This window comes from Cynocephalus volans, chromosome 11 (genome assembly GCF_027409185.1).
Source record: "Cynocephalus volans isolate mCynVol1 chromosome 11, mCynVol1.pri, whole genome shotgun sequence".
Lineage (NCBI taxonomy): Eukaryota > Metazoa > Chordata > Mammalia > Dermoptera > Cynocephalidae > Cynocephalus > Cynocephalus volans.
In genome coordinates, this window is record NC_084470.1 from 102,303,065 (window position 1) to 102,447,243 (window position 144,179).

The 144,179-nt window shown below is 45.2% G+C and overlaps 5 pseudogenes; 2 read left to right on the forward strand and 3 right to left on the reverse strand.

Moving 5' to 3' along the window:
- The first annotated feature begins 18,646 nt into the window (after positions 1 to 18,646).
- Positions 18,647 to 54,047, forward strand: LOC134390173 (ski oncogene-like; annotated as a pseudogene).
- A 10,289-nt stretch (positions 54,048 to 64,336) lies between these two features.
- Positions 64,337 to 65,272, reverse strand: LOC134390175 (mortality factor 4-like protein 2; annotated as a pseudogene).
- Positions 65,273 to 76,750: 11,478 nt separating this feature from the next.
- On the reverse strand, positions 76,751 to 79,828 carry LOC134390176 (transport and Golgi organization protein 1 homolog; annotated as a pseudogene).
- A 38-nt stretch (positions 79,829 to 79,866) lies between these two features.
- LOC134390177 (transport and Golgi organization protein 1 homolog) lies at positions 79,867 to 100,774 on the reverse strand (annotated as a pseudogene).
- Positions 96,621 to 97,403, forward strand: LOC134390869 (Parkinson disease protein 7 homolog; annotated as a pseudogene).
- Positions 100,775 to 144,179: the final 43,405 nt, after the last annotated feature.

Genomic DNA, 144,179 nt, shown 5'->3' on the forward strand with positions numbered 1-144,179 from the left:
AACCCACCGTCTCCCAGTTGTGCTGTGTTATCAGCAAGACAAGGTCACGGTCACGGTGGTGGAGGTTTAAAAGCTGAACTTGCTGAAAGGCCTTGCTCTTTCCAAACTATCTGCTGAGGTGACGGAGCATTTAGCTGTATTGGAAAATACTTTCTGGTTGGGACTGATGCTTGCATTGTGGAATCCAGTTTTTTATGAGCCAAAATTGATGTTTACAAAAGAATATTTCAGCCTTTTGGAGGAGGCACCCCTCGAGCGAAGGTGAAAGTGCTCAGGTGGCCAGGGTGTCAGAGCCCCTGCACCTGCAAACTGGCCCAGCTGCGAGGCCACCTTACTCTCCTCGGTTTCATCCACCATTAGATGTTTGTGGGTGACGAATTGGACCTGCCCCTCCCCCCAAGGACCCAGTTGCAGAAATGAAGTGAGGTCTGCCAGCCAGGAGATCAAGGTCCATCATCTCCCATACCTTCCACTGCCAGGGAACAACCGTCTCATTAACGGCGTCCTTGGAGTGGTGTTAGTGGGCTCCTCTCTGCTACAGGGGCATGGTTTGTCTCTGTCCAGTGCTGATTCCCTGGGGTCCCTGCGAGGGTCCTGATCGGCCTCCATACAGGGCAAGGGCCGGTCAGTCACCCAACTGGCAAAACCTGTCAGCTAGACCCCAGCCCAGAGCTATCAGAAGTATCAAGCCCCCTGTGGTTTCCCCACATCCTCCTTTGGTTTCCTGAGGCTTGGTTCTGCCATTGGGCCACCCTGCAAATTGGGTCAGGAAAGCAGCGGAGCCCTAAGGCTGGCAGCGCAGACTTCCAGCTTCCACGTGAACCCATGGTGGGCAGGCATGCTCGCAACACTGGGCTACCGCCACTGTCATCCTGTGGCAGAACGGCACAGCATCCATGCGGGGTGCCCTGGTGGTGCCCGCTTGCTGGGCACGACCGGCCTCCGCCAGAGCGGCTCCTGACACAGCCAGACCGCGGGCTGTGCGCAGCCACACCTGCCGCCTGCGTGTGCCAAGCGGAGAGGCTGCCTGGAGCCAGGCGCGGGGGCATTTACAGGGTGTGGGAGTGCCAGGCAGATGGACTGTGTTGAGACAGTTGCCTAGGAGACCACAGCATCCCCCAGGCATCAGAGTGGGCATCTGGGGGCAGGAGTGAGGGCACACTACGGCATCCCCGGGCATCCAAAGCCTCTTCGTGGCCTGGGGGCAGTCATGGCCTGGACCTGCCAGTGGTCAGCAGGCTAGAGCTAGCAGTGGGGCACAGCCTCCAGCCCCAACTTCAAGAGCCCAGAAGCAAAGGGACAGCCGGGGAGGGTGACTGGCCTGGTAGAGACAGTGGCCCCATTTCCATGCCCCTGTCCCAGCCACAGCACCCCTCCTGGACACATCCCAATGTGACCACCTCTCTCAGTGGTCCTCACACAGTCCAGGAGTCCCATCACTCCTGCTCAGACCCTCCCACACCCATTCTCCATCCCAGTGTCTCCAGCTCAGGACCTCTGTCCTTGTAGCCCCCCCCCACCGAGTGGCAGGCTCTGACCCTCGGCCCTGCTCTGATGTCCACTCCCCAGCCTCTCTCTGCATCTGCTGCCCTGCTGGGTTCTCCTCCAGCACGCGTGGGACCTGCAGGGCTTGGATGTCAGTTTACCTTTCTAGGAGGGCAGTTCCCAGAGCCACATGGGGTTCCTGGCACAGAAAAGCCAGTGGCCAATCCTCGGGGTGAGCGGGACAGGGGAGGACATGGAGACCCCTCAGGATGCCTCTCTTGTGGGAAAATAAGTGAAGCAGAAACCAAGCTTTGGTATTGTTGTGGGTTGAATAGTCAAAATGTCAAAACACTTCCCAAAGTTCATGTCCGCCACGCACCTGTGAGAGTGACCATATCCGGAAATAGGGTCTTTCCAGATGTCATCAAATTAAGATGAGGCCATACTGGGATAGGTTTGCCCCTAAATTTAATATGACATTAAAAAATGGAAATTTGGATAGAGAGACATGGTGAGGAGGCCACGTGAAGATGGAGGCAGAGATTGGAGCGATGCGACCACAAGCCAGGAAATGCCACATGCCACCAGAAGCTGGAAGAGGCAGGAAGTGTCCTCCCTTAGAGCCTTTGGAGGGAGCACGGCCCTCCCAACACGTTGAACTCAGACTTCTAGCTACCAGAACTGTGAGAGAATAAATTTCTGTTGCTTTAAGCCCCCCAGGTTGTGGTCACTTGTTACAGCAGCCCCAGGAGACTCATACGGTGGGCCCTTGGGCCTTTCTGAGCTATCCTGCAACTTGAAAACACTGAACAGTTTGGGTGGGTGGAGCTGAGCATCGTGAGCCCTGGGGTCTCATCCTGCTAACCCCCTCATCACCCCCCCAAAAAAAGCTGAGAAAGCCTCTACCATCACCACAAAGCTCTGGCCTCAGAGCTGGGAGGGGATGGCAGATCCTTGACCATCCAGGAAATCCTCTGTGGGTCAAGAGGGTGGTCAGGAGCCCTCCTCTGGACTTGCTAAGGAAAGTGGTTTCTCGGCTCCAGTGGAGTCAGCTTTGCCCCCAATCCAGTGCCTTTTTACAGGGAATTTTCTGGCTGGAGGAGGCCCTTGAAGTCCTGAGATGCCAGCTGGTCCCTGCACCTTGTAGGCCCCGACCAGCCAGGCAGGGCACAGGTTTCCCACAGCACTTGTAGCAGAAGAACCGTGTGTGGCTTACCATGCAGGTGGCATAGCCGGCTGGGAGCTTCGGGCTCCGTCCCTGCTGCGCTGTGTTCACCTTTTGAGAGAGCGCCGAATCCTAACCACTAGACAACCAGGGAACTTTGTGTTCACCTTTTGGAACGTCCTGCAGAGAGCTTCACACAGGAGTTGGCACCGTCAAAACGGCCCCATCACAGCTCCCCGCAAGGCGGGCAGCTGGACTCTGTACATGGCTTGGAGGGTCAGGGACACTCGCACAATCAGCACCCTATCAGGCTTGAAGGCACATTCCAGAAGGATCCAGAACACCCATGGGTAGAGAAGCGAGAAGGCGTGCCTGGGGACTGTGACTTGTGTTTGTTCATCTGGTAGAATTGTTAAGTTTTAGAGAAAATGACCTGAAAGATACCCACTCTGTTTCTCTTTCCCGCCCACGTGCTCCCTTGTGAACTGTCTGGAGAGCCAGGCTCAGGGACGTGTCAGCGAGCCTGGGCCTGCATAAGCCCTTTGACCTTGGCCTGTTCACCCTCCTGCACACCCTCGTCACCTCTTTCTTCCCTGGCGTCGAGAAGGAGGTGCCCTCTGTTCCTCCAGCTATGCCCCTCACCTGTGCCACTCTGGACCCCCATCACCAGAAGCCCAGCAGAGTGTCACCCCCACTTCTGTGTGAGCAATTTCTGACCTTGTGGCAAGCGGGAGGGCTGAAGTGGAAGGCACTCACCCTCTGTCCTGGGGCCATACTCCGGGCTGGCTGGTGACTGGCCCACAGCACTGGGTGTCTCCCTGGAGCGAGACCCTGGGCCTCAAAGCCCTCCCCCAGCCCTTTCCCCCAGGTCAGAGGGCAGCCCAGAGTCCTGAGGCCTTCAGGCCCACTGGAGCAGTGACTGATGCCTGGCCGAATCTCTGAACAGGCCTCATGCTGCTGCCCACCTGCAGCCCAAGGTGGGGCCAATACGTGGATGGAATCAGGACAGGCCAGAGGGCAGTGTCCACCACAGGAAGCTGCCCCAAGTCCCCTCGGGCCACTGCACCTCCCCTCCTGCTGCCTCCTTCTCCCCAGGCTTCTCCTTAGCACAGACTCTCCTAACTCATCTCCCCAGTGAGGCCCATACCACACTCATGGCCGCCCTGCCCAGGCCTGGTCACGGCTGAGCTGGGTGTCCCTGGCAGTGACCATATGTGCAAGTCACCCTGGCTGCAGCCAGCTCGGCCCAGCATGGTCACACTCTCTCTGGTCAACCTGAGGCTGATCTGTCCACCCCTTCAGGGAGGGTGGGCACCTGGGGTCTGAGCAGCCCCTCACTCCCCAGCTGGCTGGTGCCCCCAATGGCCCTACCAGGGGTAGTGGTGGAAGCAGGTCCCTGATCTCAGAACCACAGCAGATGCAGGCTGTGTCTGCCGCCTGAGCAGCTGGACAATGCCAGGACAGGGCTGGCGGCTGGGCCTGTCCTCTCTGAGCTACCTCCCGAATGCCCTGTCCTGTGGGTAGCCCTGGTGCCAACCATCTGTAGAGAGGCCAGCTGAGGCCCAAGGCACCCGCCCACTTGCCATAAGTCACATGACAGTGAGTGGCCAAGCTGGACTTGAACCCCGGACTTCTGTGTTGCTGCCAGAGCTGGAGGGCTTGCCAACTTAGTGGCAACCAGTGGCCTCCTGCTGGGGATTGGGTCAGAGAGTAAAGTAAGTGCCTGGCTCTCTGAACACGCTGGGGTGACTTCTCCAGCCTGGGAGTCCCAGCCCAAGGTTGGGCAGCTGGTGAGGCCGACTCGTGACATCCAGGGTCCCCATGTACCCCACAGGCTGCCTCCCAAGCTGTGGAAAGGCCCTTGCTGTCCCCTGGAGATCCTTAGGCAGAAAGCTGTCCTCGCCTTTACTCTGCTCCCATGCCTCACCACTCCCACAGACAGCCACCCAGCAACCCCAACTCTCCATGGTCCATCAGCCCTGTGGCCAGCATGTGTGGTCAGTGTCCCTTGGTGTCTCCAGGACTGGGTGTCTGACATGCCACCTGTCCTGCCAGCAGCTCTGGCTGCAGCTGCAGTCCTGGCACAGCCTGAATAGGCTCCCAGAGGCCGCCCTTGAATCTCCCCCACCCACCTCCTTTGAGGGTTCTGTCCCCCGTGTGACCGTGCCCTGGGTACAGTCAGTTCCCCCACATAGCAGCTTCTCTTCTCACACAGCGAACCCCCACATAGCAGCTTCTCTTCTCACACAGTGAAAGTGTCTGGCTGCAGCGGGCGGGGAGGACCAGGAAAAAGCACCCCCCGCCAAATGGACAGGGGCGTGGAGATCCGGGTTCACCCAGGGAGGGTTTCAGTCGGGCCCCCAGCCCCCCACCCCAGCCCAGCGGCTGCCCACCCTCCCGTGCATCAGGGAGGTGCTAGGCACTTGGCAGGGTGACAGCTGGGGTGAGTGCCCTTGTCCGCACTGCCCAGCGCTTCCGGAGCAGTGGGCGATGGACGGTGCTAAACATCCCCGAGGATGCCCTGCGGGGTGGGGTCCTGCGGGAAGGGGCGCTGAGCTGCGCGGCCTCAGCTTTTCCGCGCAGGTCCCCTGCGGGCGCTGCTTTCTGTCAGCTGCTCAGGGTCCGAGCTGCGCCCTGACGCACCCTCCGCCCCGACATGCCCTCACTCCCAGCCTTTGTCCCTTTGCCGCCCCGTCTTCCCGGGCGCCCCCACGCCCCGCCCCCTCCTCCCTGTTGTCCCCACGCCCCACCCGTCCTCTCCTCCCTCTGTCCCCGCCCCTGCCGCTCACAACCTCTCCGCCTGCGTCCGGGGCCACCCGCCTGCCTCGCGCCCTTCTCTGCACCCCCCCCCCGCCCCCCGTCCTTGCACCGCGACCTCGGGCCTCTAATCCGTCCAGGTGCCCAGAGCAGAGCCTGACGAGCTCGCTCCCTCTGCGACTTCCATGCGGGAAGTGTTTCTGGGGCGCCGGCCCAGTGGAGGCAGGAAGCCACAGAAGTCGTTTTGAACATATAGCAGCCTCCTAGGAAAGGTGGAGGGAAGGAGGTGAGACTAATCCCAGTGATCCGCATTTCGTTTTAACCAGCTTGTCCGACGTGGTACGTCCGTGTGCAAATTTCGAGCGTGTGATCGCGCGCTCTTTGGTTCACACTAGGCCTCTGCGATCCAGTGCGTGTCTTGCAGGGAGAGCACATTTCAGGTCCTCGGTGGCTGTGTGGCCATGAACTGGGTGGTGCTGGGGGACCAGAAAGGACGAGCGGACTCCGGCCTCTGTGTCTCCTGCAGCGCGTTGTCTTCCATGGGGACACTTTCTGCCACATCGAGTCTGCGGAATGCAGGGAGTCTTTCCTTGACTGTCCCAAAAAATGCCACGTTAACGATCATGGGGATTCTGTGAAGGGCAGCAGGAGACCCGGAGGCCTGCCGCCGTCCTACCCTGAGCCCCAGCCTTTTGCGCCTCACCTGTCAGTACACCTGGTCCCTAGGACCTGAAAAGGCTTTCCTGCAGGGACGATGAGAGGCGCCTGGCTCTGGTTTCTCTCTTCCTTTCCATCCTGACCTGAGAGCCAGTGCTCAGAGGCAGGGTCAGAAACTCAGGGCTTGGCCTGCAGGTGCTCTGCCAGTCACGCTCCAATTGGGAGCAGGGTGTCCCTGGATCAGGGCACTTTCATCCCAATTGTCTGTGGAAGGCAATTAATGGCTGATTTTCCCCTTGAGAAACACAGTGTGAGGGGGCAGGAGAGGCCACAAGAGGTATCCCATCCCAGAGACCCTGTCTCTAAAGGGCCACAGTCTGGGGTCCCCCTGAGTCTCCTGCCACACTGCACGGCCCCAATCAAAGGCACCTTTTGGAGGGAATAGACTTACTTTGTCCTGGCCCTTTGCCCAGCCCATGAAAGCGTCACTCTTGTGGGTTCATGAATTCAAAAGCTGTGACACAGACACTGCCTGTCCTGGCTGGGAAGTTTAAAATGAAGTTTAACTCTAGAGAAAGAAGAGTTATAGAGCACAGATAGCAGATGTGGGAAAGCCTTCCTCTGAGCATCTTCCATCCAGTGCCTGTGCCTCGGTGAGTCTGAGGCTCTCAAGCCCCGAGTATCCCCTCCCCTGGGTGAGGACCCCCACTCCGCCAGCTGCTGGGCCCCAGGCTCGTACCTGAGAGTCCCAGCTAGCCAACTTCTGCCCTTCCTTCAGTGCAGATGATATGCGCCCCACCTCCCAGCCCAGAAGTGGTGGTAGATTGTTTTGCCCAAGAGCAAATCAGGAAAAACCTGCAAGGTTAGGGGAGGGGTGGGTGGGATTTTTTCCTGGCCTGATGGAGTCGGAGGCATAGGTTCCAGGGCTAGGTTCTGTGCGGTAACTGGGCAGGCTCCAGGTGGCATGGGGACCCAGGGCTGCCTTTCCCCCTTGGTCCTTTAGAGCAGGCCTGCCCCACTGATCCCTTTGGCCTTCTCGGGCGTGGTCTGGTCAACTCCTGGAGCTGGAGGGAGGAGGTGCTGGAAGACAGTCGAAGCTCTCCTCTTGTTCCAGAAAGCTGCTCACAGGTCATCCAGGGAGTCAGGGATGGAGGCAGAAGGGCTCAGTGCTCCTGCCTCGGCTCAGCTTCCTCCTCCCTCTGCGCTGCATGGTGGCTGCCCCACCTGGCGCCCACATATGCCAAGATGGGCCAGCACTGGAGATGCCCGGGGAAGCAGACACTGCCCCAGAAGTGGCCGTGCTTCCCACAGTGGGTGAGGCACACTGGCCAGGGCACCGCACAGTAGGCACGTGGTGGTCGACCCTGCAGGCACTGACCCCCTGGGGGGCAGGGGCTTGTGCATCCTGCAGCATCTGTGTGGGGACAGCCCTGTTCTGGCTCCAGTCCTGGACTCCCCCCACCCTGCTGGGCTGGGACCTCATCCCTGCTCCAGCCTCATGGGTTTTTCCTGCCTTGGAGCTGCAGGCGGGGCCGTTCAGTTAACAACCATGTGTGTACGTGTGTGTACGCTGCGTGCGTGTGTATGTGTGTGGGTCGTGTTCTCTGACCCATAGCTGGCTCCCAAGGCTCCTCCTTCACCCAGGGTGGTTCCTGCAGGGGAAACCAAGGCTTGGGGTCTCAGCCACATGCTCGCTGTGTGCCTGCCAGCTGGTCAGCCTAGGGGATCCCTCTCCTGGGATGTGGGAGTCCTGTGGCCCTAGGCCCAGGCTTCTTGGGCATCCAGGAGCTTGGCTACACAGGGACCATGGCCCTGAGGTCCCAGGCCTGATCCATCCCTCGAGCCCCGCCTCTGTGCAGTGCCCCGCCCACCTTTCTTCCTCTCAACTTTGCCCTCTCCCCCTTCCTCCCCCTGCCCCCCTTCTGGCAAGCAGATTGCAATCCAAGCTCGCTGTGAACTTCTCCCCTGCAGTTGTCCGCCAGCCCTTCCAAGTTAAATATTACTTGTGGAGAGGGAGCCCGTGGCAGCGCCCGGCCCGGAGGTGGACCGTTCTGTGGAAGGTGCGGGCTGGGGGAGGAGGCCGAGCCTGCAGCCACCAAGGATGCTCCCTGTCGTGTCTGTGGGGCAGCCGGTGGGTGCGGGGCAACCTGGGCACCTGGAGCCCAGACGGGGATCCTCCAGCCTCTCCCCTTGTCCTTTGAAGTCGTCACTGTGCCTGTTTACTTAACCCCCATGCTTTGGCCAGAGTGGACAGGGCCGTGGGCAGCAGGTTCCTGGGCAGGGTGGGAAGGGGCCAGCCAGGATCCCCAGAGGGGCTTGGGCTGGGCCAGGTGACGCCCCCCTCAGCCAGTCACTCCAGCCCTGTGCCAGGCTGGGGGCGGGACTGGGAACAAAATGTTCAGAAAAATAGCCTTGTCTGTTTTGAATCGATTCCTCTTATCTGGCTCTCAGTTTTCCTGGCAGGGAAGTGGAGGCATGGGGAAACAGTCTGTGCACCTACCTCAGGGAAGCCCCTACAGCTGGGGGAGGCATGAGGGCCCTGCCTCCACTCGCCCCACCTGGCAGCTGCTCAACTCCAGCCTATCAGCAATGGGCTGAAGCTTATGGGGTTTCTGAGGTTTAGAGCTGTGCCCACCCAAGCCCTGGTCCCCCAGGGGAGCAAAGCTGGGGATTAATGACAAACAGGCCTGTGTCATCTGTCCACCCTCCTGCCACCCCCCCAGCACCTTGTCCCCCACCCCGCTGCATGGGCCCTGAAGGGACCCAGATGTGCTCCTGCCTTAGGAGCTTTGCACCTGTGGTTGGTTCCTTCTGCTGGGAATGCTCACCCCTCACCTATTTTGGGACTTTCCTCAAGTGGACCTTGTAGGGAGATACCCCCCACTCGGCACCCCACCTGCCTCACCCTGGTCTATTCCTCTTAAGAGCACAGACCCCGCACAACATGGAACACATGAAAATGTAATTTTTCATTGTCTCCTGTGAAACTGTAAGCTCTTAAGAACCGGAACACTTTTCTGCTTCTCTTTGTGCTTGCCGTAGGCAGGCACTCCATAAACTCGGTGGTGGAAATCATGTCCTCATTCATGCCTGCAGTGGGGTCTCACACCCACAGGCACCCACTGCCCCTCAGGCCACAACCCCTCAGCCTGCACCAGGACCCCTGCCTGGTCAGGACACACCTGGCTGACCAGAGCTCAGGCCAGGGGCTTCCTGAGGGGACCAGTGGGGACTTAAGGTCAGGAGGGCAGAGCTAGGAAGGGGCGGGGGCAGTACCAGGAGCCTGAGCCAGCCCACGAAACCCTGGGTAGAAGGGCAGGAGCACAGAGGCACACAGAGTCCAAGGGGGCTGCCTGTAGGTGATGCTGTGCGGCGGCCACCCACTCCCTCTTGGGCTGTGAGCCCATTCATCCATGAACTTCACACCCTCAAGGGGCAGCCTCCCTCCCACTCCCGTTCACAGTACATGGGACCCTGGAGCCTCCCTCCCGCCTTCTGTCCAGACAGAGCTTGTTGGAGTAGGTACTTAATTGGACAAGCCATTTCCACATCCCTGCTATAGCCACATTCACTTCAGGGGGCACAGCCGCCTGCCCTGGGCACCAGACTCTCACAGGGCCTCTGTCCAGCTGGGCCCTCTCTGGAGGGGCCTCTCCCAGCACTTCACACCTGAAACACAGCCTTAGGCCAGGGGGCTCCTGGGGCAGGGCTGGCCAGAAAGGCCCCTTGCACACCTGGTGTGTGGCTGGGTCTGCATGGGGCTCTGGAGATGGACCGCCCACCTGCCTGCCCCGTGCCCAGACCTGCATGCATGGCTGCCAGTTTCAGACAGGGGCAAGTTGGGGCTTTGTACCTGAAATCAAGTGGGGGGCAGGAATGTGAGCTGCGAAGCCACCTTCATTCCATATCATTTCAGGAGTACAGGCATCGGCCAGTCGGCAGCTAGGGAGGATTGCTGAGCGCCCTCTTTTCCCACATGGGTGCTGACAGGACAGAGTGGGACCTTGGCCTTGTCCCGGCCTGCGCCAGGGGCTGCAGCCCCTCCCAGGGCCCCCACAGCCCTGCCTGTCCCCCTGCTCTCCTACCCCAGTGCCTGTTTTCAGCGCTGAGGCTGGGTGGAGGAGGGGCTAAGGTTTATTTAGTCCCAGGCCCTGCAGGGCGATTGGGAGGAGCAAGCCCTGCTTAGGGAGCAGGACCCAGCATCCTACCAGGCAAGGCGGCAGGTCTCAGCAAGCCCAGGGGCTGGGGGGTGCTGGCTCCAAGGGGCTCCTCAGCTGCCGGCCACAGTGAGGGATGCAGAGTGTTCTAAGCAGCCTTGTCCATCCTGCGAGGCACTGCCAAGTCTCCTTGTTCATTTCGGCACATGTCTGAGTCCACAGCAAAATATGCACTGGGGGTGGGGTACTTTTCCTGGAGGGGGACTCAGGGAGCAGGTAGCTCACCCTCCCTCCCCCTTGTGGTCACAGGTGGCCTTTCAGCCCTGAGTATCCTCATTCTTGGTTTGGGCTGAGGGCAGACCTCAGGCTGCCCTTATGGGAACAGCTGGGTAAAATGTGGTTCCAGTGGAGACACAGGCTGGTGATCACTGCAGGAGGCCTGGACATGGGCTTAGGGGCTACGGCCCCATGTCAGTTCCAGATGCCTCATCAGGACCAAGGTGTGGCACAGGGCCCTGCAGAGACCCCTTGCCCAAGCTGGGGACTAGAGCCACGCGACCTGTGGCAGGCCTAGGCCCTGTGGCTGGGGTGTTCTGACAGCCTCACCTGAGGGGGTTGGGTGCCCACAGCTGCTGCAGCAGGTGCCTAGGCAGACCCCACATCAGCTGCGTCCTCCAGGTCCTTGGGCCCCTGTCACTGTCATTGCCTCTCTTGGGAACGAGTTTCTGATGCGGGGGAAACATGGGGTTTCCCAGGCCAGACAGGTGCTGGCCTGTACCTTCCTTCTCCGGCGCTGTGGTCTGTGGCGGCTCTAAAGGGCCGCCGGCATGGCAGGGATCCCAGAGGGGGAGGATGGTCGCTTGGCCCCTAGAAACACCGTGTATATAACTGTGTACATATCCCTTCAGCTGCATCCCATGTGGGTCTTCTGTGTCTTCATGGGTCCCCCCTCAGTTCCAGGCCACAGAAATGGAGCAGGAGATCTGAGGGTCCTGGGCTGCTTTCCCTAGATGGTCAAGTCCTTGGAGGAGCCCCACAGCCAGGAGGGGCCCTCTGGGCTGGTGCCGCTTCTGGGAAACAAGATACTGTTCCAGCATCTGTGGGGGCTCCTCTCCCCCAAGTAGGAACTTCACGGGGAAGGGAGACCTCTGTTCTGACCAGAGTGAGGTCTACTTGCTTCTTTCTCTAGAGAGCACAAGTCCTGAGTGAAATGTCCCCGGGCTCAGGACCCAAGGATGACCCAGGTGCCCTCAGATGGGCCTAGAGCATGGAGGGCAGTGGGGGGGAGCACCAATCAATCCAAGAGGCAATAAAAGCCCATCCAGGGGAGGGCGGCTGTCTCCAGGACAGCAGCAAGCATTGCCTTGGGCAGCATGGGAGCCCCTTACTTCCTTCATGCCTGTGGCAAGGTGGGGCTGGGTCTCTGCTCCTGCTCCCACAGTACTGAGACCTGGGATATCTGCAAAGAGCTGCGGTCCCTCCTCTTCTGCAGACACCATTGTCCTTGGGGCAGGGGGAGCACTGGGGTCTCTCCTCTCGTGCCCAGGCCTCCCTTGGCTTGCGGTGGTCTGTGGTTAAAGAGGGGAAAGGGAGCTCCATGTAAGGGAGCTCACTCCCCCAAGAAATAGCTCTCATGCCTTATGTAATGACTGAGCTCACTCGAGGGCCTGCCAGAAATGACTCGGAGAGCAGGAGGGGGCCTGCTCGGGAAACCAAGTGCGGCTCAGATTTACAAGCCAGCTGGGCCCTGCCTTGAAGCAAGAGGGGCCCGGGGCCGTACAGCGGTGCAAGGCGATCAGAGCACACACCTGGGTCCTCATGGGGGCAGGGGGACAAGGAGGGGCATGAGGGCAGCGAGGGCCGGTGGGGCTGTGCTGTGGCTGAGCCTGGGGAGTGGGCATGGCTGGCTGCTGGGCAGTTCATTCAGCACGCGTGTGTCTGGCCAAGCAGGCCACAGTCCTGGGTCCATCCTTGCCTCCCAAGCCAGGCACCACAGGACCAGGATGCCACAGAAAGGGGCCCCTCCTGAGTCACCCAAGACCCTCTGGGAGCAGCTCTGCGGTGGGCTGGCAGAGCGCCCTTTCCCCGCAGCGCCCACTGCCTGCTGCCCGCTGCCCCTCCATTCACCGGACGCCCAGCTGGGAACCAGACTGAGGCCCGTGGCTGCCTGGACTCCCCTTCCTCTCTTCCTTCATTGGAGACCCAGCCCCAACCACTGCTCCGCCTCTGCTTCCCTGGGGCACATGCAGTGTCCCCCGCCACCGTGCCAGGCCCCAACCCCAGGGCCAACCCAGAACCCCCGTCTCCTGGGAAGACCACAGGTTCAAAGAGTGGAAGGTGCTCCAGAGAGGCTGTGTCAGGGGCTGCGGGGCAGTTCTTGGGGCCTGAGTGCGCAGTGGGGGGTCCTTAGGGTAGTACCCACAGCCATGTGGGCACCATCCTGCCAATGCTGTGTGGGTGGGCTGCCCAGCCTGAAGATACCTGGCTGGCCAGTGGCTGGGCCTGGGGGATGTGCCTCACCTCGTCCATCTATTCACACAGATTTAATGAGACTCTACTTGGTGCTCGCCACCAGGCAGGCCAGCCGACACTGACAGGCAGAGTGAGGGGGCCACCAGGCAGGAGGAGGCCAGCCCCATGCCTGGGTCACTGGCCCGGGCAGTGAGCATGGCCAGAGGCCAGATCTGCAGAGGTCAGCAGCCTCTGGGAAGGGTCTTGGACTATGCTCTAAAGGCTCAGGCAGGAGAGAGAGAAGCCCGCTGCCCCTCCATCCACTGGACGCCCAGCCGGGAACTGGATTGAGGCCTGTGGCCACCTGAGGGGGTCAAGCATTGTGCTCGGAGCCCAGCATGGGGCAGACCCTGTGCTCAGGAAGTGTGGCTGGAGGAGCTGTGGGTCCAGGAGAGGGGAGGTGGACCATGTCCTGCTGACAAGGGGGAGGGGTGAGCATGGGAGAGTGGTAGGTAGCAGGGGACGAGGGGCAGAGGCTTCCACAGAGGGCTTGTCTGGGAGTGGAAGGTTGGATTCCCTCCGGATAACAGGAAGGTGGATGTCACTGGCTCCTGAGAGATAAAGTGGGTGTCTGGAGGGCAGGACCTGCATGGAGGGGACCACCAAGCCACTGGGGTCTGGCCCTCACAGCTCACCCTGCCCTGTGCCCTCTCAGCAGAGCCCACCTGTCTGTGCCCTGCAGCAGGTTGTTGGGCCTCACCTGGGCTCCCACTGCCTACCATCCAGTGACATGGGCAGGTCCCGGGTGCCCTGAGCCTTGGCATGCTCTGGTATGACACAGGGACAGTGATACCACCTGCCTCAGTACCGTGAGGGGGAAATAAGCCCTAGCACTGATGCTCGTGACACATGAATTTCTCCTCTTCTTACCAACAGCGTCACAGCCTCCGGCCTCCGGAAGGTGCTGTGGGCAGTGGCACTCCACTTTTAATGGCGCTGGCTGAAACCCTCATGTGGGCAGGGACAGTGCTGTGCTCAGCGCTGTGTGCTGTGCTTGGAGGATACTAGTGATGACCAGGCCCTGGCTGGGTCCCCAGCTCCCCTCCCCCACTGAAGCCTCTATGGCCCCCCATCCCTTGCGTTTTTCCATGTGATCTCTTTAGCCAAGTCAGGACTAGACCCCACGGGGACGAGGCGGCCTCCCTGTTATCGGCATGGTATGGCCGCGGCCCCAGGTGGGCCATGGCCAGCACAGTGCACATTCCAGAGCAGCACAGGATGCTTTGGGGGACAGGGTCCGGTGGGCAGGGGTGGGACCTCAGGGCAGGGCGCCCACACAGGCTCTCTTCTCAGCTCAGCATGCAGCTAGCTCCTCCAGGCTGGGCCTGGAGGGAGTGTCCCACCCACCATCTACAGGTGGGGGCAAGTCCTAAGGGACAGGCTGTGGGCTGCTCAGGGGGGACCCCTGGGGGGATCAGGGCCATGTGCCCCTCCCTCACTCATGCTCATTCCTGCTGCTGCGGCACCCTCAGCCCTCAAGGTCCCCTGTGCTGGCAGGGCAGGTGTCTCCTGCAGGGGAAGGGGTCCAAGAGCCAGCCTTGCCTCCCCAGCCTGGGGCCTGGGCCAGGCCACATTGCACCCTGGGAGTGGGCCTGGAGGTAGGGTTGGGTGACCATCTGGCTCCCAGGACTGCCCAATGTGATGCCCAGGCCCTCAGATGCCAGGTGGCTTCATCGCTACCCCACCCAGCTTTGTCCAGCAGCTGAGGCCGGGCCTGGGTCCTTTGGACACATCTTGTCATTCTCTGAGCCCTTCCTTATTTCACGTCCTATACTCTCTCTCCCTGCCCCAGCCCTGGGATCAGCTTTTTCTCCAAAGGTTTCTTTCAGAAGAGAATGGAATTCAGAAGCCAAAATCTGGGTTTTTGCTGTGCTCACTGCTGTTAGGGGTCCCTCCTCTCAGGGCCTCTCTGTGACAGAGCTAGGTACACACATCTGTGCAACACACACATTTACATCTGTAGTTCTGTTTATAAAACCTAACATTTCTGAGATCACATAGGTATTGCTAATTCTAATCCAACACCGCATGGTCCTTTCCATATTTTAAATTCTCACCTCTAACAGTGAGAAACCTGACTCTTGTTGCCCTAAAACACTTCCTGGTTTGGTCAAACCTCCCTCCACGCACCACACACACATAATCCATCTCCCTGCTCCAGTGGATGTCCCCTCACCCCCTTGGGCTCTGACCTCTTGCTCAGGGCTGCCCCCTGGGGATGGCTCTGAGCCTGTCTCCAGGTGCCTGGGGAGGTAAGAGGCTTTGCATCTTACCCCAGAGGGCCTGGCTTCCCTTCCCGTCCCTCCCTCACTCCCTCAGACCCTACCTCTACTTCCTGGGACTGCCTCGCAGATAATTTACTTGCACTGAGATCTGTCTCGGTCTGCTTTGCAGGGAACCTAAAACAAGGCAAAAGTCTTTTCTAGGTTTCATCAAGTTTATGTTTCTTGAGTAACTTTTTTTTCAAATTTGAAGTTTTAAAACAGTCACTCAGCACTTTCCTGACAATGGAAGTTCATCCGTGACTGCTACTAGGCTTTTCTTTCTGATCCCCAATGAAGGAGGGGTGGCATGGCAGCGTGGGGACAGCAGGACAGGGTGGAGCAGAGCTGGTCTGCGGTGGGGAAGCTGTGTGTGTTGGGGCTGGTCTGATGCCCATAGTACATTTCTCCAGCTGGGCCTCTGAGCTCCCTGACAAGCAGGGGTACCTCTTTGAGTGCTGGCACCCTCATCTCTCGGTCCTGAGGGCTGTCCATCCCATCTCCAGGCTGCTGGCTTCTTGAGGTTGGAGTCTCAACTACAAGGCCAGCCCCCAGGGGTCCTTCCCTGCCTAAAGCCAGCTCCAGGGATGGGATGGTACTGCTCCTACACTAGCGTCATCAGTCTCCCACACAGGAATGGAAGCCGCACAGGGCAGGGCTCGTCTCCTTCTGCTGTTCTGGCGCCCAGCTCAGAGCCTGCAGGGGTAGGAGCTCCACACATGCATGCTTATCCAACAAGGGGACAACCATGCCCAGCTGCCCAACCCATCTGTGTGCCAAGGGCCAGGGAGTGAGCAGGAGGGCCTGGCACGGGGGTCCCTACCCCTGCCTAAATGTGGGGGCTCCTCTGGATAGGCACCAAGCCCATCCCACCCCACTCCCTGAAGTGGCTGTGCCTGTGGCCTGGACCCTCCACGGACTGGCATGGTAGCCTGGCCCAGTGGGCTGGCCCATGGCATGAGTGGGCGACTGGCCAGACCAGCTGTTGGAAGGGGGTGGGAGGGAGGAAGGCCAGCAGGTGGGAACCCCCACTGGGCTCAGGGAGAAAGTAGGGCCCTGCCAGCTCTGCCTAGGCACAGCAGCTCTGGTCTTTGGTGGGGTGGGGTGGCCTACTCTGGAAACTCCATTTTTTGGGGAGGAGGCTTGGAAGTCCAATGAGGGCAGAGGTAGCTTCAGAGGCCAGCCGAAGGCCCTCCCTGCTTCCTAGGGCCCTTCGCCGCCCCTGTCCACAGTACTTTCACCCTCCTGCACACTCCTGCCTGTTTTGCTGGGGAAAGTGTTGTCACCTCATCTGGGCCCTGCAAAGCCAGAGGCACAGATGGAAGCGGAGCATCTGAGTGGACACTGCCCATGCTGGGGGCCATGCTCGGAGTCCTGTCCAGAACTCCTGCTTGGCCAGAAAAGCAAGAGAAATTCCTCCCTTGATTGGAGACACTTCTCAGCTGTCTTAGGTTCTCCAGACATCTTCTTTGGTTGTACAGAATTCAAATCCAGATGGAAGGAAATGACTCCTTCAGGTGCAATCTTACCTTTTTCTGGGTTCCAAAATGTGGGCCAATAAGACCATCTCTAGGAAAACAAATAAGTCGTTTTTCTTTGTTTTTTAAGCATTTGTTTTAAGGTAATACTCTTCTTGGCCTGTCTTCTTACGTGGGAACAAATACAGACGCTCCTGGTGGGGGCTGCCGATGGTGGGGGCCAGCGAGTGAAAGGAAGAGTGGGCGGGACAGCAGGGGCTGTGATCACAAGGAGGGACAACCCCCCAGGGCACTGGCCAGTAGGGACCAGGGAGAGGGCTCACGTGTCTGTGGCGGGAGCAATCATGTTTTCAAACACCCTGAACCTCAAGCCCTTCCTGGGGTGGTCGCTGCCGCTCGACATCTGCCCCTGTCTCGGGGGCGACCCGAGGCCTGCACAGACTGGCTCCCCAGGGCAGGAGCTGTGCACAAGGGGTGCTGGTTTGGGGCCGGTTCCAGCCTCCACTGGGGAAGAAAGGAACAGAAGGTCACGAGATGAAGGTCACCCAGGACAGCTTCAACACCCCTGTCCTGTGAGAAAGTGCCATGCCCAGCTCGCTGGACTGCCCACCTGCATCAGGTTGAGCCAGCTGGGGCTGTGCCCCCCATTCGAGTCCCCACTCCCTGGGCGTCTGCTGAGTGCTGCCTTTCTCTGGGGGCCCCTGGTCTTCTCCCTCCGGCCCTTCCGGGCGCGTGTCTCACCCACAACACAGCCAGTGTCCAAGGGACAGACAGTGGCCTCTCAGTCCGGCCACGAGCCCAGCAGACGTGCAAGCGGCTCCCGGCCCTGGAGGCTGCGAGGTGAGGGCACGCCAGCCGCGCCCCGGGCTCGCAGGCCTTCCAGCGAGCTGGCCGGTTGGCGGCTCAGAGAGGTGGGGCCGTCAACCCAAGGCCCGAGCCCCCAGCCCGGGCGGCGGGGAGGGTCACGCCGCGAACAGGCCGCGGGGTCACGGTGTGGTCAGTGCTGCCGGTCAGCAGTGCTGGGGCTGGGGGCTGCGCCTCGCTGCGTCCTGTGGGGGTGTCCCAGGTCACCTGCCTGATGTGTGTCTCCTAACGTGTGGAATCCCCTCGCCGTGGTGCGGGGCGCGCCGGCCCCGGGGACCCTGAGCCGTGGGGCGGAGGCTGCGCTGACCGCCCCGCCCGCCGCTCCGCTGGTCTGCGGTTGTGGCGGGGCCCTATGGGTTTCTGGCCTGGGCTGCGGTGGCGGAACGGGCGCCTTCCCAGCCGCGCAGGAAGCGGCCCCCGTCGGAAGGAGGATCCTGGTCGCCGCCGCCGCAGCTGCCGCCTCCGCCAAGCGGCATTCGGGCGGGCGGGGCCGAGCGGGGCCGAGCCCGGGCGGGGGAGCGCGCGCTGCTGGAGGAGCGGGGCCGGGAGCGGGACACTTTCTTGGCCGGCGCTTGGCTGAGGCGGACGCGCGGCAACAAACGGCTCAGGCACCGGGCGGCGGCGGCGTGAGCTCAGCGCCGGGCGCTCAGTCCGCCGGAGCGAGCCGCCGGGAGGATGTACGCCGAGCGCACCGAGCCCCGCGCCGCCGCCGAGCTCTGAGGGCCGCGGGCCAGAGGCGCCTCCGCCGCTCCGGAAGCTGCGCGGGCGGGCGGGCGCGGAGCTGGCGGGAGCGACCGCGGCCGGCCAGAGCCGCCGGGACGAGCCGGGCGGGCGCCGCGCGGTGGGAGGAGCGGGGCGGCGGCGGCGGCGGCCCCGCGCCCGCGCCCTCGCTCCTCCCGGACCGCTCGGCCTCGGCCACCGGGGAGATTCGCGCCTCGCGGCGCCGGCACCTGCGCGGCACCCCCTCCACCGCGAGTCCCAGGCCCGCGACCGTTGGCGTTGGCCGTTGGCGGCGCGCGCAGGGTCATGTCCCGCGTCTAGAGCGCGGGGGGCGCGCGGGGTCCGGGCGGCGCCGGCGGCAGGCGCGGCGAGGGGCGTGTGGATGTGGGGCCGGCTCGGGCGGCGGCGGGCTCCAGCGGCGGGACCCTTTCGCCCCGCCCGCCTTCCCCTTCGCGCCCCCGGGCGAGGCTGAGGGCACGACCGTGATCGGCCGGAAGCCGGCGGCGGGAGGCGGCTAGGATCGGGGTCGCGGGCGCCGCCGGGGGGCGTGGCACGCGGGAGCAGGAGCGGCCCCGGGAACCGGAGCGCACCATGGAGGCGGCGGCGGGCGGTCGCGGCGGCTTCCAACCGCACCCGGGGGTGCAGAAGACGGTGGAGCAGTTCCTCCTAAGCTCCATGAGCTCGCTGGGCGGCCCGGCTGCCTTCTCGGCGCGCTGTGCCCAGGAGGCCTACAAGAAGGAGAGCGCCAAGGAGGCGGCCGCCGAGCCGCCGCCCGTGCTGCACCTGCCCGCAATCCAGCCGCCGCCGCCCGTGCTGCCCGGGCCCTTTTTCATGCCGTCCAACCGCTCCACCGAGCGCTGCGAGACCATGCTGGAGGGCGAGACCATCTCGTGCTTTGTGGTGGGCGGAGAGAAGCGCCTGTGCCTGCTGCAGATGCTCAACTCTGTGCTGCGCGACTTCTCATTGCAGATCAACTCCGTGTGCGATGAGCTGCACATGTACTGCTCGCGCTGCAGGGCTGACCAGCTGGAGATCCTCAAAGTCATGGGCATCCTGCTCTTCTCAGCGCCCTCCTGAGGGCTCATCACCAAGACGGACGCTGAGCGCCTGTGCAACGCGCTGCTCTACATTGGCGCCTACCCGCTGCCCTGCAAGAAGGAGCTGGCCGCCAGCCTGGCTCTGGGCCTGGAGCTCAGCGAGCGCAGCGTCCGCGTATACCATGAGTGCTTCGGCAAGTGCAAGGGGCTGCTGGTGCGTGCACCAGCAGCCCAAGCGCCGCCTGCATTCAGTGCCTCGACTGCCGCCTCGTGTACCCGCCGCACAAGTTCGTGGTGCACTCGCACAAGCCTTGGAGAACCGGACCTGCCACTGGGGCTTCGACTTGGCCAAGTGGCGAGCCTACCTCCTGCTGAGCCAGGACTACACGGGGAAGGAGGAGCAGGCTCGTCTGGGCCGCTGCCGGGACGACGGTGAAGGAGAAGTTCGACTATGGCAACAAGTACAAGCGGAGGGTGCCCCGGGTGAGTGTTCCCAGGCCTGGGAGCTGGGCAGGCCACACCCGGTGTGGGGGGCCCTCCTGCGCCAGGGGCTCCAGTCTCCCAAGGCTGGCACCTGTGTTACTTACTGCCTTACCCCACGTCTTAGGGTTTTGTTTTGTTTTAAGGAGATTCAGAGCAGCACCAGTGTCCCCATCAACAGGGCCAGATGGCCTGGTTGGAATGCCCTCTTGCCTGACCACCATGACAAGCCTGCGTAGGGGCTGGAGACCTGGCCTGGTGGGTGGAAAAGCCCCTCTGAGGCCCACAGCCATTGCTTGGATAGGCCGGGAGGGTGCTTGAGAGAGAAGCCTGCCCCATACTCAGCAAATTCGATCTGGCTGGACCCACCCAGGCCTCGAGCCACAGCCCAGGCCTTCTTTGGGGTGTCCAGATGGGTTGGGGTGAAGGTTGCTCCCTCACCCCAGAAGGCTCCCAGATTGCAGACAGAGGGGTGCCTGCCCTTGGTCCCCAGGAGACAGTTTTGGCAAGGCGGTGCCGGGTTTCCCTGTTTGTGCCTTGAAGTCTTGGGACACAGACACAAAAATGAAGCCAGGTGTCCGGGCTGCAGGGGCAGGGGGCCGAGACTTGGTGACTCCAGCCCTGGGCCTGCCAGGGAGCAAGTCCCAGAGTCCCTGGGCAGAGTCGAGGGCGAGGGCCACTGGGCTCCCAGCTTGGGGCCTGATCAGCGGGCAGTGTTGGAGTTACTGGTGCCTGCGATTGGTTTTGGACTTGCCCAAATCGTTTCCTTCTCTGCCTTTCTGAAATGCAAAAGGGCGCCAAGTGGAAGGGTCCTGGCCATGGCTCTGTTGTTTGCCAGGCGGAGGATCTGTGGGATCCGGCTTGGACAGCTTGTGGCCCACTAGATGCTGAAACCGGTCACTGGGGGTCCTCAGGGACTTTCTGTTGCACGCTCCCCCAAAGTATTTGTAACTTTTCTTTTACACGTCTAGGTTTATTAAATTGCACACACACAGTGCTGCATTGGCTCAGCTATTTTGGGGAGGCCTAATTAATTCAGCTATTGCATCAAACTTTTTTTTTCTAAATCTGTGAATAGATGCTCCAGCCTGGTTTTCTCTGGGCGCCCCTCCAGTGGAGTGTCAGAGCTGTGGGAGGAGGGGCTGCAGAAGTGAGGGACTGTCGCCTCTGCTTGGAGGGGGCTGCATGCGTGTGTGCATCTGTGTGTGTGCAGTGGTGTTTCTGTCCTGGGCTAGGCCAGTTCCCCAGTGGCCACTGTGTGCAGACCCATGGGGGATGGGTGAGGATGCTGGTGGCCATTTCTTTCAGGTGGGGAGGTGGTTGTGCGTGGACATGATGGGTGCTCCCAGTGAGCCGAGGGCCTTTCTGTTTGGGGTGCCCACACCCTCGCCAACTCCTGTGGCCAGAGGAAGCCAGTGTGCTCCCCAGGGACTGTGGTGAGGAGCCCGGGCGGACCGTGGCACTGGTCGTCGGCGAGGCCCGAGCTGCTGGGAAACGTTCATGTTACCGATCTCCAGCGTGTTGAACAGGGGATCTTGTCTGAGCAGGGTGTGTTTTGTTTTTGTCCGAGTTTGGGTCATGTGTGTGTTTGTGGTCTTTTTGTCTTCCTGGGCTTTGCAGGGGCCCGGTGGAGTGGCCAGCAGGGCCTTTTTGTCATAGCTGCTGTAGAGTGGAGCCCAGGACTGGCCTCTCCTTCCCTTGCAGCAGGCCCTGTGATTCTGGGTGAGGGGTCCTCCGGCTCAGGGTAGGCCTGGCCAGAGCTTGCGGCCCAGGTGCCCCTTGAGGGGAAGGTAGGACGTCCCCAAGCTATGGTCCTAGAGACAGACCAGGCCTCCACTTGGGTCACCTTGGCAGATGGTTTGGAGAGGCCTTTCTCTCTCAGTGCCTTCTCTAGCACGGCTTTGAAATCCAGTTTACTGATTAAAAAGACATTCCCTGAGTGGTGAGTGTGAGTGACTGGGGTGTCGATGCCTGAGTGGCAGTCCCAGCCCTGCCCTCACAATGGTGGGGTGGACTGGGTCCCTGCACATTTGCCAGGTCCTGCATGCTTTCCTGAGGAGGGACCAGAAGGCCACTGTCCACTCCTTGTGGGGTGCTCGGGCTCCCAGCCTCGCCTCTCTTTAAGTTCTCGATGGTGCAGCGGCTGGGCTCCCCTTGCTCAGTGACCATGCCATTGGGAGTTCTGAGCTGCGTGGTCCCCTTTAAATCTCCCTCTACAGCAGTGTGCTTGTCTCTGTAAATGCCAGGGGCATCACGTGAAAAGGGGGTGGCTCTCTCAAGGTGGGTGTGGACCCATGGCTGCCCAGACCCCACTGGTCCTAGGAGGAGTGGCCTGGGAGAACCCCCCGAGCCCCACCCATAGCCCCACTGCTGATCTCCTTTGGTCCCTCCTAGTTGCCTCTTGACAGCTTAATGGGATATGTTTTGATTTCTTCACTTCTTTTGTAGCTTATTTTAATATTTTTGATCTATGGAGGATGAGGGCAGAAGGAACAAAAAACGTCCTGGAACTCTCTTTGCAGGGGACGCTGCTTCCAGCAGGCCTTTGGGCTCTGCTGAGTGGGAGTGAGCCTTCTGGTTGTTTGTGTGAGGCGAGGTGTGGGCTGGGTCTCCTGCTAGGGTAGACTCGGTGATTTGCCCAGTTTCTCTGGAACCCTGATTACCTCTGCCCACCCTGCTTTGCGGGCAGGCCTGGTTGTGGTGCGGTCGTGGTTCCTGTGGTCATCCCAGTGTGGAACTGGGTGGGAGGCAGGGCTCCAGCTTTGAGCCCTGGGGAGGCCCTGTGCAGGCAGGAGGCTATGCCCAAGGCCTGGCATGTCAGTGGTGCTGTGACAGTGTGAGGGGTTGGCAGTCTTCCTTGGTCGTGTCTCCCTAATGTCATAGGGGGCTCAGAGGAAGTGTTCACTGATGTCCCGGCTTCCTGCTGGTGTAGCTTGGATGACCATGTGCACTACCTGGGAGTGCCGTAAGTCACCTCTTAGAGATTCCTATGGATGTTGTCATTGGGGGCTATCTGCAGTGAGCCAGCCCAGCTCTGGAACCTGGGGTGTTGGTCTCACATCTCCACTCTGTCCCTTGCTGTGTGACCTTGAGCGAGTTGCCTAGCTTCTCTGTGTTTCAGTTTCCTCATGTGTAATCTGGGGACTAATGTTTTATTGATCTTGGGTGTTTAACGTGTTGAGTGTCAGAGGTGGGGTCTGTACGGGTCATTGCTGCTTGGAACACATGGCAAAGAGACAGGAGCCTTTACCTCTCCATCCTTCCCTTTTCTTTGGCCTGGTCAACTCTGTCCCTTTCTCTTGGGTTGTCTGATGGGTGTTGCAGGAAATTGGACTAAATCTTTTCATTGGCATAGATTGCTGTCAGTCAGAAAAGTAGACAAATGGTGGCAGTTTGAGCTGCCGCTTGGCCCGCTGCCTGGGACACGGCTTCTTGTCCCACAGAGCGTCTCGCTGGGTAGCCAAGCACTTCCTTTCAGGCTGACGACAAGGTGGCACGGTGCCTCCCTCGGCCAGAGCAGTCTCCACCGCTTCTGTGTTTGACAAACAGGCTCCTAACTACTGTGTGTGGTTTTGAATGTCCTCGTGAGTGAAGAATATCTGTTGTTACATTATTTCACCTCTGTCTCCAGATGCCTGAGGTCTTCGAGGGGTCTGTTTGAATTGCTTGTATGTGTGACCAATGTCAGTCCGTGGTGCATGGACCCGTGCGCGGCAGGCATGGCGGTGTGGATTGTCTGAGTTCCTGACAATTGGTAACTTTTTCTGGCTAGCCTCAGTGAGCATTGAGTCTTGAAGAGAGCATTGAATGACTGAATCTTTTAGGTACAGAGGCCAGGAAAGGGTTCTGGACGCAGGAGCCCACTCTGAGTAAGTTGTATTTTGCTCTTTTAAGCTGAAATTCCTACAGGAAGCGGTGGTACTGGGAACTGGGAATGCTGGAAATAGCCTGCTTATTCCAGGACCCCTCTTTGGTGCAGTGGCGGACATCCTCAGGTCTGGGGGGTGCTTCAGAGGGTGGGCTGTCCCTTTGCCTCTGGCCTCCTTTTGGAGAAGTGTATTTACTGTGAGGGTGTTTTGCTGCAGGGTTTCGTGGGGTGCAGCGCTGATTTCCCAGCTTCCGATGCTTGGCTCAGACAGCAGGCTGTCTTCTCGGCGATGCTCTGCAGTCTGGCTCCTGGACGAGCCCCCGCCCGTGCACAAGGATGGGGTCCGCGGGTCTGGTCTGATCACCAGGGCAAGGGCTGCAGCACGAAGGCTGGTAGGGTCTTTCCAGACGGGGGAAACGGCAGCCTGAGAGCCAGCTCTGGCTTCTTCCTGTGGCCAGAGCCAGTCCTGCAGTGAGGGGAGCTGGGGGCCCTGCCTGTCCCGCCTGTGCCCTTCGCTGGCCTCTGCTGGGTGCAGAGCCTCACACAGCTCGTTCTCTGGGCACGGTCCATTGCCCCATCCATCTGACTGTCTGTCCTGCTGGTTTCCAGGATCCCCTGGGAGCTGGGCTGGGTGCCTTGCCTTCTGGGGTCAGCAAGATCACTGAGTAGCTCCCCTGCTGCTCCTTGGGTGCCACAGTCAGCATGGGGCTTTGGAGAGTAAGGTCGCTGACTGTGCGGCGTCTGTTTTTCCACCTCCCTGAAGCCAGTTTGTGTAATGTCTCTCTGAAACGTCAGTGAGACAGACAGGGTATGGCGCGTGAGGAAGTTTGGGTGAAATGTAAGCCGAGCCCCACCCTGGAGCCGGGCGTGGGGGGCAGCCCCAGCCCAGGTTGAGCCCTGCGCCCAGGGGGGCCTGGGGGGAGGTGGCAGCAGGTCCGGGGCCTGCACCCTGGCCATCTGGAAGGAGGTGTCCGCAGCCTGGCGGCTGGGCTTTCTGCGGCAATGTGTCTCTTTCTAAGGATTGCAAAAGTTTAGGGAGGATTTCTCCACTAGAAGGATTATGCAAGTTTCAAGTGAAATGTTTTTTAAAAGTTTCTTTGTTTTGAGTCAAAATACAGAGGCTGAGTTATTTCCTTAAGATCTGGGACAGCTGAGAAAGAAGAATGTCCCGCTCTTCCTCATCCTCTCGGCACTAGGGCTCGTGGAGCTGGGGACCGACCAGAGACAGGCCTAGGTTTTCACCTTCACACCTCCCTCCCAACTGCTGCTGGGGGTAGTTGTCAGGTGGGGGCTCCATCCCACCCTGGCCATCACCTGTCATGTCCCTGGGGACACTTTATTGCCTGTGTAAGCCTGGCCGAGGTCTACCCCTACCTTTGCACCTGGCCTCAGGGCAGCTTGGTTCCTTGTCTGGTGACTGGGTGCTGCTCTGGCCACCTTTCTCCTTGCTCTCTGTTGTGGGTAACTCAGGTCACCCTCAGGAAGCACTTGGCACGTCCTGGGGGCAGGGGCGTAGTAAGCGATAGCTCTTAGTGCTGCTTTTTTGTGAATACGGAGACAGTTCCCGAAGAGCTCTGCTTTCCGGAGCCTGTTTGTTTGTTGCACTGTACGGTACCTGATGCTTTTCCAGGAGGCCTCGCTGGGGGAACGGGGTCTGGGGGTCCCCCAGCTCCAGGCTCATCACCACTTGCATCTGCTTACTTACTGAAATGAAGGACCAAGACTTGGGTGTGAATTTTTCGTGAGACTTGTGGGTGACAGTAGTAAAACCTAGGAGAAGGCCCAGGGTGGACGCAGCACCCATGCCGTTCACACCCTCAGGGGACTTGGTGGCACCCGGCACCTGTAACCTGCAGCATGTCCTACCCTGCGTGGAATGAGTTATTTAATGAGTCACGTGGCATCGGGAGGCTGATTTTTATTATGTCGTGGGTGCGACTTTCCCGGTGGGCACCCCGTGTGTGCTGGGGTCAGGGGCTTCTCTGTGTGGCGCAATGTGCTGGGGCTTCTTGGTGGGGCTGCTGCAGAGTCAGGGCGGCTTGGCCTGGGAAGCTTGCAAGGAATTGCACCTGATCCTTCTCATCCAGAGAGCCTGAGCCTTTCTCGGACAGCAGTTTGTTCTTGCACTCTTGTCAGTGATCCCATGGCCCGAGGCTCCTCAGCATGGCAGTGGGCTGGCACCGTCGCTGCCCTGCCACTCACAGCCCACCCTCGGCTCTCTGGCTCTAACAGTTGTGGTGGGTCCCAGCTGACTGGATCGTGTTGGGCCTCTGTGTCCTGGACATGCTTTTCTCTGTGCCACCCTGACAGGTTCGTGGCCCTGCCCACCTCCTGTGCCCCAGCACTGGTTGTGCCCCTGGGCTCCCCCTTCCCTGCCCATCCCTGACACCCAAGGGTGGTGCTCCTTGGTCTGTGGCGTGTCCAGCCCCACAGCTCCCCTCTTCAGAAGTGGCGAGAGCCAGGGTGCCAGGGTGAGGGACTCATGCTTGTTTGTTGAAGGTGAGCATTGGGTCTGGACTCTGACCCCTGGCTTGAGTGTGAGGGGGAGTGTGCCGGACAGGGTGGGGGCAGCCTGGCCCCCTGCACAAGCTGTGGGTAGCACACGCGACCACATGTGGTGCAGAGTTTGTGCATTTCCTGAAGCCCCTTGTGCTTGTTTCCATGCATTCCCCCGGACCGGCAGTAACCAAAAGAGGGTCACGCCTGGAACCTGTGTTGTCAGAATTCGGGGCTGCATCAAGGTCTCTGTGCCAAAGAGGCTGCAGGGGGTCCTGCTGTCTCCCCTTCGTCTCTCCCTCCAAAGGTGTGCCCTGCTGGGGCATTCTGTGTACCTGGGTGGGGGTGGGGGTTTTGCAGAGCCCGCCGCAGGCTAATCAGCCTTTCTGGGGAGGAGGCCTGGGTGGAAGATGCCCAGGACCTCCATCCTGGTGTAACTGGACACTTGGGAGGTGGGGACCCAGGGCCGTTGCCTAGGGCCTGAGGCACTGTTGGCCCCATCTTTACTCTGCCTCACCTGCTGCCTCCCCTTCTGGGAGTTACAACCTGTGTTGCCCAAACCGTTAAAAAAATTATACTCCCAAGTTGAATGATATGCAAATGTAGTCAATTAAGCGAGGGGATTTTAATTAGCAGTTTCAGTTCATGTGTGAAGTGCCTTGCCTTAATTACTTGACAGTTTTGTTGTAAATTTCCTAAGTGTTTTTTTGCAGAACTATCAAAACTGTGATTTTTTTTTAAAAAAACATTCTTGTATGCCAAAAGTGTTGCCTAGCTGCCTGACCCTCGTGGATTTTGTCTCAATTTATAAAGCTTTTTGAACTATGAAAACAAGGTGAGCCCCATGGGCTGCCTTGTGGTGGCTCTGTGAGTTCAGCTGCGATCTGTGTTTTGCCGTGCACAGGCTGGTGGGGGGGCTTGCTGGTGGGGGTCTTGGGCTCCCTGCATGGAGAACATGCAGAACTTTCCTCCCAGGTTGGATCTGGGCAGCTACTGGCAGTGCCTTGCCCCAGGGTCGGAAGACCTGCAGAGGAGTCAGGAAGGTGGGGCCCCTGAGGGCCAGCAGTCACAGATGTCAGGCTGGGGGACCTACACGGGTGGGCACGGGCACACCCCTGGCATCCCTGAGGCCTGCTGTTGTGGCTGGATGTTTGTTTGCACTGCCTTGGGGGTTCACGGTTTAGTTTTTGAGAGGCGAGAATTCCTGATCTCGAAGTTCCTTTCCTGATCACCGAGAGCCTTTGTCCCCGTTGGCTTGAACCAGAGGCAGTTTCCACAGCACTGGGGTTGGGTAAGACCTGCCTGTGTCCAGGCTCTGCCCACTGGTGCCCTTTTCAACCACTGGCTGGGCCCCTGCCCTCTCTGCCAGGATGTCCCAGTGTGAACAGGAGGTTGGTGCAAATTGTTATTTCAGCTGGATTCAGAATATGCTTTAATTTGCTTGTTCTTAAAGTTGTCTCCTGTGTGGGGCAGGGGGTCCTGTATGATTTTTAGTGTGCCATGTTTACTTGCCTGATTAAGCTTGATGTCTCTGGTATAGACAAGTTTTTAACAATTTAAACATTTTTATTTGAGTTGTGATTTATTTGGTGACTTACTCAGCTCTGAATGAGGACTGGATCTGTTTTCTCTCAGGCATGTCTGTGATGTCCTGTGCCCTCCTTTTCTCTATGAGGCATGCTCCCCTGGGGCATAGGAAAGAGGCCTAGGACCCAGCAGGATAGCCCCATGAAGTGGACGGCTGTTTCTGGAGTTCCGTCCTGTTTGTCCGGCCCAGGCTTCTGGGATCTCGGCCTTTGGGAGGGTGAAATGGCCATGGGGGTGTGTAACGCACAGGAGGAGAAGTGGATGGAGGGAGTGAGGGAGGGAGGGCAAGCGAGCAAGGTCCTGGAGCAGTGGGGGAGGGGCTGTACCCAGAGCATGCTCATGTCCTGGGGGGAGGTCCCATCTGCGCCTTTCCGAATAGCCTCGAGAAGTGTGGGCTTGGTTGGCTTCGCTGGCTAGATGGGAATGTGTTTGCAACACTAAATTTTCAAAAGCAAATGGCAGGTGAAGAGCTGGAGGGGGGTGGCCGCTTGGTTCACCCGCCTAGGCCGACGTATAGGTGGTGGCTGCAGGGACGAACTCACAGGCTGGTCCCCCAGGCAGGGCTTCCTGGGCTGCTGAGATCCACAGTAAAAGAAACCAAGTGGATTTTAAGATGTGAAGCTCTCTTCAGCCTGACGGGACTGCGCAGTAGTAAAAGTGCACTTGGGGCTGTGGGATGCGAGGCTGCCCTGACGGCTCCCCCTGCAGCTGTAACCCACCTGAGGAGCGGCAGTGAGACTCCGCATCGTTGGGGAGGAGTGTGGCATCTTGTTTCCATGGTCAGGTAAAAGGCAGGAGTGAACCACTACTATTTCCCTGGAAACGTTTGAAGCCAGGGTGGAGGATGCCCACGTGTGCGTGCCAGCCTTGCCACCACAACTCCCTTCCTGCCCCCCTGCAAGGGCGGCCCTGCCCTTTCCTCGGCGCCTGGGGCTGCAGTGCATCCTTACGGTCTGGACCCTGTGGTGCCTAGCCACCCCAGGGTCCCACGCTTTGTGGAGCTCTGTGGCTGTGCTGCACACTTGGCCTCTCTGTTTTCTGCTGAGACTTCAAAGCTCATGGGAACAGAAGACCAGGAGGCCGTGAGTCTGGAGAGGCAGGGCTAGCCAGGTCCCTCTCCACTCCCCGCACTTCCCCACGGGCCGGTAGGGAACGTTTCCTTTCACTGTCTTTGTGACTGTGGGTCTTAAACTTGTCCGCGCACTTATATAAAAACAGTTTTATGTGGAAGATTTCAAGCTTACCCCAAAGTAGAGAGACTAGCTTAGTGCACCCCATGTACCCAGTTCCGCAGTTATCTGCACGCTTACTAATTTGTTTCATCTGTCTTCCTCCTTTTTTTTTTTGCAAAGGGACTAGGTTTTTAAAGCAAATCCCAGGCATCATCTGATTTCATATTTAAGTGTTTTAATATCTATGTTAATAGATATGGAATTAGAAAAAGTCATAACCATGACACCATTAAGATGCCCGACAACATGAGTGGAATTCCTTAGCGACAGCCTGCGTTCAGGTCCCTGCTGTCTCAGAAAGTGTCTATGCTACTGCTTTTCAGAATCCAGGGACAACATCGCGTGTGGTTGACGGATCTACTGTGTTTGCATCTGTGTGCATGTCTGTGTGTGTCTCTGTGTGTGTGATTGCATGTGTGTCTGTGTGCATGTCTGTGAGTACTTGCCTGTGCATGTATGTGTGTACTTTTATCTGTGTGATCATATCTGTGTTTACAGGTCTGTATGCATGTATGTCTGCATTCAAGTTTGTGTGTGTATCTGTGTGCATGTCTCTGTGTGTGTCTGCCTGTGTATATGTGAGTGTACTTGTTTACACCTATCTGTGTGCATGTATGTCTGCATTCATGTGTGTGCTTGTGTGTCTGTGTGTGTGCATCTGCCTGTGTGTGTACTTGTGTCAGTGTGCACTTCTCTGTGCATACATTCACTAGTGTTTTTGTGCATGTGTGTGTCTGTGTGCATATCTGCCTGTGTATGTATGTGTGTACCTATGTCTGGGTGCACGTGTGCCTGCATTCACATGCATTTGTGCATGTGTGTGCACACGTGTCTGTGCATGTCTTTGTATGTGTGTACTTGTGTCTGTGTGCGCACGTCTGTGCACATGTGTCTGTGTGCACACTTCTGTGTGCATGCATGTCTTCATTCACACATTTATGTGTGTGTCTATGTCCTTGTCTGCCTCTGTGTGTGTGTGTCTATGTCCTTGTCTGCCTCTGTGTGTGTGTATGTGTGTGTGTGTGTGTGTGTGTGTGTGTGTGTGTGTGTGTGTGTGGTGCTGTGATCAGCTTGTATGGACAGTCCCAAGTGCTGTCTTGAACATGGCAGAGGTGACATTTTTTCCTGTTGAGAGGCAGCAGGGGTGGGAGAGGTCAGAGTATGGTCATCAGATCTGCTGGCCTTGGAGCCAGATTCTCCCCCTTGTGGAGGGACAGCCTCCTCGCCTGGCATTGGGACCAGGTGTGCCCATCAGCGCAGCCACCAGCACCCACCAGTTTCTCTGGAAGTGGAAGTGGTGAGCCCTTGTAAACGTATGAGCTTTTCCCTGTACACGTGTCATCAGAAAAGCAGTTGGCACATGGTTCGCTGAAGGATCCTCAAATGGTAGAGAAAAGGGCAGAGTAGAGTGGCCAGTCCCTGTGGTACTGCCCTCACCTTAATCTCTACCACACTGACTGGAAGTGTTTTTCTTGACTGGGTTTTCCCTTATGTACCCCATTGTACAGTCTGCCTTTCCCCTGAGTGCAGTATTGAAAGTACTTTCCTCTCTTGCTAGGTTTTCTATAGGAATATTGTTCTTTCTTTCAGGAGATAAGCTATAAAGTAGCACATGATGACAACATTCAAGTGGTACAGAAGGCCATGAGAGAAAAACGGAGATGCAGCATGGGTGATATTGTTTTCGGTTACTGCAGGTGGATGCGGCATGCTGTTCTGTGCCTGTCCTTCTTGCTTCCTGTCTTTTGGGGTATCAGTGGCACTGGGTGCTGCCTTTGGCTGTCCACATGGTATTTCCGAGCGTTTGCTGGTGTTGAGGGTTCTGGAGTTTCTCTAGTGTCTAGGGCATATGCTATTTTTTGTTACTGTAAGTGGTGCTTCAGGGCTTGTCTTAACAAACTTGCAACATAGGAGCTTCCTTATGCAACACGCACCAGCAGGAAATGTCATGTACTTTGCAGATCAGCTGCTTCATCTCTGCCCTGTTAAGAGAGGCAGCATACCCCTGTTTCTGTCTTCCTGTGCCCCCGCAGGGTCTCCATCCCAGGAGCCTCCCTTCCCTATGTCTGCCCTGTGGGGCAGCAGGGTGGTCACCAAGCTGTGTCCCAGGATCCCCAGTCTTTGGTGCTTGTCTGTGCAGGGCCCTCTAACTTGGCGCTGTCATCAGTCTGGCTGGATCCCTGTCACTGCTGTGTGGCTTTGCTGCATCCCTGTTCTTGTGTTAGTGGACATTTGGGCTTCCGGTGTGGCTTCCTCAGTTTAAGTGTATAGAGTGTTGTTGGGTACATCTTGGTGCACGCGTGTGCACGAGCTGCATGTCTATGTGGACCACGGACCTAGGAGTAAAATGGCTTGATCAGAGGGTGCGTAGATCACACCAGGCTGTCTTCTGAAATGTCCCTGTCCTGCCTTCCCCTTTGTCATGTGACACCGGGTGTGGTGAGTTTCTTGCAGATCTGGCAGGTCAGAGGGATGCCCGCTTGTCACCCTTCTGTTTGTTTACATTGGACGTGCACTCACACAGATACAACTTACGCCTGGATGGATTTCTCTTGCATCTTAAATCATGTGGGCTGACCATGTTTGTGCTTAAGTCTTTGTGCGTGTTCTGATCACTTATATAATAGGCCCTGAGGTCTCCAAGAGGCAGGGCCATTTCAAAGACTGTCGGTTTTACGTATTACCAAAACTTTTTTCTAAATTGTGTGCCAATTTACACACCCACAGAACTGTAAAGAAGCTACCCATTTTCCCACCTCCTTAAGGTCCTGTTATTTAGAATAGCTTTGTTAGGGCCGGCCCGTGGCTCACTCGGGAGAGTGCGGTGCTGATAACACCAAGGCCCCAGGTTCGGATCCCATATACGGATGGCCGGTTCGCTCACTGGCTGAGTGTGGTGCTGACAACACCAAGTCAAGGGTTAAGATCCCCTTACCGGTCATCTTTTAAAAAAAAAAAAAAAAAAGAATAGCTTTGTTAGTTTGGCAGGTGGAAAGTCACATTGAGTAGTATTTCTTTTCTTTCTAGTGGGATCGACCATTTTGTTATTTTTAGTGCTCTTTTCTGTAATTTGCCTTGTGCATATTATTTTGTTGTTGTTGTGGCAAAACAGACATAACGTAAAATTCACCATTTTAACCATTTTTAAATACACTTCAGTGGCATTAAGCACATTCACTCTGCTGTGCAACCATCACTGCCGTCCATCTCCAGAACTCTTCGTCTTCCCAAACACGAACTCTGACTGCATTGAACAACAGCTCCCTGTCTCCCTCCCCGAGTCCTGGCAACCTCTTTCTGCTTTCAGACTCTGTGGATTTGACTACTCTTGGGACCTCACATGAGTAGTATCATATGGTACTTGTTGCTTTGTGACTGGCTTATTTCACTGAGCATAACATCCTCAAGGTTCACCCGTGTTGCAGCATGTGTCAGAATTTCCTCCTTTTTTGAGGCTGAATAATAATTCCGTTGTATGTGTGGTGCACATCTTGCTTACCCACTCATCTGTGGGTGGACACTGGGCCGCTTCCATGTTGTAGGTGCTGTGAATATGCTGCTGAGAGCACGGGTGCTCCAATAGCTCCTTGAGACCCTGCTTTCAGTTCTTTTGAGTATAGACCCAGAAGTGAATTGCTGGATAATGTGGTAATTCTATTTTTAACTTTTTGAGAAACTGCCAGACCGTTTTCTGCAGCAGAACCCTGTTTTGCACTCCTGCCAGCCGTGCACGGGGCTCTCACTCCTCCACGTCCTGCCCATGTCGTTATCTTCTGTCTTCCTGATGGTAGCTATCCTGTGGGTATGAGGTGGTGTCTCCCTGTGGCTTTGATATGCATTTCCCTGTTGAGCATCTTTCCATGTGCTCATGGGCCATCTGTGTGTCTTCTTTGGGAGCTCTGTCCAAGTCCTTTGCCCATTTTGAATTGGGCTATGTGGATCCATTTTTTTGGTTGTAGTTCTCTCTGTTCTGGGCATTCATCGCTTCTCACTGTCATAAGTGAGTGTCTCCACTGTTGTAAGTGACCTTCTCCTGGTGCATCTGCTGAACGTACCTGGTTTGGCTGCTCTCTGTTACTGGTGGGCTGCCCGCAGGTCTCTGCTGTGGTATGTTGGGAGGCAGAAACGTCTTGGTGCCAGAATCTTCTTCATAAGAGGAGACCCTGCACATGATAGTGCCCAGGGCTGCCTGTGAGTTTTCTGTCCCCCTGTGCTGGGCAGGGACTGTGCCTGGAATTGCCAGGTGCTCAGCGAGAGGGTTCCTGCCCCATGCAGAGGTGACAGCAGCCTGCTGGGATGGAGGCTGTGAGAGTCATGGTGGGAGTGAGTCTCTGAGTGGAAGTGTGGCCTTGAAGCACAGCAACAAGCAGGCCTGGGTGTGGACACTGTTTTCTTTCAGAGCTCCTGCTGTGTGCCTGGCCTGTGACAGCCACAAGAGAGAACGTGCTGGTGGGCCTGGGGTCCAGTCTGGTGGTCTGGAGACCCTGCCTTGCCCACTGTGCCTGGACTGCCTTTGCCTCTTGGGGAGGCCTGTGTCAAAGCTGTGTGTGTATGTGTGTGTGTGCGCGCGTGTGCGCGTGTGCGCACATGTGTGTGCAGGTGTGCACAGCTGGAGAGGGCAGGGCCTGGACAGATGGCTGTCTCAGCCTGGGGCCAGGGAAAGGCGGCAGGAGGGCTTCAGGTTCCAGGTGGGCCTGGTACTGATTTCACTTCTCACTCTTCAGTCTGCCTTCTGCCAGACTTGGAGAAAGTTCTTCAGGAAGAGATGGGCTCACCGAGAGTGAGACTTCTCGCCACATGGAGGCCTGCACTCCTTCCTCCTCCTTAATCTCTCTGCCAAAGGTGGGCTGCGTTTACCCAAGGCAAGGTGTTGGTGTCCTGGTAGCTCCTTGAAATGTCTCCCTGGCATGGGGTGCAGCTGCCAGGCAGGAGGGACATCCCTTCCCTGGCCACTCAGAGTGGGGACAACCCACTGGCTAGACCTCGACATTCTGTGGAGAGTGGGAAGAGGGGAGCCCCGGGGCCTGCTCCCTGCCCCAGCACTGCGCTTTCTCCTTCCTGGACTCCAGAGGTGCTTGGGGCGTGCACAACTGACCTATGGCCAAGTCCAGTCTTTCTGTGGGAAAGAGGTGACCCCAACCCTGGCCCCCCTACCCACCCGCTGCCGTTGCCTGGTGTTGGTGTTGGCATCTCCCTGATGGTCTAGCTTGCCTCCGTCACCTGGGCCTGTAGGCTAGGGCCCTTTTTCATCATGTGTTCAGCTGTATGAGTCTGTTGGTTCCCGGGAGGCTGTTGGTGAGCATGTTGTGTGAGTGACTGTGGATCTGAGACTTGTAGAGTATGCTTGTGGGACCTTGTGTGGAACAGCCACGTCCCTTCCCTGCAGCCCAACAGGCTAGGCCAGCTCCCTGTCCAGGCAATGAGGCCTCGAGGATTGGGGGGTGGAACCTGGGGCCTGGACAGTCACCTCGGCCAGAATGGGCGGTGCCCATGCTGCCCGCTTCCCCGTCCTCGGGGTTACACTGAGAGCAAGGCGGTGTGTGGAGAACCAGCTTGGAGACCCCTGATTCCGTCTGCTGTTGCTGGGGCTGAAAGCTTGGGAGAGACAGAGTCAGTGGGAAGGGTTATGGCACCAGCATTGTAGATGGACTCTGAGCTGCAGTATCCCTGGAGCCTTCCCATCCTTCTGCCACTGTTGTCCAGGCCCACAGGCACTTTGTATTTGTCCATTACTGCACTAGAGAGTTGACCTGGAATTTGAGATCTGTTTATAGTGGGCCAGGGTTTGTTGCAGTTGAGAGAATTTGGAATTTTGGGAGTTGAATGTCATAATGCTGTTTTGGTCTGCGTGAGTTTTGGCTGCTTGTTTCAGAGAAACCGCTAAACACAGCTTGGATGTTAATGGCGCTCATTGTCCTGTACAAGCTGAAACAGGCTTGGGGCAGCCTCGAGTTACACCGGGGCTGTCCCTGGGGCCTGACGTCCACTCAGAGGTGTGCTTTGCCACCCCAGGTGTGCTGCGGTCAATGGCTGATGGGGGAGCAGAAATGAACCTGTGTGCAAGCCTGCTGCCTCTCCTTGGGTTAGGACTTGATGTTTGGAGAAATCTTCAGATGTATGGTAATGTGAGAATCAAGCAGCGTGGCGGCCCTGTTCACCGTGATGCACCATCGCCGATGCTTGCCATGTTGGCTTCCTGTCTCCATGTGAGAGGTCTTGTAGTTTTTTGCAGATCCTTTGAGAACATGTTTTGGTTCTTCTCTCAAGCTCTTCTGAGTGAATCTCTTAAAAGCTAGGGCATTGTGGTCACCATATCTGGGAAGCTGACCCCATGACCACCTGTGGCTGGGCTGCAGCCATCAGCCTGCTTGCCTGCTGTCCCAGTCCTTTTCCACTGCTTACTTTTGCCCAAGCCCTGCCTTGCAGTGCAGCCGATGACTCTCCTGAGCCCTGTTGTACCTGGGCAGTCCCTCAGCTGCCCTTTGTCCTTCACGATGCTGGCACATTTGAAGGGCACCGGGGGCCGTCGTGTGGAGCACCTCCAGCCTGGCTGTGCCCAGTGGTCCTTGGTTGGATGCACGGGAGGCGTTTTGGGTAGGAGCCTGGCATCCATGCATTGTGTTCAGGAGCCTTATCCCTCGGTAATTAATGAGTAATCCACAGGAAGACTTTAGAATCTGTAATGTTTCTGGCCCTGTGAACTTGCTCCCTGTGGGTTCAGGGTCCTCTGGGGATTCTGCCGGGCTCGGCCTTGGAGACTGTGGTGTTTTCCTCCTTGGCTGTAGAGCGCTTCCTCTCCTCTCCTGCCTCTTGCTGGTTGGTATCACTGTGGACCCTTCTTTTTAAAGCATCACCAGTACGATCTGTTCTTGTCATTATTTTGATGCCTAAATTGTCATTTTGGCTGTTTGCTGGTGTCAGTCCTCGCTGGTGTCTTTTTTGAGAGCGAGCAGAGCTTTCCCTGAAGTCCCTCGGGCGCCCTCACGTCTCATGGCAGTGCCGTGTGGCTTGTTGTTCCTGACCCGCAGGACCTGGTATGTAGATTTGTGGACACCCTTCAGCCAGAGCTGTGTGATGAGCAGATACCCACCGGCAAGTGGACGGCATGTGTGTCTATGGTGCCAGGCAGCTGAGGTGCCACATGTCACTGGCAAAGCCCAGTTTATCTGACAGATTCTCAAGTCTCAATCACAAAGTTGTGCCTGCACAAGACGGCTTTTCTAGAAAAATGAGCAGCAAGGCATTTTTCTGCACATGAACATTGGCCATTTTTCCAGGCCTCATTGTCATTGATCATTTACAACCGAACACCTTCCTCTCTTTGCTGGACTCCCTCTCTGCTCCTTGGCTGTGGGCACAGCATGGCGAGTGCAGCTTATCTGGCCCTTTCTCCGGAGGCCTCCCTGCTGTTGTGCCCCATTGACATTTCACTGTCCCTGGCAGTGTCTGTGCCCAGACAGGCCGAGGCACGCGGGGACTCATGCTCCTCTTGCTGTGCTTTGCGCACCTGACTGCGAGGCCTCCCGAGGTCCTCCCCCAGGGTTGTGTGGCCCCATCTGGGTGAGTGGGGTCGGAGGGAGAAAAGCGGACTGGGGTGGATGGTGGCTCCTTCAGATACTGAGGACTGAAAACTCTCCTTTCTTGTCCAGTTTTAAACCTTATCCTACCTTTAATTTTTGGAAGTCCTATGAGGTAATGACTAGCTCAGTTCATTTCCAGCTGCTCTAGGAAAAGCAGGAAAGTCTTGAGTGGAGTGGCTGTTGTTGTACGATGGGGCTCAACTTTGGCAAAGCTGATGGGTCCTTTAGGCCCCACAGGGCTCCTGAGCTGGTGCCTGTGGCAGCTGGGGGCTGCCCATGTCCCGGAGGTCCTGGTGCTGGGCTGCACTCCCCTTTCTGGGATCATCCTGGGCCCGTGGTCCTATCTGGCATTCCCTGAAGGGTCCCCACATGGTTCTGTGTTTTCTCCCTACTGCAGGCTTTTGTCTGCTGGAGCTGCTGACCTCAAAGCAAAGCCATGACTTTAAACCTCAAGTGACTCAGTGATCAGGGCCAAAGAGAGGATGGAGCTTGGAGAAGTGAATGGCTGTCTAATGTGGTCCTCCAGAGAGTCAGGCCGGCATCCCCACAACCGTTCCTGAGCTCGGGTGTGGGCTCTTCCTTTGGACCAGCGCCAGGCAGGTGTCAGCTTCTCTGGAAGAGCCTCCAGGGGTTCCAGTTCATCAACAGAAGGCTGGAAATTTTGAGCGTTACACAAAGGAAGTGAGGATTACTGATGTGGAATCAATATTTTATGACGTGAGTCACGCCTTGTGAATATAGCTCTCCACACACTGCCTCCGTGATCTGAATCCAGAACACCCAGACTTGGGCTGGAACCACCATCTCTAACACCAGCCACCACATTTAACAAAAGTGGGTGTCATGGGGGAGAAGCCTGGAGGCTCCAAAGGTCTGGGGAGTCTGGAGTCATCCTTAAAGAGGTGTCCTGAGAGTCATCTTTTTATTTTAATTTTGATGTACCCCTTTGTTTGTTTACACCCAGAGAGAGGCCCGTCCAGGCCTTCTTGGGGGCAAAGGAGCATGTGAGCCCAGGTCTGTCCTCAGACAGGCACTGTGAGGAATCAGTGTACAGAGCACACACACGTGTTCTCTCAATAACCCCCCCCCCGTGCACACGCACGTCCCAGAGGATGCTGGCGTCCCCGGGGGCTTCGCTTCTCTTCTTGAGGACATGTTCCCTGCACAGGTGCATTTATTTGTAAATTAGCCACATGCTCCCTACTGCTAGCAGTTAGAAATGGTACGAAGCAAAGGAAAAAACATCACTTTGAGAGGACTAGGAGGCAAGAACTGGCTGATGCTTTCTAGTGAGTCTGTGTGCCGCCTCTGATGTCCCTGTCCATTGTATCTGCAGAGGCCTGGGGAGGCAAGGCCACGCACCCCTCCGTACGGACCTGGCACGAGGCCCACGTGTAGGTATGCTCTTTGTGCTCCATGCAGGAGCAGAGGAGGTTGTGTGATTCTGAGACCTGTCTGAAGACATCCATGTTGATGGATATGGTGAGGAGTCTGCTGGGGTGGCAGCGTAAGCAAAGGCCTTGCTGGGGGTTCAGCTCTGGTGGCTCATGGACACCTAGGTACAGGGTGCTGCCCATGGAGCTCTCATTGCAGGAGTAGAAAGTTCTGTGTTCTAGATGCTCATCTCATGAGATAAAAAACCTCATGACAGCATGCCTATCATCTTCCTGCGGGCACCCTGCTGAGCTGTCAGCGTCTGCTTTGGTGGAAGAACTGTTCCCTGGCTGCAGCCTTGCCCTTGTAGCAGGAGGAGGAGGCGAGGGCCGTGCAGCCTTTCAAGGCCGTGGTTCTCAGCCAGTGTTCAGGGCTCAAGTGCTCGAGCGTCCTTATGGGTGCTCAGGTGTCCCAAGCTGCACCACATTGTTCTCTGTCAGAATCGTTGCTGCAGGTGCTCCTGGCAGGTTCACAGTTATGACAGTCTGGGCTGGTGCTGCCCCTGCGAAGTGTTGGGCACACATAGGAATTGCTGTTCACCTGGAGACATTGATTCTGAAGGGTCTAGGAGGCCTCTGTGTGGAGGAGGTGATGGCCTGCCTGGGTGCACCTGCTGGAAATGCTGGCCTGGGCCTGCGTCCCCCACATTGGAGCTGACCAAGGGGCAGGACGACTTGGCTCTGCCCTCCTCCCTGTGGCCTCCTGTGTTGTTATGCCCTGTCCCTTGAGCAGCCCTGCAGCTGCCTCAGTTCTGCCTGATTCTAGGAATTGCTGACTGTGAAAGCTGAAGATCCTATTTTGATGTTGATTTGGCTGCATTTCCTCTTCATTTACTCAGAATTCACTCTGGACATATTGAAATTGCAGCCCACTGGCTGTTGGTCTGTCCTCGTGCACATGTGATCGGTATGTTGCCTGCCTGGTGCGGTGCCTGTGCATAGGTGAAGTGGAACTGGCTGTGGGAGCTGACTTGGAATCTTATTTATTCTTGACGACATCACAGTTGGCTAGGCTGTTTGGATGTGACTCTGGGCATTTGCGATAGGACAGTACAGGCCATCAACACATTCACTTGATGCATGTGGCCCCTCTGCTGCATACCTGTGGGGTCCCTACGGTCTCAGTGAGCTCTAGGTGGTTTTTGAGAATGGAGACAAGAGACCAAGATGGTAGTTCTTTTCCTCTAGATGCCTGTGCCATCCAGTTGGGCACAGGGGGCCTTCAGGTGATGGCAGCCTGGTGCTGCCCAGCAGTGTCACCTCTCAGTTGTGTGATGCTTGGTTCGGACTGGCTGCCCCACCCTGCATACCCAGTAGTCAAGTTCAGGCCACTTCTCCTTTTGTTTGGTCTGTCATACCATTATACGGGGTTTCTTCTTCTCTTTTGTAGTCATTTAAGGAATCCATGGACAGTAGCTAGAGTCAGAGTGCCAGAAGTCAAATGAAAACATGCAGGTGTCCCCATCCTGTCCTCCCCAAGTCAGCTACAGGCAGGTACTTTTCCATTCTTGCTGAGTATTCTTCTGTCAACCCCATGTCACTGAGGGACCAGCACGGTGCTGTTTGACCTTCAGTTCAGCTGTTCAGAGCTCCCACATGCCAACATCACTGCATCTCCAGTTTTGATAAATCCATTCTTTCTGCTGATTACTAGGACTCAGTGGCATCTTCTCCCATCATTTCCTGTGTGGGCCACTGTGTGTCCTGACCTCATTGCCTTCTGGGCCACTCTGTGTCCTGACTTCATTTCCTGTCTGCACCACGGTGTGTCCTGACCTCATTTCCATCTAGACCATGATGTGTCCTAACCTCATTTCCTGTCTAGACCACTCTGTTCTGACCTCATTTCCTGTCTGGGCCACTGTGTGTCCTGACTTCATTTCCTATGTGGACCGTGATGTGTCCTGATCTCATTTTCCATCTAGACCATGGTGTGTCCTAACCTCATTTCCTGTTGAGACTACTGGGTATTCTGACCTTCTAGACCACTGTGTGTCCTGACCTCATTTCCTTCTGGGCCACTGCATGTCCTGACCTCATTTCCTGTCTGCACCACAGTGTGTCCTGACCTCATTTCCTATGTATGTGTGTCCTGACCTCGTTTCCTGTCTAGACACCACTGTGTGTCCTGCCCTCATTTCCTGTTGGGAACACTCTGCCCTGAAGTTGCGTGTCTGACCTTATTTCCTCTCCACTTTGTGTTATGGAGTTGGTCCTCATGCTTTTGCTCACTTGCTTGGCTTTCTCAGGATCTCTGGCTACGTGCTTGCTCTGGCGCTATTCCCTGCCTCTTTGCACAATTGTTTGTGTGATCCAGCAGCCACATGGCCTGCTGGTCCCCTCCGCCTGCCCTCTTGTTGCTAGTTGCTGCTCCTGGGTTTTTCTTTGCCCTTGGTGTCTCTGGGCCTCTGCCCAGTGTGGGGTTCCAGGAGCCCCCCTCCAGGGTTCATTCCCTCATCTGAATGACCACAGCATGTGTGTGAACAGGCGCCTGGGAGGTTGGTACTTTGGATCTTGCACAGCTGAATGTTTAATTTTCCACCCTGTGGTTTTTGGTTTAAGAGCAGGATGTTCAGTTGACCTTGCTCTCAGCATTTTGCCTCCAGTGTCCTAGTGGAGAATTCCAATACCCTCTGATTCTGGCCATGGCATGTAACCTGCCTCTGTCCTGTGGGAGCTTTCAGGACCTTCTCTTGATCCCCGTGTCTGACCTTTAGGCCAGGCGATTTTGGTCCTGTGCTGGGCACCCACTGGGCCCAGGGGGCTCATGCCCCCATTTTCAGGATCGTGTTAGTGGCACTTCTTTGCTGTTCTGTTCCTCTGTTTTCCTTTGGAGCCCCTCCTGGCTGGGTTGTGTTCCACTTGGACGGCTGGTCCTCTAGCTGCCATAGCTGCACTGCTTTCTCCCTCTGTGTGTTAGTTTCTGTGATGTCTTTTAGTTTCTAAGATGTCCTTTTTTGTTCTTTGTGTATTTTGTAAAAGCCCCCACCTGTTTTGTTTTTGGATGTGTTTCTTGCCTGTTACTTCCACAGCTATTAATGATGTTTATATTGACAGTGTCTTCTGTTGGTTCTCCTGAATTCTCTTCTCTGGTTGGTTTCAGACCTTGGCTTTAAAGGGGCAGCTTTCCCTGGGTTGGCAATTCTTGACGGGTCACGTCAAAACTGAAATGCTGTTGGGCAGCAGGGGGGTGGCAAGGCCCCAGGGAGCCCCTCCCCCCAACTGTTGCCCATGCAGACTTTCAGACCAGTCCCTGATTTCACTCCCTGGAAACTTCCTTTCCACCTCCTGTGGTAGCTGCGTCTTTGCTCCCTGGACTCTTCTGCATGGTTCTTTGGCCCCTGCCTCTGCAGCGGCTCAGCCCCAGCCTCCTCCCCACTGCCTCCTGCCCTGTGTATGCTACAGGTCAAGACTGTTCCTCCTCCATTGAAGAGCAGGGCTTTTGTGATTTTTGAGAGGAGAAGGGGATTGAAGTGTTTTCCTTCTTCCATCTTGAAACTGCTTTTCTTTCCTCATGATGCTTTTGAGTTATTATATCTTCTTGACATGTTTCACTGGATTTGAAAGTTTTTAGGTAAGTGTTTGCATTTTAAGCATTGAGGAAGAGAGGGCATAAAGAACTGCTTTAAAAAGGAAAATACGCTTTCTCTCTGCTCCACCATATTCACAATGCGATAACCTGCCATCACTGTCACCACCACCAAGACATTCACCAGCTGTGTTTCCCTGGACTTTGGACTTCCTAGCCTCTGAAATTGTAAGCAATAGTTTTTGTATTTTTAAAAATAAAATAAAATTTAAAAGAAGGAAAATACAGTAAGGCCAATTATTTGTGACTTTAGCCAGAAGTAATCCTCAGATCATCAGGTTTTATTTTCTTGGAGTGTCCTACTTATTTCATGCTAGTGTGGGTGTGTGCATGCATGTGTGTGTGTACATGCAGGACTCATCGTCCTTGAATCCTTACATTCAGTGTCTGCAGCATAGTATAGTCTTGACTGATGTTTGAAGGAATGACCAAGATACTCCAATTCTGAGATTTTAAGGTTTAATCATCCCCACGGCATGATTAAACAATGAATTCTGTTGAGTGACACAGAGTCAAGGAAGAACGTGAGGTGAAGCATTTGGGGTTGCTTTTTGCAAAGGTTTGAAACTCTGGTCAGTCCAGAAGTGGAAGGAACACCAGCCGTTAGTAATGGAGGTTGCTCAGTGAGGCTCATCCCCTCCCTCCTTTTTCACTGCCCCCACCCCCACCCCCATGAGTGTTCTTGACTTCTGTTTTTTAATCCAGACTTCCCACGGCCCAGTGTTTCTACTGGGAGTGTGGTCTGTAGCTTTTAGCTGCTGAGAGTTTACCTAAGCTTTGTTCATTTTGGGTTTTGGATGAGTCCATCATTCTGCAGGTTTTCTGGACCAGTGAGTCAAACTGGGGCTTTGGAATCATGGGGTACCTTCTTAAACAACATGTTTCTGGGTCCTGTTCCCAGAGCTTCGACTCCCAGGTCTGAGAATGCGCATTTATAACAAAACCCAGGTGATGTGGCTGCTGCTGCTGCTCCAGGAACCCCAGATCTACAGCTCCGCCAACTGTGGCTGTGCGCCAAATCCAGCTCCCACCTGTTTTTGTGAATAAAGTTTTATTGACACACGAATGTGCCCATAATTGCACGTGTTGTCTATGGCTGCTTTTGCACTACAGCAGCAGACTGAGTAGTTGTGAGATCACACGGCCTGAAAAGCCAAAAATATTCATTATTTGGCTCTTCCAAGAAAAGCTTGAAGATTCCTGATCTAGAGAAAGAAATGGTTGTAATGCCGTGCTGCACAATTTTTGTGAAACTTTCTGGGATGGAAAAGGATATATTTGGGGTAACCACAGAAGAAATGGTGGTCTTACGTTGCTAGTTCACATTTGTGTTGACCTGTGGAGATTGTTTAAAGCAAGAGAACAAACAAATCCTAGAATACAAAGGGTGTAGTTGGGATAATTGCTGTATGGTTGTTTTTTAAAGCAGCTTTTTTGAGGTATAATTAAAATATGGTAAACTCATGTATTTAAAGCAGTTTGGTAACTTTCGATGCGTGTATGCACTTGTGAAACAATCACTGCTTGGACATCATCAACCTATCCATCATCCAGAAGTGTCTTCAACCCATAGTGGGCACCCTGCCTGCCCCACCCTTGCTCAGGCAGCCACAGAAACTTCCCTACAGCTTTATGTAAATGAAATCATACGATGTGTTCTTTTTTTGGTCTGGCTTCTCTCACAGTGTAGTTATGTTGAGACTGTCCTGTGTGGTTGCGTGTCGGTAGCTCTTCCTTCTAACGGCTGGGTAGTGCTCCCTCATGTGGATGCCGCACACGATTTATCTGCTCACCCGTTGGGACATTGGGTTATTGCCAGTTCCTGACTATTACACAGAGAGGTGCTATGAACATTCATGTGCAAGTTCTAGTGGTGAAATAACAAGTTTTGTTCTCTTGTATAGATACCTAGGTGTGGAATGGCTGGATAATACATTGTGTTCATGATTAACTTTTTAGAAACTGCAGAACTGTCTTCCAAAGTGGTTACACCATTTCACGTTCCCACCGGCAGTGTAGCTCCTCCACATCCTCGCCAGCACGTGGTGTGGTCAGTCTTTGTAATTTAGACATTCTAATAGGTGTGTAGTGGTATCTCCTTGTAGTTTTAATTTGCATTTACCTAACGATGCTGAGCATCTTTTTATGTGCTTATTTGCCATCCATACATCTTTGGTGAAGTGTCTGTTCAAATTTTTACCCACTGATTTAAATTGTGTTGTTGTCTTGTTGAGTTTTACATTCTTTATATATTCTGGATATAAGTCTTTTTTTCACATTTATACTTTGCAAAGACTTTCTCCCTGTCTGGCTGTTTTCTTAACAGTGTCTTATGAAGAATAGAATTTTAAAATTTTTATCTAGTCCAATTTTTCAGTTTGTACTTTTGGATTGGACTTTGGTTTCCTAGCTGAGAAAACCTTCCTTAAATCAAGGTCACAAAGATTATCTCCTGTTTTCTGTTAGAAATTTTATACCTTTAAGCTTTAATTCTGTGACCCATTTTGAGTTAATTATTGTGAATGTTTCAAAGTGTGGATCCAAGTTCATTTATCTTTTGCATAGGGTGTTCAGTGTTTCAGCACCATTTGCTATGAAGGTCATTCCTCCACTGGATTGTCTTTGTGCCTTTGTCAAAACTCAGCTCTCCATGTGTGAGTTCAGTTGATCTATTTGTATCAAAACCCACAGTTTTTAATCCCTGTAGCTTTATATCAGTTCTTAAAGTTAGCTAACATTGGCTCTCTAACTTTTCTTTCTCACAGTTGTTATGGCTATGCTAGGTCCTCTGCATTTCTATATGAATTTTAGAATCAGTTTGTTAATTTTCATGAGAAAAATCTCGCTGAAATTTTGTTTGTGATTGCACTGGCTCTGTAGATCAATTTGGGAAGAACAGACATCTAAACAATATTGAGTTTTGCAAACCATGATTATAGTACTGCTCTCCACTTGGGTTGTTTTAAATTTCTCTCAGTGATGTTTTGTAGTTTTCAGTGCACAGTTCTTTCATATCTTTTGTCAGACTTTTTGATTTATTTGTTTCCTTTTTTTTGTTATTGTAACAGTATTGTTTTAAAAATTCTGTTCCTGATTATAAGTTGCCAGTACAGTTGACTTTTGTGTATTGAACCTGCAGCCTGCAACCTTGCTGAACTCACTTAGTTTTAGTGGTTTGAAGATTCCATCAGATTTCTACATAGATGATTATGTCATCTTCAAATTAAGACAGTTTTGTTTTTTTCTTTTCAATCTGGATGCCTTTTTTCTTGCCTGACTGTACCAGCTGGAACCTCCGGGATGGCGCTAAATAGAATGGGGAGGACATGCAGTCCCCACCACTGATATGATGTTACTTGTTGGGTTTTTGTCAGCCCTTTACTAGGCTGAGGAGGTCCCTAGAATTCTATTTCTAGTAGTTTACTTTAATCAGGAATGGGCTTTGGGTTTTGTCAAATGCTTTTTCTGCATTCATTGAGATGACTAATATGGTGAATATCTTTCTTTTTTGGTTTATTAATATGGTGAATTATATTCACTGATTTTAAGTGTTAAGCCAACCTTTCATTCCTGGGATAAACTCCCTCTTAGTCATGATGAATCGTTCTTTTAGAATATTGTTGAATTTCATTTGCTAAAATGTTGTTTAGAATTTTTGCATTTCTGTTCACGAGGGGCAGTGATTGGTCTGTATCTCGTTTTGCTGTGTTTTGTTTTTCCCCATGTAATGTCTTTGGTTTTGGTATCAGAATAATGCTGGCCTTATAGAATGATTTGGGAAGTATTCCCTCGTCTTAAATTTTCTCAAAGAATTACTATTTCTTTTTAAAATGTTTGGTCTAACTTACCATGGAAGCCTACTTGGGCCAAGTGTGTTTTTTGTGGAAGGTTTTTAACTCTGCTGGCATAGGCTGACAGGTTGTCTGCTGTTTATTGAGTTTGAGTTGCTAGTTTGTGTTACTCAAGTAATTTGCCCAACTTGTCTAAGTTGTTTAATTAATTGGCATAAGGTTGTTCATAGTATTCCTCTATTCATTTAATAGCCTAGAAATCTGTAGTGATGCCACGCCTCACATTCCTGATGCTGGTATTTCTCTCTCTCTTTTTTCCCCCAGATCTATCTGTCTAGAAGTTTATCAATTTTATTATTGTTCTTCTCAAAGAGCCAGCTTTTTGTTTCATTGATTGTCTGTATTATTTTTTATGTTTTCTCTTTTATTTATTTACATCTTGGTCTTTATGATTTCCTTTGGCTTACTTTGGGTTGAATTTTCCCTTTTTCTAGTTAAGTTGGGAGCTGAATCATTTATTTGGAGTCTTTTTTTTCCAATGTAAGCATTCAGTGCTTTGAGTTTTCTCCTAAGTCTTGTTTTAGTGGTATCCCACAAATTCTTTTTTTTTTTTTTTTTTAAAAGATGACCGGTAAGGGGATCTTAACCCTTGACTTGGTGTTGTCAGCACCACGCTCAGCCAGTGAGCGAACCGGCCCTCCGTATATGGGATCCGAACTCGGGGCCTTGGCGCTAGCAGCACCGCACTCTACCGAGTGAGCCACGGGTCGGCCCGGTATCCCACAAATTCTGATATGTTGTTTTTATTTTTATTCAGTTCATAATAATTGACTTTTGATCTCTTCTTTCATGTGTGGGTTATTTAAAAGTTTGTTATTTAGTTTTCAAACCTTTGGGATTTTTCCAGAGATATTTCTGTTACTTATTTCTAATTGAATTTCATTGTAGTGAGAGAACTTCCTTTGTATGATATGAGTCTTTTTGAATTTGTTGAGACCTGTTCTATGACCCAAAGCATGGTCTATCTCAGTAAATATTCTGTGTGCACTTGAGAAGAATGTGTATTCTCCCATTGTTGGGGGGAGTGTTATAGAAATGTTGATGAGGTCAAGTTGTTGACAGTGTTTCAAATCTGCTATATCTTTGCTGGTTTTCTGTCTACTGCTCTGTCCGTTACTTAGGGAAGGGTGCTTACATCTATTCCACCTGTAGATTTGTCTCCTTGCTGTTCTGTCAGTTCTTGCTTCATGTGTTCTGTAGCTTTGTTATTAGGTGCATCAGAGTGTATAGTTTTTGTTGTTGTTGTTGTTGTTGTTGTCATTTTCTTTTTTGGTTCTTTGACTCTTATCATAAAATGTCTCCCATTGTCTCTGGTTAATATTTTTTGCTCTGAAATCTACTTTGTCTGATATTAGTATTTTAATAGCTTTGTTTTGACTATTGTTAGCATGGTATTTTTATTCCACTTTTTTACTTTTAATCTGTCTGTGTCCTTATATTTAAAATGAGGTTTTTTTTTGTAGGCCACATATGGCTTTTTAAATCCAATCTGACAATCTTTGCCTTTTAATTGGGGTGTTCACTCCAGTCACATTTAATGTGATTATTGATAAGATTTGGTTTGAGTCTTTTGTCTTGTCGGTTATTTTCTGTTTGTCCCATCTGTTCTTCTTTCCTTTTTGAATGATTTCCCTTTTCTTTTGGATTAATCAAATACTTTCTATCTTCGTGATTTCTCTAGGGCTGACTGATAACACCTTTATACTTATTGCGTTTAACTTACCATGGCCTACCTTCAAATGATAGTATAGCACTTCTTCTGTAGTATAGGAACTTTGCTATAGGATATTTCCGTTCTCCCCTCCTTGCTTCCTGTTATCATGCAGTTTACTTTTAAATATGTTATAAGCTTGTAATGCATTGTTATTGTTTATGATTAAACAATCTTTTAAAGGGACTTTAGTGAAAAACAATCTTGTATATTTACCAATTAGTTATCAATTCTGCTACTTTTTATTCCTTTTGTTGATATAGAATTCCATCTGGTATTGTTTTTCTTCTGACTGAAGGATATCCTTTAACGTTCCTTGTAGTGCAAGTCTGCTGGTAATGAATTGTAGCTTTTTTTTTTTTTTTTTAAAGTTTCAGAACTTTAATTAAAGATGCTGCTCCACTATCTTTTTGCTTGTGTTGTTTCCAAAGAGAAATCTGCTCACGACCTTTTGTTCCTCTTTACATAGCATGTCTTCCCTTAAGATTTTCTCTTTGTCACTTTTTTCAGCCACTTGATCATGATGCACACCGTAGTTTTCTTCATGTTTCATGTGTTTGGGGTTTACTGAACATTTGGGGTTTACAGTTTTTGTTACGTCTGGGAAATTTTTGGCCATGATTTCTAAAGATGTTTTTTCTACTCCCTGTCTCCTCTGGGCCCCCCAGTTACCCATATGTTGGGCCTTTTGAAGTACCGCAGTACCCGGCTCACAGTGCTCTTTTCCACCTTTTGGGTTCTTTTTTGTGTGTTTGTTTTTGGATAGTTTATTACTGTGTATTCAAGTCCACACATCTCTTTTGCTGTGTCTACTTTGCCGTTAATCCTACTTAGTGCATTTTTCATCTCATGCATTGTAGTTTTCATCTCCAGAAGTTTGAATTGGGACTCGATCATATCTTTCACGTCTCTATTCAGCTTTTTAAACATGCAGAATACAGCTGTAATAACAGTTCCAATGTCTTCTGTGAGTTCTTTTGTCTGTGACAGTTCTGGTCAGTTTCAATTGAGCAATGGTTCTCCTCACTACAGTTCGTATTTTCCTGCTTTTTGGATGCCAGACATTTTGAAATTTACCTGTTTGGGTGCTGAATGTTTTTGTGTTTCTTTATATCTTCTTGAGCTTTGTTCTGAGGTGCAGTTAAGTTAGTTGGAGACCTTTTGACCCTCCTGGGTCTATCTTTAGCTTTCTTAGGTGGTTCCAGAGCAGGGTTCATTCTAGGGCTAGTTTTTTTTTTTTGTCATTTTCGTGACCGGCACTCAGCTAGTGAGTGCACTGGCCATTCCCATATAGGATCTGTACCCTCGGCGGGAGCATCGCTGTGCTCCCAGCGCCGCACTCTCCCGAGAGCGCCACGGGCTCGGCCCTCTAGGGTTAGTTTTTACCCACCACTGAGGCAAGGCTCTTTTGAGTTCTCTACCACTTCCACAGGAATTTTGGGGTTTTCTTGTCTGCCCAATGGGCACTGGGGCCACTGCCAGCTGGATGTGAACCCCAGGCCTATTCCTTGTGGTCCTCTCAGTGACTGGTGGAGTTTCCTCACTCATATGCCCTTATCTGGTTCTGCTGAATTCTCGGGGGGCCCTGTGGACCCGGGGCTCCCCCTGTGCCATGCTTTCCTCTGTGCTGCTCCGTCCTTTGAACTCCGGGGGTCCACTGGGTCCCTTCTAGATCCTCTCACTGCCAGGAAACTCTCTCAGGCAGTGAGCTGGGGGGTGGAGGGCTCAGCGGGGTTGTCTGTCTCTTGGGGATCACCATGCTTTGCCACCTGATGCCCAGATTCTCGAGGGCCGTTGCCTCCTGTATCTTGTCTGGGTTTTCACTGTTCCAGGTGGGAGGGTGGTGGGTGCCCGTAGCTCTAACTTGGCTGCAAGTGGGCCCTCTCATCACAGTGTGGTTTTTGCCACGTCTGTTAATGACTTCCAGCTTCTCTAACCAGGCACCCTCTTCATAAACTACATCGGAGAGATGGGACAAAAAAAAAAAAAAAACAGCGGCGTTGCTGCCACTTTGTCTGGGCTGACCTGCGGAGCACAGAGGCTTTCCTCCCCAGGCCATGGCTGTGGTCGTGCGCTTGTTGCTCAGTCACTCTAGGACTGAAAGCTGCAAAAAGTAAGAATAACTTGAGACTTTGAGATGACAGGTCTTTGGGAGTGTCTCGAGTTCAGGGGGAATGTAAGCAAATCGTGCTCTGTGGTGACAGACTTGAAAAGCTGCTGAATTGTGCTGACTGGCATATCCATTGTGAGAAGATGTGTTTCCTTTTGAAATAATTTTGGCTACATTGGGTTCATTTTGTGTGCATCTTCATTACCGCCTTTTCATTTCCATCGGGAGCAACGGCGAACATAGTGCACTGATTTTGACTATTTAGACTTGGGACCGCATCAAGCTGGTGCCGTGCAGCTCTGCAGTGAGGTTGATGTCCCCGCACTCTCAGGAACATCTGTGTGAGTGGGCGATGCTGGCCGTTAGGAAGGGGGACTGCCACGTGCCACTCAGAATTCAGCTTGAGCTGAGAGAAGATTGAATGTTTTGTTTGTCTGCAAAATTTTCAGGCAGTCTGATCCCTTTAAGAGTGAGGAAGGGGCATGTTCATGGTGCTGTTCCGGCTGGAGCAGAGTAGTGAGAACGGCCTGTACCTTCTCATGTTGTCTTGAGAGAAACTCTTCCCAGTTAAATATCCCATTTGTTCTAGGGACTTCCTCTAGGGCAGAAGGCCTGGTGGATGACTTTGGGATTTGGCCAGGTTTGAGGGTAGTGCCGGGGGGTGTGGGCCATGAGGGTTTTGGGGACCATGCATTCAGTGCTGCGTTCCATTGTCATCTAAAGCCAGGTGGTGGCTGGGCACCGGGAGAGGATGGTTCAGAGGAGGGCAGTGCCTGAGAGGCTCTCAGTGTTGCCATTCCCACTCCCGAGCCTGCTTTCTGGGATACAGCCAGCTGCAGAGAACATAGCTGCCCTGGTGGCCTGGTGTCTTGGGTGGTGGGTTGACTCCATGGGCTTTCTGCTTCCAGACCGTTTCAGGACAGAGGTCTGTGGTGATGCTGCCTGTGAGTAGGTTCAAGTGAATGGAAGCACCCTGCATCTCCTGGGAGACATGCTAGAAGGTCCAGGTCACAGCTTGAACCCAAGGCTGGCTCTGATGGGAGGCTGGAGAACTTTCCAGCAGGCTGGAGTCCTTCACTCTGTGGCTGCCCTGGTGGCTGTGGCTGCCTGGGCATCGGACAGAGGTCTTGCAGGCCAGGTGGCGGCCACACCCTGTGAATGTCACATTCCCACGGGCCAGGGCTCAGGACCATTGTGAGAGTCCTACATGGAGCTGGTGCTTGCGTTCTGGAATTGGTCTCACTCCACAGCCTTGGGCAAGATGCCTCCAGGTCATGAAGCTGTGGCATAGAGCATGTCATGTGGCAGGACCCTCACCGATGGGCCTCTGTGTTGCTGCTGTTGTGTGGGGCTTTCCTGGTGGCCATTGAGACCTTTGTGCTGCCGCCCAGTGTGCATGTTTCTCACCCCTCAGATTCCTCCTTGGAGGCCCCTAGACAAGCTGTGGTCAGGTGTGGAGTGAGGGGCTGGGGCTCTGGAGGTGGGCCAGGGGTGGATCGAGCCACGCATCCTTGGCCACAGGATGCACCCAAGTGTGGAATAAAGTGCTTTGAATGTGGGAGTGGAGAGGAGACGGTGGCAGTGTCACTGCTCCTGAGGGGCGTTTTGCTTCCTGCCAAGGTGCTTTGCTGTACTTGTGGTTGACGGACAAGTGGCCTCTCGACATGGGCTTCTTGAAAAGGGGGCTTCTCAGTGTTTCCCCTAGAGCTCACACACCACCTGGCAAGGTGCATCCAGGTGGACAGGGACTCATCGGCCTCCCCAGGCAGTGCTGAGCTAACTGCACGGCAGCCACAGGGCCGTGTTTTGTTTGGTTCTGGGGCTTGTGGTGGGTTTCTTTTCTCTAGCCAAGTGGAGAGTTTTACCTAATTTTCTTCCTTGGCACAGGTGAGACTTCCAGTATCCCTCTGGCTCATGAGGGCTGCGCAGCAGAGGCATGAGAGGCTGTGAGCACAGCTGAAGAGCAGCTGCAGTAGGAGGGGTGTGGAGACTGGTGGGGCAGTGTGGCAGGGCCTGGGAGCCCCTACTGCTGTGTTGTGATGTCGTTCTGCACATTCAGCTCCAGGAGGGAGGGAAGGGCCTTGTCGTGGCCATGCCTTGGGTAGAGTGAGCGGGATGGTGACAGTGGATTTTGCAGGTACACGAGTGTAAACTTAGACCTGGGGGCACGGATGCCCTGCATCCCAGGCCCGGCTCAGCTGTCTGTGGCCTTTCCTAAAGTGAAGCCATGTTGCAGGTGGTGTCGTCTGTGTTTAAAGGATGTGACGATGTCTTGTTCGTTGGTCATGACAATGAGCTTTGCTGCCCTAAAGCATGGCACTCATGAGGGGTGGGGGCCTCGTGGTGGGCTGAAGGTGCTTTGCTGATAAAAATAAGCTCTGGGGAAGCAGCCTCCATGGCCGGTCCTGGACACAGTCCTCCTTCCTTCCTTGTCTGTGGCGCCTGTGCTAGCCCTGGGATGGGCTCGTGTATGGTCCTGTGCACAGAATCCTCATCTTCCAGCTCCCTCCCATGGTGGTCCTGGGGTCTGGGGCAGCCCCAGGATGGTGCCCAAGATGCAGCCCTGCTGACCTGAAGCGTCCTGTGTTGATCCATTGTGGGCCCGGGGGCGTGGCCACAGGTCCTGGGCTTTGTCCTCTTTATGAGAGGTCAGGTGGTCACAGTGGGTGGGTGATGAGGGGCCTGCAGTTCCTGGGGTGCCATCTGGTGATTGTAAAACGGGCAATACACATTTTTGGAGGGGGGAATGGTAGGGGAAAAGCTGCAGATGGTCAGGAGGCTGCCCTACCCTGCTTCCTAGGCAGACACCTCTGTGGCCTTTCTCTGGGTGTCTGTTCCCAAGGTGAAAAGTTCAGGCTGTCCTGTCTCCCCAGAGGGGCCAGAGGTGGGACAGGAACACAGGGGCTGGATCTGGCCGGACATTCCTCACTTCCCTTCCTGTTCGTATCCTGTCCTGGGGGGCGGGGTACAGACAGTGTGATTGTCGAAGTCCCAGCTGGTATTTTGCAGGACTCTCCAGTTGGGCCAGCCATGGGACAGACAAGTTCGCTGGAGTGCCTCTCCATATCAAGAGCACCTTTCCCCATCCTGGGCTGGTATAGGCTGGATTGGGTGCCCACATCACAGGGTGGGCATTCCCGTGTGAATGAACTGACCTGATGGCCCCAGCAAGCACCTGACCCTGGGCTGGGGCTGTGGGTACACTGCAGGGCCGTTGAGGACTGGAGGGTCATGCCCTTCAGCACACCCAGCACTTGGGTCACCCGATGGGAGTGAGGGCATTTGTGAGCCAAGGCGGGCTTTGTGCTAGCTTGGGTAATGGGGGACTGTGGGTGCCCAGGACAGTCCCTGAGAAGAACAGACCCCGCACTTTCCAGCCAGGCTGGTCATCACCGCTGCCCCCCCCCTGCCCCAGCAGCACCTTCCCCGGTGGCTCCAGGTGCTCAGGAGCATGTATTCTCAGGTGCTTGTTGAACAGAGGAAACTTGGCACCTGTCCACAGAAGTCCATTGTGGTTAGGAGCTGTGGGAAGATGGTGGCCTCCCCTGCTGGGAGTTGGCTCTGCCCTGTTGCCTGAGCCTGACGGAGGGGCTGTGTGGCATCTGTCTTGGACTTAGTGAGCATGTGACTGTTGTACATTCCCTTTTTGAGCTTTCCTTTTAAGAGGACCTATTTAAGGTCCCATCACGCACACAGTTTGCAGTTGCGAGGTTAAAGTCTGAGGTTAATGGCACATTTTGGGAGGAACACCAGAAGGCTGCTCCTCACGGGGGCTTTGTGTGGGCCACCTTGACCCGGGCTGACGCCAGGCGCTCACCATTTATGCTCAGCTGCTCTCGCCCATGAAAACCTTTGTCCCTTTGAGCCCTGCCAGCACCTGGGGCCCCTTGCTGTCCCCGCAGGTCTTCCCTGGGCAGAGATTGTGGCCCTTCTGCCCTAGAGCAGCTTCTAGTGGTCAAGGGCGCCCCTGCCACCCCTTCCCTCACATCCAGGCCAATTGCTGAAGGACCAGGAGGCTTCTGACAACATTTGTGCTGATGGTTCAAGAGGCTGACACCCCGGGGAGGCCCGGCTGGTGGTGTTTCCAGAAAGTGGCTTTTCAAGGCATACCTGGTCCCTTAAACAAGAGGCAGGGTGCTGGGACGGGAAGGGTGGCCCATGTTTGCTGTTTCTTTCATTCCTTTTTCTCCACAGGGTGCTCTCTTCCCGGGCAGGTGCAGGGGCTGCTGAGCTGAGGGTCATGGGGCCCCCACCTGCTTGTCACCCTCTCCTGGCTCTTGCCCTGCAAAGGGACCAGTTAAAAAGGTCACTGCTCTGATTTTCATTGCTGCGTCTTGTGTTCTCACGACCTCTTGTCTTGCACACTGTCGGGTGGGACTGGAGCTTCAAGGAGGGCCCTGGCCTTTCATGGGATTAAAAAGCTACAGAAAGGTCTGAATGGTGAGCCACCAAGGTTAAATGTTACAGTAGCACAAAATAGTGCTAAAAATCAAGCAAAAATACACATGCATCTCCAAGTTTAAGGTGAACAGGGACCAGAGCTACTGGAGACTGTGCCACCTCCTTAAACAAGTGATTCGGAAAGCAGTGGGAAGAGGGCCTTTTCCACATGACGTCCGAAGGGGCGGCTGTGGCTCTGCATCTGCACTCGCCAGCGGTGTGTGGGTCCCCTTTCCACAGACCCACACAAGGCCCCTTTCCCAGCCGAGGCACGGGGAAGCCCTTTGTGACTTTTTTACATAATAGAGAGTGAGTTGGTTCATATTTTTGCATTGTAATTGGCCAAAAAGCCCTTAAATACAACCATGTCTTGTAAATGTTGTCTTTAATGTAATTGTACGTTTTATCAGAACCCAAACTTTCCTGTTGCTACTCCAGTATTCTGTTGGTGTGCATGTGAATCTAGTTTCTTTTTCCCTTTTCCCTTCTTTGCATGTGCTGGCCTGTTCCTCTGGACCCTGGAGCAGGTAAGATATTTCGCTCCTATGAAGCCCTCCCATGCCCCCACGTGCCGCTGAGCCTTTCTGCCACTGGAGCTAGATGCTGGGGGTGTGCGTCTACCCAGGGAGATGGTCAGGGGGCAGGAACGCCAGGTCTTAAATCAGGAAAACTGTCCTGACAGTAGTAAAAATAACCAGCTGCCCTGAAAGAGCACCTGAAAACACAGGCTCTTTGCCTTCTCCATAAAGACATTTTTTATGTCGCCACCAGTATTCAAATTGCAAATGTCACAGGGCTCTTTCTTTCTGAGATGACCCCACAGCCATTTGGCCCTTTATCTTGGTAACAGATGAGGGAGGTCTGTTTGGTGGTGCTCGAGCCCCACCTGGGGCAGCCTCAGGCGCGGGAAGCTCTGCCTCTCCTGTTGTCGGTGCTGCTGCTGGCCTCCCCGCTCTGTCCTGCCTGGCACTGGGTCCTGGGAAGTGTGCATGGGGAGAGTCTCTGTTCTCTGGTCCCACGTCCTGCTTGGCACGTCCCTCTGCAGCTGGCGCCTGGGACCTCAGCAGAAAGGGGGCACTCCTTCCAGGGTCCTTGTGAGCCCAGGGCTGGGGACAGATGGTGCGGCTCCCGTCCTCGCTCTTCTGCCTATGGTGGTGACAAAGCCCCAGCCCTGCTTCCTCTCATGAACTTGAGCCCTTGTATGTCCATGACCCCAGTCTTCAGGATGGCGTCTTCAGTGCCTGAGTGGGGTGACACAAATGTGGGGTTCCCAGGTTGGGTGACTGGCAAGCAGACTGTGAGAATATCCAGGGGGAAGTGACAAATCCATGGTGAGATTGCAGGTCCTGGTTGGGGCTTGGCCAGGACCATGGGCCCTCCTGGCTTGCATTAGCGGATCTTGCCCATGTGGAGGGCCAGGAACCCTGCCGCTGGTCCGTGGAGGCCATGTCCTGCCTGGCGCTGCATGGTCAGGGGCCCCGGTGGGCTCACTATGCCTCACTGACCACACCAGTGCGTTTTGCCATGACACTGAGGCTCCTGAAGTCGGGTTTCTAGGCAGTGCTGGCGCCTCGTGCACATGTGGTCACTGGCTGGTTGTGGTTGGGATGCTGCCTTACCTGACCCTCAGCCCACACTCTGGGAGAAAGCCTGTCAGAATCTTGGGCTGGCACCATGGGCTCTGGCCCCTGGTCTCAGTGGCTGCCATGTTCCCTACATGCCACAGCGAGCACCTTTGCACATGCGTGAATCTGATCAGGCTGCGTCCCTGACGTGGGCTTGGGGTCAAGTTGGTGCATGTGCAGGTGGGTAGGGGGCATCCACCTGCACCGGGCAGCATCACCTCTAGAAGATGCCTGTAGAGGTCAAGGGTTTGGACCCCAGTACCCGCCAGGCACAGCTCTTCAAAACCCTGTTACTGTTGTGTTAATTAGGTGACTAATGTTGTCATTCGCTGGAGGTTGTGGGCTGGGTATGTTCCATCTTCCAAGGCCGGCCGTCTTCTTCTGACTGTGGCCTCTCCAAGTGACAGTGACAGTGAGTGAAACTTGTGTCTGCGAATGGAAGGGAAAAGCAAGAGGACTGTCAAAGGTTATCAATGGAGATGACTCCTGATTAATAAAGAAGCCACACCACACACACTGTGATGTCCCTCTAAGGCAGTCACTCCCTCCATTCACCACAGTAGCTCTTCATTTCCATATTTAAAATGCAGAGAATAAAAAGGAATGAAAAATCCATTCTCACTATGTTCACTTCAAACAAAAATGACTGGTTAATGTGCCGAGAAGCTGTCATTACTGCTTTTGTGAAGGGTAGTTGTGAAGGAACAACTCCACAGAGATTTCTCAGCCTACAAATTGTGACTGTACATTTCTGAAATTGTCTGCCAAATAAACAGGGCATTTAGTAAAAAAAAAAAAAAAAAGAAGAAGAAATACTTCTCATGAGTTAGATCGTTTAATTTTCCCAGGCCACTATAAACAGTGATCATACATCTGACAGGGAAGGGAAGACTGCTAGAGCCAAATGCACAAGAGACAAGAGAAACAATAGCTAACATCTTTCTAAAAGTGTAAAAACTAAATCGCCCCCTGAAGACAGCTCTAAATTTACAGCATAATAAAATCCAAGCAGTAACTAATTAAAAAAAAAATACTACTGCATTTCTTTAGAACTCCAAATACATTTCCCCTTTCAAATGTTATAAATGGTGATGGGATTTTCAGACCAGTCCACAAAATCATCCATGGTATCTCATCATTACTACAGTATCTGAACACCACTTACAATAATGCTGTTCCAGGAAAATGCATTCAGAAAATTCCAACATGGAAAGAAATGGCTATTTCTCTACTGTCACAGCCTAGCTAATGAGAGAGTAAGCTTCCTTTGCTCCCTTTCACCCAAACTAAAAGTCACATTGGGACCAGGCTTCCAAAAGGCAAATGCTAAGGCTGAGAAGCAACGGGACAAAGAGACTACATAACCTTGTGCCAATCAAAACAGGTGTTAGGGTTTTTATAAATGGGAGAGAGAAGAGTAGGAAATATAAAATGTTTTCACCTTTTCCCCTTCTGTTCACACTTTTATTCTCCCCTTTTCCTTTTATCTGAGGAAAAACCTCATGAGGTTGGAGAATCCAGGCAAAAGAAATCCTTCTTTTAGGAGTGATTTTACAATCAATTGGGCAAGGAGAGGAAACTTATTAACAATAATATGTCCAATGTAATATAATTAAGAAATTAATAAAACAATACAGTACACAGTTTTAGAAAGAATTGCATTCAGTGCTTTTGGACACTTTAACTGTTAAGTTTCAAATGAAAACTTTTCATTTGCACAGTTCACTTACACAGAATAATTTCCCGCAATTATGTGAAACAAGTGTGAAGCAGAACGACATACAGTATGAGAAAATGTATGTAGGAGTATACACACATATACATACATATATATGTCTGAAAGTCAAATTCTGTACAGAAAAAAAGGATAAAAAAATTTAATAGTGTCTGAAAATTATATAATCTGCATTTCCAAATAAGATATTTTCTGAGCACATCATCAAATCAGAAAATCTGGCAAACACTTGTATATGTTAGGGGAAAAAACTGAAAAATTACTTCATCTCGTAGATATGAGAATTTTTATCCTTCTATTGTATTTCCTTGCAGCATTTTTTCTGTGTGTGTGTGTGTGTGTACATATGTGTTTTATATAACACACAGTTTACGTATACTTTAAAGTCTTGGTTTCTGCTTTTTTCCACTTCACGTTAAATTGAGAGCACTTTCTGTGCTCCAATGTCTTTGAAATATGTAAAGCCACCTTATATCCCATTATATGGATATACAATAATTTAACAATTCCCCTACCATAGGGATCATTTAGGTTGTGACAGGTTTTCAGTCTAATAAGTACTTTTCCACTGAATGCCCTTGTATATGATCTTTAATGCATGATTGGAAGTTTCTTTAGGACAGATAATTAGACATGATATTATGCTATATAAAAGGATATGACCATTTGTAAGGCTTCTTATACATATCACTAAACTACTTTTCAGAGTGGCTGTATGAATTCCCAATTCTACTAATAGTGCATTTGTGTACCCTCCTCATTCTTAATCTTTAGGTTTTGATAAAAAGGATTCATAAATAGAACTTTTCCAATTGAGTTTATACATGTTATCTTATTCACTTAAGTCTAAAAGACAAATTTTAGAACACTATTTTATGAGGTTAGCTTGAAGTATAATCATTAATTTGCACTTATGTTACTGAAAAAGAAGCAAATAAAAGGGCCAGTGATTATAAAACATCCCTTGCATTTATGAGTTAAAGTATAAATTAATTTACTCACAACAAGGACAGTTCTCCAGAAGAATATACCAAATGAAACAATTCCCAAGAATGCTGTTACAAGTACAGGTTCCCATGACAGTCCAAAGAAATCTGGCCCAGGCTGAACATCATCATGCAATGTAGCAACAACCTGAAATAGACATATTAGAAATAATGGGAAGCCTTAAAGAAATTTGCAATAATGCAGTCAGAAAGAGTCAGCCATAGAAATTCTATTGCAAAATCCACCAGATAACAACCCCCTCAAAAAGCTTCAATAGTTCTTACTGCTTCAAGAAAGACAGGATGTTGGCAGTCTCATTTCTTGTTTGACTCGTAGTGTTTTTAAATATTACCAGTCTAAACGTCCTTAAGTTGGGCATATATTTCCAGTTAACAGAGACCCTGCCACATCATTTTGTCCAACACATAGCTAGAGTCCCTCTGGATCATACTTTTCTCTTGGTTAATTGGATCTTATTACTTTAAAAAAAAAACGTAAGACAAAAAATTTAAATATAGTATAAGTAATCAAGTTTCATGGCTGCAAATAAAACCAATATGATGGTAATGGATGTCTTATTCCTCTAAAAATTCAAACTTTAATTTTGGTCTACTCTTATGTAACAAGGACACATGCTAAATCAGATAGCTCATGGTAACTGGTCTAGATAATCCCTGAATTTAAGTGTCTTTAAAACTTGGTGCCTTAATTTAAAATGTTTCCTGGGAGATAGTCCATTGAACACCTGCCAGCTGCACACTGTTTTTGCTGCCTTCTACAAGTACCCGAGTTAACTACCATACTGACTCCATCCCTCAACAGTGCCAGGGGCCACTGGGAAAAGACACGCTGGCTCTCAGTGTTTGGATAGTGGCTTTAAAGATAACACAGCACCTGCCACTTCTAACTGTTCTGTAAGAAATGAGCAAGTGATGACACTTCAAGTACATTCCCACTAGCCTCCCGAAACAACACAGCAACATCCTGCATGCCTCAGGCCTGACATACTCCATTTCCTTGGCCAGGCCGGTCAGGGCACCCACTCCACTCAGAACTCATCCACCCACCTGCCAGAACTGGGGTCCCTCCGTGGGAACGGGGATCGTCATCTCCAGCAGCTTGGCTGTGAGGGCTGTGTACAGCACTGACAGGGGTCCCCAAAGCGCCCTGTCCGACGTGGCAACAGAAGGCACAATGGCAGCGACTGCCAACATCACGTATGGACAGGTAGGGGGTGAGACGCTTCCCTGCTGAACGGCACAGGACTTGTCTCCTTCACTGCCTCTTCTCACGGTGACTGTCTCGCTCAAGGCACAGAACTCGTCTTTTTCATCATCTCCTCTCATGGAGACCATCCTTCTTACAGCATAGGACTCATCTCCTTCACCTTCTCCTCTCATGGATACCGTCCAGCCCAAGGCACAGGGCTTGTCTCCTTCACCATCTCCTTTAATGGAGACCATCCGGCTCACAGAGTAGACTGAAATCCGTCTGTCCCCTGGCCGGCTCTTTGGCCACTGAACACTGAGAACACTGTAACCATGGGGATGATAGTGAACACTGTGCACAAGTCAGATGGCGCTGCGTGGGCGGGGCCTTCGTGGGCAGCCAAGCGGAAGCATTCAAGCAGGGGGAGGTGAAGAATGGGGCTCACTCACCGTAGGAGCTAAGTGAATTTCTATGTCGCATGCGTTGGGACATCCTAATTATGTCTCAAACTCTAGGAGCAACAAGGGAAGAGATTTGTAAAGTTGATTATTTAAATATAGAAAACCTTGCCCAGTCCCCCACCCCAAAAATTGCAAAATAAGCAAAATTTGACGGTGACAACCTGAGAAAATATATTTGTAACAAATTAAAAGGGATTAATATTTCTAAAATATAAAAAGCTTCACAAATAGAGAAGAAAGTGGCCAGCAAACCTATGGAAAAATGGGCTGAAAGAATGAACGGATCTGGGAAAAGAAATATAAATAGCTTGTAGACATATGGAAACACACTCTGCCCTGTTCATAATAAAAGAAATACAAATAAAGCCTACACTGAGACACCATTTCTCACTTACCTTGGCAAGATCCAAATATCTGATAACATGTGAGGATACTTCAAAAAGTCTGTGGAAAAACAGAATTAAAAGATAATACGAATCTTTCCATAAGCTTTTTGATATACCTTGTACTCTGCTGGTGAGTGAATGTGGTGAAAATAGCCACTCTCATGCATTGCTGATCACTATGCAAAATGATACAACCCCTATGAATGGGAATTTTGCAACATCGCCCTAAGTTAAGTGTGTATTTACACATTGACTCAACAATCCCAATTCTAAAGCTCTATCTCAAAGATATTGGAGAACAACGGATGTTGAAAACATATATGCACAAAACTATGTTACTCCAGTTTTATTTATAGTAACAAGAGTGGAAATAAAATGTCCATCAATAAAAGAGACATTGAATAAACCAAAGAATACTGTGCAGCTATAAAAAAGAAACAAAATAATTTTTTATACTGCTTTATATAAAATATGGTTTCCAGAATATTAAACAACAAAACAAAACGTGGCACTTGGTATAATCAGTCTTTCAAATTTTAGCTATTCTAATAAATGTGTCGTGGTAACTCATTGTTGTTTAAATTGGACAATTAATGATGCTGAGCATTTTAAAATGTGCTTCTTTGCTACCCACAAATCTTTGGTAAAGTGTTTATTTTACTGGGTTATGTTTTTCTGGGCTTTTTTCTCAAATGAGCTTTAAGAGTTCTTTATATATTTTGGATACAAGTCCTTTATTAAGCAGATGCTCTGTAGTGAATTTTTCCCAGTCTGTGGTTTGTATTTATTGTTTACTTTGAAAAGTGTTTGTTTTGATAAAGTCCAAATTATCAACTTTCACTTTCATGAATCATGCTTCTGATGTCAAATCTAAGAAATCTTTGCCTAACCCAAGTTCAACAGAAATTTTCTCTTGTTTTTCCTACAAGTTTTATAGTTTTAGGTTTTACATTAAAGTCTATAACCCATTTTGAATGAGTTTATGAATATGACACGAGGTATGGGTGATTGTTTGCACAGAAATAGCCAATAGTTCCATTTGTTGAAAAGACATTCTTTTCTCCATTTAATTTTCTTTCCACCTTTGTCAGAAGTTCATTGCCAGATATGTGTGGATCTATTTCTGGATTCTCTATTCTGTTTCAATGATCTATTTGTCAGCTGTCCTGATTACTTATAAAGTCTTGAAATTATGTAATGTTTGGTCTACTCTAGGACCTTTCTATTTTCCATAAGAACTGTAGAATCAGCTTCACATTTTTTTTTGGTCTTTTTTGTGACCAGTACTCAGCCAGTGAGTTCACTGGCCATTCCTATATAGGATCCAAACCAGCGGCGGGAGCGTCGCTGTGCTCCCAGCGCCGCACTCTCCTGAATGCGCCACGGGCTCGGCCCCACATTTTTTATAAAAAACAACAACAACAAAATCCTGCTGGGATTTTGAATGGGATTATGTTGATTCTAGTGATCAAACTGGATAACTGACAGCTTAACAATATATTTAGTCTTCTGAATTATAAACAAGATATATTTCTCTATAAATTTCGGTCTTCCTTAATTTCAGTAGTATTGTATAACTTTCAATGTATATGTCTTACATGTTTTTTGACATACTTATCTTTAGGTACTGCATTCTTCTTATACTGTTGTACTTGGAAATTTCTTAAAATTTCAGTTCCCAATTGTTTATTGCTAGTATATAGAAATAAAATTGCTTTAGATTTAAATCTTTTTCTGGCAACTTTACAAAACTCCTTTATTAGCTCTAGGAGCTTTTTTATAGGTCACACCAGATTTTATGCATAGATGTTCATGTTTTCTGCAAATAAACAATTCTTCCTTCCCAATCTTGATGCATTTTATTTCTTTTTCTTACCTTAATGTACTGGCTCTTGCCTTACTGAACCTCAGCATGATGTCTAATAGATGTGATGAGAGTAAACATCCATGTTTTGCTTTCTGATTGTGGGGAAAAGCATTCAATCATTCACCATTAAATATGATATTATTGTAAGATTTTCATAGAGCCTATTTAAGTTCTCTTCTATTCCTAGTTTGTTGACTTTCTTTTTCCAGCAGTAATGCATGTTGGATTATTTTTTCAAATTCTTTTTCTGTGTCTATTGAGCTGTACATATGGATTGTCTTTTCTAAGTTTGTGATCATGGTGAATTACACTGATTTTTTTTTTTGTCTTTTTTTTTTTTTTTTTTTTTGCAGCTGCTTGGTACAGGGCTCTGAACCCTTGACCTCAGTGTTATAACAACAGGCTTTAACTAACTGAACTAACTGGCTAGCCAGTTTAATTAATTTATTTTTAATTTAGACACATTTGTACATATTTATGGAGCAGTGTGATGTTTAATACATGTATAAAATACGTAATCAAATTATGGTAATTAGCACCTCAGACATTTATCATTTCTTTGAGGTGAGAGCATTCAAATTCTAGCTATTTTGAAATATATAATATATTACTGTTAACTAGAGTCACCCTACTGTGTAATGGAACAGTAGAACTTATTCCTCCTATCTAACTGTAACTTTTGAAATGTTAGATGAAACTTGTATTCTTGGGATAAACCCTATGTGGTCATAATGTATTTTCCTTTTTATATATTGTTAAATTTGATCTGCTAAAATTTTGTTTAGACTTTTTGTTCCTATGTTCATGAGAAATACTAGTCTGTGTTTTTTTTTCTTGTTTGTCTTGATTTCATATCATAACACTGGTTTCACTTAGATACGAAGTATTTTCTGTTCTTCAATTTTCTAGAAGGGTTTGTGTAGAATTAGTATTATTTCTTCCTTATAGGTTTAATACAATTTACCAGTGAAGCCATATGCGCTGGAGCTTTCTTTGTGGAAAAGTTTTTAAGTAAGAATTCAATTTGTTTTATACTTACAAGTTTACTGAGGACACCTATTTCTACTTGAGTGAGCGTTTGCAGATTGTGTATTAGATGGAATTTCTTCATCTAAATTGTCAAGTTAATTGGCCTAAGTTGTTCGTAGCGTTCCCTTGTTATCATTGAATATCGGTAGAACCTAGGGTGATGCTCCTCAGTGACTGCTGATATTGGTAATCTGTGTCACCTCTCCTTTTCTGGATCACTTTGGCTAGAAGTTGATCAATTTTATTACTCTCAAAGAACCAGCTTTTGGTTTCGTTGATTTTCTCTATTTTCCTTTTGTTTTCTATTCCATTGACTTATGCTCTTATCTGTATTATTTCCTTTCTTCTCCTTACTTGGGAATCACTTTATGCTTCTTTTTCTAGTTTGCTTTGGTGAAAACTGAGGTCACTGATTTGAGACTTTCTTTTTTCCTAATATAGGTAGTGCTATAAATTTCCAAGTAGTGCTTTAGTGGCATTGTACAAATTTGACATGTTGTGTTTTCACTCTCATTCAGCTCAAAATACTAATTTCCCCATTGACTTTAACTCATAAGTTATTTAAAGTGTATCATTTAGTTTCCAAATATTTGAGGATTTTCCAGATTTTCCCATTATTGATTTCTTTTTTTTTTTTTTCTTTTTTCGTGACCGGCACTCAGCCAGTGAGTGCACCGGCCATTCCTATATAGGATCCGAACCCGCGGCCGCTGGGAGCGTTGCCGCGCTCCCAGCGCAGCACCCTCCTGAGTGCGCCACAGGCTCGGCCCTCTCATTATTGATTTCTAATTTAATTTTGTTATGGTCACAGAACATACTTAGTATGCTTTGAATCCTTTCACATTTATTGAGACCTGTTCTATGGCCAGAATATGGTTTATTTTGGTAAAAGCTCCATGTACACTAAAAAGAATACGCATTCCGGTCTTCTATACATGTCAATAATATTAAGATGTTTGATGATGTTCACACCTTCTAGATCCTTACTCATTTTCTATTTATTTGTTCTATTATTGAGAGGTGAGTATTGAAGTCTCTAATTATAATTGTAAATTCATTTTTTACTGGTAGTTCTATCAATTTTTACTTCATGTATTTTGGTTTTTTGCTGCTTTGAAATTTAGAAACAAATTTTATTTAAGATCTGAAATACAATTGCTAAAATATCAACTTTTCCACAAAAACTTGGTTACACAATGATGCATTGACTCTATCATGTTAGAATGTGCATTAGAATCAAATACAAAAACCATTAAACAAACCACCATCCTTCAGCAACTTAAACAAAGATAGTATACCTAAGAAATAGCATAGATGGACTTGCAGATAGGATGGGCAGTTTCACTTCAAGCACCATTAATAAAAAAGAGCACAATTGCATGGGTTTTCAAGTATATACATTAAGTTGAATCATTTGGCACTAGGAATCAGGGTAGTAACTGGGATTAATCGTGCATTAATTAGCATGATTGATCAGGACATTAAATCAGTAGCATTAACACATATAGGAAATTGTGTAGTGTCAAAGGGATAGAACCACCAGCGTTCAAGGAATATGGTCAGCTAGGCTAGGCAACAAAATGTTTTACTGAATGTTTATTCTTTGTCGAATTACTGCATACACTAGCAACTTTGAAATGAGAAAAAAAGCTTGCAATCCTTGTGGAATTCTTTGCCAGATATTTTTGGAATTCATGCAAATAGCCCAACAATAACACAAGGCTCTTCTCATCAAGGGGTGTATATGCCAACATTGCTCCGATTCCTGCAAATAATCTCAGTAGTTGTGGCGCTCTGTAAAACTATGACATTGGTGCATCAGGGTGAGCTGAGAGGATTGCAGCATACTGGAGCCTCTCAAATTTGTCAAGCAGCTGAGTGCCAACATCACGTTGAAATATTCTTTTATTCCTGCCACATTTCATTAACTGCATATTCCTTACTATTGATGTTTCCCTGTGATTTCTTGCAATTCACATACTCTTCCAGAATGGCATATGTGTTTCTCTTAGGAGTTGAAAGAGCTGCTTCTGCCTCGTAACTAAGTCCCAGTCCTCAACAAGCCATGGTTTTAATTCTTCAAGAATCTTCACTTTAACTTCCACCCTGTTCTTAAATACCAGTTCACTTTCAACAGTATGGTGCACATGGGCCCTTTTCTTCCGAGGGGGCTGAATTGCTTCACTGGCACTGCCACTATCTCCATTTCCATGAGTCTTCTGTTTTTTTTTTTTTGTCTTCCTAATGGATCCTGAAGGGAGGTTCTGTGCTGAGCGACCCCCACCATCATCCTGGGAGAGCTGGTTCAAGATTCTTCTGCTGTGGACCAGCTGTCTTCTTTCCTGAACAGGCCCCTCTCATCTTACTTCTCTGAGTGTTGCTTCTAGTTGGTTTTTTGAAGTTGTTTTCTTCCACAAATTGTTGTCCATGAGTTTGAGAACCCTGCTTTCTGGAACTCATTCAACCCTGTATTTATTCCAACCAACAATCTTCCTTCTTTTCCTTCCAAGAACGCCTAGTGAGTTCCCAGATGGACTCTTATAGATCTTCTGGGATGGTCTCGAAGGATGAAGTAGGAGACATAACCTGGAAAGGAAAGCAGGTTCTGCAAAGATGAAGAACTTTTGTGAAATCATCCAAGATTCTGCAATCAGGGACGGTTCTGCAATCAAGATCCAATCTGATCCTTACTGTACAGCAAACTTAGCTTTTCTGATGGTGACCTGAAATCCAGTTCTTCCCAGCAGCTGATGTGTGATCTCTGCTGTTCCTACAACTGCCATAGCCTGCTTCATGTATTTTGAAGGTCTATTATTAGGAGCACAAACATTTAGAATTGTTATATTGTCTTAATTCACTGACTCCTTAAAGAAATAACTTTCTTTATCCCTGGTAATATACTTTGCTCTGGAATCTCCTTTGTCTGGTTTAATATAGTCACTCCAGCTTTCAATGGACTAGTATGAGTGTGGGATATGTTTTTTTATTTGAAGGGTGATCCTGGTAGACATGTAGTTGGGTCATGCTTCTTTACCCAACCTGACAATCTCTGCCTTTTAATTCGGGTATTTAGACAATTTCCACTTACTGTGATTATTGATATGGTTAAGTTTAAACTCAGCATCACCTTTTCTTCCATTTATCCCATTTGTTCTCTGTTCCCTTTTCCCTCTTATTCTGCCTTCCTTTGGATCAGTTGAGTCTTTTTAAAGATTCTAATTTTTTCCTTTGTGGGCTTATTAGCTATAACTTCCTGTATTGTTATTTTGTGGTTGTTTTAGGTTTTATGGTATATACATCTTTAACTTAATCATAGTCCTCCTTCAAATGACACTGCACTACTTCATGTCTATAATAAGAACTTGATTGTGGAATATACTATATAGAGTATATGTACTTCACAGGGCCTGGTTTTCCAAAGCCTTGCAGTTTCATATATTGACCTTGCAAGGACAGGAAATTTTACTCAGGGTATAATTCTCTGTTGCAAGATAAGGATTGTGGCACAGCAGTTTGCTGTCTCAAAAGACAGACTAGTTACTGATGGTTATGTAAAGATACTGAGAGATTGCTGTTAAGAAGGAATGTTTGCTAAGATCAAACTTGTTGCTAGGACCACTTACTTGTCTACTGGAATGTCATCTGGCTTGTTTTACTGAAAGTTACCAGCCTATACTGTAAACTATAACCCCACCTATGTCTCTTCCTGTAACTTCCTGGTCTGGAAAATAAATGCAGGAAGAGAACCCCATGTCAGTGTTAATTTCCCAAGGAAGGGATGCCTCTCTCTTGAGGGTCCCAAAGATAGATTAACCAATTTGGGGCCTCTCACTGTGCAGTAGAGATGGTCTTTGAGTAATCCTTTGCATCTCTGTCACCCAGGGGAAGTGGGGTGACAATTCTGTGTGGGCGAAGCAACACAAAGCAACACTTGATGATAGTTAATACCATTTTCCCCCCCTCTGACCTTTATTCTATGGGCATATGTTTTACTTTTACATATTTTCTAAATCCCATATACAGTGATATTTATATAATATGAAAATGGTTTTGTATATTTACCCATGTGGTCCTCATTTCCGGCATTCTTCACTCCTTTGTGTAGCTCCATAACTTCCATCTGTTGTTATTTTCCTTATGCCTAAAGAACTTCCTTTAACATTTCTTGTTTCTTGGTGACTGCCCCATATGTCCTTTAAAATTTCTTATGGCAAGTGTGCTACGGAATTGTTTCCGCTCTGGGATGTTGTAATAGTCTTTGTCTCAACTTTGGTTTTGAAAGATATTTCACTGGGTATGATACTTTAGGTCAATAATATCGTTCTTCAAATATACTAAAGATACTACTCCACTGTATTCTCTCATGCCTTGTTTATGATGAGAAATCCAAAGTAATCCTTATCTTAGTTCCTCTCTATGTAAAATGTCTTTCTTCTTTGGCTGTTTTTGATATTGCTCTTTATCACTTGTTTTGAGCAATCTGATTATGATAAACCTTGGTGTAGTTTTCTTCATGCGTCTTGTGCTTGGGTTTCATTGAGCTTCTTAGATCTATGGGTTTATAGTTTTCATAAATTTGGAAGTCTTTCAGCAATTTTTCCTTCAAATATTTTTCTGAGTACTTTTTGTCTCCTCTTCTACAGGGATCCCAGTTACATGTAGGTTTGATTCCATATCCAGCCACAATAGCTTTATAGGTACTGTCTCTACTCTCCAGTTACATTTAGTTGCTTAAAAGTGTCCCACAGCTCTGACTTCCAGTAATTTTGTCATACTCTTGAGCTGATCAGTACTCTGATGAATGAAGGGGACTCTTAATGGATCTCCAGAGTTTTCTCGGCCTGTAGCTCTCTCCTCCTGGTTCTCCATCCTGTGAATTCCAGCTGCCCTCTTCTCCATGGACTCTGAACACCCTGTCAGCTCAGGGTGTCCACTGGCTCCACTTGGTTCTTCCCTTCTGTGCCACAGCCTGGGAACGTTCTTAACACTGTAAGCTGGGACAACTGTACTGACAGCATTTTTTCCTTATCGTTCAGACATTACTGTCCTTTGTTGCCTGATGTCCAGTGGCTGAAAGAATGTTATTTTATTTATTTTGCCTGGTATTTTCTTTTTAGTAGTTTCATTTGGGAGGGTAAAGCCAGTAGTTGTAAAGCTATCATGGCTGGATATGGAAATCATTTGCTTATTTTTAAATTAATTTTAAAAGTTACCTATAGGGAAGGGTTAGAACAGACTGAATGGAACTGGGACAAAAGCTAGAGTTTTCCAAATACACCTTGCTTTACAAATTGACTTTGGATGCTGTGAACATCTTAGAAAATTATTAAACAAACAAACAAAAACCTTTAAAAGCAGGCTCTAAAACTTGAAAGAAAAGTGAAACCACCTGTGTATCAAGTTGGTAGCAAGACCACATAAAAGAGTGTTTTTCAAACTCACCCTAATGGGATATATCTTAAAGACAAAGGAACTGCTAAACAGTCTTAAAATACTTTCAATCATGTACTGTTTGTGGTAGTGTTGATATGTGTATTTTTAATACTCATATGACTATTGTAAAATAAGGTAAATATATGTTGATGTCATTGAAAACTGGGATTTCCATCATCAGAGGAAAAACAAACGTTAGATGAAAGAAAAATCTCTCTAGCATCCTGAATTTTGATTGGAAGTAACCATATGACATTCTGATGAATATTCACATAAAAAACCCCACATATTTCCTAGCTTTGTCCTCTGAAAAGGCCTAGAAATGATGGCCAACTCAAAAGCAATAAGCAATCTCAGCACCAGAATTTAGTCTCTAAATACAATTATCCGTTAAAAGGAACAAGGGCTCTTTAGAGAAACAGTTCCTTCAAGATCTTGGTAGGAAATGTCCAAGATGAGCTGTGATCATCTTGTCATACTAGGAGGCAAGGAAGGTTACAATGACCAGTAGATGGTGACAAAAAAGGTCCCAAGAGCCAAGCTGAGGAGCCTCGCAGTAGCCAAAGATGAGAGAAATTGAGCATCACTAAGAATAATCAATATCCTTGATTGGACTGAAACACACCAAATATTTTAAAATCTATAACATCAAAATGAACATAAGAGAAAACAAACAAAAACCACCCTTTGGGCATCACTGGATAATGCTGGAAAGACAACTCATTGTTTTGAAAACCGTTTAAGTTAAGAAAAAATCATAATTACCCTGCCTTAACTAAACATACCATATCTCAGTGTAAAGAATAGTTGATCGTAGTTTCTCTTTGTAGAAGTGTCCCAGACTTTAAATGAAGAAGGAACAATACAACGAGACTATCATCATTTTGCAGCCTGTAATATAGTGACAGGTTTAGTTAATGTCACCGACGATGACTGAGATCAGAAAAAAAATAAAATAAAAGAGCAACACCCAGATGTTAAATGTTTCCTGATTCTTGTCAAACAAAATTGGATTTGCATCTAACTACTTTCAATCCTCCGACTGAAAGTGACTAGAAAACTTGATAAAATATATGAAAAGAACTGTTTTTCAGATAGAGAACAGGCAGCACACACCTGTCATCCATGAGTTAAAGAAAACAAATAGGCAAGCCCTGCGACCACCCAGCTTTCTCCCTGGAGGCACTTTCTAGACCTCTGTGCAGGGAGGGGAAACGCAGGCAGAATACATCAGTCCCACTGTGGAGGCGACAATCAGAGTTTGGGGAGACTAAGGTACCTGAAATACACAGGGAAAGGCACCAGAAAGATAGGAATACAAAGGAACAGAGTTTCAGACTTCTGCAAGGGGTTCTCCTTCAGTTCTGGGCTGAATTTTAAGCAATACCTGTGTAGGGTAATTATTTATATCAATAGGTACATTTTAATTATATGTAATTTATATCTGATTAAAGTTGAGTTAAGATACATATCAATCTATTACAACATCAGGACCTCAGAAGGATCCTAATTTGAACAAGAACAATTTTTAAAAGGAGAGCATGATGGTTACCAATATTATGAATATATTTAATACCACTTAGCTGCACACTTCAAAATGGTTAAGAGAGTAAATTTTATGTCAGGAAAAAAAGGAGGAAAAGGGATTTTAAATGTGCCAAATATCGGGTGATATTAAGGAATTATTGTTAAGTTGGGTGATGGGCCCATGGCTTCTCTGCTTTAGCATGTTTGAAATGTCCCATGATAAGATGCTAAAAAAAGTAAGACATAACTTCAAATGTTTAAGGGTTCCCTATGTAAAAAGGGAATTAGATTCTAAAGAGGAAATCATGTGGAAGAAAATTTGGAGTCAATATAAGAATGAACTAGCCAGCAGAGGAGTGCGTAGCCTTGGAATGTAGGTGGCTCTACCAGGAACTGCTGATGCACAGAACTAAAAATCACTTGTCAGGGCTGGAGTAGAAGAAATAACTGCAACTAGTGAGAAGTTGGACTAGTAGCCTTCTGAGACCTCTTACGTAAGGTTTCACTAAATATTGATCAATGAATCTGAACTCTGGTGCAGGTTTCCCAATCACACCAGCATCCCATTACTCCCTAAGCCCTGTCGAGTAATTATCTACATGATCTATTGGACATTTAAGATAAACTATTTCCCATATTCTTCACATTTCCCGGTTTTCGTAGATATTTGCTAAGACATTTTCTTAAGCCTTTCAAAAATCAGAATTATGCTTTATACCTCTTGGAATCTTTTGTTACTAGCACGATGTCTTGTACATATTGGGCCATCAAAATCCTTTTTTGACAATCCCTTTCACATCAGCATCTGTAACACGGAGCCAGCACTTCTATCTTACGATTCATGGCTGTGTCTTCCCTTGTCACCCCCAATCACAGAGGTGTCCTACAACGGATCGTGTCACACAGGCCTACAAGAGGGCACTGTTCATATCTAGACATACAATAAAAAAGAATCTTCCCCACATCTGGAGGTGGTTAACTTTTTCAAGTGATGATGATTCATTCTGATAATTAAATTCTGAGTTCTGAGACTGCCTCCATCACTGAAGATTTCATCATGCTAACTGCATGGATCACACACACCTTCATCCAGGCGGCTGCTACCACCACGACCATGGAGAAAATTGAAAAATGATTTGATTTTTCTCCATCTTACTTATCTTGGTCGTCTTTCTCCTGAATTCCCCAGGTATTCAATGTTTTTACGCTGCCCTCTAACCCTCCAAGTGGGAGTCAGGTGAACGGGATCCTGTGAAATTCCAGGCACTGCACCACACTTAACATTGTCTAATCATTGAGTTTGCAGAACAACTGCAGTAGGGTTTGTCTTCATTTTTCAGATGAGGAAGCTGAGGTTCAAAGTTTCGTGATTTGGCCAAACTTCTAAATGATGGCTTTGGGATTGGAAACCAGATCATCCTGGTTCAAAACCCATGCATTTTATAGAACGATAACAGCAACTACAAAAAACAAAAACCCCCTTCCCTACAGAAATCTTGCAATAATAGAACCTAGAGGAAAATACTCTACATTTGTTGAAAATGACACTTTCTTCACAGCCCTAAAGGCAACTTAGCCTTCAACTTCTGAAAGCTTGTACATTTCCATAATTTTCTAACAAAATGTCCAATTTCCGCAATTACCACAAGGGGGAGCTAAATCCTTAAAAGCTTAGATAAACTTCTAAACAGATTAAATGCCTCATTTGGGTCATGACTCTCTTCAGAAAGATCAATCTGAATAAACATTCTGCCATAAATGAGTCTTTCTAAGAAACACATCTGACCAATCCCTTTCCCACTTAAAATGAGTGGCCTAATGCCACTCTTCACGGCACACATGACTCACCCTGCCTCTCTTCACAGACCATCCCCCTCTGGTTCCACACGCTACCACCACCAACCACCCACGTTCCCCTGGCTTCATCAAGTAACCTCGTCTTCAGGCCTCCACTTCTCTGAACATGTAATTTCCTGTCTGGCTGAATGCTGCCCCCGTCTCCCTCCCCCAGCCCTTCTATTCAACCACAAACTACATGTCAAACTCCCATTTGACTCTGCTTCAAGCCTGTCTCAGCATCGTCCCACCACAATGATCCAATTTATTCAATATACTGTTCTACCTTCAGGTAAATACTTCTTTCTGCCTGTATCATATTATGTTTCAAGTGATTGTCTTTATCTCCCAGCTAGACCAAAAGATCCCTGAGGGGAAGAACCATTTCTTACACGTGTGCCCAGCCCTGGCAAGCAGCAAATCCTCCTCTTGTGCTGAACTAGGAACCCATCAAAGCCATACACCTATGGCTCATTTCAGGGGCTATCTTCAAAGGATCAGTAGCATTTTCATAAAGACATTTTAAGGTCTTTAGCTCATGCTCAAAATCAACTTAAAAACTGTAATAATCAACATTCTACTGTGTTTATAAGAAACTTTATGTGTCAAACTTGCTCTCTTAGTTAAATAAACCATGTATGAAAATAGTGAAAGAATTGTGTTTTTCAAAGGAGTAACACTTGCTGGCTCTTCAGCATTTGTCTCTAGTTGCTTTCTTGCATCAACTGCAGTGACAGGACTGCCTTGTATTGTTAGCCGTATAATTGAGGGGAAAAACAAGTATTTTATTTTACACTTTAGAAGAAGGATTCTCTTCAGTTTAAATATTTACTGAGTATGCAGTAAGTATTAGTTACTGTGCCTTGAATAAGTGTTTCTCATAAAGACAATTACACAGAGGAAAAATCTTCAGAATCCCCATTATAGCCTTCATACCCTTTAATTATAAAATGAACATATCTCTTTTGGGAAAATATAGGAAAATGGTCAGGGCCCCTCAAATGTTCAGAATCTTGCTGAGCATTTGATGTAATTATGCACGTGCACCCAGGTATTCCTTGGTCATTGTCCAATGTAATTGCATATGTGCATCCAGTTGTCCTGGGTTACGGACTGAAGTATAAAGGACGAGTGGCTCTGATCCACGGGGCCCCCACCCCCAGAATGCCCCTGAGGGGCCAGGGGGAGGCTGCTACTGCTGCTGGAGGCTGTTGCTGCCAGTGCCCCTGGGATGCCCTGAGAGACGACCACCGCTGCTGCTGTAAGCTGCTGCTGCTACTGCTGAGGACTGAGCTCGTGTCGTCTGCCAATGGCTCCTGGGATCTTTGCCAATTACCTAGCATGGACCTGCATGTGAGGGGTCTATGACCCAGTCTGTACAATGGGTTTGAATGGTCTGAGCCCTAGCCCTGACAATACAAATGGAAACTTAATATAACTAAAATAATGAAATGTTTTGGCTTTAATCAGGAAATGCCTAGCCATACAATTAGTGTAGCTATTGCCTCAACCCAACAACTGGCATAGTTGTGTAGCTTTACAATCTCCAACCCACCCTACCCCCCACCAGTCCCCCATCAACTCCCTTGCAACACAACTACTATGGGAACAATAGGAGTATTTACTCATGGGAATTGAGAAAATAAGAATTTTAAGCTTTCTCCATATAGACAGTCACATTCAACAAACAATTGTTTAGTGCTGGTGAAGCAAATTAGTAAAAACTTCAGAAAAACGAGGAGTGAAAAAGAGTGCGTCCTGGCTTGCAGATGTAGGCAGAATGCACTCGTGCTCAGCACAGGGTCTGGCACCCGGCAGGGTGTGCAGTAAGTGTCCTCTCAGTGAATGAATGGCAGCTGCATAAAAGAGAAGAGGGTAAATGCCAAGAGAGACCAAAGGGAATCGCTTACAGGGCAGAGAACTGGCTCCGGCCTCTGAGGAAGAGGTAGATACTTACACCTGAAAGTATCTCCATGTGAGGAGGCGGTGGGTGCGTGGATTTTGGTATGTCTTATATGGGCCTGGAGCATGTCTTACAAACAGCTAGGAGTCCAAAATGCTGATCAATTAGTGAGGGGTAGGACTAGTTGCCTCTAAGGTCCCTCCCAACCCAAAGGTCCTTTCCACCCACTATGGATCTATGAAACCTCTTGTGAAGTTTTCCCAATTAAGTCAGCACCTCAGTGCCTGCAATGCACGGAGAAGCATTTAGGAAAACTTGCCTGTGAAGGTTACTGATGTTATTTTGTGGTGGGACTTAAAAGATAGGGCAAAGAATTTGTTAAATCTGGAAGCAGAATTTTGCCTAATCCGGAAAGTTTCTGAGCAAGAGATTAACAAGTCTTAATATGGATAGCTCATCTTCAGCAGCAGAACATTTCAAGTAAAACAGTTTAGAAGTAGAGAGTATTATATATGAATGCAATGTCCTCTAGAACATGGGTCGGCCTCTGTGATGTCATTCCTTTGCAAATTAGCTTCATTCCTTTCCCTGCTGTGACCTCGTATACTTTGTGTGTGTGCCAGGGGTGGGCAGGTGTCAGCCCAGTGCTTCCCAGCCCTGCAGTGTCACTGGGTAATGCTGCACCTGTGCTCAGAGATCAGAACCTCTAAAAACACAAAAAACAGTAACGATGTCATCATGCCACCATACTGGACAGACAAAATAACACAATCAGCTGTTCTCTGATTCACTGGTTAAATGTGAGCTATGCAAGCATTAGAAAGCTGTTGATAGCATTGTTGGGTTTTAAAAAAATATTTTAAACTTTCTCATCTCCCACTGGATGTTTACTGTGTGCTGCAATGACAAATGACAGCCTACAATGGACTGTCACATGCTGCAAAGTTCTGACTGCTTCCTATGAGCACATAGTATACAGATACCTGGACCCTTCCCTGTATTTTAAAGTTTGTTCTTTTTTTTTTTTTTGGTTTTACCATGTCTAGGTAGCAAATCAGAAAAAGAACTGTACTACATTGTATCCTATTTATGGAAAAGGGGGTTAAGGTGGACAAAAAACACAGAATCGTTGAGTTTTAGAGCAGTGGTTCTCAAACTCTAACTAGAATCAGGCAAGAACTTGCTGAAGGGCTTGTTAGACACAGACTGCTGGTTCCCATCACCAGAGTTTCTGATGCTATTGTTTTGGTTGAAAACTACTATTTGAGAGTATAAGTCCTTTTAAGAATAATACTTTAGATTAAAATGTTCTACACAGGTTAGTAATAGCCAAACATTGGTTTGTAGGTTAGTTATGACCCCTGGCCTCTCCTATTTTTTATTTCCACCTTTTAGACGGAGTCACAGATCCTTCAAACCCATCCTGTGCAGACAGGGCACAGACCCCTCATATGCAGGTCGTGAGCTAGGTAACTGGAAAGACCCTGGGAGCCATTGGCAAGGATGACATGCTTTATTCAGATGCGAGCTCAGCCCCTGAAGGATCAGAGCCATTGTCTTTTATATTAGAGTCAGATAGCCAATTAACACATGGGTGCGAGTCAGATAGCCAAGGAACACTTTGGTGCACATGTGCAGTTAACGTATTTACAACAGACATGCTGTTGTGGTCAGCCAGGTACGAGGTGAGCGAGCCTGACCAGTCTGTCTCGACTTTCCTCACACCATCTTTTTAAACTCCTGCCTTTCTCTCAATTAGCTCTGGGATCTCTTAAAAAAAAAAAAAAAAAACCACCTCTTATGTATCTGCATTATCTTCCCCTCTATTTCCCACCTTTGACTACAAATCTCCTAGAAGGTTTTCTCTATGAAGTGCCTCTACTTTGTGGAGAAAAATGAGCACGTTTTACCTGGGTCTAAGTTGTTCTCAGTATCTGGCATCTGTGATACCTCTGAGGCTCCTGTGTCATCAGTTGTTGGCTGATCCAAGTTGCTGAGCGCTGCAGTTCCCTGAATCCTAAGGTCTTCCTTACTCTCTTGTGGGAGATATTCACATGGTGATTGCTTCTCTACAGGGAGGGAAGAGGAGAGTGCACCTGGCTAGCACATCTTGACACCACCTGTGCAGCCCATCTGCACCTCAAGCCCACCCCCATCTCAGCATTCTCCCCCGCATGCCCACCATGCAGGGCCATCCCATGGAGCCCAGCTGGGCAGGAAATAGGAGTTTCTGTTTCTTTTATTCCACTTCAAGGATGACTAATCTACATAATACAACTTACAAAGAAGCCTGTATTCTCAAGTATTACATAAATAAATAGATTTATAATAGGGACTTCAATAATTTAACTCCCCTTGGAAAACCAACATATATGCACACAAATAAATGTGTAGAAGGGAACTTCAATCAAGAGCAAAAGTGTGAAATGCCTCTTCTATGCAGAGTAATACAGAATTTCATGCACAGTTACGCTTGTCTCACAGAGCTAGTACAGAGAAAGGCATTCCACATGATGCAGGTGGCTGAAGTGTCTTTCAAATATTCTCAAAGTATCTCAAGGAGCCAAAAGAGTACAACCATCCCTTTCCCAAAGACACTCAAGACTTGGTGCAAGGTGATCCATGGCAAAGACAAATTTCTTTGCAGCCTCACAATTTACCCTGAAAACTCATTTGAATTTTTTATTCCCACCCAAAATATATCTGCTTTGATTAAATGCAAAAATGTTTTCCTCCCCTAATTCTTAGGAATAACTGGCATCCTGGGGAGATATGTTTTTCTGAGGCTTTATGTCTTCCTGTTACTCTAACTTATATCTTCAGTTCAAATACCTCCATTTGAAAAGCCTGCGTACAAAGAATAGTGTATGGAACGAGGAATCAGAAAGTTTATATCAGGATACTGCCTTGGGATCAATTCAGCAAATGTTTACTGAATGACTTCTACGTGTCAAGGGCTGTGTTAGGAGGCTCCTCATACTGGTTCCACCCTTGATTATTTGGATGCAGGAGCCCTAGTTTAACTGGAGAAAGTGACTGCTGCCAAGAGGCACAAAAGAACATGACATCCACAAAAGACGAGCTTTGGGGGAAATGCAGGAACTCAGGCAAGGCTCGGTTAGTGTGCAGGTAACTTGAATAAGAAATTGTATTCACTGAAGCCCTTTCAGAATTTTACATGATATCTGTACTTTGTTAACAAGTGCAACTGTTACATCATTTTCTTATTTATGTCTTTCTCTTTAGGTTTCTATAAAGTTTCATATTGAAACGCTAATCAGTCTCAACTGTCCAGGAAAAGTAAGAAATTCTTCTCCATACTCCAGCCTAAACAAAAGAAGGCAGGAAGGAACATGTGGTCCCTTGTGTGGTCTCTGTCCTTCACGCACCCTGGAAAGGTGAACAGAGCTTTATGGAGAAGGTATGAGGCACTTCAGCGACCCCTTTCCCCACCTTCTTCTCCAGGCCTGCTCTATGAGGCCACAGGCAGGTACTTTACCTTCCATGGGTCTGCCCCAGCCCTCCTCTAAGGGTGGTGCCATTACCAGTGGGGCAGTCTCGTCCACTGTAGAGTGCTGGTACCTGACCAAATAGATAAGGTCTTGAATGTCATCTAGCACCACAGCCTCTTCAAATATATTATTTCCCTTCATTCCCAGATCTCTGTTCTTGGACACACGTGTATCGAGCATGTTCTCTGCTACGTTCAGAATTTGCAACTCAGAAGCACGGAAGACTTTATCTAGGACTTTTTCCACATTGTCTGGCAGGTTCTCCCACTGTGCTGACTTCAGTTTTAATGACATTTCTTGTAGCAAGGCTTCCAGCTCACGGACATCGAAGTACTTCTGGAACCGCTGCAAGCACTGCTCTTCTTTAAAGAACCGGCTTATTATACGCAAGTCCTCCCTATGGTCACTGTGCTGATGTATGTGTACATCTACAGGTGTATGTGGAGTCCAGTGGGACAGGTCATCTTCAAGTTCTTCAGAAACAGACCCCTGGTATTCTGTGTCCATGAATTTCTCTATATCCTCGTGGTCCTCTTTTAAGAGTTCTCCCCCAGGCTTCTCTGCAACCCCGAGAGGATCCTGTGGGTTGTCTTTCTTCAGATCATCTCTATTCCTAAATGCTTTGCCTTGCTCTGGAGTCCTAGTTTTCTCCTTGTTCGGGAAATCAGTTATGTCAGATGGATTCTGTGCTTTCTTATCTACCAGAGGGCTCTCTTCTTTTCCCACCACCATACCGCCTGGGTCCCTGCCTATTGTGTCTACTCCTTCGGCCATGGGTTCACCTTTTTCTTTTAGTATCCCAAATCATACTGGTTTCTTGTTTGTTTTCTTCAGTTTCCAGCTCAGGAATAATGGTTCCTAAAATTGTTCTTTCGGCGACTTCCACATTTATGTCTGCCTGCCTGTCTTGAGTCCCAGGGCTCTTCTCTCTAGACTGTTTTGCAGTGACAGCATTTTCATCTTCCAGTAGCTCTTCAGGGGGATAGTCATCCTCTGCTGCTTCTGGATTTTCCGCATGGAAACCTGGCCCTCGTGCGCTGTCAGTCTGGTCTGCCTCCCGCGTGCCGGAGGAGTCCTCGCTGTCCTCTGCCGCAGCGGCCTCGTCTTCTCACTCACACGCTTGCTGCCTGCAGCGGCCACAGCTCTTCCTCGTTGCTCGGAAAGACTTCTTCCCGGAGAGGGAGCCTCTGCTTTCTGTTCTCTCGGCAAACAGATTTTATCTGCAAAGGAGAATCTAGGCTGATTTTGAGTTTTAAGAAATACTTGCTCTTTAAATTCCTCATGTTGATGCTCCCTGAAGGCATGTGTGGTTCTGGTTCACTTACCAAAACATTCACTTCTGCCACACTGTCTCTGGATGCATTATGTGGACTATCTCCCAAAAGTGGCACAATGTCCAAGGATTCCCATTTAATCTTTTTTTCATTCATTTGATTCCCCACCGTGTTATGTACAGATCCACTCTCTGAGCCACCTTCCAAAATCTGCTCCCCAGGCTTTTCTCCGTGGAGTGTGCCTTCTGAGATATGAATAGCTGCTCCTTTCTGGTCATTTTCTCTGTCAACAGATGTGGATTTTAACATGTGTCTATGCTTTTCAGCAGCTAATAAAGAGTCAAGGTTACTGTCTGGAATAGAGCTGTGCACAGCCATCTCTTCCTGCCTCTCATTGTCTAATTCATTCTCACTTTGTACGAGGCCCTTCTCAGGTTCTTGAACTTCCCTCCTTTTGCCTCTAATGTGAAAGTTCAGTGTCCACTTCTGGGTCTTCCCATTATATCTTTCAGGGACTTCTACAATCAAAAGACCTTCTTGTACATTTTCAGGGTCAGTATAATCTATGGCTGATCTTGGTGTCTCCTGTTTGCTATTCAGGATGAATGAATCATCATCTTCCTTTTCTTCCTCTGAAGAAGGACTCTCTAAATCCATCACACCTGTTTTCTCTTCACCTCCCATGACAATAGAGAATATAGTATCCCCCAAGTTGTTAGTATATTTTTATCACCCTTTTTGATGGCAGGAGGCAGAGTTATCTCAACCTTATCCTCTCCATTTGAATTCTGTTCTTTCTATGTTGAATATTTCTCAACTCCAGACTTCACTGGAGTTTTCATATAATCTTCACTTGTAAAGATTAGTAACGGTAGCTCATCAAAGTTTTCTTCATTCTTATCTTCTTTTGCAAATGTGTAATACTCAGCATCCAATTCCTCATCAAAATTATCTTCTAAACAAGTAACAAGTCTGCTTGTCTCATCGTCAGATACAAGTGTATCAGCAGTTGAGCCAAATTTCGTTTTCAAGTCCATAGTCATGTCCTTTTGCAAAAGTTTATAAGCATCAATCTTTTCCTGTTCACTGGAAACCTGAAAGGTATTGCTGGTTTTGTTGTTTTCACTTTGTTTAAATTTAATTGACCTTGCAGCATTTCTTCAAGAAGTTCAAACAAAGACTGCTCTCCCTTAGCGTCACCCATTTGACTGTTTGCATGTTTCTCCTCAGCTATAAACCATTCCTTGAGATCATTAGTGTTTTCTAGAAACACACTTGTTTTCCCCTGAGTCAGCTTCTTCTGGTTTAGGTTCAGGTTCATTTTCCTTAGATACTTCAGGAGTTTTTTCCACATGCACATGCAGAGAAGTTTTTTCTACAGCTTTCTCAGAAACTCCAGTTGCAGAATTGTATAATTCCAAAACCACTAAAAGTTCTTCTACATTATAATTCTCATAATTGTCTCTTCCCCATCAAAACAAACAAAATCTGTCTCCTGTAAGGGAAAGAAAAACATTGATGTGTCACTAACCAAGTGGCACAAGAGCAAACTCTTACCATGCTACTGACAGACATAACTCCAAGTTCATTTTGGGTCTAGAGGGGCGCCTGTGTCAACCTCGAGTGATGACTACTCTCAGGCAGTGGGGGGACAGGAGGCTGGAGTCCACTTTCCCACCCAAGTAGTAGTCTTGGCTTCGCTTCATTCTCTCTACCCCAGGTAAGTAATGATTTATGTGGCTGGTGCGTTTGCTCGGCCCCATCCCTGTGTTGTGTTTTGGACCTGCCAGAGGGAATTCACAGGTGACTTATAGGTTGAATCCTTAGCAGTAAGGAACAGGGAGTGTGCTGCCAAGTCACCATCTTTAGTTCTGAAGAGTTTGATTTACATGTTCCCCAAATGTCACAAGTATCATGATAATCAAATGAAACAGACACTTGGGAAATATTAATAAAACAAATCTTTATTAACTATTACTACAGAGAACTTCAGCAAGAGGGGAGATAAAGTTTACTGATCTTTAGTTAAACATTTTTAGCATAACAGTATTATAAACACCTTGTTATGTATTTATCTGGTGCATACTAAAAAGAGAATAATGGAAATACATGTTCTTAAAGCATTTCCACAGGAAATGTTTTTATATTTATGACATTCTAAATTATTTATCAGAAATAAAGTACTCTCTTGGGCCAAGAGACCAAAAGGTGTAAATGGTGTGTGTCCTGGTCCAAATCCCTGAGGGTCAAAAGGCAGGTCCCATCTTCCAGGTGGAACGCCTGGTGCATATTCTCTTCAGTCTAGTGGTGGACACATACGAGGACCTGGAAAACAAACATTCAGTCATGTAAAAATACCTAGGAATATATCTAAATTAAGATGATTCCAGGTACATTAACATATTCTCTAATTTCTCACAACCTTAGAACGTCAACTGGTGGCATCCCGGTTTTATAGATGAGGCAAACTGAGACTCAGCATTTTTAAGTTACATGCCTTTGGCCATCAGCCACCAAGGAGCATAGGCAGGATTTAAACATGGCTGTACCTAGCTCCACACCTGCATTCTTTCCACTATACAGTCTTGCCATCTTTTTCTCATAAGAGCTCAATTTGTACTTGGACATACCATAATACCATACCAAAAGTGACAGATTATGAAATAGGGCTTCCCTGCAACAAAGAAATTTTGATAAAGGAAACTCCATTGTGTACTACTGTAAAAATTCATGCAATAGCTCAGCATAGAACTAACAAACACCATCAAATTCAAGGTGCTTGCTCTGCTGGAGAAGACCTTCTAGCTTCACCAATGAAAATCAGCAACATTCACTGGATAGCTATTACATCCTACCTTCTCTTTCAAAACTCCTCATCTATTGCCAAGTGAGGAGTGAGGCTTTAACCTTTCCTTCTTTTGTGTTCTGTGACCCATTTCTTATGCTTCTGTTATGGGTGATCACAAGCTTTATGTTGTAGAATCTATGTGTCTGTGACCTACAGGACATCTTGAGTTAAGGGATGTGTCTTAACCACCTTTCTATCCATTGCAGAGCCTGGTACATAGCCATGGGTGTTTAATATACAGCTTCAGAAATCAGATATCTGTCTATCAATAGCTCCTTTTCTTTTCTAGATGAGATAGTTACTGCCATCTTAGTACAGAGAGACTGTGGAGCACTCCATGTGTCCTAAGAACTTGAGCCAAAATTGAAATGTACTCAGTCAGCTTTATCCTTGTATTGCAAAGCCCTGCAATAGCAACTGTTTTAGCGAGGAACAGAGAGAAAAGATGAATATGCTTTACAAGTCAGTTACTACTATTGAAATCATCATACCGAATGGTGGAGGAAATGGCCGAGGCCAGAAAGGCCCGCAGAGGAGAGGAGGTGGTCCATATCGAATGGGTGGTGGGATGGGGCCTCCAACCAGGGAGCTCATGGGGGGCACCCCCGGAAAACGAGGTTGCGGGCCTTTAGGAGCCATATTAACCTGCAGAATAGAAGCAATTCAAGTTTTGAAAATACTTCGGTAGGACAGACAAAAGCACCAACACCAGTAAAAGGTAAAACCCAAAGAAGCAGATGTCAGACACCTGTCCAAAGAACAGAATCAGTGCAACAAAATTCTATCCCTCCCCCGTTTGTTCTCATTGACAGCTTAGAGAGGTTGTAGGGAAGCCACAGGAGTGAACGGTCTCACTGTAAGCGTATTACTGTTTGTGTCTGCGAATGGAAGGGAAAAGCTGGAGGACTGTCAAAGATTATCAATGGAGATGACTCTTGATTAATGAAGAAGCCACACCACACACACTGTGATGTCCCTCTAAGGCAGTCACTCCCTCCATTCACCACAATAGCTCTTTATTTTCATATTAAGAATGCAGAGAATAAAAAGGAATGAAAAATCCTTTCTCTACACATGTCCTAATAGCTACTAGTCAGAGTACCTTCAGAAGGGCTTTCGTATATCTTGAATTCTCAGAACTCTAAATCTCTAAGTATGAACATTTTATTTTCATTATGGGAGAACAGAATTTTAGATAATTTGCTGAAGGTCCCCCAGCATGGAAGAGGCCAAGCTGGAATTCAATACCAGGTTTGCCTCCAAGCCCTTGCTCTTTCCACCTCTGCTTCTCATCTCTAACAAAGGGGTCTCTACTCTCTCTAAAGTCTTCCACCTCAAAGGGCTTTTGGGTCTAACCCAAGCTTCCCTTGGATAAAGAGATCTCTCAAGAGATATGTGTTCCTGGAGTCCTGTCCTGGAACTCAGAAGTATCTTCCAACAGAAACAATGTTATATATACAATTAGGCAGGCACAGCTCTAATATTTACCTTCATTCATTAGAAATACTATATATTATAAGATACTGACTAATCATTTCCTATGGTAAACTGGGTTGGAAACTCTAAATATTTAAACTTCTTTGATTTCAACATGGAGAAGCACTATGAGGTATGATCAGAAGACTTACCAGCTATAACAGCAACAGAAGTAACAAGAGAATACAGTTATGTGAACATAATTTAAAGCCATTGCTGGGAACGGAATCAACAGGTAATTACAGATTTTCACTACTGTTTCACTTGCAGCAAACATTCTTCTGTTATCAATCTGTAATTTCAGATCATTCAAAGTAGGCTTTGCCAGGGCTGGCCCGTGGTTCAATTGAGAGGGTGTGGTGCTGATAACACGAAGGCCGTGGGTTCGGATCCCTATGTAGGGATGGCCGGTTAGCTCACTTGGAGAGCGTGGTGCTGACAACACCAAGTAAAGGGTTAAGATCCCCTTACCAGTCATCTTTATCAGCACCACACTCTCCTGAGTGAGCCACGGGCCGGCCCTCCTTACCAGTCATCTTTTAAAAAAAAAAACCAAAAAGCATAGTGGGCTTTGCCTAGCGTACAAGTGGAGAAATTTTTAAATAGCAGTCTTCCAAATGAAAATATAAGAACTATGGGTTTTGCAACTTAAAATGAATTTACTTTGCCTAAGAGCATTCAACACTGAATCACACAATATAGTTGAAATGATGAGTTTTCACATTTTTAAAGGTAATTACAATTATAGCAGATGCTCTGAACAGGTTGTCTAACCAAAACAGGCAAGTGGAGAAAAAAACAGCCAACCAACTAGTCAGATTTCAGCAACATTCCCAAATCAAGGACAAGAGTGAGATCAGTACTGCAGTGCAATTTAAAGCCAGGTATATTAGTACTCCTCATATCCTTTCCAGAAATACACCAAGAAAAAGCCCAGTCCAGTCCTCGACCTCTATGTACTTACTGCTCCTGGATGCTCAGCCAAAGAAGTAATGCTGGGAACTGAAGGGCCTTCAGGCTCTTGGGGAACAGTTTGCTTTTTAAAAAACAAACAGTAGAACACACAAAGAGCAGATGAGGCAAAGAGAGAGTGCTGTAGGAAAAGCTGAATGTTCCTGAAATACGTAATTGTAATTCACAACAGCTGTAGCATTTACCTTGCCCCCGTCCGTCACCTTAGAAGGGGAAGAGCTTCTTGAGTTGCTGTTTATCATGGCAGCTGGACCAGATCCTGGGTCTGTGAAAGGCCAGAGTATTTATTTAGACTGATTTTGACTTGTATACTGTGAAAAAATCCTCCACTCACCTTCCACCATGACTTTAGACTCTTTGAACACACTTAGGTCTCTTACCAGAGGCAGAGGGTTTCCCAGACACCTCAGAAGACCATTAGAATGAGACAGAGGCCTGTCCACTGACCCTTGAGAAAGAGATAACTGAGCTCTTGAATGTATTTTTTCAGAAGAAATAAACCAATTGTGGACAGACCTGGGTTCAACTCTAGATAGAAAGTGGCATTAGAAATGGGTCTCCCAATACAATTAAGGGAAATCACTTGTAATTTATGCACGGGCTTAAAGAATTAAAATAAGAACGGTTGTGGATTGAAATAACAGCAATAAACCCTGCACATTAGTAGCACTGGTCCTGTACTTCATTTAAGCTTGATACAATTCTATAGGCTTCTTTGTTTCACTATATAATCGGACCTCAATATCTTACCTAGCATTATAGACATATTTAGGATTTTTAAAACAAACGTACAGTATTTCAGATTATAGTGATGATATATAGAAGTATATATCCTCCATAAACTATAAAGTTTTAAGGCTAGTTTTATAATATTCAGGAGAGGAACCTCAAATTTAAAGATGTAGGGTGTTACTTCCCAGTAAAAAGTTAAAAGAAACAAAAAACAAGAAAAGGACCTCCACAGAAATAATAAATAAATGCTTTCTGTTCTAAAGTAGATCTTGCAGTAGACTATCCACCAACACAAATGAAGAAATTTGCTTCTGTCTACTGGATCGACCCAAAATTCTAAAATGTTATTTGCATTAGAAATCTTGAATAAGAGGGAAAGAGCACTGTTGAAAAGTTTATTTCAAGGTCACATGTGAATGCTCACCAAATTCTCTTCTAGGCATATCTCTTCGGTTGAGCGTATCGGAGAGAGGCCTCCCGGGTGGCTCTGCTGCCAGTGGAGGGGAGCATTGTCCACCACTCACAGAGGATGGGCCAAACGAGCCGTTGTGGCTCAGAGGACCTGAAGAAGACAGCGTCTTGTTACCACGTTAAGACCTTTTTTTTCTTTGGTAAGTTCTTGGAATTATTTCTAGGACATCATAATTATTACACACAAAAGATAAAGTAATTTATATACACTTTACACCAAAAACCAGAATGCTGCTTTTTACGAAATGTTTCCCACCTCTCCGTGGAGGGTTTTGTGTGTTTGGTCTTCCTGGCATTGGTTTTACAGTCACAGGCTCTTCTTTCAGCAGTGCCACCTTCTGAGTTATTTCCAATAATCTTGAATATAGAGAAAGAATGGACTTAAATGTGAAATAGAAATCAATTCCTTATTAGAGACCACATAGTACAGCCTTTAAAAAACTAAACTGCATTAAAAATAGAGATATCAAAATCACTGACTTGTGTCTCAGGTCAGCGGCTTCCCTTTTCTCTTCAGCTATAGCCCTTTCTGCATTGTGAATTCTTATCTGTTAGAGAAAATATATTTAAATTCAGTTGTGGTAGATTACACACAAAGTAAAGGAAAGAAAGAAAAGCTTACCCAGTTAGCATGCACTTTTTTCTCCTGAGCAGCAATCTGAAAACATACATCAAAAAATATGTTTTGGAACTCATTATAATAGCCATTATAACAGTCTGTACTCAATACCAAAAAATTCTGCAACTGTAGGGCAGTATAATTATTACCTGATCTTTAAATGAGCACTCTGATTTCTGCAATTCTTCCTCCATTTCTTCAATTCTGCGCCTAAGAATTACACTTGTTTTTACCAGTTAAAGCACAACTGGATAAAAAATCAAACATCCTGGCCACATTCCCAATACTCTTAAGAACTGTACCCTAAAAGACTTCATCCATACATATAAAAACATATTTACATGGTTATATAAATAGAGTACAAGAATGTTGAAAGCTAATGCTACATAATTTCCTTATTATTTAATGGCTAGAAATTCTTAGTCGATGGAGATTATGAGTTGATAAATTATAGTTTCCTTATATGTTCTTCAATATGTTCCCAGATAATTCTATTAATATCTTCTTTGATAAAGCTTTTTTACCCCCTTATCAGAAAACTTCCAAGAATTATGACTACTGCATCTATCAAATGGCACAGTAACTTTAATCGCTTTTGATACATCCTATAACAAATTGGTCTCTTATAGAATCACTGCAATATATACTCCCCTCTCCCCCAAACTGTTTGCATTAACCACGTTCCCTTACATACAGTCTTGCCAGCACTGGGTATAAAATTTAGTTTTTCTCTTGTGAGAACTGAAGGTATTCATGCCCACTGGCATTTATGCTTCTGTACAATTATTCTCTTCTACACAATGTAAAGATGGTTATAAAAAAACTAACACTAGTTTCCTTAGCCATTGACACCACCTTTAGAAGCTGAACTCACTTGTAAGTTTTTACTTCCTCTGCGGCCAAAACCACCTTCTCATCTGCAGTTGACAGCTGCTGCTCTCTTTCTTTCCGCTCATACTCTTCTTCACTCAATTTCCTAAGATAAAATGGGTTGTCAAGTGAAAGTGTTTCTCTTTCTTCCCAGCAGTCTAGCTGAAATCTCTATTCAAATGTCACTTCCCATCCTACTCCCAAAAATACACAGACATACAGAGTCTAAGAAGGAATTCAAACCTGCCATTTAGGGATAAAAATCAAACTATGGCCTGTTTGAGAATCACCTGCATATTCTAACTCATAATTCTCTGCTCACTAATGAACAAAACAGATGTAAAAACACAGTGGGCAATCTCTTGTGCTGGAGATGAAGAAAGCTCACGTTACTTCAGTGTGGAGACCCAGCCGAATCAACCGAGCATAGCTAAGCTTATTTGGGATAAGCAAGAGAGAATTACTTCTCTTATTTCTACCATGGAAAGACCACTAGTTACATTTCTTATTTTGTTATGGGTGAACTGTTTCTGAAACCAAGACATGATAAAGGTAGTCAGCGAAAAAGCCCTTGGAACATGTCATGTAACTATGCAATTAACGGGAGAACATTTTCACATGTCAGGTGTGGAACTCCTACTACCTACTTCGATGGAATCATGATTAAGGAAAGAGGCCAATCTGAGTATTGGCAATGTTTATTGAACAGAAAAAAAATCCAAACGGTCCCATAATCAGGGTGATATCTACTAGAAACTGGTTTCAACCTAATAACTTTGAAGTTCATGATGTCAATCGACTATAACATAGATTGTAAAGGGAGCAACATTTAATGGTTTAAAAATGCCATTTTCTAGTAACCCTTGTACTTCTTTACCCATAGTTCTGATTCATGATACTTAAATTGAAAGTTAACTTTATGAATCAGAAGCAAAATTAGAAGAGGTATAGTAAAAAAAAGTTTACTAACACCAAAGAATAAGGTTTACGTATTTTTTTATAACTGCTTATTCAGTACTTTAGCAAATATTTTACGTGTGGCTATAATACAGCCGTCACTTTGTAAGGTGCTAAGATAAAAGTATGGGTAAAGTACTATACCCACAGTAAAAAAAAGGAGCTCACAGTTTAACGTATAAAAGATATATATAAGAACTGAACAATCCCTCCCTAACTCTGGTTTAGTAAGAAATGTGAAAAAACTGAGACTTGAAGAAATACCAGTGAGAATTTTGCTTCCAATAGTGGATGAGTTAGTCTGAGAACAATGAGAAAATTAGACAAAAATAGAAAGACTGTGCTTGAAGGCATCAGAGAGCTGATAAGGCATGAAAGATACATGTGTATGGCCAAGATCCTGTAGGAAAAAGGATCTCAGAATTACAAGTAAGACTGGCATTTTAAGCCACTCTTCCCCTAGGTTCATCCACACATTGAAGACAGTGCAGAGAGATAAGGAATCTGAACATAGCTTCCAACAGATCTCTGGTTCAAATAAGAAAGAGGTGGAGTTCTGGGCTGCTGGAGATGGGGGAACTCTATTAAAAGCCCTGGGCTTTGAGCTGAGAGTAAAAAGTGCTGGATACGTGGAATATTAAACTGTTAATACAATGTCCTTTGAAGAAACTATGACATTTTTGAATGACCTTAACTGCTGACTGGATTAGGTGATGAGGACTTGCTAGAAATAACCTCAAATATTTCCGGTGGGAAGATCACACCATCCTAGGCCTCAAATTTCCTTTATCATTATCATAATTGTCACTCAATCTAAACTGACCAGGCACTCCACAAGACAAGACAATGTGATCAAAATCTAAAATACAAGAGAAATGGACTCAACGGCTTCACATAATGGAATTATTTTTACCCAGATTTTTAAATTATTTTGCCTTACATATTCAAGGAAGTGAAAATGAAGGTGAAGAATTTCAGCAGAGGATTAGAAATTATAAAATGAATAATAGTAATTGAAATTAAGAACTCAATGACTGACTTTAGCATCAGGTTTCATAACTGAAGTGAGATTTTCGTACGTTGGAAGACAGGTAAAAAAAAACATCCAGAATGAAGCAAATTGAGAATGCAGGAGATAGAGGAAATAATTTTCAAAAAGCCTGACATGTTTAATTGGTATCTCAGGAGAAGACAAACTGAGGCAAAATTAATACGGAAAAAAAATACCCCCAAATTCAAGAGGTGTTCATCACCCAAGCAGCAGGAATGCAAAAGAGAGACAGAGAAAGGGGAAAAACGAAAACCCCACTCTTGGGCACCTCCCCATAAAACTGCTGAAAACCAAAAAGAAATATGACTGAAGGTGCTAGGACAGGGGTGAAACATTTGAAAGAGGGGAAATAAGAATGATGACAGATTCCTCAGGGAAACTTTAAAACCAGAAAATAAGCAATTGGTTATCTTTAAAGTGCTGAAATTCAATAACTGCGAAAAATTCTATAGCCAGCAGAAAGATATTTTAAAAATGGAATCAAAATAAAGACATCTGATACAAAGGTAAACTCATCAAATCTGTTACTAAAGGATGTTCCAGTAGAATGAAAGTGATACCAAATGTAAGACCAAAGATGTAGGTGAATAAAGAACTACAGGGACAATAAATATGTGTGTAAATTGAATGAACACTGCAGGACAGCACTGTGAAAGACAAAAAAGTCTTGTGGAGTTTGAGGTATACAGGATACTAAAATACACTAGCACAGAAGCACCTAAGTCAGGATGGAAATAAAGCCCAGAAAGAGGTAAATCTATTAGTTTATGTCAGACTTTTTGATAAGTCTGTGATATAATTTTGTGGTCTTTTAAGCTATGGTCACGTGGCAATTAACAGGGATACATTCTGATAAATGCATTGCTAAGTGATTTCATCACTGTGTAAACACCAGACTGTGTACGTACACAAACCTAAATGCTATAGCCTACTACACATCTATAATCTGTGGGCCTACCATCATACATGTGGTGCATCATTGACCAAAATGTCATTACAAGATGAGCAAGATGACCTGTAACTAACTACCAAGCTTAAATAAGGGAAGAGAATAATTTAAAATGTTCAAACAATTCAAGAGGAAGAAGAAAAGAAACACAGTACAAACCAACAAACGGAAAGCAAATGCCAATATGTAGATTTAAACTCAAACACATATTTAACAGTTACTCATTTATAAGAATAAAATGAGTACTCACCCAGTGTCTATGGCTATTTATGCCACCACTCCCTCCAGAAAAGATTTTAAGGAGCATAAACATTTGAGTAAGCAGGAGATTGGCAGGTGGAAATAGAGTTAGAATACAGTTTTGCTTCAGACAAAACCACACACATGACGACAAGGAGGCGTGGAGTGGTATGAAGGGACTGTACTGTGTGTGGCTGTAGGCCAGGAAGCATCAGAAAGAGCTACAGGAAAGGACCTGGAGAGGCAGCTTGGGACCATGTAAGGGGAGCAACCTCTATACCTGCTGAGGAGTCCAACATGGATACTGAAGAGAATGGGGTATCCTTGACAGAGTTTAGGCACATAATGAAATGGACCCACTTGTATTTTAGGAAATTCACTCTTGGAGCTTCAAGAAAATTAAACAGAGTGTGGAGGAAGTTGCATAAGAAAGGGAGACTGAAGACAGGTGATTAGTTAGGGGACTGGCAGAAAAGATGACATGTGCCTGAACTAACATAGTGGCTTTGAGAGAGGACAGTAGAATACAGACCAGACATGGTGACTGAAAGGAGGCTGGAGGAGCTGAATAAAATAGAGCCACAGTGCCCGAGTCCTGAAGAAAAACTGTCACTTACATGATTCACCCTACTATTAGGGCAGAGACATGCTTATTCTTAGAAAAGGAAATAAAAAGAGGAATGTTTCTCTCAAGTGGGCCAGGTTGTTAGAGCTGGCCTGAACAAAATTCAGAAATTTAAATTGGTTACTTGATGAGCGCAGAATTAGAGAAAGTTAATGGTGTGCTTTCAGTGTTTAATGGCATCAGGCAGTACAAGCACTTTTTAAGAAGTTAGCTTTATTCAGCAATACAGGCCTTCTCCCAGACTGAGTAGAGTGTAAGAGTAAACACAAATAGCAATGCCACAGACAAGCTATTTTTAGGAATTCAAATATTTTTGTGGAGAAAAACCACAAAATTGACTACAAAAATACATCTTTCGAGAGATACTTAGCTCCAAATTTGAGATGTATATTTCAAAAGTTTAATAGCTAAATATACACACCAAACAGATATTTCTGTATTCAAAACTCCTAACATCCTTACCATAATTACATCATGATTAGTCTGAATATTTGATTTTATTAATTCCGTTACTTTCAGTAACTATATATTCCTTTGAAGTTCTTATTCTACAAAAAACATGTACAAATCACCTGGAATTTGAAGAGACTATATCAAGAGCTAGTAAAAGAAATGTAAGACTAATCAGAATTACATAAATGACCACAAAGAAAGGCAAATGGAGGAAGTGGTGGACTACAGACAGGGTGTGCATCTGCAGAAAAGAAGCACGTGTGCAGCAGCAGCTGCTGCTACCAGTAAACCACGCCCCTCACATTAATTACAGGCAACAATTCCTGATGCCTGGTCAGAACAGAAAGAAAAATGCAAGTTCTGGGGAAAAAAATGCAAAGAAGGAAAGACAACACATACCAATCACAGGTGGAAAAAACCATAAATAATCTTTAAGATAAAATTATCTACATTAGTATACACATTTAGTCATGACAATTGTGTTAACAACTAACAATGAAAATCTTACTTATGCAGAGCCATCTCATTCTGCTGGTATAGTTCACTCAAAATCTCCACTTTCTGTCTCAGGGTATTACATTCATCCTCCAGTCCAGCTTTGGCAGACTGCAGTGAACTGCAGTCCTTTTCTAATTGCTTTATTCCATCTGTAAAGGATAAAACAGTTGAGCTCTATGTGTGTGCACAAGGACTTCAGAACGTGGTTGAGAAGGCGGTGCCGACAGGGGTGAGAAGGGCAAAGCAGAAAGCCATTCCTCGTCTTCCCAATGATATTTTGTATCTTTCCAATATGTGGTGCTTTCTTTTCAAGAAGCAACCTACCTTGCAGGTTCCATTTTGTGGACATGGAGGCTCTTAGCTTAAATTGTAAGAGTTTTAGATCTTCTTCAACTACTGATATTGTAGTTTGTGTCTAAAAAGTGCAGAAGAGAGAAGTATTCTTAAAAGTGAGTCATCGTTAGTATTCACAAGCACTTATGGGACTCTATAAAAAGTATTATACCTGAGAGACACCCATCATCTGCTTAATTCGAGTTTTCATTTTCCCATTTTGATTACCTAAAAAACAGAAGGTTTTAATTGCTTTTTCTTCCCTTGCTTTTTTAACTAACATTTTCTTGACTTCCTCAAAACTACAAAATTATCGTGTTCAAATACTAAAAGAAAAAAGCAAATTAACCAACAAAACTAATGAGACTAATTGACTTTTAAGAGAGACATATAATTAAAAAGTAAATTCCTAGTATGTACAATAAAAATGTTATCCATGCTGTTTTTGAGCAAGAAGAAATATCTGAGATGAAGCTCTGTCTTCTGTCTCAGATCTCTGCTTGGGTAAGTGTCTTATTTTAGAAAGAGTCACTCCTCTGTTCTCCCCCAGAATCTGTTATCAGGTGTGGTTTAAAACAACCACTAATGCAAGTAGTAGCCAACTTGGGAAACTGTGTTTAGAAACATTTTCTTCATCAGCAAACACTGCTACACTTTAGCCTCCACTGTCACAGCCTAAGTTAGTTTATAGCTCCAACCACCTTAGTACTCTTAAAACTGGTTGTAAGCCTTAAAACCGCACAGCTACACAGATGAGTATTAAAATCATATGCCATCTCTCTGAAGCTGAGAAACAAGTTTCTCCTATTGCATGTGTTCAATACTTAGAGGTATAAAACATGACCCATACAGTTCTAATGCATATCAACTAGTTCTCAATGGGATGGAAAAAAAGTTCAGTGTTCTTTGCATTCCAATTGCTATATCACACCCAGCAAACCACCTCTGCCCAATGCAAATAGACCTATATAGAAATCGAATGATATGTTTCTATGACTGTAAAGCTTAAGAGGAAATTCTGCCAGCTGAGAAGCAGCATCAGTGTACTAAATTAAAGACAGGAAGGCAACAAGGGGTCCAACCTCCTGAGACTGATCTTACCTCCCACCTCTGCATTTGCTAATTCATCTGACTCCTTTCCTCCTTTATTTTGACTCTCAGATTCAGACTCATACTCTAACTGATTCAACTGTGTAATGCAATTAGTCAAAGCCTAGAAAAGAAGCAAAAGGGGATCCGTAAGAGCCTCTCAAATTTAATACAGCAAATTTCATGAGAATTAATGAGAATTAAGCATGTATTCATGGGAACGAACTTACATTAATATTATCATCTTTGTGAGTAAGAGCTACTTGTAAATCTTTCTGAGACTTCTTAAAGGATTTGATTTGCTCACTGAGTTCATCATGTGATTTACTCCAGTCTCTGATTTCCTGCTGCAACTGAAAGGTCAAACATGTGAATTCCCACAGGTTAGGGCTTTTGCACTGAAGACATGAGAACTATGTGAATGAGACTGGGAAGTAAGAAACTAAGCCACTCCCTGACCTGTCACTATAGGTTAAAACCCTTGCTAAAGGAAAGTGGAGAGTGGTCTTAACGTTCAGAGCTATAGCATGAACACCAGATCTGTCAAGGAAGTTGATCCAGTTCACTGCATCCTTCAGAAAATTGGGGCCAATTCAAATAACTCACTTCCGGTAGGAATGGAAGGGCATGTCCTATCGTCTCCCAAGTCCACACTCTTGATTATGTAACCTTCCCTGGCCAATGAAGCAGTTAAGTAGTCGAAGAAGGGTTAAAAAATACCTACTTCTTTGGTCTAAAAAGCCAATCTATTACACCTTTGAAGCTACTCAATTTAGTCGTTGGTTAATGTTTGATAAGACAAAGACTAAACACTCTGATCATAAATTGTACAGAAGAACAGGAGCTCTGGAACAGATAAGAATGTAGACATGCACTCAGTTCTGGAAGCAGAGTTTTAACTTTGCATATCCAGGTACAGAATTCTGCATGCTCACTTCATTACCTTAAAAACCAATCTGAGAAAAAATATTCATGAGGTAATGGTATTTGGTTGTCTAGATTACATGACCTAAGATATCCATTATTTTTTTTTACCTGCTCTTTCTTCTTCTTAAGCCTAGCATTTTCTTCTTGAACCCGGTGGCATTCAGACTTCATCTTCTCTTCACTAAGCTTATCTTCTTTAAGAGCAATTTGAACCTAATGTGAAAACATTCCTATCAGTGAATTAATTCGAAAGGACAAGCACGTTACAATTTCCCAACCAGAAATAACGTAGTTTTCATTTTCTGCATATTTTAGCACACATCACAGTTTTGCTCCTCAACAAAACTAAAACATAGTATAACTATTCCGTAGGAATTGTAGTCAGCTTTACCTCTGCAAATTCTGAAGCGTTCATGGAGATAAGATTGTTTAAATTCTCTATAGATTTCCTGTTTTCTAATATCTGCCATGTGGAAACAGAATACAAAACATATATTAGAATTTTGGTAGAAACATCAGAATATGTGCCAAAAAGAAGAAACAATAACAAAACTTATCCCTCTGACATCCTGTATGTTTCAGGTAAAAGCATGTGAACCAATTTTGGCATAGAGGAAAAATCAAGAACTTAAAGAGGAACCATAATTGAGTGCACAAACATTTCATGACATCCACAACCTTCCTGGTTATGAGATAATGTAGTAGATGACCAGACAGAAAGGTGAAAGCAAAGAAAATGAACAAACTTTCAAGTAAACCAATTGAAATCAATCATTTTTTTCTAATGGCAGAGAAAACAAACAAACAAAGAAACAAACCCAAGAACACTTTAAAAATTCTCTTGCCTGAATTAAAAATGGCAGGATTTGAGGGAGATAAGATAAATGTCACATACAGAAGAAATTCCAAACAATTTATGAAGATACTGGCTCTTCAAGGAGGTGGGGCATAACTCTCCCCTCTTGGACTGTGGGTAACTTCCTTCCAAAGAGTCCAGTATATGAAAGGTGGAAAAAGAGTAATTTCATAACAGAAAAACTTGGCAAGACTACCTTTGCTAGGTGGTCAAGCTCAACTGGGTGTATGACATACAGGAAGGCTCTCTACTGTCTTTGCAACTTTCATGTAATTCTAAAACTAAAGTAAAAAGTTTACTGAAAAAGCACTTACAGAACCAAATGTAAGGACTGTTACAGTTATCAGAGTTACAGTTTCTTGGTTGCTCTACATGTTTCAGAGGACAGAACCAAGTAATATGAAAATTACACAGAGCTGAGGACAAAAATACTTCCACAAAACCACTTTAAATTATATTAGTCCTTAAAATTCCTCAAAAATGGACAGAAGTAGGTTCAACTTCTCTGACTCCCACTCTTACTTTAGATAACAGCATGGAAAATATCGTGTTCAGCTCATGCAGTATACAAAATATTTAAAAGTGTTACACTACAGTAACACTTAGCAGCAAAACTCTTACCAAGTCCTGATTCCTGACAGTATGTTGTCTCTCATGTTCTAACATAACACGAAGACTTTTAGCTGTGTCATCCAGAATTTTACTAGTTTTTTCAAGTGTCTTGATTTTATCCTACAAAAAAAGATATTAAGGTTGGTAATAATTACTCATTACTTTTACTTCTGTTTTCAGAAGGTAATCCCAAGAAGGTAATTTTACCTTATATTTAATCGCTTCATCACGAAGAATCATATTTTGTTTCTTGGTTTCTTGAATATATTTCTTTGATTCCTTGATCTATATAAAATAAAGCATTCAGAATAAAAAATATAAGTTATAGTTCTACCTAAACTTATTTCCAAATAAGTGACCCCTTCCAGAACGAAGCAGTGCTTTACACATATGATGACTGCTTAAGATGTGAATGGTTGGTAGCAAATAATAAGAAAATATGATTTAACAATAGTATAATAACTAAATTTATAGTAACTGTAAAACAGGCAGAAATAATTCAAGCGGGAACAATGGGGAACAAAACTAAAAAAATCATTATACCTTCTGTTCATAGTCTGACAACTTTTGAACAAGTTCTCTATTTTCTCTTGTGATGTTTTTCACCTTGTCAGAAATCTGCTGTTCAGTGACTAAAAAGGGGGCAAAAATCAATACGTCACTAAATAAAATTGTTACCCAATATATTAGCAGCAAAGACATGTTATTTGGCACTATGAGGAAAAATTACTTCTTTTCAAAAGTTTTATGACTTTTTAAAGAGCAATCTGTAGTTTACAGCAATAAGGATATAAAAATATTATTAAAATTTAAGAAAAGTATTCTTATAATAGAATGGTTATTTAAATGAGATTCTAGTTTAAATATATTTCAAAAATGGGAAATATAGTAAAACGTTATAGCTTGATGTTCCTTTCTGCATGAAGAACATTTCTTCTCAGAAAATGGGATCCCTTCAAATACATGTTATTTACAAAAAGAAACAGAATGAAAATGCAAACATATTGATTGATATTTCTATTCCTCAAATTATCTAGTTTAATAAATGTTTCATGTATTGTTTAAATCATTAGCACAGGAACGTTGTTCACCTGTAAAAAATCTGCATTGCATCAACATTTAAAGTCAGGCTGCCCCAAATTAAACTACTCATCTTCTCTCTAGTCCCACAATTAACTCATCCTCATCTCCTATCCATTGGTATCATCACCATCTACTCCATCATCCAACCTAGCAACTCAGGAAAACTAAAACTTTCGGGAGCTAATAAGTCAATCAGACATAAGAAGTCATTATATCTACTTCTAGCTTGTATAAAACTCATGACAAACACCAATACAGAAGAAATACTACCAAAGATAAAATAAGTCTAAAATTTTACCTTGATAAACTCTACTCTTTACCTGGAAGAGAGAGAAATAAAATTAAATTTGATGTTAAACATTTTATTAATAAAAATATATAGTTCGTAATATAACGGTGAAAAATCATAACCAAGTGAGAGTTTAATAATGGTTTGACTCAGCCTAATGAATTCATAGGATTAAAAAAAAGAAAAGGTTAGAAAGAATTTCAAATATAATTGGTGGCGATACTTCATAAATAGTCTCGAGAGAAAAAAGCACTAAGGTAAATATACCTTGCAGCTAAAGATATGTTTATATATCTATTACATGAGCACCAATTTTACAAAATGAACATAATTTTAGAACAGAAAAGACTAATATTTCATAATATCCTAATGATTATTTACCTAAAATCATTTATTTAATAACCCAAAATAGTCAAGATGAGGTCTAGAAACAATGATTGTTCAAAAAGAGTCTGAGGAAACAAAATTAAAGGTATAATCTTTGTATTAAGATATGCCTCTTTCCTTCACCAGAAAACATCTTTGAAATCTTATTCAAAGTTGGCTGTTGGCTGAATTTAGAAATACTTCTGGGCGTGTGGTCCCTTTCAGTCACGTTTGGGTCTTTAAAAATATGATCTAAAAATATTACCGGACCTTGAAAAAGAGCTCTGGTTATCCTGGCTAAAAGAGCAGAGGAAATGGAGACAGTCATCCCTGTAGATGTCATGAGATGAGTTGGGATTAAGGTCACCATTGCACATCTGGCTGGAAAAGACCCCGTACAGTGTAGCCATGATGTTGTCATTTGTCCTGATGCCAGTCTTGAAGGTGCCAAAAAAACAAGGACCATATAATGTGGTGGTTCTCCAGGAGGTAATCTGGGTGCACAGAATTTATCTGACTCTGCTGCTGGGAAAGAGACACTGAAGGAACAAGAAAAGAGGAAGGGCCTCATAGCTGCCATCTGTGCAGGTCCTATTGCTCTGTTGGCCCATGAAGTAGGTTTTGAAAGCAAAGTTACAACATAGCCACTTGCTAAAAACAAAATGATAAATGGAAGTCATTACAGCCATTCAGACTCGTGTGGAAAAGGACAGCCTGATTCTTACAAGCCGAGGTCCTGGGACCGGCTTTGAGTTTATTCCTGCTATTGTCAAGGTGCTGAGCAGCAAGGAGGTGGCTGATCAAGTGAAGGCTCCACTTGTTCTTAAAGATTAGAGCAAAAGAAGTTGATGGTGAGTTAGAGAAATAGGCCTTATAATCCATTCTCTCTGTGTTCACTTCAAACAAAAAATGACTGGTTAATGTGCTGAGAAGCTGTCATAACTGCTTTTGTGAAGTGTAGTTGTGAAGTAACAACTCCACAGAGATTTCTCAGCCTACAAATTGTCTGTACATTTCTGAACATTGTCTGCCAAATAAACAGGGCATTTAGACACACACAAAAAAATCTCATGAGTTAGATCGTTTAATTTTCCCAGGCCACTATAAACAGTGATCATATATCTGAAAGGGAAGGGAAGACTGCTAGAGCAAAATGCAGAAGAGACAGAGAAATAACAGCTAACATCTTTCAAAACGGGCAAAAACTAAATCACCCCCTGAAGACAGCTCTAAATTTACAGGATAATAAAATCTAAGCAGTAACTAATTTAAAAAAATTACTACTATATTTCTTTAGAACTCCAAATACGTTTCTCCTTTCAAATGTTATAAATGGTGATGGGATTTTCAGACCAGTCCACAAAATCATCCATGGTATCTCATTATTAGTACAGTATCTAAACACCACTTACAAGAATGCTGGTCCAGGAAAATGCATTCAGAAAATTCCAACGTGGAAAGAAATGACTATTTCTCTACTGTCACAGCCTAGCTAATGAGAGAGTAAGCTTCCTTTGCTCCCTTTCAGCCAAACTAAAAGTTACGTAGGGCCCAGGTTTCCAAAAGGCAAATGCCAAGGCTGAGAAGCAACAGGACAAAGAGACTACATAACCTTGTGCAAATCAAAACAGGTGTTAGGGTTTTTATAAATGGGAGAGAGAAGAGTAGGAAATATAAAATGTTTTCACCTTTTCCCCTTCTGTTCACACTTTTATTCTCCCCTTTTCCTTTTATCTAAGGAAAAACCTCATGAGGCTATAGAATCCAGTCAAAAGAAATCCTTCTTTTAGGAGTGATTTTACAATCAATTGGGCAAGGGGAGGAAACTTATTAACAATAATATGTTGAATGTAATATAGTTAAGAAATTAATAAAACAATACAGTACTCAGTTTGAGAAAGAATTGCAGTCAATGCTTTTGGCCACTTTAACTGTTAAGTTTCAAATGAAAGCTTTTCATTTGCACAGTTCATTTACACAGAATAATTTCCCCCAATTATGTGAAACAACTGTGAAGCAGAATGACATACAGTACAATAAAAAGTATGTAGGAGTATACACACATATACATACATATATATGTCTGAAAGTCAAATCCTGTACAGAAAAAAAGGATACAAAAGTTTAATAGTGTCTGAATATTATGTAACTTGTATTTCCAAATAAGATATTTTCTGAGCACATGATCAAATCAGAAAATCTGGCAAACACTTCTATATGTAAGGGGAAAAAACTGAAAATTTACTTCATCTCATAGATATAAGAATTTTTATCGTTCTATTGTATTTCCTTGCATTATTTTTTCTGGGTGGGTGCGAGTGTCCATATGTGTTTTATATAATGCACAGTTTACCTGTACTTTGACGTCTTGGTTTCTGCTTTTTTCCACTTCATGTTAAATTGTGAGCACTTTCGTCTCCTCAATGTCTTTGAAATATGTAAAGCCACCTTATATCCCATTATATGGATATACAATAATTTAACAATTCCCCTACCACAGGGATCATTTAGGTTGTGACAAGTTTTCACTCTAATAAGTTCTTTTCCACTGAATGCCCTTGTATTTGATCTTTAATGCATGATTGGTAATTTCTTTAGGACAGATAATTAGACATGATATTATATTATATAAAAGGATGTGACCATTTGTAAGGCTTCTTATACATATCACTAAATGACTTTTCAGAGTGGCTGTATGAATTCCCAATTCTACTAACAGTGCATATGTGCACCCTCCTCATTCTTAATCTTTAGGTTTTGATATAAGGGATTCATAAATTGAACTTTGCCACTTGAATTTATACACGTTATTTTGTGCGCGTAAGTCTAAAACAGAAAGATTACACTATTGTAGAAGGTTAGCTTGAACTATAATCATTAATTACCATTTATGTTACTGAAAAAGAAGCAAATAAAAGGGCCAGTGATTATAAAACATCCCTTGCATTTATGAGTTAAAGTATAAATTAATTTACTCACAACAAGGACAGTTCTCCAGAAGAATACACCAAATGAAACAATTCCCAGGAAGGCTGTTATAAGTACAGGTTCCCATGGCAGTCCATAGAAATCTGGCCCAGGCTGAACGTCATCAGGCAATGTAGCAACAAACTGAAATAGACATATTAGAAATAATGGGAAGCCTTAAAGAAATTTGCAATAATGCAGTCAGAAAGAGTCAGCCATAGAAATTCTATGCCAAACTCCACCAGATAACTACCCCCCAAAAAGCTTCAATGGCTCTTACTGCTTCAAAAAAGACATGATGTTGGCCATCTCATTTCTCTTTTGACTAGTAGTGTTTTTAAGTATTACAAGTCTAAATATCTTTAAGTTGATCATATATTTCCAGTTAGCAGAGACCCTACCACATCATTTTGTCCAACACATGGCTAGAGTCCCTCTGGATCACACATTTTCTCTTGGTTAAGTGGTTTATGTTACTTAAAAAAACAAAAAGAAAAACAAACAAAAAAAAACCCACATAAGAGAAAAAATTTAAATCCAGTGAAAGTAATCAACTTTCATGGCTGCAAATAAAACCAATATGATGGTAATGGATGTGTTATTCCTCTCAAAATTTAAACTTTAATTTTATTCTACTCTTACATAAAGGACACATGCTAAGTCAGATAGCTCCTGGTAACTGGTCTAAATCAATCCTGAATTTAACTGTCTTCTATACAACTCGGCACCTTAATTTCAAATGTTTCCTGGGAGATAGTCCATCAAACACCTACCTGCTCCACACTGTTTTTGCTGCCCTCTACAAGTACCCGAGTTAACTACCATACTGACTCCATCCCCCAACAGTGCCAGTGGTTACTGGGAAAAGACCCACTGGCTCTCAGTGTTTGGATAGTGGCTTTAAACACAACACAGTGTCTGTCACTTCTAACTGTTCAGTAAGAAATGAGCAAGTGATGAAACTTGAAATACACTCCCACTAGCCTCCCTAAACAGCACAGCAATGTACTGCCTGCCTCAGGCCTGACACGCTCCATTTCCTTGGCCAGGTCGATCAGGGCACCCTCTCTGCTCAGAACTCGTCCACCCGCCTGCCAGAACTGGGGTCCCTCTGTGGGAACGGGGATGGTCACCTCCAGCAGCTTGGCTGTGAGGGTTGTATACAGCACTGACAGGGGTCCCCAAAGTGTCCTGTCCAACGTGGCTACAGGAGGCACAATGGCAGGGACTGCCTCCATCACGTATGAACAGGCAGCGGGTGAGACGCTTCCCTGTGGAACAGCACACGACTCGTCTCCTCTAATGAAGACCGGCTCACAGAGGAGACTGAACTCAGTCTGCCCCGCGGCCAGCTCTTTGGCCACAGAACACTGAGAACCCTGTTACCATGGTGACGATAGTGAACACCGCGAGGGCGGGGCCTCTGTGGAAGGAACCAACCATGGAGCAGCGCGGGGGTGAGCGCGGCAGCCGAGCAGAAGCATCCAAGTGGGGGAGGCGACTAATGGGGTCTCCTGCCATAGCAGCTGCGAGGATGGGCGACACAAGGGGCCAGAGTTAGGCAGCAAGTGGGCTACCGGGAGAGGACCATGTGCCAGGGCCAGGGTACAGGAGGAAGGCAGGCCTCTAAAGCTGCCCAGAACTGGCCCCTATGTCACAAAGTGCCGAGACCCCCGGCTGCCCTCCCGTCCGTACAGAAAAGGAGCCGCCGCGCGCCCTCCATCCTCTGCTGACTCTGTCTGCCCAAGCTCCAGCTGCTCACGCGGCCTCCCATTCTGGTGACACCCCTTTAAAAAGCCTATCCTGCCACAGTCATGCCATCATCACCACTATGTTAGTGGGTCCAGTCCTGGGTCCCACATTTTAAGGTTACTGACTCATGGAAAAGGACAGGGAGAATGAGTGGCCTGGAAATCACTCCAAAAGTTGATGATACTGGGCATATTTACACTGCAGAAAGAAAAACAAGTATTTGTAGATCTTTAAAGAGATGTCTTCGAGGTGAATATAAAGTTAATTCAGAAGAATGAGCATGAAGCAGGGAAATCCTAAGGAGAAGAGCAGTGAAGGGCACAGTGAGAGGGCAGAGCAAGTCCTGTCATTATTCAGTAGGGTACCAGCCCAAGGACACAGACCAACCACGGGATGGGACAGAAATCCAGAAACAGACCCCGCTGCAGTGGACATCTGTGATACAGTAAAAATCAGCTGAAGAAAAATAGGCTTTTTTCTTTTGACTGGTAAGAGGATTGTGACCCTTCGCACGGTGTTGTCTGCACCACGCTCAGCCCGCGAGTGCACCAGCCATCCCGGTATAAGATCTCAACCCATAGCCTCAGTGCTACCAGCGCCGCACTCTCCCAAGTGAGCCAGGGGTCTACCCAAAAAACAGACATTTTAATATGTGGTATTGGCATATCTAGATAACCATATGGAAGTGATAAAATTGTTTTCTTCACTTGTAGAGTCAGAAACTCAACAGCAGGATGGGAGGGTCAGCAGGCATTTGTTATGTAAAAATATTGAGGAAACTGTTGTAGGAAAACACAGTATTTGCTAAGAACAAGCTTTTGTTGGTGGATCAACTTAACCTTTTGCAAATTGCATTATGGAATGTCACTTTGTTTTTTCACCTATGTTACCAGCTTCTATTGTTAAACTATACTTAACCATTACTCCACCTATGTTCCTTTTCTGTAACTTTCTGGCCTGGAGAATTAATACCGAGGCACAACCCCAGTTCAGGGTTAATTTCCCAAAGGAGGAATGCCTCTCTCTTGAGGTTTCCAGGAAATGAACTCCTTTGGGGTGTCTCACTGCTCAGAAGAGATGGGCTTTGAGTAATCCTTTTTGTATCTCCATCACCCTTTGTGAGGCAAAGCAACACTGAAAATGTCCTTGTCAAGTAGGAAGATGTGTACAGGGAATAAAAGCAGCATCTCTCATGAGTCTGTAATTTCAGAAATGAAGAAATGGACTAGAGACTATGAGAACAGGAGCAGCTAAAAGATGCTGACCATGAAAAGGAGTGGAACTCTACTGCCTTTTCTCCTTTCCTTCTCCTCTAACCTGGCATCAGTAAAGAAAAGTGGATAAAAGTCCCATTTCTCCTGTTTTTTTTTTTTTAAAAGTCCTCATCTTTCTTTTTTTCCCTCCGTGTAGCTCCTTGCTATGGAATCCAGAAGTCAAGCTTTTTTTCTGCAGCTGCAGTTTCTTAATGACTGCTTAGCCTCTGAAGGTCTACTCATGGGCCTGTATTGGGTTGAATTGCGTCCTGTCAGGATTCATAATGTTGTAGTCTGTCTCGGTCGTTTTATGTTGCTATGAGAGAATACCACAGACTGGGTAATGTATGAAGTAGAGACATTTATTTCTCACAGTTATGGAGGCTGAGAAGTCCAAGATCCAGGTGCTGGTATCTTGCGAGGGCCTTCTTGCTGTGTCATACTGTGGTAGGAGAGAGAAAGGACAAAAGAGCATGTATAAAACAAAGAAAGAGATTGGACTCACAGCCTCAGGCTCTTTTATAATTTGCATTAATCCATTCATGTGGGTGGAGCCCTCATGACCTAAACAGCTTTTAACAGTCCCACCTCTTAATACGATTATAATGACAGTTAAATTTCAACATGAGTTTTGGAGGGGCATTCAAATCATAGCATAGTCCGAGCCTGCAGTAATTCAGAATGCGAGCTCATTTAGAAATAGAGTCATTGAATATGTAATTAGTTAAGTTAGGATAAGGTCATATTGAGGTAGGGTGGGCCCCTAATCCAATATGCCTGGGAACTAAGACCATATAATGGGGATAATGATAGCACCTACATTGTAGAGTATTTGGGAGGATTCAAAGAGTTCTTAGTATTTATTTATGCCAATTATTATTCTGTAGTCCTGGGGCCATTCAAAACCATGATGCTCTACCCCTGGACAAAACTTGGTTAGTGTGCCTTGCAAAGATTTCAATTCACATGGGTTCAGAAAAGTAAAAGCCCTTCTAATTCATCACTTTGCCAGATCCCTCCAAACAGCAATTGTGATATGCTAATAGCTCCTTACTACAAGCTCACATTTATTAAAAAACAAATTCATGGATAAAGAACAGAAGTGTTAATGAATTTTTAAAGTCTGCTAGTTTGATGAACATTTAGGGCCATTAATAAATACATGGATTTCCATGGGAACATGCATGTACTTTGTCCTCTGCTATCCAAGCACTTAGCTGACACCATAGCAGGTTGTTACCAAAGCAGGAGTGTAGACAAGATTACAGGTGCTGAGGTTGACTGGTGATAACTTATTCAGGGGCTTTTCATAGAATTTTAAATACTCATCTGCCATTTTGTATGTATATTATAATATGCTGGAATATATTTGAAGAAGTTCTAAATTGATTGCTGTTTTTCAGAAAGGTGCAGCAATTTCAGCTTCTTTTCTTATTTATTAGGAGGGTTCTGATATCCAGGCCTACAGATGCTGCGGGATTTTGCTGAATAAAGTTAAGAAGTATTGATTCAGTCCTGGGCAGCGTTGGAGATGAAGGACCCATTTCTGGAAGAACCTGGCTTTGGAAAAGAAACTGGCTCTTGCTGCATCAATTGGAAGATTGTTAGAGAGGACTGGCTATTTGACAATAGGGGTGTGTGTGTGTGTGTGTGTGTGTGTGTGTGTGTGTGTGTGTGTGTGTGTGTGTGTGTGTGTGTGTGTGTGTGTGTGTGTGTGTGTGTGTGTGTTGGTTTAAGTTTCCAAACTGACAAAATGACAGTGAAGTTACAGCAGACTGGGTGACTTTTTGGAAAGGGTCCCTATTCCTGCAGCCTCAGGACTGGGCCTGGCCTTATGTGGAGCTAGCAAGCCTGTCCTGTGGCTTTCTCACTCTTTTCTGTGTTCTTTTACTCGCATATTCTATAATGAGCATTTATACTCTTTCTGTCTTCTCTGTCCTTCCAACATTTTCTCCTGTACCTCAGCTGAATTCTAGAGGCAAAGGACCTTAGGATTTTCTCTCTCATTCCAAAACTTGCTCACCCTTAGTGTGAATTTTTAACCAGCTGATGTGCTTCCTCTCCTCGGAGTCATGTTGTTGAAGTGTGGTCTCTGATGGTCTACTCATGGGACCTGTTATGGTCCCATGAATGATGTTGCCCCCAAATTTATATGTTGTAGTCATAACCTGCAGTAATTCAGAATGTAACCTATTTTGGAAATAGGATTATTGAAGATGTAACCCTAATCCAATATGACAGGTGTCCTTATAAAAGGGTGAAATTTGGACACAGGCACACACAGAGGCAGAACCTCATGTGAATATGAAGGTAAAGATTGGGTGCTACATTTAAAAACCAAGGCCTGCAGGCAGATCATCAGAAGCCAGGAGAGACATGGAACAGATTCTCCCTCCCAGCCTTCAGGAGGAGCCAACCCTGCTGACACATTGACCTCAGACTTTTAGCCCCCAGAACTGGGAGACAATTACGCTGTTGTTCTAAGCCACCCATTTGAGGAACTTTGCCATGATAACTCTAGCAAGCTAATACAAATGCTATTTGCTATTGAAGCTGTCTTGGGGAGTTGGGTGTTGGGACAGGTATATGGAAGGGGGGTGGAGCCCCCACGTAAAAGCCGACAGTGAAGCTTAGATCTACTCATGCAATCTGGAAGCAGAATTCATCTTGGAATTTGCTCCAGCTCAGCTCCAGCTAAGCTAACACTATTTTGTGTGGTTCCTTAAGCCAGCTGGAGATTCTTCATCTGTCTCTGTTTGCCCCTGAGTGACAGGATGGCTAGGGGCTAGAGGACCATCAGATAGTAATTGTTTTTATCATCATGAGATGTCATTTCTCACATAACCTCTTGACATGGCACAGATGGGGGCTGTCTTGTTGATTCCTGGGCTACACCAAGTACCTAAAATTTATGAAATGTGTTCTTAGAGAGCACATAGTTTGTGGGGCCCAGTGCAAAATGAAAATGTGGGCTAGGGAAGGTGTGGTGGTGAAGTCAGTTCTTTCTTCCTGCATGCTCACTGTCCTAACCTGTGCCTGGATGTGCTTGGTACCTGGATTGAGGTGGACAACGTAAGTTTCCCTCAAGTCGCCTACTTCCTTTGATGGGAAGAGTGTTTCTGCTACTTTTATCTGTATACACAGGGCTCTCCTGCAGCCCATAGTCTTGTTACTCACCCCTGTCCCCCTCATGAAGGAGACCCTGGTAGAGAGCAGGAGGCTGGGAATGGCTTCTTCTGATTCAGTATAATTTGATCTATTATGTTTCTTCAGAGAATATTTGAAAGAGTTAGGAGGGAAGCAGATTAGAGCAGTTGAAAGAAAAATGATAGAAATTGCAAAAATAAAGCATAAAATCCTTAGATTTTCAGCTTTAGGATCTAGGAGGTCAAGGGTTTTCTATGCTTCCTTGTGGGTCATGAGCCCCAGCTGGCAACTGGGGGTCCCCTGGCTCCTTGCTTCTCTGCTTTCTCACCCACTGGGAGGCCTGTTTGGGTTCCTCTCACCCACCCTGGGAGTGTTTTCTTTGCTTAAACAGGGATGGGCAGTGCACCAGGAGGTGAGTGTTTTGGGGAAGGAGAGGCACTCACAGTTCTTCAGAGAGAACTTATGACTGTCAAAGTGGAAGATTAGGACTGGGCTCCTCTGAACACTGGGTTTTCATTCAAGGGAGGAGGGAGCTCTCTCTATTTGTGATTTTTTTCCAAGTTGCCTGGAAAGTGGGCTGAACTTTCCCCAATGTCATTGTTTTTGTTTCATGGGGTGAGTTGCACTCAGGGAGCACTGCTCTGTCCGAGGTGGGGTTTGTGCACCTCAGTCTCCTCTGCAGGACTCCGCCAGGGCTGCTCCCTTCTGAATCCCTCATCTGGGAAGAAGGGGGGGATTGGCAGACCACTGGAAAAACACACCAACAGCCTCTTTTTTGAAGAGTGGAGTGGGATGGGAAGAAGCCAGTGCCCAGGAGGATGGGGAACAGTGAGTGCTGTCATTGCTGCTCAGTGTCTGGCTGACCTGGCACAGTCTGAGGGTCCAGCAGGGCCCGTGGAAAAGGTGGGTCCTGCAGACTCTGTCGCAGTGCCTTATGGCTCCTGAGGTTAGGTCAGGCCTTCATGTCTTGGATTTTTTTTTCTTCAAAAGATAGAGTGACCGCGCAGAAGGAACTATGGCTGTAAATGGAAAGGAGCTACTTTTTTTTTCAGTGCTGCTTTTATTTTCACAGTTAATTATTTATTCATAAATCTTGCCTCAGAGATTTCATTTTGGCTCCCAAGTGATAAAAGCTCAAGGTCACAGGGGAAGAGTGTTTTCAAATGCTAAGTGTTCCTCCTGTTGTAAAATTTTTATTTCAGGAGCAGTGGGGCTCACTTGAAGTGTGATAACTTAATTTTAACTCCCAGATGAAATGTTGACTTTGTGCTGATGAGGGGACGGAAGATGGCGTGAATCAGCCTAATGAGGGCAGCTGAGCTGTCTCCACCCTGACATGGCAACCCTTCATTGTGGAATGACCCTAACAAAATGATGATGATGATGTGTATGTACGTGTGTGTGTGTGTGTGTGTGTGTGTGTGTGTGTGTGTGTGTGTGTGTGTGTGTGTGTGGTGGGCGGTGGTTGGGGGGGTAGGGCAGACGCTTCCAGGATGCTAAGCTGCTTCTGATTCCTGCCTCCATTGGAAACAAACAAAAAACATACCAGGGAAAAGCTCATTTTTTTCATATTCTGTTAGAAAGCTGCACATACAGGTCCAAGAGGAATTTTGCTGAAACATCCGTTGATAACAATGGCATCAAGAAATGCTGCATTTCCCCCTCATTGCACCACATGGACCACAGTCAATCGAAAAACGTGAAAATCACTTGAATGAGAGGAAAAGGTAACAGGTGAGATCCAAGCCATCTCTAACAATTAATTTTAGAATGGTTGATTTTTACGTCTTAAATATTACTTTTTTTGAATGGTTGCACATGAAATAACATTCCAAAGGCACCAAAAGTGAATCCTTTTCCTCTGCACCGTGTCACCTGTCCAGTTCCCACTTCCAGAGGCAGCCACTCAACAGTTGCATTGGTATTCTTCCACAAATACTCTATGCTCGTAGACCTTGCATACATATAGATCTTATAAAAATTAACTAATAGTAACATACTAGTAATTTTTAAAGGTTGTTCCATGTTGGTACAAATATCAGTTCTAACATTTTATGATGTTAGGAGCCCAGCATTCTGTGGCAGGATTGGATCTGGAGTGCAAAGCCCTTCATTTCTCCTCTCCTCCCTTCCTGCAGCCCCAGGTTATTTCCCTTTGCTCCTGAAGTACTCAGTGGAAAGAAAGACATTCTAAGTGTACTACATAGGGTATTGGCAGGATGCGGTGACAAAGGAACCCCAAGGTAGAACGGCTTAAATGATAGAGAAGTTTATTTCTCTCTCACATCACAGCCCAGAGGAAAGTGGTCTAGGGCAGGTAGGGTGGGAATAATGTCCTCCGTATACAGCTTCCACCTCAGAGTCCAAGGCAGATGGTCAATGATTTTCCTTGCCCCAGCAAGAGGGAAAAAAATTGGGAAAGGGTTGGGGAAGTACAAGCACATTTCTCTCTATGGGCAGGACCTGTAGGTGGCACACATCACTCTGCTCACATCCTATTGACCACAGTTTATTCTAAGAGCTTCCCAGGATGCCCGCCTGAGACTTGGGAGTTCTGCTATTCAAGGAGGGAGAATGGGTGTTGGGGACCATAGCCTTCATTACAGCTGGATTTTCCCAGTTGGAGTTGGCTGTGGGAACCTGGCAATCCACAGGAAGATGTCTCCAGACTTCCCAAAAAAGGACAGGATGGTGTTCTGTTCTACAGCCTGGCTGCAGGACTAGGTCTCACCACAAATGGAAAAGGGAACATTGGAAAAAACGTAGAGGGCCTTTTTTGATGAGCAACCTTATAAGGCTTTGTGCCCAGGTGACATGGTTCCAGGCAGACACAACTAAACGTGCAGCTGTCCATCATTTCTTTATGGAACACACTGGTATCCTCCAGTGGAGAAAGGAATTTACATTCTAGTGGGAGAGAGAGACATAAACCAGACACTGTAGTAAGTTATAGAGCATGTTTGGGGAATGCTTGGAGATAAATAATGAGGAAGGGCAATAGGGAACAGTGGGGGTGGGGGGAGATTGTTGCAATTTCTAAAGAGCAGCCTAGAAAGGCCTCCCTGAGAAAGGGACATTTGTGCCAAGACCGGAGGGTGTGAAGGTGTGAACTGTGCGGCTACCTGGAGGAAGCGCATTTGGGCAAAGGGAAGAGTGAACCTGAAGCACTGGAGGTGAGAACATGCCTGGGCATTTGCAGATGAGCAAGGAGGCCACTGTGGTTGGAGCAGAGTGGGTGAGGGGAGAGAGGGAAGCACGTGGCATGGGGCCTTGTAGGCCATTGTGAGGATTTTGCCTTTATGTAGAATGAGATGAGGAGGCAGTAGAGGCTGTTGTGGAGGGGTGACATGACCTGACTTACTTGAAGCATCTCTCCAGCCTTTATGTTGAAAACAGATCCTAGAAGGGCAAGTGCTATCGTGATTATGTAGGTGAGGGGTGATGATGATTTCATTTAGGAGACCTAGTAGGAACATTGCATTTAGAATATATTTTGAAGGTAGACCTGAAGTATGATGAAGGATTGGATACGGAGAGTCAGAAAAAGAGAGGGATCAAGGATGACTCTAGAGTTTTTGGCTTGAATGACTGAAGGATGGAGCTGCCAATCACTGACATACAGAAGATACAGGAGGAGAGGAGCTTGAAGGAAGATCAGGAGCTCAGGTTTTCCCATATTAGGCTTGAGATGGGTGTTGTATATCCAAGTGATATAATTTGAAACCCTAAAATTAGCTGTGCCTTTAGTCAGATACATCTCTTAAATTTTCCAGTTCTATGAGCCAATATAATTGTTTTCCAGGAGTTTTTATTTTTGCCTTAACTACTGTAGTCAAAATTCCTGGTTTGTTCGCTGTCTTATCTGGTCATCGGCTGCCTCTTTTTCGTGTCTGTCCTATAGAAGTTCACGTGACCATCCATGTCTCTCTGTATTGTCTGTCTTAGGTTATAATCCATGAAAAGGCAAGAGTTAAGACTGTTACCTTCTCTTCATTGCTCCTCCTAAGTTTTTATGTGTGTGTGAGAGAAAGAGAGAAAATGTTTTGAGGCAAACCATTAGTGAATTATTTTTGATGATAATTCAATTTAAAAGACATTTATTGAATGGTGAATAAGACAGTGACTGCTTTCATGAGCAAGGAAGACAGCTACATTAACAAATAGCTGTAATGCAATGTGACATGAACCATAATAGGAGTATGAGAATACAGATCTGAGAAAAATTAATCTGAGTGTAGAAATTTTGACATTTCTGTCTTTACGCCAGGAGAAGTGGTGTGAGAAAGCATCAGATTTGGAGACTACCATTCGGGTCTTGGTCTTGCTATGAGCTGTGTGACCTTGACAAGACATTTGACTTCTCTGAGATGAATATTGTATATCCAAGTGATATAATTTGAAAATATGGATTCAGCTGTGTCTTTAGTCAGATACACACCTTGAATTTCCAGTTCTTTGAGTCCATAGAACTCTCCTGGGCCTAATTTACTAAATGGGCACAATAAACTCTGCACTGCCTATCCCATGGACTGCAGTGAGAATTAAGTGTTATTATAATTGTGAAGGTGCTTTATTATCTGCACAAGGCCAAGAAGATAGAGATTTTCATAATAACCAAAGGATTTCTGTGAAATACCCAAATTTCTTGAATTGTAGGGTTTTTTTTTTTCAAGCAATAGACAAAAACAAAATCCACATGGGAAATAAGATAGACTATGACTTCCCTCCCAGGGACCCTCTATTTTCACCCCTCAAGTAGTAGTACATTGAAGGCATGGAAGCCCAAAGACCAAGTCTTGTGACAAATGGGATTGTCTACAAATGGTCTGAGAAATGTGGCTGCTGTTGCCCTTTCTTCTAAAGTGGTTAACGAGCTGTGAATTGTACTTAGTGGCTGCTCAGGGGCTGGGAGGTCAAGGGAGAAGAATGAAGGTGTGTACGAGGTGTGCGTATGGCTGAGTGAGTCATATTTACAGAACTTGTGTTGTATTCTTGCATCCACAATGTCAACAAAAGAGGAGGTTAGAAGTCTGTCTTCTTGCTAGGTTTCTTTTTCTCTAAAACGGCATAAATGAGTCATGTTTTATTTCTAAAAGTTGAAAAATAGGTATGTTATGGGTTGAATGAATCTGGCAAAAGTTAATGTATTGGAAACTTGACCTCCATTGTAACTGTACTAAAAGGGTGGAAAATCCATTCTGGCATTTTAAAGGTAGGCCCTGAAGAGGTGATTAGATTGTGAGGACTGTGCCCTTGTGAATGGATCTATCCATTCACGGAGTAATGGGTGTGGTTCTGATGCTTAAAAAAGAGATCCAGTGAGAAGGTTAGCTCTCTTTTGCTCAACTCATTCTCGCCATGTGACACCCTGGTTGCCATGGGACTCTGCAGAGCTCCCACTCAGAAGAAGGCTTTCACCAGATGTGTTAACTGGACTATGGATTTCCCAGGCTTGGAAACTGTCAGAAATAAATTCTATTACTTTTTAAATTACCCAGTTTCAGATATTCTCTTATAAGCAACAGAAATGGACTAATGTAATGTACCTGAACAATTGACCCCACAGATACCTGAAGCAGCTGACCTGGGGTGTCCTAATGAGGGTGGCTGAGCCTGAATAATCTGGAGAGTCAGGCAGGGCTTCTCTGCTCTGGTTTGGAGTTCAAGAATATATGAAAAACTTTGAAGGTGGGAGGCAGGGTACAGAGGATAAATGTGAAGGATGGGCCTCAAGAGGACTAATGAGGCAGAGTTGATTTTTTAAAGAAATATTTTATACACACAAAAATGTATAAAAAATAAAAAATGATCACATTTACCCACTGAGGTGTTTTTTGAAGGCAGGTTTTCAAGATTTTTGAAATTAATGCTTGCATTTTTATCTTGGTGATGCTTATCTTCTTAGACATGGAACCTCAAAGATGTAAAATTTACAGAAGGATTATCTTAGTCTGCAAAGCATGGGGGTCATTTGAGGCTAAGCTAATAGAGAAATTTACAAGGACGGAATGTGATAAAGCATGTAAAAAGCAAGATCAGACTATTATTGCCTTTGGACCTTACTAACTGTTTTTATTTCCTCCTTTTCATAACACTTAATGTGCAATTAAGATGATGTGGGGTATTTCTAGCATATATTTGGATTTTGACTTGGGTCCAGCTTAATGGTCCAACTTTTGGGTGTCATAGATTAATAAAATATTAGGGCGGGAAGTTATCCATCATTTTCTTGCTACTTTTATCACCCTCACTTGGCCTCTGCTAACACCTACAATCTACAAAATTTTTCCTTAAAATTCACTGCATGGACATTAGTTCTATAGGATATTAATAGTTATCTGGGCAAAGGGGCTTGGGTCAAAGCAAAGTTGAGTAAATTTGATTCCTCAGGACGGGTAGAGTCTTGTGCCTGCTAACAAACATGGAGAATGTCCAGATGAAGTGAGAGTAGAGAGCAAAAGTGTTTCCCCACGTTATTTATATTTGTTAAGAAAGATATGCTTAGACTTTTCTCTGCTTTATGCTATGTCTCAGCGAAATTTTGTGTTCTGAAACACTCAGGTCTTAAATGGCAGTGGTGGTGTTTTTTTGTTTAGTTTTGTTTTGTTTCTTTGTTTGTTTTATTAATTTGCTTTAAATAAAAATAATTGTTTCATTGTTTTGAAACGAAGTAAAAATGATACCCTGCCCTATTTTTTAAACAGCTTTATTGAGGTGTGTTTGGTATCATTGAAGTGCACGAATTTGATGTTTTGACATATGTATACACTTGGGAACCCACCATCACAATCAAGACACAATGAACATCTCCACTCCCAAAAGTTTCCTTGTGCCCCTTCCCTTCTCCCTGTCCTCTCCTGCCAGCCCCCACCCCACCCCCAGCCCAATGCTGATGTGCTTTCTATCATGACATATCAGTTTCTATCACCACAGATTAGTTTTTATCACTACAGATGAGTTTCTATCACTAAAGATTTTTGTGTGGAATTCTACAGTATGTATTTTTTTGTTTTGGTGTCTTTCGCATAGCACAGATATTTAGAGATTTGTTGTTCTGTGTTGTGTTTTCAACAGTTAATTCTTTTTTACTGCCGAGTACTGTATCATCATATGGTTGTAAAACAGTTTGTTTATCCATTAACCTCATGATACATATTTGATTTGCTTCCAGTTTTTTGCTATTAGAAATAAAACTGCTGTAAACATTCAGGTAAAAGTCTTTATATAAACACCTGCTTTCATTTCTCTTGGAAATACCTACCAGTGGGATGGCTTGACCACATGACAGATATATTTTTATACATTTCAGTAACTGACAAACTCCTTTTGAAGTGGTTCTGCCATTTTACATTGCCACCTGCAGAGTATGAGCATTCCGACACTTGTTATGATCAGTCTTTTACATTTTAGTCATTCTAATAGGTATGTAGTAATATCTCCCTGTGGTTTTAATTTGCTTTTATTTAATAACTAATGATGCTGAGCATCTTTTCATGCACTGTGTACCATTTATATGTCATCTTTAGTGAAGTGTCTGCACAAATCTTTTGCCCATTTTAAACATATTAGGCTGTTTTTCTCATTATTGAGTTTTGAGAGTTATTTACCTATTCTAGATACAAGTAATTTATAAGATATATGATTTGCAAAATTTTCCAGGTTTTGACTTGCCTTTTAATCTCTTAACAGTGACTTTCAAGAGAAGACATTTTAAATTTAGATGAAGTTCAATTTATCAATTTTATCTTTATGAATCTTGCTTTAGTGTCATATCTAAGAAATTCTTTGACAAACTGAAGGACACAATTTTATGTTTTCTTCTGGAACTTACATAGTTTTAGGTTTTATATTTAGATTTATGATTCATTTTGAGTTAACTTTCACATATATCACATGAGGTTTAGATCAAAGTTCACTTTTTTGCTTTTGGTATCCCATCGTTCCAGCACTGTTTGTTGATGAGACTATCATTCGTCCACTGGATTGCCTTGCACTGCACTGTCTTGGTTTCTGTAGCTCAGGGGTCAACAAACTTTTTCTGTAATGGGTCAGATAGTAAATATTTTAGGCTTTGTGGGACACATATGTCTTTTGTAGCATTTTTTAAAACAACCAGTTAAAAATATATGACCGGAGTTCCGGTCAAGATGGCAGAATAGATGGTCCCGAGCATCACTCTCTCCCACAAATCAACCAATTTACAATTATAAAAATGTATCAACAGCCAAGCTGGGGCCACTGGGGCTCCGGAGAAGAGAAAGAGAAACCTACAGAGTTCATGAAGTGGGAGAAGCCACGATGAGAGAAATAAAAAACTGCTCTGAGCATTTTGGGCTGTGGCCACTTTAAGGCTGGAACTGCTGAGTGCATGGAGCAGGAGCCAGCAGAAGCTGCAGCTGTGCCCTTCGAATGGAGTTGCTTGGAAATGGCAGAGGAGAAGAGGGCCTTGGATAGCAAGACCACTAACAGGGTTCCCATGGACCCATGCAGGTGTGAGGAGCCAGAGCAGCTGAAAATGGGCAGCCATTCAGAGGCCAGTGAGTCATTGCAAGGGACCATCCCAGGGCCTGTCTATGGGAAGTGTTTGGAGCCTGAGTAGTGGGTGAGACAGGCCCACAGGGAGAACACTGGGACCCAGCAAGGACAGCTGATCTGCCCCCCAAACAGTGCAGGACCACTCAGAGGAGACTGGTCGGGAATGCAGTATTGCATGGGGGACAGTTTGATGAAAAACTCAGGCCCAGATCAGAGTTTCTGTACAACCCAGGTGCACTAAGTCTCCAGAGAGCTGGAAGCACATATAAGATCAACCATTAAAACCTGAGCTACACAAAAAGCCTCCCTAAGGAAACAGCAGCAAAGCAGCAATTTAGTTCAACCACACAGCTCAAGTACTGGTTCCCACAGGAAGTTCCCCTGTTTTGGAAGTAAGCAAAGGACAAAAAATTAGTTCCAGTACAGGCACTACCAGCACCTCAGAGCCCACCAGGGGACCTAAGGCTTGGATCCGGGGACTGGATCCCTCCCCATAACCACTCACACCACCAGCATCTCGGGGCCTGCCTGGTGACCCAAGGTATGGAGAAGGGGACCGGACCCTGCTCCTACAAACAGGAACTGTGCCAGTACCTTGGGGCCTGCCTGGGGACCTGACGCATGGAACTGGAGAACAGAATACTCTCTTACAACCAGGCAAACCACACCAGTCCCTTGGGGCCTGCCCAGGGACCCGAGGCATGGATAAGGGGACTAGGCCCCCTCCCAGAATCAGGCATACTACCACCACCTCAGGGCCCCACCTGGGGGCCTTGGGCATGGATTTGGGGACCAGACACCATTCCCACAATTAGACACATCACCAGAGCATCAGGGCCCCTTCCAGGGACCCAAGGTGTGGAGCTGACGACTGGATCTCCCTCCCACAACCATGCACACTGTGCCAGCACCATGGGGCCTGCCTGGGGACCCGAGGTATGGAGCCAGGAACTGGAACCTCCCCACAACCAGGCACACTGGCAGCACAAAGGAGCATGCCAAAAACATCACCTCCATCTGGGTGGCCCACTACAGCCACCATAATAACCATGGCTACTGAGAAAGCAGCTAGATGCCCCAACCAACACAAAGATGGTCCACTAGCCACTGGAATGCATTGACACAAGGAGAGTTGCCAGCAGAGAAAAAGAAAAGAAGAGGACATCTCTTCTCACAAAGCCCATTTCAGAGTGACAGAAGAAGAATCTTCTCTATGATAATATTGGGGGACCTGATCACACCTCTCAGCATTGGACAGATCATCTAGGCAACAAATCAACAGAGTAACCATTATTCTTTTAGAAGGAGAGAAGAAATCTAGAGTTATCAGTCGTGGGAGAGGGGGAGGGACAGGGGGATAGGGAGAGATTGGACAAGGGGCATAAAGAATAAGTACAACTTGTAACAATATGTATATGCTAGTAATATTGATTTGATCACCATATCTCAATGTTGACCCCCAAAATATGTATAATCAATTTTGATTCAATAAAAATTAAAAAAAAAAAAGGCTTTTATCTCTGAATACGTTCTGAGGTACTGTGGGTTAGGATCTTAATACATCAATTTTAGGGGGACATAGTTCAGCCCATGACAGGGAGAAAACATCCAGTCTTTCCTCATTACATATGATATTACCTATAAGTTTTTTGTAGGTGCCCTTTATGGAGTTGTGAAAGTTCCCTTCTATTCTTAGTTTGCCGAGAGTATTTATCAAGAATTAATGAAATTAATGTTAAAATTCATCAAATGCTTTTTCTATATCTGCTGAGATAATAATATGATTTTTGTTAGTTTATTTATAGTGTGCCTTTAGAATGTTGAACCAAACTGGCATTCCTGGAATAAACTCTAACTGGCCATGCTGTATGTATTGACCTTTTTTTCTACATTGTTGGATTCAATTTTTAGAGATGTACTGGCTAAAGAAACAATAAAACTACCAAAATATAAGTGACATGTGTACACAAAACATAGAAAATAAGTTCAAAACCAAAACAATTATTTGAAAGTATGCTGAATTAAAAAGATGGAAAAAATAAATGTTCAATATTTCATGTATAAAGTAGAACTTCATGTTTCCAACAGTAAAAGCCATATATGATTGCTGAAGCTGTTTGAAAGATGTTTGCTTGGAAATGTGAGATAAATGTGCAGCACAGCAGCAGCTCAAATATCTATAAATGACATAATAGCTTATGGCTATGTAATATGGTCATGACAACTTGCAGATGGTATGGAAGGCCACTTGAAGAACAAATAAATCTAGCAGAGTATTTTTCATTTCAACACAGTGTATGCACAGATGTTACTAATTTGAAATTCAATTTGAACATGGTGGTGGTTTGAAAACTTTATTTTTTAGCTTGAGTATTGGCGAATATGATTAGCTGTAAACTGTATGAAACTGTGAAGGATTGCAAACTTAACAAGTGTGTTTTAGAGCTGAGGTTTTGTGAAGATATATGCTCTGATGTCACAGTTGTGATGAAAAGAAGTTTGTGAAGTCATTTCCAAGATCAAGGATGTGTTGCTTCTTTTATCCATAAAGTCTTGCTATAAAAATGTCCGAAAAATAAATAACGTGCCAAGTGACATAATAAAATTGTAATTAAGTAAAGGGTAGTGCATTGCATTCTAGATCATTCTTTTTACTCTGTGATAATGTGGAAAATGTAATATAAATGACTTTCCTTGTATATCGAGGCACAATAATTGTAGAGAAGAAAAGTCGAGAATGCTTGATCTATAGAACAAACTCTTAATCTTTCTGCAAGAGAAGAAAGCTGTTAGGACTCATCTTTTTAAAGATATGAGTGGGGCAGCTGGGCTTGCTTATTTGTATGGTATCTTTGGTATTATAATGATCCTGATACTTCCATGAAAGGAAGGAGTACAGCATGATTTTCAATGGCAGATAAAATCAAAGGACAAGAACAAAAATTAGAAGCTTGGAAGAACAGGGTTTGTACAGATTGTTATGACAAGTTTCATAGTTTAGCAACAATTATCCAATAAGTTATCAACTTGATATTTCAAATATACAAAGACTTATTACCAAACACCTTATAGATTTGAGAGAATTTTTGCATTTTATTTTCCATTAAAAGAAGATCTTTACATAGGAAATTCATTGATCTGAAATCCATTTGTTTCATTGAGAGATTATTTAAATTTAATTATAACTTTACAGGAAAAAGGTATTGGAGTGTTTAGTGATGAAGGATTGAAAGTGAATTTTGAAAATAAAGCATTGCTTTCTTCACTTTTTTCAATAAAGATCAGACAAATATCCTGAGCTTGCTAAAATTCCTTTTAAAATCACTTCTGTCAACATACCTCTGTAAGACTGGTTTCCCTACTACTGGTATTATTAAGATGAAACACAGAAACAATTGAGATATAAATCATCACTAGTGAGAAGCACTGTGATCAATCCAAACTTGATCAGGTGTTAACAAGCACAAACCATGCTCATTTGTCATGTTAAGAACTTTAATACTGATAAATACGGTGTTTGTTCAAATGCACTTAAGCATTTAATATGGGGATTCACTTTTTCACACATAACTCTTTGTTTAGTTACAACAGCAGAATGATAAAAGCTGTAAATGTATCAGCAATTCATTATTCACCTATATACACACTTTCAATAAATATTTTGTACAGTTTTTGCCATTCTTTTTCTTTCTAGGTAATATTTGTCATATTTATTGAAATGTAATTTTGTGTGTGCTGAATATAATAAATCTGGAACTTGTATTTCTTTTTCCCCCCAATTTATCTTTCTAGTGCATTATATTTTAAATGATAGACTTTATTTTTCAAAACAGCTTTAGAAGTACAGAAAAACCTCAAAAGATAGTACAGAAAGATTCCATATACCCTACATCCAATTTCCCTTATTATTAATATCTTACATTAGTATGGTGCGTTTGTTACAATTGGTCTTAAAGTCTACAGTTTCCTTAAGTTTACCTAATATTCTTTTTCTGTTCCAGGATCTCATCTAAAAGACTGTGTTACATTTAATTATTGTGTCTCCTTAGGCTCCTCTCGGCTATGACTTTCCTTGTTTTTGATGACTTTGACAGTTTTGAGGAGTACTGGTTGGGTATTTTGGAGAACATCCCTCAATTGAGATCTGTTTGATGTTTTTTACATTATTATAGTAATTAAGTTATAGTAACCTATTTTTTGTTGTATTTTACCAGAAGCACTGATGTGTAGTGGATTGGATATTAAAAACAAACAAACTGGATCTTCTCTCCAGATGGTTGAAGAAGCACTGCTCTGGTAACCCTGGGGTCACTCACGGAATTGAGGTGCTCTTGAATGCCCTAGGGAAAGGTGGGTCCAAGGCTCCTCTGGGTTTTCGGGTCCCCAGCTGCAAGACTTTTGCTCTGATGACTTTCCTCCAAAATCTTTCAGTCTCTGGGTCTCTCTCATTGATCGTCAGATTCCAGGGGAGGGACTCCTGAACGCAGCTTGGGGAAGGGCAACTAGCAAATGTGCAGTGACATGGGGTGGGTTTGCAGGTGTGGGGCTCTGCCAGGATGCCAGGCTCAGGAGGCTGACGTGTCTGAGCTCGCTCATCCCCACTTCCATCACATCCTCGCCCAGGTCTCGTTTCTTTTCTTTTCTTTTTTACCCCCCTACATACTCTTAGTTTTCTAATTCCAAAGCCCTGACTTCTCATTCTACTTTCTAAAGGGGGATGATGAGATACCACTTAACTATCTCTTCAAACAGATGAGGCTGGGACAATGAACCCAAGGTAGGAAACTAAGCTCTATTGTCTGGTTTTAATCATAGGATGCATTTCTTGATAGAAAATGTGTGTAGCTGCAGTTCTACTTCTCTTCTCTTAAATATATTTTCTTTTAATGTTGCTCACTTTTGATGTGGTGATTCAAATAACTAATTTAAAGAACAGCAACTACCAAAATGACACATAGATTAGTCCACTGTGATGTTCTATGGGTAATACATGTGCTATTGCTAACTCACAGTTATGCTGTGGTTTGTCTGCCTCCTTTTCCATCTTGGCCTCTGCCACAGCCTCCTAACTGGCCTCCCCACCTCCAATCCTTGCCCTGTCAATGCAGCCTGCCCAGGAGCCCAAGGTCTCTAAGAGGCACCGCCCACCTTCTCACTACCTGCTTGAAACTCTGCCTGCCGCTTCCATTGCCTAGGGTGTGGTCTCAGGACCAGCAGCATCTGTGTCACACCAGAACCTGTTGGAAATGGAAATTCTCAGGCCCACTTTGGCCTACTGAATCAGAAACTCTGGGGGTGAGGCCCAGCAACCTTTGTTTTAAAAACCCTTCAGTTAATTCGGAAGCATGCCAAAGTTTGAGAACTCCTAACCAGTGGGATAAAATATAAGCTTCTGCTTTGGGGAAAGCCTGCTCCAGTCAGGTCCCCACCTGCCTCTCTAGCTTCTTCTCCCCCATTTTCTGCCTTACCCTTTACACCATAGCAATGAGGAATTGTCCGCAGTTGCTTGCATAAACCACTCTCTAGCTCATGGTGGAGACTCCCTTCTCCTCGCCCGGCCAGCTCCTACTTGCACTTGAACACTCAGCTCCAGTTACATTTCTCCAGGAAGCGTTCCTCCTGCCTCCCTGTGCCCCCTGGGGTGCTCCCCAGTACCCCATATCCACCTCTATGACTAAAAATCATCACATTGTGTTTATCTGCCTATATCTGTTTTTGCCACTACATTGTGAGCTCCTTTTATTAGGGACTATGCTTTGTTCATTTTTGACCCATAGCACCTAGCCAGCCCAGTCTTTGAGCGCTTGACATGTAGTGTGTTACTGGACATTTGCCAAATGATTGATTATGAATGAGTGAAATAATGAATGAATAAATACTTGTCAACATTTCTGTCACATCTGTGGTTATATTCCTGCATTCTTTTTAGCCAAGTAAAAATTCCCTTTAATTCACCAGATGTAGCAAGCCCAGGATATACTAATTCTACCTCTTTTGCTTTTTGAGGTTACCAAATGCAATACAGATTCTTCCTGTCTTAGTACTTACACATAATGTACTTTAAGGCTCCCATATTTGGTACAAGGGCCAATCTTAGCTCCCCCTCAGTCAAAAGCATTATCATTTTGTGAATTTGGCAGCAGTAGAGTCTTCTGATTGATTTCTGTCACTTAACAGCAGACTCATTTATCTGAGTTTGCTGAGAAGTCATCATGAAGCTCATATTGACTGAATCAGTGCAAACGTTTTTTAAAAATTATACTCAGTGCTCCCTTAGGGCTTCTCTTTGCTGCCAGGGGAGAAGCATATATTTAAAAGCAGAAAGCAAAACATCTCATTGCTGTTTGCTCATATTTCCCTGCTTCCTTCCCTCCCTCCCTCCCTTCCTTCCTTCCTCTTTACCCTGTGACCTGATTGCATCAAAGGCAAAGAGAAATTTGAAAATGAGACATTAAGTAACCCTGTATAAAATCACACAAGCAGAAAACCACATTGAGTCCCAAAGTCATTTCTCCTCTTCTCCCCCTTCTGCACCCCTGTGTCCCTGAGTAATCCAGATCTGCACATCTTTGCCTCAGCTGTGGCAGGACATGCACACAGCGGCTTGGACTGTGGAGGCTGTCAGGCTGTGCTGACCAGCATGCTTCTGCCACTGCCCCTTTGTCATCACAGATTGCATTTGGAAGTGGACTTTCTGGCCATGGTATGGATAGAGCAATAATAAAAATAATAAATAATAATGATGATAAGTAATTTTATCTTTTATGTTGTTTATATTTTTCAATGGACTCTCCCTTTCATTCTCACGTTTCCTTTTTTTCTGATAGCTGAGATATATTTGTGATAGGATTATTATCTCAAATATAACGATAAGGAAGCTGTGGCAGGAAATATTAAATTTCCCAAGTTACCTAGCAAGTCGCCTGAGAACCTGGAAGTAAAACACTTTCTTTGAATTCTCATCTAGTTACTGGACAAGGAACCAAGATGGAAATGGTCAGATGACAAATTGTTCAATGGAGTATGCGGAATGTTCATGCAGTGTCCTTAGCAGGTGCACTCACATGGACACAGTAGGGCCGTGAGTTTCAAAGCAGAAGCTTTGGAGTCAGACCCAGGTTTGAATTTTATTTCTTCCACTTGCTTAACTGTGTACACTGAGCAAGTCACTTAAACTCTCTGAACCTTAGTTTCCTCTTTTGTAAATGGGGAAAATTGTAATAATAATTATCTCATTTTATTTTGAGGGTTAGATGAGCTAATATCTAAAGAGCCTAAAATTATGCCTTAAAATTATAGCAAGTATGTAATAAGTGTTAACTGCTATTATTGCATTCAAAAATCCCTTATGAAGTCTTCTCTAATTATACTAATGAATCCATATTACTCTTTCTGGTCATAATGGACTCATTTTTTTGACACAACTTAGCAGTTCAGAATATACTTGCTAATATTCTTTAATAATTATTAAAGGTGTATTCAGCTTGTCTCCCTAATTATGTTGCAAACTCCAGGGCCAGAGTCTTTGCTTTATACATTTTCTGAATCACTGCCAAGCCCTGAACTTATATTCGGATGAATGATCTTTGCTTCTGTCTGGCATATTAGATTTTTATATGTAAATTACCTTATTCATATTTTATAATGACACCATGCAGGTAAAAACATTTTATTATGTATGCCATTTCATAGGTAACGAATATGAGCAGCTGAGCATTTATGATGTACCTTGAGATCTTGTTTGGAGGTTCTAGCAGGGGAGCGCAGCTACACCCTTGACCGAAGAACGGTCCGCTCCTCTGGCGGGGAAGGTCGTCCTCTTCGACCGAGCGCGCAGCTTCGGGAGGGACGCACATGGAGCGGTGAGGGAGGAAGGGGACACCCACCTAGCCAGCCAGATCAGCCGAATCAACCCTGGCGATCAATGGGGTGACAGATGTCGCAGCCAGATCACCCTCACATCCGCAGCTGAGCATTTAAATGATGTAGTTATTAAGTTCATTGGACAGAATTTGAACCCAGGTCTTCTGACTCCAAAATTAGTTTTTTTTTTTTTTTTTACTTCACTTGAAGGGTCTGGTCAACGTAGACTGGACTAAATGGCTGACAGTCATTTGCTGTACAAATTCCTCTTTTTGTTTCCCATTTGGAGATGTCTGATTAAGGAGTTGAAGCAGGTACATTCAGAAGGGTATAGAAATCAAGATTTCAATTAGGGAGTGGTACAAATAGAGTTGGACCACATCATCCAAGCCCTTCCAGACCTTGGGGTCAAGGCCAAACTGACCAGGACTGGTGGCAAGCATTTTCTTTCTTCCTGGTCACACCTACAGAGGAGTTGAAATTTTCGTAGCGTAGCCAAGTAGGAGATGACTTTTTAATGACCTGAAAAAAATTTAAAAGAAAAACAAACAGAATTTCATAATAATATCAAAATACTTGTTAGGAAGACTATTTCCCCGAAATTTGAGAAAATACTTCTGAAATGTGAACATTTATTGTGCAGATACTGCATTGAAGTAAAACAGACATTCAATCTTAGTTTTCTATGATGAGCTAAGACAGACACCATATTTCTTGCTATTTTCAGATTTGGAATATCCTGGAGTCACGATTAGGAACAGGTTCTCTCTATTGTGACCTTGTGCTTTGATTAACCTGTCCTGTCCGGCCTCCAGTCTGCTCAGTTTCTTTTTTCGGAGTTTGTTTTCTTCAGAAACTCAACAGCAGGATGTGAGGGTCAGCAGGCGTTTGAAGAGAGTCAGCAAATGGACTATGTTCCAATGAGAAGGCAAAGTGTGGGAAAGCGACAGGGGAGAGTGTGGTGCCCCAGAGGAGGTAAGGCAGGGCGGAGGGTGTGCGTGGGGCTGCAGGACGAGGCAGGAGTGCTACGGAAACCCAGAGGTAGATTTCCCAGGCAAGAGCTGGCCGACAGGAGCAGGCTGCTTCCACCTTGGAAATCAGCCAGGACTGCGCAGGGAGGAGGCCGCAGGTGCACTGACCTGTGTCTTCCTTCCTCCTTCCCATTTCATGCTAGTGTTCCCCATTGGCTGGACCCAAGAAGGAGCTAGAAAGTCTATGGGTGTCGTGTGTACGGGGTGGTGAGTGTGGACAGGGATGGGAAGGCGGGGGTGAAGGAAATGGAAGACAGCCGGCATCACATTAATGTGTCCTTGCCAGGGATGAGCTTTTTTTTTTTTTTTTTAAATGCAGCACAAGGCTCTGAGTGATCAGCAATTTCCTGTTCTATTTGGGTGTGTTTCCTGGGTATGCAGTGGGGTTCTCTACTTGCAATTTGTTCTGGGAAAATGGAACTGCTGTAGAGTTGGGGGGAAGAAAAGAGTGTACTAAATACTGAAATTTCTGCCCGTAATGTGTCTGTGGTTTCTAAAAAGTCCTTGGGCAGGGGCGAGGGTTTGGGGGGAGTGGGGGGAGGGAAGATCATGAACCCAGAAGAATAAGAAAAGAAAGCGGTCTCTCCTGTGGTCAGATGGAGGGCTTGGTTGCTGCCTTCCCTTTGGGCGTATCTGCTTTTAAAGTACCCGCCACGGCTCCTCTGTTCCGAATGCCCCCTGTTCATCTGCTTTCTCCCTTACTCTGTGTGCTTACCTGTGTTCTCCTCTGTGCCCTGCTGGCTGCTGGAGAGCAACCTCAGCATGCTCTGCTGGGCTTCCCGCTGGGCTCCCAGACACTGCAACTCTCTGCGTGTGCTGCTTTGGCCATCGTCTGCCAGGCACTGGCTCTCTGTGGTTTCCCATGCGACAAAGTGGCTGCTGTCTCCTGCTGCAGGATGTGGGTGGACATAGCAGGCTGCCATCACTAGGGGAGAGAGCCTTGGGATAGGGTGCTTGGGTTCTGGCTAGGACACAGAACAACCAACAGATTTTCGAACAAAATGTGTTTGGAGGTGATTTTTTCCCTTTTCTTTTTATCTCTTTTGTAATATTTGGACGAATTCACTGGTGAAGTCTTGTGGACTTGGCATTTTTTTGATGGGAAGATTTTACATTATAGATTCAGTTTTAAAAGTTGATATATTGCTAGTCAAATTTTCTTTTTCTATTTTTTTTATGCACAGTTTATAAATGGATATTTTTTTCAAGGAATTCTTTGTTTCATTCCAATTCTCATTTTTTTTTTTTTTTTGGCATAAAGTTGTTTGTAATATCCCCTTTTAAACTTTTTCTACCTTGTTATTCTTTGCTCAGATTTGTTTTCTTTCATTCTTTCTTTCTTTTGGTTTATCTGTTCTTTTTATAGTTTTCGTTTATTTTTATCCTTTCATTTTTTATTGATGTAAATGTCCTGAACTACGTATTTCCTCTTACCACTGCTCTAATACATCTCATAGATTGATGTGCAGTATTTTTATTATCATTTTTTTCCAGAAATTCTGTAATTTCTGTTTGTATTTCTTTTTAGCCCAAGAGCTAGAAGGTTTTCAAGTTTCCAGGTGAAAAGGCCTTTTTTCACTTTATTTTTATATTCTACCTTTTCTGCATTGTGATCAAAATGTGTTGCTTGTAATATTTCTACTGTATGGCACTTACTAATGATTTCTTTGTAGTAGAGTATGTGATCATTGTTCATTCAATGTGCACCTGAGAAGAAGGTATATTCTCTAGTATCAGGGTATAGTGTTTGATATATGTCCAAAACATCCACCTTATGTTGTTTACATATTTTATAACCTTACCTTTTTGATGTGCTGGACCTATATTGTTCTGAGTGCTATTGTTAGTGTGTTTTTACTTATTTTTCCTTGCATCATTCATAACTTTCATTCTGTTTAGGTGGTTTCTGAGTTATATGGTGCCTGCATATTCATAATTGTTACAGCTTCAATGTGGAATGTAACTTTTAACTTTGTAAAATATCCTTCTCATCTCACTGAATGCTTTTTGGCTTGAAGTCTACTTTGGATATCAGGGTAGTGACCTCAGCTTTCTTTTATGTGGTACCTATTTGGCCACCCCTTAACTCCTACTCTTCTTGAATTACTCATTTTAAGTATATGTCTTAAATATAGCATAGACTTAGGTTTTGCTTTATACACAAATTTGAAAATCTTTTCCATTGCCAGATATTTTAAGCCTACTCACATTTATTGATATAACCATAATGTTTAGTCTCAATTGTGACCAATTAGGTTATGTTGTGATTACTATGTGCACTATTCTAAATTTACTATGTTTTCACCCCCTTTATTTGTTATACTTTGATTTTTTAAAATTTTGTTTTGGTATTTAGGGAAGTTTTAAATTTTTTTCTAAGTGGTTACCTTTGTATTAATACAGTTTATAGTGTTCTCAACCCCCTTTATTTTTACTTAAGTTTTAATGTGTCTTTTCAATGGTGTCCTTTGACTCTCACCTGTTGCCTCTACAACAGTTAATGGTATTATTCTACTTTCTCCCTCCTCCTCCCACTTTTGAATTTGTCAGAACATATGGTCTTTGCATATTATTACTCAGCTGATAACCCATTCTCTACAACTTACCTCTACAACTGAGTGTACAAATGATCACTGCCAGTCCTCTTGAGAGTTTTGCCCAGCCATTTGTTTGCTGGGTGAAGCTTATCCTCTGCTATGTTTCTTAGAAGGGGCACATGTGTATAGTATTTCCTTCATTCTGGCACATTCAAAACTGCTCTCCCATGGCCTTAAAACTTGAAAATAGCTGGGTTAGATATAATATCCTTCATTTACAACTTTTTCTTTAATTTCCTAAAAATGCTGTTCCACTGTTATCTTGCTTTGTAAGTTATTTTTGAGATGTTTGGGGCCAATCTATTTTTCTGCCTTTGAAAATTATTCTGTCTGTTTGCCTGGAGACCTCTGAGGATATTTATCTTGATCTTTATGGTCTAATAGTTTTGTAAGGGCATGTTTGACAATCAGTAATTCAGGTTAATTTCCCCCCATATCTGGCAGACGCTTTTGGTTTGTAGATTCAAATCTTGTTTTATTTATGAAAAGATTTATTGGACTATTATCTTAATTATTAGTATGTTTCCTTTTTAATATTTCTTTTTCAGGGAATCAATAAAATTTATGTTCAACCTCCTTTGCCTATCTTCTGTTTCAATGACTTTCTCTCTGACCTTTTATATGTCTGTATTCCATGTTTATTCTCTTTGTTGATTTTTTTACTTTTCTCCAATGCTCTTCATAAAGGTTTCATGACAGACTATCCTCTCTTGAGTAATTTGTAATTTAGTCTTGCTGTCTCATATGATTTTGCTTTTTTTCCTGTTTCTTTCTTCAGAGTCCACAGGATGGTTTGGATAAAAAAACCCTGGGATGTTGTGAATTCTTCAATTATTTTCTTATTCCATGCCTTTTTAGGGCCAGGGAAGAACTCATTGAAATGTTTTTAACTTGCTACATATGAATGAATAATTTTTTCTAAAAATAGTATCTACATTATAGAGTTGTTATAAATATTAAATGAGTTAGTAATTGCAAAGAACTTAAAACAGGGGTTCACAAACATTTTCTGTAAAGGCCAGATACTAATTGTTTTAGGCTTTGTGGGCCATCTGGTCTCTGATACAAGTGTTTTAGTATGAAAGCAGACATAAAATATATAAATACATGGGCTTGATGATGTCCAAAGTAAACGTTATTTCAAAAAACAGGCAGCAGCCTGGATTTGGCCTGTGGGCCATAGTTCACTGACATCACATTTAGAACAAAACTTGGCACATAATAAGTAATATATAATTATTGACAAATAGAACTAACTAAATAAACTCTATGTGAAATGGCAGTTTATTTATTTTTTCCTATTTTATTTCTCTTTTTAAAATTTTTATTATTTATTATAATCATATTCATTATTACCAATGAGAGGCCTACTTTTTAAGGTGACAATCACACAAACTTGTACCATAGGTTTGTATCTGAGGCAAACACATGAGATAGACATGCACAGGTGCACACACAGACATGCACACGCTCACACAGCCTCATAAACGCCACACCACACAGGTTCACGCTCTGCACACATGGCTTCTTCATGTCATGCTTCAGTGGCACTACTCTATTCACTTCTCACTGACTGTCCCTTGCCACCCAGAACATGCTGAAGGGTACCCCCCCGTGATCTGGCTTGGTGTGTGAGGGAAAGGCAAGCTAATTTTAGTGGTGCCTGAGCACATATCAAATCACTGCAATAAAAATCATATAATATTCCTAAGGTAAATACTGATGGCATCTTGGTTAAGTACTGCTTTGGTTTAACTACTTTATTCTTTTTTTTACTAATGAGGATAATGGAGATTTGCTTATATATTCATGATCTGTAATTTGTTTAAATGTATAATTAACAAAATGTCTCAAAGTATCTTTCAATGAATGATCACTTTGGTGCTTTATATTGGATGGTACACTTTGGTTTGGTTCCACTTGCCAGCGTGTTTGGGACCCTGCTTTGGACTGTGCAGGTTAGTGCAGCCAGCAGCAAGAAGGAATAAGTCACAGTATCTCCAGTGCAGGGACTTACGGACTACAAAAGCACATGCTTACACAGTCTTGCACCATTAATTCCAATACAGGGTGGAAAACTAGACCCAGAAAGGAGCACAGTGGGGACCTGGAGAGGGAGAGATTGCTTCTGTGGTGTTTGTTCTGCACCAGGTCCTGTTCTGTATGCAGGTGGGGGTTTGATTAATTCCTGTGTGTGATGATCATGACCTTGATGATGCTGATGGCACTGATGAATTAGGTTTCCCAGGTGGCAGAATCTCAAACACAGAGAATAGGTTGATTTGGGCCACATGATGAGTTTGGGCCACCTAGGCACCTGAACTTCTGAGTTTCCTGAGCAGCTGGCTGATTCTAGAAGTCCCACCTGCCTAAGGAATATCTTTGCTTCCCAGATTGCAATTCCAGACAGGCCCTGACACAGCTGGAACATTTGCTGATGGTAACCAGTGAGTCAACCAGCTGTTCTTACAGCGAGTCAACTGTTTTTGTGCCCTGCTGGTCAAGTCAGACCCGATGTTGAAGGATAAGTAGCTTATTCTTTAATAGCCGAGCTGCCTTTTTTTCCAAATCCAAAGGAGAAATTTTAAAAGTACAACATTTTTGCCAGTTACATTGTGTTTTGAAAAGATGAATCATCCTCATGTTTGAACTCAAAGACATCTAGTTAGGTGGAAGATGATTTGCAGACTAATTTTCTACAGGAATCACCTCTTGACAACAGATCAATATCAGAATTAGTGTGTCCTCTGGTGAGGAGAAAAAAGGCACACATTTTGCTGGTTAGGAGAAAACTCGAGTTACTACCTTTCAAATATATTACCATAATGTTTTTACATATGCCAAAGCTCATAAATGAATAAAATTACATTTAAAACACTAGCAAACAAAATCTCTGTTAATGGTTCGAGTAAGTCTCAGAAATATCCTAAAGCAGCTGCTTACTCTCTCTTTAATAAGTTTCAGATTGGGTGAGATTGTAGTTTTAAGGGCATTTAAAACTCCTTACCTCCTGGATTTCTCCTATTCTTTCTTGTACTGGGCAAAGAAGTCTGGAGGCTGGCAAACACATGGCAGGGAGCCCAGAAGAATCAGGGCAGTGTCAAGGACACACAGCCTTTGAGAAACCTAAGTCATTCACTGATCTATTTAGCTTTGATTGCAGGGGGAGGGTGCTTGACAGAAATTTCTGTACCCAAGAATCATCAATAGCAGCATTTTCAGTGCAAGCTACAGATAGGGCAGATTGATGGTAAATTTCATTGAACTTTAGCTAAAAATGGAAGTGAGTAAAATTATTTCTATCCATTTTTATTATGAAGGAGTAAACATTGTTGCCAATTAAAACACTGGATACTTTTTTAGTGAGGGGCCAGAGGTAAAAATGACGACTCAAATTCAAAGAGAATTAATTATGCCCAAGTGTTCTCAACTCTCTCGCCCCTTTGCTTTAGAGCCTTTCTCTGTAAGAAAAGGACCACATTTTCTCTCAGGCTTCCTCTCATTTGTTAGCCATTCCCACAGATCTGCACGTTCTGTGAAGTGGTCTTTTTTATTATAAATGTAAAAACATGCTGTCTTATTGTTATTGTTGTCCTCATTATTTTAACCAATCATTCCTGCTTTTTTCACTGGTGTCTTGCATCTCTCCCAGTTACCTTTTTGAGTACCACTTTGTTATACGTGGGGAGCTTTTGGAAGCTACTAAGCACTGTGACCTGACTACAGCTGTGTCTAACTAGCGTTAAGCCTATGTTTTTAACTTCAGCCTCAGTGTGTCCTTTGAAGAGCATGAAAAGCCACAGCATTTTCTAAGCTGTCATAAAATGTGACTCAGCCATCCTGAATGCAACCTTACAGGGGTTGAGAATGAACACTGACCCTCAAAAATGATTAGAAATAGAACCAGCAGCAAAGTAAGACCTGTCCCTAGGAGACTTGTGGTTTATTTTCTTCTCTTATGCCCTTAGAGCTGTACCTATTTCCAGTGCCTACAATTTGGGGGCTTGTATTTATGATGTCCAACTTGGCATCTCTCAGAGAATATGGGGTATGGGGTCAGTAGCTGATACTTATTCTGAAGGTGAAGCTTACTCAGTGCAACAGTCCTTTCCAAGCTCTAGTTTATAATTCCATATAGGCCTTACCTATATGTGGAAGACCCCAGAAACGTTCCATGAGGATCGATCAGTTGGCATTTGCCCTGATGCTGAAGCAAAGTTTTCTATCCCTTTTGCCATTTTTTCTTATGAGATCAGTTGGCCCAAGTGGTTGAGTGGATGAGGCTCTGGAAGTCATTTAGATTACATAATGCCCCCCACAGAAATGGCACATGCAGGTCCACCACCTCGCCTGATGGAGTTTAGCAGTCTCCAGCTGGAGACTGTTCTGCATTCTCCAAATCACTTCTCTTCTTCCTTAGCAGAGGTAATGGGAGTTGGGTGGAGAGCAGCAAGTGATTGCTTTCCTAGCTTCTTGACCACCTGCCTCCTTCCATCATCAAATTAATCATAGTTCACAGGCAATTGTTCAAATGGCAGGGAACATTTAGAATCTTGAGCAGAATGCCTGGGAGAAAGGTTGAAACATGGAGAGAGAATTAAAGATTTCAGATAGCTGGGTCTTCCCAGGTCAGAGTCATTGCATGATTCTTAAGAGACAAGTACTGCTGGACCTGGCCAAAGGGTGCTGAGTGAATGCCAGGTGAAGGCAGAGTCCTCAAGGGCAGTTCCAGGACCAGAAGCAGGTCAGAGCTGCAGCAGCCCCAGAGATATGAATGCAGATGTTTCATCACTGGTGTCAATTATTTTAAATTGTAAGTTGAATTTATTGTTTTTGTTGTTGTTAATGTTGTTTGGCTTTGGTGGTGGCTGGGAGGGTGTGGAGGGCTGGGATTATAAAGACCTAAAGCAATGTTTTTCAAAATTCCTTTCACAGAAAACTAATTCAGTGTGAAATTAATAGGTATTATGAGAGAAAAAAGAGATTGGTTAGTCAAATAATTTCAGGAAACTCTGGCTTAGACAAAGTTAAACACCCAAGTGCTCCTCAAACGTTTAATACTGTATATATTTATGCAATATGAATCCATGAGATTGGTGTATAAAACAGAGGGTTTTTTCAATTTATCAGAGCATAAAACTCTTTATAATGGTAATCTCACGCAACTAGTCTTCTGGGGAACACATTTTGGGGAATGTTTGTCTAGGCATGTCCAATACTGTCTTGAAAGTCAGGCTGGAGGAAGGCATCCAGTTCTGATTTCTAGATATTTTAGCCAGTGCAGAAAGAAGGGCACAAAAATGGGAGTTTATCAACTTCAGAATTTTTTCCAAATCTTGGCTCAGCACTGGTACTTAAAAGAAAATACAATAGCCACCAAAACCATAAAATACTTAGGAATTGAGTTAACTAAGGATGTGAAAAATCTCTATAATGAGAACTACGAACCACTGCTGAGAGAAATTAGAGAGGATACAAGAAGATGGAAAGATATCCCATGCTCTTGGATTGGAAGAATCAACATTGTGAAAATGTCCATACTACCCAAAGTGATATACAAATTCAATGCTATTCCCATCAAAATTCCAATGACATTTTTCTCAGAAATGGAAAGAACTATCCAGATATTTATATGGAATAACAAAAGACCACACATAGCCAAAGCAATGCAGAGCAAAAAAAAAATAAGTAAATAAAGCTGGAGGCATAACACTACCTGACTTTAAACTATACTACAAAGCTATAATAACCAAAACAGTATGGTACTGGCATAAAAACAGACACACTGATCAATGGAATAGAATAGGGAATCCAGAAATCCACCCACACACCTACAGCTGTCTAGTCTTTGACAAAGGCACCAAGCCTATACACTGGGGAAGAGACTGCCTGTTCAGCAAATGGTGCTGGGAGAACTGGATATGCATATGCAGGAGAATGAAACTAGACCCATACCTTTCACCATATACTAAAGTCAACTCAAAATGTGTTAAAGAATTAAATATACACCCTGAAACAATAAAACTTCTTAAAGAAAACATAGGAGAAACACTTCAGGAAGTAGGATTGGACACAGACTTCATGAATATGACCCCAAAAGCACAGGCAACCAAAGGAAAAATAAACAAATGGGATTATATCAAATTAAAAAGCTTCTGCAAAGCAAAAGAAACAATTGAAAGAGTTAAAAGACAACCAACACAGTGGGAGAAAATATTTGCAAAATATATATCTGACAAAGGAGTAATATCCAGAATATACAAGGAACTCAAGCAATTTTACAAGAAATAAACAAGCAACCCAATTATAAAATGCGCAAAATAGCTCAATAGGCATTTCTCAAAGCAAGATATATGAATGGACAACAGATATATGAAGAAATGCTTAACGTTACTCAGCATTCGGGAAATGCAAATCAAAACCACACTGCGATACCATCTCACCCTGGTTAGGATGGCTAAAATCCAAAAGACTCTGACTGATAAATGCTGGCGAGGTTGCGGAGGAAAAGGAACCCTCATACATTGTTGGTGGGCCTGGAAAATGACACAGCCTCTATGGAAAATGGTATGGAGGTTCCTCAAACAATTGCAGATAGAGCTACCATATGACCCAGCTATCTCACTGCTGGGAATATCCCCAGAGGAATGGAAATCATCAAGTCGATGAACATTCCCCAATTTGCATCGCAGCACTCTTTACAATAGCCAAGAGTTGGAACCAGCCGAAATGTCCATCATCAAATGAATGGATAAGGAAAATGTTGTATATCTACACAATGGAATACTACTCAGCTATAAAAAAGTATGAAATACTGCCATTTGCAACAACATAGATGGACCCATAGAGAATTATATTAAGTGAAACAAGTCAGGCACAGAAAGAGAAATATCACATGTTTTCACTTATTTGTGGGAGCTAAAAATAAATAAATAAACACACACACACAAAATAACGGGGGGGGGGAAGAAGAGATAAAAATTGCAATTCCTTGAAATTGATATGACAGACAAACAGAAAGGACATTGTTGGGAGGGCGGGGGGCGAGGGAGGAGGGAGGGAGGTTATGGAAATTGGCCACAATTATCAACCACATTGTATATTGAGAAAATAAAATAAAACAAAATATTTTTTTTTAAAAACCACTAAAATTACAAAGAAGAACTTACTGATGCAATATATGAGGGCAGTGGCTGACAGTTCTCTGTGGTCAAGAGAGATTGAATTTTAACTTCAGCATTTAGGAATTCTGGGAGGGTTACGATTTTGGTCCCCTCATTTGAAGATTATCTCTTGATTGGTCTCTAGGAGATATTTAGTGGAGGTTATGAGGACTGGATGCATTAGGGTGGAGAGAAGGAGATAGGAAACCTCAGTGTAGGTGCCCTAAGTCTTGAGGGCTCTTCATTTAGCTGAAAATATTATTGGTCCAAGGATTACTTGAGTGAAAGCTGAGGAGTCCAAGTGTGGTGTTTTGAACAGTTTTGATCAGTTTCCTTATATTAGGAGAATATAATTGGCTAGAATAAATGTAAAAATAGGAGAAATTATGGTCAACTGTGTTCACATCTTGAGTTTTGAAAAATGCTTACTTATTTTTTTGTGATTTCTACATTTCTCCAGGACTTGGTACTTTTACTAATTGGAACTTTACTGAATTTGTGGAGGGATATTGGATGGTATAGTGAAAAAAACCCAATTTTGGAATGTTAGGGCCATTCTCACTTTTCCCACTGCTTAGGGCTTTGGGGTACCTCAATCTGTTTGAAACTTTGTTTCCTTATTTAATATGGACACAATGACTTAACCTGTTCTATGTCTCCCTTATAGTTAATTCATTAATTCATTCAACAAATATTTTTGGAATCCCATCTTTGTGCTAGGCATTCTTCTAGGCATGGGGGCAGGAGTGCACCAACTGGACAAAACAGAATTTAATATTCTTGTAAAGGAGGCAAATGGCAAAGAAATAAACCTATAATATAATGTCAAATAGTGATAAGCATTATGAATAAAAATGAAGCAGCATAAAAGATTAGAAAGACAGGAAGGCAGGGGTGGTACTTCTGAGGATGTCACATTTGAGTATAGACCTAAATGAAGTGAGGGATGGAGCCAGTGAATATCTTGGAGAAGAAGTAGCAGGTACAAAGTGGGAGGTGTGAACGTGCTTAGCAAGATAAGGTAACTGCTGTAACAATAATGACAATGGGAAGAACATAACAACAAAACAGAACAACATAACAACAAAATGCACCATATCCCAATGGCTAAATTCAATTAAAGTTTGTCTTTCATTTATTTATAGCAGAATCTAGTAGGCATCAGTAGCAATGGGAATTCTGCTCCACTTAGTCATTCAGGGATCCAGGTTGGGCATGGGGTGGGGGTTCTGCTACTTTTAATAATGGCTCCCAGAGTTGCTGGGGATCATCTTTTGTCCAGTCTGAAGAGGGTGCAGAGAGTGAGTGCATGTGTTGCAGGAGTGGTTTTGGAGACCAGGTGTGGAGTTGGCGAACATCACTCCCATCAATGACCCAAACTCGCACACGTGGTCTCACTTAATTACAAAGTGCTGGGATTTGTAATCCGTCCGTGTGCCCCGGAATAAGAGGAGCAACAGGGATGTTAGTGGGCACAAGCATTCTCTGCCACAGCCTGTTTGAGTCACTTTAGGAAGATCAGTTTGGTTGGAAGATGGAACTATTTGTAAGAAATAGTTGAAGGGATCAAGTAAAATGATAGAACCTGGGAAAACGGGAAATACTGCTGTATTTCATTAAACTCAAAATGCTGTTGGCTGTAAGCTACTATATTTCATGTACTGCTAATAAAGAAAATTTTCTTCAAAGCAAAGTTACACTGATTTTTATTATTTAGAATTTTTATTTTAAGCTTATTGAAAGAATTTTTTTAGACATATATAGACATTTAAAAAATATCACTGTCAGGTTACACTAATTGCTACATGACTATGCTAATTCTATGGCTAGGCAATTCATAACTAAAGCCAAAACATTTCATTATTTTAGTTATACTAAGTTTCCATTTGTATTGTCAGGGCTGGGGCTCAGATCCTTCAAACCCATTGTACGACTGGGTCATAGGCTCCTCACATGCAGGTCCATGCTAGGTAATTGGGAAAGATCCCAGGAGCCATTGGCAGATGCCGTGAGCTCAGTCCTCAGCAGTAGTAGCAGTAGCAGCTTACAGTGATGAGAAAAAATTCCACCGAACCCATCTGCAATTGGAATCTGAATAAAGAGAAGGGCGTAAAGTTTTTCTTTTTCTTTTTTTAGGATATTCTTTTCAGTTTGATATAATTCTTAATACTGGAGTGAGGAAAATGAATTATAGACAAATTTCCACAGATGTTAAAAAATGCCAGTCCCCTGGGGCTGGCCTAGCTTGCCCAGGTACAGCTCGGAGGGTGGAGGGGCCAGAGGGGCCTTGCCACCCAGGGTGTAAGACCCAGTGGTGTCACTCTGGCCCTGAACTCCCGGGGGCCGCCAGGCCAGCCCCTCTCCCTCTCCCTCTCCCTCCCACATGCCCCACAGACTTTTGCATATTGTATTTTAGCTTTAATTATTAGCAGGAATCAAGTTACACGAATGCTGCCCCTCACACTGTATGACAGATTATTAGTGTTAAAGCATTTCTGAAGATCCATGTGGAAAAACCTCCATACTGTCTCTGGTTAAAATGCCTGGGACACCTGAGGAGATTGTCACCCTGCACTTTGTATCAGGAGTCATGGAATCTGAAGATTGTTCCAGGATCTCATCATCCCATTACAGTCCAAATCCGGGAGCCAATATAGTAGAATAATGTAGCAGTTGGCTTACATCTTGGCAGCATCTAAGGTTGATAAAGGTCTAGGATTTTGATGTTTTTATCTTTATTTCCTTCCATTTATGTTTACTCTCTTTTTTGAGTTGAATATTTAATTCACTTATTTTAATTATCATTATTGACATAAACTATTTAAAGCTATGAATTTCTCCCTGACTGTTACTTTAATTGAATTCCATAAATTCTGACATTTTTTTCCCCCAGAAATTTTTAATAAAGAAAAAGTGGTTAGGTAGAAAACAAATATTAGGGTTAATAAATGGTAGTTCTCAAAAGAAAAAAGAAAAGAAACAATTTTCTAGCTTACCTATTCAAGAAAGAAAGGGACAAATAGCACCCAAACAAGCTATTTAAACAAACAAACATAAGATTACTCTGCATAACTTGGTACAAATAAATTTGATAAATGGATGATTAATTTCCTAGGAAAATAGAATTTACTGAAATTCACCCTAGTGAATAGAAAATTAAATTTTCATACAAGAAATAGAGAAATTTACTAAAGAATCACCCATCACAAAAAAAGCATGTGGTCCAGATGGTTTCAGGAGAAAACTATCAAATCTTTTAAATGCCAGATAATGTCTAATGTTGAGTACACTGTTGTAGAATATAGAAAATGAAAGAAGGTTTAGTTTCTTTCTGTGAAGCAAGTATAACATTGATGAGTAAATCTGAAAAAGATTTATACAAAGAAGAAAACAAATCCATTGCACATATGAATATTGATGCAGAAGTCCTAAATAAAATATTAGTAAATGATCTATAGTGCCTTTTAAGATGATATGGCATGAGCGATAAAAAGATGGTTCAATATTAGGAAGTCTGTTCATATAATTTACTAATGACAAACATAGCTCCATGGATGATGAAAAGGCTTTTGACAAAATTCACCCAGAAGATTTTTTTTAAAAATAGCAAAATCTAGCATCTTGCTTAATGAGAAAACACTAAGCATTACCCATCAAAGCCAAGGAACAAGACGATGACACCCACTACCTCCATTACTTTGTAACATTGTATTGGAAAGATCAAAACAATCAGACAAAAGAACACAATGAGGAGAATCATAACTACAAAGGAAAAGGCATCAATAAACAGGTGACTGATAGTTTAGGTGGAAAACACAAAAAAGCCAAAACTAAAACTAATACAAACACTACCATACCTCAGTAAGGTAGTAAGATATGAAATGAATGCACAGATCGACAGTTTTCACACACACGATTACTAGTGACGTGATGTAAATACCACCAACGAAAAGAAATACTTAGCAAGAAATGTGCAAAACCTATAGTGAGGAAAACCTTAAAATACATCTGAAAAATATAAAAGTAGACTTTATGGAAATACATCTTTTATTCCTGGATAGATAGACAATGTTTTAAAGAATGTCAATTCTTCCCAAGTAAATATATAACATCCTACTCAGAGTACCAATATGTGTGTGTTGGTTTTTTTGTTTTGTTTTTCTAGAGTTACACAACTTGATTTGAAGGTTCACGTGGAGAAATAAGAACAGACAGGAAAAATGCCAAAAGAGAATACTGGAGGTATACTAGTCATATCAGATATTAAAACATACTATAAAGCCTCTATAATTAGAACAATGTAGTATTGGTGAATGAATGGGCAAATCAGTGGAACAGAAAAACCAGAAATAGGCCCAATCATATATAAAATTTTAGTGTGTGATTTAAGTGGCATCTCAAATTACTGAGGAAAGAAGACACGTTAACTGAATAGGGTTGGAAAATAAAAAATAGGGTTGGATATCTGGATATCTACTTGGAAAGAAAGAAACTTGGGTTTATACTTTATATACCATAATAAACTCCAAATAGATCAGAGATCTAAATGTGAAGAATGAAACCATAGAAATACCAGATGAAAACATGGGTAAATTTCCTTAAAACCTGGAGCTGAGGAAAACCTTTCTAACATACCTCAAAACGCAACCGTAGTAAACAAACAAACAAACAAACAAACAAAAAACCCAACATTTGACTATACATAAAAAGAGAAACTTTTGTATGACAAACAAAACAAAACACTTCAAAAAGTTAAAAGATAAATGTCAATCTGGAAGAAAATATTAATATTTTTGCTATATCATGGAAAAAGGGCTCATCTTAACAAAATAGAAACTCTTTATATAGACCTAGTAATTCCACTCCTAGGAATAGATCCTGAAGATACATCTCCACAAATAAGGCATAAGCACAAGATTTTTCTTTGTAATATTATTAGTAATAAGAAAAGATTGGAAATAATCTGTGTTCATTGGGAGAGGACTGGTTGAACAAAAACCCAATGAAGTAATATGATGCCATAAAAAAAAATGTGGGACACAAAAATTTATACATAAATGTTCATAACATTATTCATGATAGCCTCAAACTAGAAATAACCCAAATGTCCATCAATTAATGAATGGGTAAATACAGTGTGGTATATTGATACAATGGAATATTACCCCGCAATAAAAAAGAATGAAGGACTGATACATGCTCCATGGATGAATCATGAAAACATTATGCTAACTGAAAGAAACTAGACACAGAAAAGCTACATGTTGTATGATTTCATTTATATGAAATGTTCAAAACAGACAAATCCATTGAGAAAGAAAGTAGATTATTGGTTGCCTAGGGCTGGGGGAAGGGTTCGGGGGATGATGAAGAATGTTTGCTACCGGATACAGTTTTCTTTCTGGGGTGATGAAAATGTTCTAAAATTAGATTATGGTGATGGTTCTACAACTCTGCGAATATATTAAAAACCACTGAACTGTACATTAAAAGAATTAAAAAAAAGAATGTGGGAGATTCCCATGAACTGATAAGGAATGAGTTCTAGGTTATAAGTGAAAAAAGCAAGGTACAGGGCAGTGTATATTTTCTGTATAAGAAAGAAAAGTTTTCCTCCTTGTCTTGGCTATTTTTCTTTTAGTTCTGAATTTGTAAAACATTTACATGTTTTAAAAATCAAAGCTATATAAAAAAGATCTAGTCAGGATGTCTTGCTCCCATTTCAAACCCCTTCATCCTGTTACCTCTTTCCCAGCTTTTTTTGTTTCTTTCTAGTTTATCCTGGTATTTGAAGTGGTCATATCTCACTCAGGTGAACCTTTAAAATAGTGGAAACCCAAAACTTTTCAGTTGTGGTCATTGATTTTTTGGCCTGCAAGCCTGCATTCCTCTTTCTGGTAGTAACACCACACAGTATTATTTTTTGACTCACCTCTTCTGCACTGGTGTCCAGCACTCACCTGTCCGTGGGCAGTCATGTGACTCAAGTTGTACTAACTGGACGCTCCTTCCTTGGAATATGAATCTTGATCAGGGAAGTAAAAGGAATAAAATGGTGGGTGCTCATCAGTTCCCGCCGCAGTACCCTGGCAAAACCATTGAGTAGTTTCTATTATCTACTCTATACCCTCAGAACTGCTCTTAGCCTAGTTTTCCAACTATTCTTTCATCTTCACATCCCCAACCCTCCATCTCCACATCTCTGTCCACTAAATTTCCCTCTTGTTTAATTTAGCCAGAATGAGTTTTGGTGCTTGCAACCCAAATACACTAACTGATACTTATACTCCTGCATGTTAATGAGCTTGTAGTTGGAGTGGGGGTGGGGGAGAGAACGAAGATGAGAAAAATAAAGCCCTCACCTATTATAATTTCCTTCTTTATCACTGTAGGCCACTCATTTACTCTTCTGAAAAGTATTTATTGAGATAGATAAATATTTCCTAGGAACTAGACCAGGGATACAATGATGAGTAAAAACAGGCATAACTCCTGCCTTCATGGAGATTATATTACAATGAGGGAAATTAATATTATAAAATAATTACACCAACAATTGCAAAATTCCTACTATAGTGGTGTGACAAATGAGAGAAATATAATAGTATAAGAGCAAATCAAAGGGACATTTGATTTACAGGTATTCTTTAATATGATACTTATTGGAGGTCTTGGTCAAAGCTATAAAATAAGAAAAGGAAATAAGAAAACGGTTGGAAAAGAAACACCATTATTTGCAGACCATCTTTATGTAGATCATCTATATAGAAAGGACAAGAGCACCATAAGGATTCCTGAAAATAAGCAAGGTCAACAAGGGTTTTACTCCTTTTAGGCTGCATATAACAAAACACCTGAAACTGGGTGATTTATAAAGAAAAATGACATTTATTGCTTGCAGTTTCTGAGGCTGGGAAGTTTAAAGTCCATCTGGTGCTGGCGACAGTGACCTAGATAGTGGTGGAAGCAGAGAGAACACGAGAGATGTACTTTCTCCTTTTAAAGCCCTCAGAAACACGCCCTGACCACCATTATTAATCCATTCACTAGGGCATGGTCCTACAATCTAATCACCTCTTCAAGGCTCCACCTTTCAATTACCATAATGGGATTTCCCACCCTCTTAACAGTCACAGTGGTGGCTAAGTTTCTAATACATAAAAACTTGGGGGACACAATTCAAGCTTCAGTGAGTTTTGGGGGGATGTAATTTAACCCACTACAACAAGTTTGCCAGTTACAAAAAGAACTTTAAAAATCAGTAGCATTTTCCAACAACAGCAATAATCAGAAAGAAAAAATACATAACAACAACACAGCAACAACAAAAATAATATTTCTGGAACTTAACCGATCAAAAATGTGCAAGACTTAAATAAGGAAAAATTTTAAAGTGTATTAAAGGAAATAATTTAATATTTACATAAATAAGGAGATAGTCCATGATTCTGGATGTAACAGCTTAACACTGTAAAGATGTCAATTCCTGACAAATCAGTGACTACCAATTACCCCAAACCACCTGGGAGAAAGTGTTTACTCTATTTGGGTAATTTAACAAATCTGGAAAGTTAAATTTTAATATAAATTATAGGAGTGGAATAACAAAGAAGATTCAAAATTAGTTCCTGAAAGCATATAAAAGTATTGGTACAAGAAAGAATACTGCAAAATATTGATATGACCACTACCTTTACTATTGTGGAGAGGAAAGGCTAGGGGAGATTATCAAAGGATTCCAATACATCTCAGTTGCCTTCCTTTGTCCATTTTGGGCTTCTCTACCTATTGAGTTACTGAATTCAAAGTTCTGAAATCTCATCATAAGTCTGCGTTCATCAGTCATTGTTGAGATACTCAATTTTTCTTTAAATTTTATGTTTTTGAATTGCTTATACATTCACAAAATTCAGAGTTCCAATAGTACAATAAAGATATGTACAATAAAAGCCTCTCATCTCTGTCTCCAAGTCACTCAGTTCCTCTCCCAAGAGTCAACCAACATTATCAGTTGAATTTTTTTTCTACTCCCTTTTGAGGAAGATTGCAGCAATCCACACATTCTCTTCTTTTCCTTGCTTTTTCCCACTTAATTATCTTGGAGATGATTTCATGTTCATACATGAAAGTCCCTCTTGTTTTTTTTAATGGATGTATATTCCATTGTATGGAATTCCTGCAGCCACAACGTTGTGAAACAGCAGTTAAAGCTGCAGGCGGCCACCAGGTCGGTTCGGTGTTTAGGATTTACTGCTGGCAGGGCCAACACAGGTCTTCTCTGAGTCTTCAGTTGGTTAACGGGCCGTAGGCCTTTTCCCACTTGCAGCAAAGATACTTCCATGAAAATAACCCATCTGTGGGGGAATCCAAGCAGAAATGACTTGGGGGGAGGTGCGCTGGGCCGGGGCTGGAAAGTTCCAAGAGTGAAATGAGGACAGGTCAGGGCCGAGCACACCAACGTCCCCCCTCAGAGGGACAGGCCCCGGCGGCTGACCAGCCCCTGACAGTCCCCACCTGGCGCCTTCCGCCCAGTTCTAAACACAAGCACCGAAGAGTGGATCTTCCTGGAGGAGAAATACAGCCAGACGGCCAGTTTCACCTTCTTCCAGCCCCGGCCCGGCAGTCATCCAGCCCCGAGACGCCGGGTCCTGCCAGGGAGGCCTCTCCCGGCTTGCCTCGTGTCCGCAGCTTCGTCCCCACTCCGCGGCAGAGGCAGAGACAACCAAAGCAAAGGCGCAGTCAGGCGACCACGGCGAGCGCTGCGCGGGGCAGACACAGCGCAGGGAGAGAAGCAGCCGGACCCACGTGCCCGGCGCCGGCCCGCCTACCGCGGGGCCCTGTGCGCTCGCCCCGGCCGCCGCCTCTGCAGGCTCCGGGGACCGGCAGAACTGAGCTCTGCGGGAGCCTCCGTGTGCACACGCGTGCTGCTAATAGTCAGGCTTCGGAGGAAGGGTGCAGACGCCTCACAAAGACGAGGGGCTCGTCTCTCGTCTGCAGGGTCCGGATGAGTCGGGGTCCCGCTCGCAGGACAGGACAGCCTCCGGTTCTGGAATTAGTCACCTTGGAAACGAAGGAGGGAGGAGGGTTCGGTGCTCCCAGCTGGTTTTCCTGGGGACACGTGATCAGAAGATGCTAAGGCACTCAGGGAGCCTCCTGCGAGCCCAGCTCGCTGCCGCCGCCCGCCGCCCCGCGGCACCTTCAGGACGCGGCGGGAGCACACCTGGTCCCAGGACGTGGGACGTCTGGTTTCCCACCGTCTGGACTGTGTTCTTGGTGCAGTTCAACACGTTTCTCCGTCCTCTGTATTTCCTGCAAATCGGCTGCTGGAGCCAGAGGCTTTCTTAGACTTAGGTGTCATCTCTTTGAAAAGACCAAAGGCGCGTGGTGTTCTCCCGTCAGGAGGCACTTAATGTCTGGTTTTCTCTTGTTTTGTGATATTAGCAGCTGTTGATGCCCCATGTCTAGATCCATTAATTTATTGGGAGTTACAAGGTACTAATATCCCAATTCAATCATTACTTCTTGTTAGTTGGAATATTTTTACATCCATTTATAAGTTTAAATATTTTTCTAACAATACTTTTTATAGCCAATAATCAATAGTGCAATTTTATATAGGAGATATAAGATTAAATTCTTGGTTCTTTCTCTTACCAGTTTTCAAGATAGTGATTTGGATCCCTATCATAATCCAAAATCGGTCGGTTAGTTTAAAAAAAAAATCATTTGAGTCTATGACTTTAAATATATTCAGAGTTTTGATCAATTGCAATTATTATGCCTTTTAAAGCCAAGCATGCCCTATTTTTTGTTTAGTAGATGCCCTCTCAAGTTAGTTTCTGAATCATGTGACATGACCCCAGTGGCTTTGTTGTTATACGATGTGAAAATATATTCCAGATTCATCTGTACTTTTCCTGGCTGAGGCCTGGAATAAACCATTTTCCCCACAAAGCTTTTGTTTCCCTTAGACATGGTGTTTCAAGACTGCAATCTGTTTGGGTACAGGAACGGCTAATTGCTACTGGATTGGGCATTGTTTCTAGGCTTCTTCAGTGGATAGAGCTAGGAAATGTGTACACACACACATGACAAAATATTTCAAGTTCATACTGATTCTTCCAACTTCCAATTCGAATTCAGGACTAGGGGATGTTGTACGTAATCTCTCCTATATTACGTTAATATTCTTATATTCCACTGGAAATCCTGATTTTCAAGGACCTATGATAGAATTAGAATATCCTGTAATCACTGTAATCCTGTTGTGATAGAATTAGAATATCCTGTAATCACTCATTTACTTTAACACACATTCTTCACACAAAAGTCTCAGAATAATACAGTTGCTGAGAATAGTAATTTTTTGCCTGTGAACTCTCATCAGAGTTCACTCTTGGTGTATGTTCTGTGAGTTTGGACAAATATAATGACATGTATCCACCATTATAGTATCATATAGAGTAGTTTCACTGCCTTAAACATCCTCTGTGCTCTGCCTATATATTTCCTCCTTCTCCCCAACTCCTGTCAACCATTGATCTTTTTACTGTCTCCATAATTTTACCTTTTCTGGAACAGCTGGAATCATAAAGTATGTAGCCTTTTCAGACTGGACACTTTCACTTAATAATATGCATTTAAATCTCCCACACATCTTTTCACTGCTTGAGAGCTCATTTCTTTTTCGTGCTGAATAATATGCCATTGTCTGGATGTACCATGGTTTATTACCCATTCACCTATTGAAGGACAACGTGGCTGCTTCCAAGCTTTGGCATTTATAAATAAAGCTGCTGTAAACATCCGTGTTCAGGTTTCTGTGTGGACGTAAGCAATCGGCTCCTTTGGGTAAATACCTAGGACTGTGATCACTGAATCATATGTTCAGAGTATGTTTAGTTTTGTAAGGAATTGCCAAATTGTCTTCCAAAGTAGCTGTACCGTTTTGCATTCCTACCAGCAAGGAATGAGGTTTCCGTTGCTCCACATCCTTGTCGATATTTGGTATTGTTGATGTTCTAAAATTTGGCTATTCTATTGGTGTGTGGTATCATCTCATTATGGTTTTACTTTGCACTTCCCTGATGACACATGAGATGTACATTTTTTCATTTGCTTTTTTGCCATCTTCCTGTCTTCTTTGGTGACGTGTCTATTAAGGGCTTGTTTGGCCCGTGTTTTAATTGAGTTGTTTGTGTTCTTATTGTTGAGTTTGAACAGTTCTTTGTAAATTTTGGATAGCAATCCTTTATCACATATGTCTTTTGCAAATATTTTCTTTCAGTCTGTGGCTTCTCTT